At 41.3% G+C, this 144,179-nt stretch overlaps 4 protein-coding genes and 3 pseudogenes across 12 annotated transcripts; 2 read left to right on the forward strand and 5 right to left on the reverse strand.

Moving 5' to 3' along the window:
- Positions 1-478, forward strand: part of LOC100407013 (bromodomain-containing protein 2 pseudogene) — a 1,950-nt pseudogene extending 1,472 nt beyond the window's left edge.
- Positions 479-5,837: 5,359 nt separating this feature from the next.
- LOC100896115 (fatty acid synthase-like) lies at positions 5,838-20,139 on the reverse strand. Its single transcript, XM_078345515.1, is given in 10 exon segments — positions 5,838-7,238; positions 7,241-8,183; positions 8,185-8,457; positions 8,689-8,880; positions 8,882-11,102; positions 11,105-11,432; positions 11,434-12,005; positions 18,521-18,633; positions 19,218-19,311; positions 20,127-20,139. Coding segments are annotated over 10 exon segments (6,096 nt in total). The 3' UTR covers positions 5,838-5,891.
- Positions 20,140-47,804: 27,665 nt separating this feature from the next.
- LOC100404466 (BCL2-like 10 (apoptosis facilitator) pseudogene) lies at positions 47,805-48,786 on the reverse strand (annotated as a pseudogene).
- ZNF658 (zinc finger protein 658) lies at positions 48,452-94,185 on the forward strand. Of its 6 annotated transcripts, none has more exons than XM_035301647.3 (6): positions 73,659-73,739; positions 74,624-74,730; positions 76,806-76,864; positions 81,532-81,658; positions 81,948-82,043; positions 90,565-94,185. In XM_035301647.3, exons 3-6 carry the CDS (start codon positions 76,850-76,852, stop codon positions 93,507-93,509), a joined length of 3,183 nt encoding a protein of 1,060 aa, XP_035157538.2. In that variant the 5' UTR covers positions 73,659-73,739; positions 74,624-74,730; positions 76,806-76,849; the 3' UTR covers positions 93,510-94,185. The 6 variants fall into 6 exon arrangements, with proteins under 6 accessions (XP_035157515.2, XP_035157550.2, XP_035157538.2 ...); XM_035301654.3 differs by having other exon boundaries at positions 81,550-81,658; XM_035301624.3 differs by lacking the exons at positions 73,659-73,739; positions 74,624-74,730 and adding an exon at positions 48,452-48,803.
- Positions 68,097-118,887, reverse strand: LOC144579231 (uncharacterized). Of its 2 annotated transcripts, XM_078348862.1 has the most exons (5): positions 118,678-118,887; positions 115,143-115,200; positions 73,591-73,677; positions 72,977-73,069; positions 68,097-71,153 (listed from the first exon to the last, which is right to left on the reverse strand). In XM_078348862.1, exons 1-5 carry the CDS (start codon positions 118,762-118,764, stop codon positions 71,140-71,142), a joined length of 339 nt encoding a protein of 112 aa, XP_078204988.1. In that variant the 5' UTR covers positions 118,765-118,887; the 3' UTR covers positions 68,097-71,139. The 2 variants fall into 2 exon arrangements, with proteins under 2 accessions (XP_078204988.1, XP_078204984.1); XM_078348858.1 differs by lacking the exons at positions 115,143-115,200; positions 118,678-118,887 and having other exon boundaries at positions 73,591-74,107.
- On the reverse strand, positions 93,765-105,064 carry LOC100400097 (protein ZAR1-like; annotated as a pseudogene). The gene is made up of 2 exons (XR_013526355.1): positions 98,687-105,064; positions 93,765-98,430 (listed from the first exon to the last, which is right to left on the reverse strand). The product of XR_013526355.1 is annotated as a protein ZAR1-like (transcript).
- An 11,855-nt stretch (positions 118,888-130,742) lies between the features above and the next one.
- Positions 130,743-133,487, reverse strand: LOC118153871 (spermatogenesis-associated protein 31C1-like). 2 transcript variants are annotated; one of them, XM_035301684.3, is made up of 4 exons: positions 133,244-133,487; positions 132,079-132,172; positions 131,463-131,523; positions 130,743-130,931 (listed from the first exon to the last, which is right to left on the reverse strand). In XM_035301684.3, the coding sequence occupies exons 1-4, from the start codon at positions 133,472-133,474 to the stop codon at positions 130,799-130,801; spliced, it is 519 nt and encodes a 172-aa protein (XP_035157575.2). In that variant the 5' UTR covers positions 133,475-133,487; the 3' UTR covers positions 130,743-130,798. The 2 variants fall into 2 exon arrangements, with proteins under 2 accessions (XP_035157575.2, XP_035157572.2); XM_035301681.3 differs by having other exon boundaries at positions 132,079-132,190.
- Between the last annotated feature and the right edge of the window lie 10,692 nt (positions 133,488-144,179).

Consider the following 144,179-nt stretch of genomic DNA (forward strand, 5'->3'; position numbering starts at 1 on the left):
ATGATGAAAAGCTGCAGCCGAGCCTGGACATCAACAAATTACCTGGAGAGAAGCTGGGCCGAGTTGTGCACATAATCCAAGCCAGGGAACCCTCTTTACGTGATTCAAACTCAGAAGAGATTGAGGTTGATTTTGAAACACTCAAGCAATCCACACTTAGAGAGTTTGAGCGCTATGTCCTTTCTTGCCTATGTAAGAAAACCCGGAAGCCCTATACCATTAAGAAGCCTGTGGGAAAGACAAAGGAAGAACTGGCTTTGGAGAAAAAGCGGGAATTAGAAAAGCAGTTACAAGATGCCAGCGGACAGTTCAATTCCACTAAAAAGCCCCCCAAGAGAGCAAGTGAGAAAACAGAGTCATCCTCTGCACAGCAAGTAGTAGTGTCACGCCTCAGTGCTTCCAGCTCCAGCTCAGATTCCAGCTCCTCCTCTTGATCATCATCTTCTTCAGACACCAGTGATTCAGACTTAGGCTAAGGGGCCAGGCCAGATGGGGCAGGAAGGCTCCGAAGGACCGGACCCTTAGACGGCCCTGCCCCACCCACCCCTTTCCCCTTTGCTGTGACTGCATCTCACCCTCCTGCCCCCGTCTAGGAGAGCTGGCTCTGCACTGGGGGAGGGATGCAGGGACATTTACTAAAGGAGGGACATGGACAAAATAAGATTGAATTCTCATGAGGTACCCATTGGGGAGTGATCTCTTGGACATAGATCCCCCATTCAAAATGACTGGGGCAGGGCAAGGGGGTACAGGATGGAAGTGTGCAAAGCCCCTGATTTGGAGTTATGTAAGGCCATAGCTGCCCTGTTGACTTCTAAGGGCCCTGTTTTGAGGTTGTTTGTTCTAATTTATTTTAAGCTAGGTAACCCTGGGGGGAGGGTGGGGCCTTTGTCCCCTCAGCCTCCGTGGGGTGGGAAGAAAGGGGAGCTCTTTCTTTACGTTGACTATTTTTTCTACTGTTTTCTCTTTTTCCTTCGCTCCATTAGGGGCCCTGGGGGGTTCAGTCATCTCCCCATTTGGTCCCCTGGACTGTCTTTGTTGATTCTATCTTGTAAATAAAGAAAATATTATTCAAAATAAATTAAAAAAAAAAAAAAAAGGGTCTCTCCTGGAGGGGCACAGAGCGTGTGCGGGCAGTCCGGGCGGCGCGCGCGCCTACGCCGGGATGCCGTTCTGGCCCCTGAGGCCGTCGTCCGCCAGCCCCGACCCCGAACCGCCGGCCGGAGACGCGGGCCGGAGACTGCCCCGGAGGCCTGTCTCGCCGAGCGCGTTGGCGGGGCCCTTGTCGCTGGTGTCCCCGGGCTCCGCGCTGCGCGCGTCTTGAAGCGCGCGGGAGACGGAGCTGCTGTTGGGGGCGCTGCTGCTGGGCGCGCCGCTCCGCCAGGCGCTGGCCCCCTCCGGCCGCCTGTTGGGCGCACTGGCCGGGCAGCAGGTGCACCGCTCCCGCCAGGGCCACAGCCGCCACTACCGATTACTCCGGGTCAGCTTCCTCCAGGCGCAAGGCCAGTCGCCCGGGCCCTTCGACGAGCACACCCCGGAGCTCACGGGGCTGCCGGGCGACCACAGGCGCAGACTGCCCCGCCGCCGCTACCGGGGGCCTGGGCGCCCCCAGCAAGGCCGCTGTCCAGCCCCCAGCGCATCCGCGCCGGCTCACGGCCGAGCAGGCACCGCCCCGCTGCCGACCGCCTGCAGCCCCCACGCTGACCCAGCCTGGACGCCCTGCTTCAACCGGTCCCCTCAGAGGTCTGCGGACGCCTCCCGTGCTCCCGGAAGCCCCGAAGACCGCGCATCCCCGCCGCTGAACGCCGACCTGCTGCTGACCCTCGGGCACCTGCACCTCCTCATGATCATCCTGCACCCGCTGCGCGACCAGCTGCGGACCCTGAACCAGCACGTGGAGCAGCTGCACGGCGCCTTCTGCAAGACAGTGTCCCTGGCTTTGGGCTTCGTTCTGGGCAGTGCGGCGGCCGTGGGCTTCATCCTGTGCAATGCGGCCGCCTAGCGAGGGGTCACCAGGGACCCATTCCAGTGACGCCCGGCTGCGGTTGCAGCCAGCCTCTCTGATCCAGGCCAGGGGCCCCTCCGCCCTGACTCCTCCTGCTGCCTTCCCATCCCCACGCCTGTGCACGTTCAGTAAAAGCATTGTTTTCCTAGAAAAATAAAGAAGAAGATGTCATAATCTAAAAAAAAAAAAAAAAAAAATGGGGGGCGCGCTGGTAGGGGTGGCCTGGAGGCCTGGCTGCGGGGAGGGACGGGAGGCCCTGAGGTACAGGTTATAAACGCCATGGCTATGATTAGTGTCAATTGCTTGCTGGTGTTTTAAGAAAGCCAGATGCCTGGATTGGACTCTGGAGTGTTCTCTGAGGGACACCTTCATCACACAAACTCTGCACTTCCTGGATTCGATACTTGTATTTTTCTAGTACCAAGTTACGCACACCAAATTATAAAACACTTTCCCGTAATCTTTTCTCTCTGAGACTCCCAGGGCTTTTAATATCTCCAGAATATATTTTTTCATTTTCCATAAGACTCAAAAGTAATATAAGCTCTAAAACATCTAAAAAGTCTCTGCAAAAAGTAGATGATGAAGACCCTGATGCAGAAAGTGAAGATGAGTGAGCAGGAAGAGAAGTTTGAGGATGACCCTACTGTAGTCAAAGACTATAAAGACTTAGAAAAACAGTGCAGTCTTTCTGGTATGATGTTGTCCTGAAGACAGGCCTAGATATTGGGAGAAACAAAGTGGAAGATGCATTCTACAAAGGTGAACTCAGGCTGAATGAGGAAAAATTACAGAAGAAAAGCAGAATGGTCAAAGTGGGAGATACATTGGATCTTCTCATTGGAGAGAATAAAGAAGCAGGAACAGAGACAGTTATGCAGATTCTCCTGAAAAAAGTGTTTGAAGAGAAGACTGAAAGTGACAAATTCAGAGTGTTGTTACGGCGGTGGAAAAACTTAAAGTTGCCCAAGAAGAGAATGTCTAAATAAATGGATTGCTTTTTAGCAATAAAGCTGCTTTCTAGTGGTAGAGGAAAGGGTCAACTGAAAAAGAGGATGTTTTTATTAAAAATAAAGTTCTGTTAGCGTTTGTGGAATCTGCTGAAAAAAAAATCATTTTTTATACCTTTAGACAAATGTTGGCTTATTACAGAAAACTCTACCTTTCCTAGCAAGTGTCATCTTCCAAATTGGTCATTTTCTTTTTTTTTTTTTTTTTTTTGCCAATCAGTTTGAGCTTATGAGGTTGCTCAGGTTAGCCTTGAACTGATGAACTCGCCTTCGCGAGCACCATGACCTCTGGCGGGAGCCACTTTGGACCCCCAAATTGGTCATTTTCTTACATCCATCACCATCTTCTCAATGCCTCAGTCTTCAATTTCCTTGTGGACGACACTTAAGTGCAAGGAACTTGAAATGCCTTCTTGTGTAAATGACCTTCGCTGTTGCTCCTTTTCAGCACCCGTGCTATGAACCTACTTGGAACTTGTCATGACCTAGGAGGGTACCATCTTTAAGGATTTTAAATGTTTATAAACCACTCTTTGACTGTTCACCTCTAGATCTTGAAGCACTCTCATTTCACCCTCTTGCTGTACCTACTTTGAACCTCAGGAGGAATATCCCCATCTTCTGACTCCTAATGCCCTGGCTGCCCCTCCTGACCTTGGTGCCCACCTGTCCAGCCCAACTCTATGATAAACCCCTTCCTCTTACCAGTTCTCTGTGTCCTTTCTTGAAGAGTTAAAACCAAAGTCAAATTTCTATTTGCAGATGTTTTCCTAGTTCCACCTCTGTTATACGAATCCAACTCTGAAGGCTAGGACCTAGTACTTTCACTGTCTTTCTCTTTTGATGCTCACAGCCACCTCTGGGTAGTGCATAACATGCATAATGTATTAGTTATTAGTGTTTTAACATCTACATTATTATAAAGCACATACTAGGAAAACACTGGCATGTCATAGTGTACATGCTGTGTCCATAACACTCAAGCCAAACCTCTGATTCCTAGGAATTCTCACTCTGAAATTAAAAATGAACAGAATTTTGGTAAAGATAATGTAAATAGTAAGTCTTTTATTAGATCCGACATTAATTTATGTCTAAAGTACACGTGCTGAAGAAAGGGGAGTTTATAACTAGAGCGAATGAAAATAGAAAATAACTGAATTCTAAATACAGACAGACCTATTCAAAAAGTCATTTGTAGTTTATAGTCACTCATTTTAGAAAAATTTAAATGAGAAATGAGACACGGCTTTGTAAATATTGGGGAGGAGGAAGCACCTGTCAAGTGGGTGGCCTGAGTGTTAGCATCAGAGCTTGAGATGGAATTTTTTCTGCAGGTACACCTGAGACACCCAAAGTCCTTTCAAGATAGTCTTGAAGACATAAAGAAGAGAATGAAAGAGAAAAGGAATAAAAACTTGTCAGAGATTGGCAAACGCGGGTCTTTTTATAGTTGCACCATGCCAAGCAATCACCAGCACTTCTACACTGCTGAAAAATTACCAAGAGAACAACAAAATGTTAGTTTTAGCTTTGGAAAATGAAAAAGCCAAAGTGAGAGCAGCCCAAGATACCACCCTACAGCTGAGAAAAGAATGTTACTATTTCACATGTCAGCTATGTGCATTGAAAGGAAAACTTACATCACAACAAACAAAAGAACCAGCTCAGAACCAGGAAATATACTCTTCTGGAATGGACCCCAATAGTGATGACAACTCCAGAAATTTATTTTTGAAAGATTTATCGCAAATTCCTCTTGAAGAAGCTGAACTTCCAGGACAAGGAGAATCATTTCAAATAGAAGACCAGATACTTACTATTCCTCAAGACACACTGGATATGATTTTGATTCTGGTGAAGCTAAGTCCACTGATAATATCTTACCTAGAACTGTATCTGTCCATAGCAGTTTAAAGAAACATTGTAATAGTGTATGTCCCTTTGATAGTTTGGATGATTTTGGTTTTGAAACCAGTCATTTGGTGGGGAAGTCTTTTGAATTGGAAAGAGTTAAATTTTTAAACCCACTAGTAAAGGTGCACATACCTCAAAATGTACGGCACAATGTTTGTCAATGAAACACAGACCAAGTGAACATACCACCAAAGCTGATTCAGCCAGCAACATTTACTTTTTTTTTTTTTTTTTTTTTTTACAGAGATTACGTGTGGTTTAATTGTGGGGAGGCTGAGGAGAACGGCATTTTTACCAAATGGGTGTAAAAATGAAATGGGGTCCAGATGTGTACACTGACAGTCATAGTAATTTCAAAATCCGAGCTGCAATGTGAATCATTTCTTGAAAAACAAACACAGATAAACAGTGAGTCGGTGCCCGGTGCGGTCTGCAGGGTTGGAGCCAGTCCTGCATCACGGGTGCAGCTGTGCACTGTGGCCCGGAGCCCCCCCTCTTGGTGACTTCTCACGGAGTGGGCCGAGCCAGGCCTGGCCCAGAGGGGGTGGCAGCCCATGCCCGCAGGAGACATGGGGAAATGGGAGCAATGTGTGGGACCCACATGCTGCTTGAGGAGTCTTTGCAGGGTGCACAGGTGCACATTGCCTCTACCAGCAATGCAATAAATATGCAAATCCAAGCGGAGAGCAAACCCAACAGGCGCACGAGGCCCAGCCCGGTTCCTGAGGGTGTTGCCGGATCTTCACAGAGCAGGAGTCTCCAAGTCCGCAGCTCTGATGTCCCCGAGGTGCCCTGGGAGGCAGCAGGCAGCTGCGACAAGGCTAACCCTACCTATAGTAGCCTCAGGGGGTAGTGGCACTGGGCCCAGTAGGGTCCCACCCGCAGGATCCTTCCAGCCCCGCTGCACAGCGGTGAGGGGAATGGCGGAGCAGCCTCCCAGGGGCAGGCGGGGGTGGGACCTAGGCCTCCCGCACACTCACAGGTGGCTCAGCCAGGGAGCTGTGGATGATGCTGATGATGGACTCCAGGCCGCGGCCCTCCAGCAGCGTGCGGTGGTCACCCTCGATGATGTGGACAGACACCTTTCCGTCGCACACCTGAGAGAGGTTGTAATCCGCGCCGCTCGTCTTGGCGCGCAGCAGCGTCACGTTGCGGTGGTACTTGGCCTTGGGCGTGTACTGCTTGGCGGCGCGCGGCTTGTAGTAAAAGGATAGGGCTGCGAAGCTCAGCTCCTGGCGGTCCAGGCCCTGGTGGCTCTTGGTGATCAGGTCCACGGCGGCTGCCACGCGCTCCTCCAGGCCCTTCAGCGGCAGCAGCATCTCCAGCACCCTGCTGTGCTCCGCGTCGGTGAATTGCTGCACGAAGAAGTACATGGCCTCTGTCTCGGCCTCAGCCTCGCAGCCTGGGGTCAGCTTTGCCCGGTAGCTCTGCGTGTAGGCCAGCACGTAGGTGTGCGAGCCGTCAAACAGGAAGAGGCGGTTGTTGGTAGGGGCCAGGCTCTGTTGCGCCTGCAGCTGGGAGCACAACTCAAAGGCCAAGCAGGCCCCATAGGAGTAGCCAGCCACGCGGTAGGGGCCCTCGGGCTGCATCTGCCGGATGCAGTCGATGTAGTAGGCGGCCAGGCTGTGGATGCTGTCTAGGAGGGCAGCTCGGGTGCACTGCAGGCCATAGGTGGGGATGCTGAGCCTGTAGCCCAGGCTGTGGAACACAATGGTGGAGCCCTCGATTGGGTGCACCAGGAACAGGTGCCGCTAGGAGCTCTGCACGGAGTTGAGCCGTGTCATGGTGGGGCCCTCGGGGTTCACCAGCAGGGAGCGCAGGTTCAGCTGGCTCTGCTGCTGGGCCGGGCTGTTCTTGGGCGTGGGGGATGCCAGCTCTGCCTTCGAAGACAGCTCCTGCAGCTTCCGGAGCGTGAGCTGCCTTACCTCACACATGGACAGTGCCAGGTCGTGCTCGTGCTCCAGTGTCTGGCGCACCTCCACGCCCATGAGCAAGTCCAGCCCCAGGTCCGCCAGGGAGCTGTCCAGGTTGACACCAGCCAAGTCGCGGATGCCCAGGATGGGTGCCACGGCCTTCACCAGGTCCCGCCGGCCGTCTCCATCCTTGTAGGCCGCAGCCTACTCAGCCAGCACGAAGCTGCTCAGGACGGCATGGGGCTGGTTCAGGAAGAGGTCCAGCACCCCCAGGCAGGAGGCCATGCGCTGGGGCAGTGTGCACCTGATGACCATGTCGTTGGTGCCCATTGCCTCCAGCACCATGCCCACATCGCCGATGGCGCCCCACTGCATGGCCAGGCCTGGGAGGCCGTGTCGTGCAGGTGTTTCTCGCAGATGCGCTCCATGGTGGAGTTGGCAAAGCCATAGTTGGTCTGTCCTGCTTTGCCGCGCCCATAGATCACAGAGAAGACCACGAAGTAGTCCAGCTCAGGACATGCCTCCCGGGTCACCTTGTCCAGGTTCAGGGTGCCGCTGTACTTGGGCTTGCTGATGTCCTGGAAGGACTCTGGGCTCTAATTCTCCAGCATGGCGTCTCTTAAGACTATGGCCAAGTTGAAGATGCCGCCCATGGGCTTGAGTTGCGTAGCCTCGGCGATGAGGCCCCGGGCCCCCTCCAGCGAGCTGGCGTTGCTGGTGGACACCTGCACCTGCACGCCCAGATGCCTCCACTCTCGGACCTTCTTGGCCTGGTAGCCTGTCCGGATCCCGGAGCGAGCCATTAGCACCAGCTTCTGGGCCCCGCGCTTTATCAGCCACTGGGCCAGCTCCAAGCCGAAGCCACCCAGGCCACCGGCGGCGACTTAGCTCATGTGGGGCAGGAAGAAGGTCTTGGAGATGGCCGCAATCAGCGTGGGTTTGGCCCCCTTCAGCACAGCCTCCGGCTCCTCCGCACGCACCTGCATGACGACTTTGCCAATGTGCTTCCCCTGGGCCATGTAGTGGAAGGCGTCCTCCACCTGGGTCCTGGGGAACACGGTGCACTTGAGGGGCTGCACTACTCCATTGTGGATGCCAGGCTGCAAAAGTGCTGTCACCTCCCGCCAGGCAGCACTGGCATAGTTGAAGAGCAAGTCCAGAAGGATCCTGTGGAAGGTCACGTTCTTCAAGAAGATGGCCATGCCAAGCGGGTGATTGTTAGAAAGGTCAAATTTGCCAGTTTCCAGGAAGCGGCCGTGCTGAGCCAAGCACCTCATGCTGGCTTGCAGCTTCTCTTCCGCCAAGGAGTTCAGGACCAGGTCAACGCCCTTCCCGCCTGTGCTTCTCGAATGACGTGTCCCTCGAGTTGGTGAAGCTGGTGCTGTCAAGCTGGGAGAATCTGGCCTGGAGGTATGCCTGTTTCTCGGCCGACCTCATGGTGGTGAAGACGTGGCAGCCCAGACTGAGGGCGATGGCGATGGCGGCCTGGCCCATGCCACCCGAGCCTGAGTGGATGAGCACCGTCTCCCTGCGCTGCACCCGCCCGCGCACCACCAGTGCATAGTAGGCTGTGGTGTAGACGACGGGCACCAAGGCCGCCTCCTCGCTGCACCTTGCCCAGCCCGCCAGCCCTGGTGCCCAGCTCTGCACGGTCTACTACACCTCCCTCAACTTCCGCAACATCATGCTGGCCATTGGCAAGCTGTCCCCTGACGCCATCCCAGGGAAATGGCCACCAAGGACTGCTTGCTGGGTATGGAGTTCTCAGGCCGGGACACCAGCGGCAAGCTTGTGATGGGGCTGGTGCCCACCGAGGGCCTGGCCACCTCTGTCCTGCTGTCACCGGACTTCCTCTGGGATGTGCCCTCCCACTGGACCCTCTCTCAGGGCAGCCACCATATTGCCAAGGGCTGAGGCTGGGTCCCTGAGAGCAGCCACTGCACAGTTGCACACCAAGAGATCAGTGCTGCCCAGGGCGCTGGGGGCAGGGTCCGAGGGGTCCCACTGGCCCTGGGCGATGCCATGCTGCTGCAGCCTCCAGGGCCTGAGGGTGGTGGTCAGTGGCCGTGTAGCTCAGCTGCAGCAGGGGCTGCGTGTTGAGCAGGCCTGGGATGTGGGAATACAGGTGACCATGGCCAGCCAGCACCTCTACCACCTTCATCTTCAGGCTGGGGATGTTCTCCAGGTCTGTGTCCACACAGGCCTTGAGTGCTAGGGAGTCCAGGAGGCCACTGAGCAGAGGGTCCTCTGGCAACTCAAACATTTCCTGGGCAAGCAACTGTGCCAGCCCCAGCTGTAGATTCTCGTTAAGCTGAAGCTCACAAGCAGCTGACAGCAGCTGGGGCAGTGCCTGCTGCAGGGAGTCCTGGGGGACCTGGGCCCCATCCAGTCTGGGCACCATCATCTTCAGCCCCTGCTGGGTCACCTTAGTCTGCAGTGCCTGCACCAGTCCCTTGCACAGCCACAGCTCCTCCTTCAGAGCAGTGTTCCCAGATAGGCACCCATCCTCCACATGGGGCGTGAAACAAAACTTCTCCAGGATGGGCGCCCAGTGTTCCTGCTGTCGCCGCGGGGCTGCTGAGGCATGGAGCAGGAAGAGGTGGACGCCTCCAGTCACTGTGGTCTTCAGGCACCTGCTCACCACCACATCAGCCACTTGGGCCTCGTCCTGCTGTGTGTACAGCTTCGGCCTGTGGGTGGCAGGGTCGATGTGGATGGCAGTGATGCGGGTGGGCAGCAGCAGGCTGCACTGGCTTTTGCTCAGGATGGACATCTGCAGCATGGCATCCAGGAAGGGCACCCAGTAGTCCATCCATAGTAGCTTACCCAAGTTGCCATCCAGGCTGGCCTCCAGGATGCCCTGGAAGTGAGGGCCATATTTGTAGCCATACAGACGCAGGTTCTTGTACACTTCAGCCTGGACCAGGAAGAATGGCTCCCTGGGGCTGGGGGCAGGGCTTTCCGGGTGGTCAAAGAGCCTGGGGTCAGGGTCCTCCCACTGATACACCTTCCCACTCACTATCAGGTGACCACTCTCTGACAGTTCGAAGGTGTGGGAGGCCTCCAGGAGCCACACCTCCAGGGACATGGTCCCAGTCTTAGGCAGGATGGTGGCCTGGTGCACCTCCACGTCCTCAAACACCACGGGCAGCTGTTCCACGGCCAGGCCCAGGGCACGGGCCAGCATCTTCCACACGAGGCACAGATAGCCAGTGGCAGGGAAGACGATACGGCCGTTGATGCGGTGGTCCACCAGGTAGTGGTCAGGAGACTCAGGACTGGTGTCAATGGTGTAGATGGTGGCCGATGGGGAACCAGAACCACTGGGGAAGTCCTCGGCGGCTGGCACATCCCAGGCCAGGCTGTGGTCCCACTTGATGAGCAGGGAGATGAGGGGCATTCCTCGGGGAACCAGGAACTCCACAGGTGGGAACAAGGCAGTGGGGTTGGCATCAATGCCTGAGAGGTGCAGCTTGCTGATGCCAGTGAGGAATAGCTCCAGGTTGTCCCTGTGGTCCTTCTTCATCAGGGGGATGATGGTGCAGCTTGGCTTCAGGCCACACTTCAAGACAGCCTGCAGCAGGGTGTGGGGCACGATCTCCAGCACCACTGCATGCTCAGGCAAGTGCCCCAGGGCCTCCTGGAACAGCGCGGGGCTCACCAGGTTGTTGACGTTGTACTCAGGGGAGCATGTGTATGCCAGGCTGGTGTGCCACTGGGCCTCGAGGATGGAGGTGCTGAACCAGCAGGCCTATCGTGGCTTCAGCTCCTGGATCATCTTCTTGAGTGCCTGCAGCAGCGGGGGTGCGATGCCCTCCATCAAGTAGGAGTGGAAAGCCATGCTGCCCATCCGCACCTTCTTGGCAAACACGCCCTCCTGCTTCAGCTGTTCCACGAACTCGTATACCGGGCCCTGAGGCCCCGAGATGGTCACCATGTCCTCAGAGTTGTGGCAGGCAGACACCATGCCCGGGGGACAGCGCTGCTTACACTCCTCCCAGGACAAGCCCACAGCTGCCATGGCGCCTTTTGGGATGTTGGCTTCTTTGATGTACTGCGCTCTCCAGTAGGCGGAGAGAACAGCTTCCTCCTGGGACAGGCAGCCATCAGCGTAACCACAGGCCACTTTCCCCAGGGAGTGACCGATGATGCCATCTGGCCTCAGCCCCATGCAGCTCAGCAGGTCTATGAGGCCTATCTGGATGGCGGTCAGGCTCACAAAGGCGTGGATGATGTTGTCAAAGGTACTCTCGTCTTGCTCAGCAGCAGCTGTGACGCCTTCAGGCCGAGTGGGTTCACAGCCTCGTCAGAGCGTAGAATGGAGTCTCGGAAGAGGCTCAGGCACATGAGGCTGAGCTCCATCCCACATCACTGCGTGCCCATCCCAGAGCAGATGAACCAGAGTGGGCGCTCGCCAGTGGGCACCTGCTGCACCTTCAGGCCACTGCTCTTGCCACACAGCATGGCGTAGCCACGGAAGGGCATGGCAGTGGTGGAGGCAGCTGCAATGTCATTCAGCATGCTCAGGAAGGCCAGGTCCTGGCTGTGCTGGAGGCCCTGCTCCAGCAGTTTCTGCATGGCCTCGGGGGGTGCATCCACTGGCCTGCAGCAGATGGGGCAGGGTGGCGTGTGGGGCAGGTGCTGGGGGCGGCTGTGTGTTGGGCTTCAGGATGACATGTACGTTGGAACCCCCAAAGCCGAAGGAGTTGATGCCCATATTGCCACCACGGACGGGCAGGGGCTGCTCCACCACTTGCAGCCGCCTGTCCAGCAGTGCTGGGATCTCAGGGTTGGGGTTGTGGAAGTGCAGGTTGGGGGCCCAGAGCCTGTGCTCCAGGGACAGCAGCACCTTGGCCAGGGCTGCCAGCCCCGAGGCTGTCTATGGGTGCCCCATGTTGGACTTGGTGGAGCCGATCAGCAGTGGCTCCTGGTGGGTGGCACACAGGGCTTGGCCGATGCCCTTCAGCTCCTGGGGGTCACCCACCTTGGTGCCCATGCCGTGGGTTTCAATGTACTCCAGCGACTCGGGGGCCACTCCGGCCGGCTGATACAAGGAGCTGATGAGCTGCTCCTGGACCTCCCCAGAGGAGAAGCTTGTAGCCCAGAACAGAATGACTTTAAAACAACTTAAAGACAGGTATCCTCTGAAATGGTTTGTGGCTGGAGTAGGAGCAAACAGCAAAATTAGTGCACTGAAAGGCTCCAAAGGAAAAGACTGTGAAATCCCTGTGCCTGTGTGTGTTTCAATAACTGATGAAAATGGTAAAATTATAGGAGAACTCAATAAAGAGGATGACAGAATTCTGGTAGCTGAAGGAGGTCTTGGTGGTAAATTTCTTACAAACTTCTCACCATTGAAAGGCCAGAAACAAGTAATTCACCTTGATCTAAAACTTATAGCTGATGTAGGCCTAGTAGGATTCCCAAATGCTGGAAAATCCTCTTTGCTAAGTCAAGTTTCTCATGCAAAACCTGCGATTGCAGATTACACATTTACAGCATTAAAGCCTGAACTTGGAAAGATTATGTACAATAATTTCAGATATCAGTAGCTGATCTTCCAGGTTTAATAGAAGGAGCACATATGAACAAAGGAATGGGCCACAATTTCTCAAGCATATAGAAAGAACTAGACAACTACTTTTTGTTGTTGATATTTCTGGATTTCAGCTTTCTTATCGCACTCAATACAGAACTGGTTTTGAAACCATAATAATACAAAAGAATTGGAATTGTACAAAGAGGAGGTTCAGACAAAACCTGCACTTTTGGCAGTTAATAAAATGGACTTTCCAGATGCTCAAGATAAGCTCCATGAATTGACGAACCAGCTCCAGAATCCTAAAGATTTTCTGCATTTATTTGGAAAAAACATGATTCCAGAGAGGACTATAGAGTTCCAACATATCATCCCCATATCTGCAGTTACTGGAGAAGGAATTGAAGAATTAAAGAACTGTATAAGAGAGTCACTGGATGAACAGGCCAACCAGGAAAATGATGCATATCATAAGAAACAGTTGCTTAATTTGTAAATTTCTGATAAAGTATCTTCAAGTGAGCCACCATCATCAAAGCATGCTGTTACTAGTTCCAAAGTGAATAAATTTAAATATATTAAAAATGATATTGATGGAATGCTAAAAAAAAAAAAAAAAAAACAAACCCTGGGAGGGCTGGGACTTAGAATCGTGGAGTCCCATATGTTCATATAGTTTGAACTAATGGGTTAAGGTCACTCTATCATATAAATGAACCCAGTGATGTTCTCCACAGTTAGATAATGGTAATGAACAGCATATGTTCATTACCATCTGCAGCCAGGATTCAGAAGTCAAGTCAGGAGGTGAAGAGGGAAAAAAGATGACCCCAGAAAGAGGCAACATCAGAGTGGTGGACAGAGCTATCACACCTGGCGGCATAGCTGAGCCTCTGACTAACATACAGTGATGTTCAATGTACACAATTTGATCATGAACATCTCTTAGTAGCAAGGTGTATGTGTATTCACCCTTGTACAATACATTCTTTCACCTGTGCCTCCCCTGAGGCCCTACCCTGCTATAGAGAGCTCATTGAGGTACAGGAGCCTAGAGCAAAGCTAACTTAGTCATGCAGATGCCAAATCTGAGATTTGGACCACAGTACATACTTTTAAAAATAATAAATTATCCAATACTATCTAACTATGGAGAACATCACTAGGTTCATTTATATGATAGAGTGACCTTAACCCATTAGTTCAAACCATATCCAATTCTCTCTTTTTAGTGCATTGAAACATGATTCTTTGCCGACCTTCCATATTTATAAACATCAGTATGGCACCAAAAATCTAAAATATGCAATTTAAAAAAATGTGGCAGTTGTAACTGTGAATTTGGTGGGAACTTGATACCTGAACCAATATTTCTTCAGCTGGCAAAGTGAAGCTCTTCCCTCTTCTTTATGAGATTGCAGCAGAATGCAATTTAAAAAGCAGGAGAGAATTAGGGATCATTCAGGCTCAACTTTATTCCACCACAACCCTTGTTTTTCAACCAAAGTAAAAGAAGCTCATGCATGTTGAGTGGCTAGCTCTTGGAGATCTTCTTGTTAGGATCCCTTCAGGAGTGGTACCATGTCTTCTGGCTCTTGGCCTGCTGCTCCATCCACGTGACGTAGAAGAGTCACAATGAGATGACAGACAGACACAAGTGCTACAAAACCTTTGACAAAATCAACAGCTGTGGGTTCCTTGCCAGTTACTAGCAAAACAAAGATGTAAAACTAAAATTGTTATATTTATACCATTAATAAATGTTACAAGGTTATAAATATCATACAGTGTATGAGGAATTCCTGCCGTCTTTCTTATAAACCCACTGTATGGATGCTTTCTCACACATGCTGTTCTATCAGGAACCATCTTCCTGTTTCTGCCAGCCTGCCTGATCTCATCCAAAAGCTCAGAAGAGTCTGGCTCTCACCTGCAGGTTCAGGGAAGCCCCAGTAGCTCACTCATCACTTTCTACTCTCTCCTATTCTCCACTGCAACTTAAAGATTCTCCACATCTTACCTCAAGACAATAACCCCATGGTCACAGCAAAGCACTGAGTATAGCCACAATATATTTTTTACAAATATACTTTAAATTACCTGGTATCAGTAAAAAGAAATATATACATATAGTAAAGTCATCACTTCACACCTCTGGCTGCTTCACTTGGGGATCGGGAACACTAATTTCTTAAAGATCCTTCCAGAAATAATCCTGTACCATTATATGCATGTACATGTATATATCTTTTTTGTAAATTTCAATTGAGAACATATTTTGGGTTTCCCATGACTACCTCATGGTCATGATTTGCTTGGTGATTCACCAGAATGACTCACGTAAGTCAAAAAGTTATGCTAACAGCTAAGATATGTCACTGCAAAGGATACTGTGCTGGAACTGTGAGACACAGGTATGCATAAGAGAAGACTAGAGAGGTCAGGCCTAGGTTTCCACATTCCCTTTCTCTGCGAGAATTATGCAAACACTCCCTTTCCAGCTGCAAATTGCAGAGATGTGTGGCAGGCATCTCCACCTCAAAAAGTCCATGCAAATCTCAAGAGTCCAGAGTTCTTAAAGGCTGTTGATCACACAGCTACCTGACCAACCAAGATGCAGGAGCCAAACAGGCACCAGGTATACCTCATGAACTTTCATGTTTATTTTAAACAATGCTGGCAGCTGGGTACATTCTGACCCACTGCCTGGGCCATAGAGAATAACATCCTAATCACTGACCAAGTGAGCATTTCTGATGTTAGTTCTCTTCCCTGTGGCTTCAAGCTTTCCCAGAAATTAAAAAGAGCTGAGTAAAACAAACCTATTGTACTAACTCTTTCCTCACTGAGCACAATACACACATTATTCTGTGCATATTGTGCTCAGTGTGTAGAGTTAGTACAACATGTTTTTGAAAAGCAATATATATTAAAGTTATCGGTAATATATATTGCCTTTCAAAAAGGCAGTTTTTTACCAAAATATATATCAGTAATATATATTTCCTTTCAAAAAGGAAAGGCAATATATATTAAAGTGATTTAAATATTATCTTATTTTTTCATGGCTGCATGTTATTCTTGGGCATGGAGGCACTATTATTTGCTTAGTCAGTCACCTATTGCTGGAGAACTGGACCTGTACTATTTCACTGTTATAAAAATTGATACAATTAATGTCTCCATTTGGTGGGGGATATGAGTAAGTATTCTCATAAGAATCACCACTTATAAAAGAATGAACATGAAAGTGGACACAGAGTAACCCATCAGCCTCCTTGCAAATTGCCTTCTTCCACTTGGAAAAGTTGTAATTTATTCAATTTATTTGTATGACATTGCCAATTATCCCTCTTGTGTTCTTTTTAAAAAATTACCACCAGCAGTGTAAGTGACTGTCACCTCCTCCCCACATCCTAAGGCAGCAATTTCTGATTTGGAGTCATGGGAATTTCACTTTGACAATTTCATCTGCCAACATGCAATAACATCTGTCTCTATACTGATGTGATTGTGCATTTGGGCTTGGGTTTAAATCCCTGTACCACCTTAACTAGCAAAGAGACATTATGCAACTGACAACCTCTTATGATTTTCTGTGAATTAATTGAAGATTTATGTGAAACACAGTAAGTGTTCTGCAAATGCTTGCTTTACTGGTTTATTTAGTATTCTAATTTAAATTGATAAAATTCTTCTTATTACTGTCTTGTGCTAAACAGTAATATTTATGGCTGATGTGATTTATATATTATTCCAAGACATGTAACTACAAGAAAATGTTTTTCCTATCCATATTTAAGTTCTAGGATACATGTGCAGAATATTCAAAATTGTTGCATAGGTACATACATTGCAATGTGGTTTATTGCCTCCATCCCTGTCATCTATATCTGGTATTTCTCCCCATGTTATCCCTCACCAACTCCCTACCCCTGCTGTCCCTCCCCAAGTCCCCCCCAATAGACCCCAGTGTGTGATGCTCCCCTCCCTGTGTCCATGTGTTCTCATTGTTCAACACCCGTCTATGAGTGAGAACATGTGGTGTTTGATTTTCTGTTCTTGTGTCAGTTTGCTGAGAATGATGTTCTCCAGATTCATCCATGTCCCTGCAAAGGACATGAGCTCATTGTTTTTTATGGCTGCATAGTATTCCATGGTGTATATGTGCCACATTTTCCTTGTCCAGTCTATTGCTGATGGGCATTTGGGTTGGTTCCAGTCTTTGCTATTGTAAACAGTGCTGCAATGAACATACATGTGTATGTGTCCTTGTAATAGAATGATTTATGATCCTTTGGATATATACCCAGTAATGGGATTGCTGGGTCAAATGGAATTTCTATTTCTGGGTCCTTGAGGAATCACCACACTGTCTTCCAAAATGGTTGAACTAGTTTACACTCCCACCAACAGTGTAAAAGTGTTCCTATTTCTCCACATCCTCTCCAGCATCTGTTGTCTCCAGATTTTTTAATGAACACCATTCTAACTGGCATGAGATCGTATCTCAATGTGGTTTTGATTTGGATTTCTCTAATGACCAGTGATGATGAGCATTTTTTCATATGTTTTTTGGCCTCATATATGTCTTCTTTTGTAAAGTGTCTATTCATATCCTTCACCCACTTTTGAATGCGTTTGTTTTTTTTCTTGTAAATCTGTTTTAGTTCTTTGTAGATTTTGGATATAAGTCCTTTGTCAGATGGGTAGATTGCAAATTTTTTTTCCATTCTGTTGGTTGCTGGTTCACTCTAATGATTTTTTTCTGTGCAGAAGCCCTGGCATTTAATTAGATCTCACTTGTCTATTTTGGCTTTTGTTGTCAATGCTTTTGGTGTTTTAGTCATGAAGCCCTTGCCTATGTCTATGTCCTGAATGGTTTTGCCCAGGTTTTCTTCTAGGGTTTTTATGGTGTTAGGTCTTATGTTTAAGTCTTTATTCCATCTGGAGTTAATTTTGATGTAGGGTGTCAGGAAGGTGTCCAGCTTCTGTCTTCTGCACATGGCTAGCCAGTTTTCCCAACACCATTTATTAAACAGGGAATCCTTTCCCCATTGCTTATTTTTGTCAGGTTTGTCAAAGATCAGATGGTTGTAGGTGTGTGGTGTTGCCTCCAAGGCCTCTGTTCTGTTCCATTGGTCTATATCTCTGTTTTGGTACCAGTACCATGCTGTTTTGATTACTGCAGCCTTGTAGTATAGTTTAAAGTCAGGTAGCATGATGTCTCCAGCTTTGTTCTTTTTGCTTAGAACTGACTTGGCTCTGCGGGCTCTCTTTTTGTTCCATATGAAGTTTAAGGTGTTTTTTTCCCAGTTCTGTGAAGAGGGTCATAGGTAGCTTGATGTGAACAGCATTGAATCTATAAATTACATTAGGCAGTATGGCCATTTTCATGATATTGGTTATTCCTAACCATGAGCATGGAATGTTTTTCCATCTGTTTGTAGCCTCTCTTATTCCCTTGAGCAGTGGTTTGGAATTCTCCTTGAAGAGGTTCTTTACATCCTTTGTTAGTTGTATTCCTAGGTATTTTATTCTCTTTGTAGCAGTTTTGAATAGCAGTTAGTTCTTGATTTGGCTCTCTCTTGATTTGGTGAATAGGAATGCTATGATTTTTGCATATTGATTTTCTATCCTGAGATGTTGCTGAAGTTGCTTATCAGTTTAAGGAGATTTTGGGCTGAGACAATGGGGTCTTCTAAATATACACTCATGTCATCTGCAAATAGAGACAATTTGACTTCCTCCTTTCCTATTTGAATACCCTTTATTTTTTTTTTCTTGCCTGATTACTCTGGCTGAACTTCCAACACTATTTTGAATACGAGTGGTGAGAGAGGGCATCCTTGTCTAGTGCCAGATTTCAAAGGGATGTTTCCGGTTTTTGCCCATTCAGTATGATATTGGCCGTAGGTTTGTCATAAATAACTTTTATTGTTTTGAGATATGTTCCATCAATACCTAGTTTATTGAGGGTTTTTAGCATAAAGGGCTGTCGCATTTTGTTGAAGGCCTTCTCTGAATCTATTGAGATAATTATGTGGTTTTAGTCTTTGGTTCTGTTTATGTGGTGAATTATGTTTATAGACTTGCATATGTTGAACCAGCCTTGCATCCCTGGAATGAAGCTTACTTGATAGTGATGGATTGTGGGGAATGCCCCCATGTGAGGCCCCCTGAAATTGGGCTACACGATATGGTGGGCTTGAGCCCAGGCACACAGTCTCCAGCTGAAAGGAAGTCGAGCTATGGGAAAGCAGGAATGGAAAAAGGACCTAAGTTAAAGATAAACATGTGTGGACAATCACCAGGTGGTCATGTGATCATAAGACACATTGTGTCTTTTAATTTAGTTCTTTCTCAGTAAACATGTGACTATCTTCTAAGAAAGTAATAAGATGCATTATGTCTTTCAATTTAGTTCTCAGTAAACATGTGACTATCTTCTAAGAAAGTAATAAAACGTATTGTGTCCTTTAATTTAGTTCTTTCTCAGTAAACATGTGATTCTCTTCTAGAAAGTAATGACTAACTTCTTCCTAAGATAAAGAGTCACCTACTTAATTTAATTGTCTAGCTGACCTTTCCATTGTATCAGATAATGAGACCCACCTGCTCGGTTCCATTGTATATCTGATCTTTTCTTTGTACCCCTTTGATGATGTTGTAAATTATTTTTCTACTTTAAGACTTTCTGTCCCCCTTATCTCATGGAATTATGATGTATGCAAGTACCCAAAAATGTATATAAACTGACTCTGAGCGCAATAAGTTGTTGGTGAAGCATTGCTTCTCAACCCTCCAGACCCCATCTATCTGTCATCTTTTACCTTCCACACACCCCCCTATCCAGGTTGGAACCTTTTTGCTGGACAAGAGTCTCCTGGCAGACGTGGCCCTGATAAGTGGTGACCACGAGGGGACCTGGACGTTGGGGACATCGGTGACTCAAGAGAGTGAGTGGCTGCAGTAGTAAGTTTAATTTCTCTCATAAGTATGCTTTCTATTGTTGATTTTGTATATTATTAATCAAAAAGTTTTTTCTTTCCTCATTGTACATACAATTCAGGATAAACATGATTTCTGAGTTTCATCTGGAGTAAAAATGGGGCAACTTGAGTCTAAGGAACATAAGCTGTTTGTGCATTTGTTGCATTCTATGATAAAATCCCAGGGTCATGACATTAAACTTCAACTGCTGGAAGAATTTTTGCAAATTATCCATGAGATCTGTCCTTGGGTCCCAGAAGGTGGTGTTTTAGATGAATCAGCATGGACTATTATTGGGGAAAAAATTGATCAATTCTGTTTTTACAACAAGGATATGCCACAATCTGCTGTTTTACTTTCTCTTTGGAGTAAGCTGCGTGGCTGTGTTTGTCCCTCCTTGCCCTCTGCTCCACCTTATACCTCCACTGCTTCTCTCCAAAAGCAACCTACAAGTCAGCTTTCTGCTCCTCCAAATTCAGAGGGTGCTGAAGTCCCTCCTGTACCTCCAGAACATGAGGAAATGGCAGAACGGGGCTCTTATAGTCATCACAGTGAGTATGATCCTAACCTGTTTGATGTTCCATTGACTGAAATCGTTGTTACACAGCCTGAACCTGCACGATCTGCTTCTATGATGGCTCCTCAATGGATGCCTGGTCCTATAACTGTACTATAGGACCTATAACTCTCTCTCCAGATTTTATGCATCAGTTTCAAGATTTACTTTCGCTTTGTTCACAGGCACTTACCTGCCGTTCGCATCAGTGTTATCTTGTTGTTCAGGACAATTCCTCCATGACAGGGGCTATAATCTTAAGAACCACAACTAATAATCCCATAACACCTCTTACTCATGCTCTAATGTTGCTGCAATGTGGATTTTCTGAATATGATAATTTATTCCCTGCCTTGTTTCCAGTAATAGAGGCGCTTGATAATCAGGGTCAAATTGTTAGAAGTTATCAACCAATTCCCCCAAAGACTTTAAAAGAATTGAAGGAAGCAGTTGCTCAATATGGTCCCACAGCACCATATACATTATCTCTATTAGAAAATCTTACTGTGTCTGCCCTTCTGCCTTGTGATTGGGGTCGTTTAACTAAGGCATATCTCTCTGGCGGTGATTATTTACTCTGGAGGGCTGATTATGAGGACCGTGCCTTTGAAATGGCACAGAAGAACCACCAAAATAAAATACCAGTAGGAGTGGATATGTTGTGTGGTAAAGGACAATTTAAATCTCCTGGTGCTCAAGTTATGATGTCTGAAATAGCTTTTGCTCAAATTAACTCCTTAGCTATAAAGGCTTGGAAATCTCTGCCTTCAACAGGGGTAAAAACTGAAGAACTTTCTAAAATCAGACAGGGACCTGATGAGCCTTACCAGGAATTTGCATCACGGCTACTTCAAGCAGTCAGGAGACTAGTGCAGGACAATGAGGCAGGAACTTTACTAGTTCGACAATTGGCTTATGAGAATGCTAATCCTGCCTGTCAAGCTGCCATATGGCCGTGGAGAAAAAAGGGGACCCTTGTTGATTATATTCGTTTATGTGCTGATATTAGGTCTGCCTATCAACAGGGTCTTGCTATGGCAACCGCTCAGGCCGGTATGACAGTAGCAGCTTATGTGAAACAAAAGTTTGATAATTATAACAATGGCAAAAGTGGACTTAAGTGTTATCGCTGTGGTAACATAGGCCATATGGCAAAACAATGTCAGGCTGTTATACCTAGTCCATCTCAATAGACTTTATCTACATCTGGCCATCAACTCGGAGAGTGTCCTTGTTGCCGTAGAGGTAATCACTGGGCGAACGAGTGCAGATCTAAAGGAGATGCTCAGGGCAACCTGCTCATGACAAGGTCGGGAAACGGCCAGAGGGGGGCCCCTCAGAAATTCAGGGCACCAGTTCTTCAGGACAGCTCCAAGTCAGAACCGGTAAATCCATTTCTCAGCTCTTTCAGGCAACACCAAACAGTGCCGGACTTGACTTCTGTGCCTCTTCCAGACAAGTATCAACTCCTGAAATGGGACCCCAAGCTATACCCACTGGGGTTTATGGGCCCTTGCCTGAAGGATATGTTGGGTTGCTCTTAGGCGGAAGTAGTTGGTCTATAAAAGAGTTACAAATTCTTCCTGGGGTAATTGATACTGATTATACTGGTGAAATAAAAATAATGACTTGGGCTCCTAAAGGTATTTATACTATATTGCCCGAGCAACCAGTAGCACAACTTTTACTCATTCCGATATTGACTTCTGTAGGAAAAATATTGTCTAATGAGCCAAGAAATGCCAGGGGTTTTGGATCCTCTAATCAGGCCTACTGGGTACAGTCTATTTCTGCCTCTCACCCTGAAATGAATTTGTGGATTAATGAAAAGTTATCTAAAGGGCTTTTAGATACTGGTGCCAATGTGTCTATCATCTCCATGAAGCATTGGCCCTCTCAGTGGCCCCATACAGCTACCATGACCTCTCTTCAAGGAATAGGTATGAGTAGCAATCCTGAACGATCTGCGAATTTGCTCTCTTGGCATGATGCTGAAGGTCATAAAGGGCATTTTCGCTCCTATGTACTCCCTGGCATCCCTTTAAATTTATGGGGACGGGATGTTTTAGAAGCTATGGGAGCTAAGCTGGTAACAGACAGTGTAGCTTTGCAGATTATGTCTAAGCAAGGATATGAAGCCGGAAAAGGGCTAGGAAAAAATGTACAAGGAATTATTGAACCTTTAACCCTTCCTCAAAAAACTGACCGTACAGGTTTACAGTATTTTTCCTAGGGGCCATTGCTCCTCCCGATACTCATGCCGATGAGATCACATGGAAATCTGACTCTCCGGTTTGGATAGAACAATGGCCCTTATCTCAAGACAAAATTACTGTGGCTAGCGAGTTGGTTCGGGAACAGCTCCAGGCGGGCCATATCAGACCTACCCTTGGAATTCTCCTATCTTTATTATCAAGAAAAAATCAGGTAAGTGGAGACTGTTACAAGACTTAAGAAAGGTCAATGAAACCATGGAAATTATGGGCTCTCTCCAGCCTGGTTTGCCTTCACCGGTTACTATTCCACAAAATTGGAAAATTATAATTTTGACTTAAAGGACTGTTTTTTTACTATTCCTTTAGCTCCCAAGGATTGCAAATGCTTTGCATTTAGTATTCCCTCCACCAAATATGGATAGCCTTATGATAGATATGAATGGGTAGTTTTAACACAGGGTATGGCCAACAGCCCTACCTTATGCCAAACTTTTGTCACCAAAGCCATTCTCCCTGCTCGATTACAGTTTCCTGAAGCAATAATCTTACATTATATGGATGATATTTTACTTGCAGCAGCTTCAGAAACTTTATTGCATTCTGCCTTCCAGTTTCTGCAACAGTGTTTGCATCAGGTCAATTTAGTAGTCGCTCCAGAAAAAATCCAAATGACTATCATTATTTGGGACGCATTATTGAAACATGACAAGTTTCTTTTGAAATGCCAAAACTATCTATTTCATACTTGCATACTCTTAATGATTTTCAAAAATTCTTAGGTGACCTAAATTGGATCAGAGCTAGTCTCAAACTCACCACAGGCCAATTAAAACCTCTTTTTGACATCTTAAAGGGCCCAGCAAATCCGAACTCTCCTAGGAAACTGCTGAAGCTGAGCAAACTTTACAGCTTGTACACAGAGCCCTTATGGATCAAAAATTATGTAGAGTGCAATCACATACGCTGTGGAGTTTTTGCATTTTGAGAACGCAATACACTCCTACCGGTGTATTTTGGCAACAAGGTGTTTTGGAATGGCTCCACCTTCCAGCCAACAGAGGAAAAGTAATTTCTCCTTATTATGATTTAGTAGCAACATTGGTTGCCAAGGGCAGAACTTGAGCTCTTACTCTATTTGGATCTGAACCTCCTGAAATAACAGTGCTCTATACTGGACCTCAACAACAATGGCTATGGCGATTCTCTGAAAACTGGCAAGTGGCTTTTGCAGGGTTTCCCGGAAAAATCGGGTGTCATCTTCCTCCTGATAAACTACTACATTTTTATACCCAAAATTCTCTCATATTCCCCCCAAAATGTGTTAAAGCTCATTTAACCCATGCTTGTTTAGCTTTTACTGACGGCTCTTCCTCTGGTATAGTTGCTGGTACTATTAATCAACAACCTTTTTCTTTCCAAACCCAGGAAAAGTCTGCCCAGCGGGTTGAACTTCTCGCCGTACAACATGTCCTCTCACATTGGGATGTTCCTCTTGACATTTATTCTGATAGTCAGTATGTAGTTCGTTTAGTACAAGATTTAGAAACTGCTTCTTTTTGTGCCTCTGACTCCTCTTCTATTATTCACCTTTTTTACTTCCACTACAGTGGGCCTTGAGACAAAGATTGTCCCCCTTTTTTATTGGACACATCCATGCCCATTCTTCACTACCCAGTCCTCTTGCTGAAGGAAATCATGAAGCCAACGAATTAACTCATATTGTCTTTCCAGCTTTGACACCCATTCAACAAGCTGAAGCTTCTCATGCATTACATCATCAAAATGCACTGTAGTCTGTGTCTGCAATTTAAAATTACTCGTGAACAAGCTCACCTAATTGTTAAGAACTGTTCTGCTTGTCTTCCTCATTTACCTATCCCTTTTCATTACAATGTCAACCCTCAGGGACTACAAAATGGACACATATACCAAATGGACGTGACCCATTTCGCCCCGTTTGGTAAATTTCAATATATACATATTACCATTGACACTTTCTCTCATTTTTTTATTGCCTCTGCCCATACAGGAGAAGCTGTAAAGGACGTAATTTCTCACTGCTTACTTGTTTTTTCCGTTACAGGCCCACCAAAAATACTAAAAACTGATAATGGCCCCGCCTACACCAGTAAGGGTTTTGCTCATTTTTGTTCTCAATTCCAAATTCAACATCGTACTGGTATTCCATATAGACCACAGGGTCAAGGCATTGTAGAGCCTGCACATGTGACTCTAAAAACTACTCTCCAAAAACTGAAGAAGGGGGAATCCCGTCTAGAATTACATAAGACCCCTCATAATTGGCTTAGACATGCTCTTCACTTTCTTAATTTTTTAACCCTTGATTCTGATGGGCATTCTGCCACCGATCGTTTTTGGCACCCCAAGGCCACGTCCTCCGCTACAGTTTTTTGGAAGGACATCTTAACTAACACCTGGAATGGCCCTGATCTAGTCCTCATATGGGGACGAGGACATGTTTGTGTTTTTCCTAGGTCAGCAGACGCCCCCTGTGGGTCCCTGAACGCCTCGCGAAACACGGACTTCCTTCCCATGGGAGGCACTGGCACTCTGATTCCTCGACTGCGGCGCCTGGACCTGACCTCTCCGCCTCCTCGCGTCACCAAAGGAAGAGACGAGTGATGGCCATCTTCCGTCGCAGCTCCCTCCCGACCTGGACCCAGATGAGACGTCTTAGTGCAGAGGCCGCCCATTTAGTGGACTCTCAAAATACCCCTCGTACTCCTGCTGTTATGTTTGTTGCTATGATGGCTATTTTATCTTGTCATATCCCAGGAGCTCAGTCTGATACGCAGGCGTTGTGGGCTTATGTTCCTGACCCTCCAGTACCCAGACCCATTACCTGGGATGATTCTTCCTTTCCTGTCTATCTCAATGATACTTCGGTGCTCGGATTCCCTTCTTCCTCTCACATTACTCCGCAGGTAGCAAGTTATGCCTACACAGCACAAGCTGCCGGACCCCCGATGTGTTTTTATGCCTCTAAAATTAGGGATGATAGCAGTTAGGAAAGTAGGGCAACACTACATCAGCCCCCAATCTCGGTTGCTTCTGGACCATGTTTTAGTCTCGGAATGAAGCATCTCCACACTTATGAAGGGCCTAGTGATTTAAAACCTGGTGAAGATTTTTTTCTTTACCAGAGATTGGAGTCTGTTTTATTTAGGGATTAAGGAATCTGAAAATATCTCCTCCCCAAATTTCCCTCACATTGAGAGGATACACTGTCGGCCTAGTAATCAATCTCTTGATCCTTCTCCACCTTGGAAGCTATGCTACCCTAAACAAAAGCAAGCATTAAAATATACTCTCCCCACAGGTTTCACGCTATATGATTGGTCTGTTCCAGCACCTCTACGTACTGCTTTAGACCGATATGAGGTGCTGGGGGATGGAGTACGCCAATCTTAACAACACCATCAGGTCATGTATACTCTTCCCTTTGGAGATTGTTCATGACATTAGTTCCTAGCTTTGTTCGAGCCGGTTCTAGAAGTTCCTCTTACCCAGCTAAGCAAAAGATTTTTGTACAAGCTTGCGTTGCTGCCCCTTACACACTTTCATATGGGGATATAGACATTCTAGAAGAAACTGGTCATTATTTTATTACTTGTCCAAATGGTACACTTACTAATTGTATTGACTCATCTGTTTTTCCTACCCCGATCATTGTAATTGTTCATCAGCCCCGTATGTCATGCTTCCTGTCAATATCTCTGGTGCTTGGTTTGATGACAGAGGGCTGCAAGTGTGGCATCAGGCAAGGGATTTAATTATTAGGCCTAAACGTTTCATCGGTATGCTAATTGCCAGCATCATAGCTATTGTAACTGTGGTGGCAACCCCCGCCACTGCGGCAGTAAGTCTTGCTCATAGTATCCAAACAGCTACTTATGTTAATCATTTGGCTAAAAATATTTCTGTTTCTATGAAGACTCAAATGGATATTGATTAAAAAATTGGAAGTTAAATGCCTTAGAAGAGACAGTTAACAATGCCCCAGTGTGCATGTGGAAAATCACGCCCGAGTAAAAAAAAAAAAAAAAAAAAAAAAAAAAAAAAGAGAGACAGTTAACCTACTTGGAGATAAGGTGTATAATATCCAAAACTGTCTGTCTCTCCGTTGCCATGCTGAATATAAATACATTTGTGTCACTAATGCTCCTTATAATGATACTGCATGGTAGTGGCCTCTTGTCAAGGCTCATTTACAAGGAATATGGTCCCATAATAATTTGTCATTGGACATAGCAAAGCTGCAAAAGCAAATTCACGCTATTGATCTTTCTTGAGACCAATTACCTCAAGATGATGCTATTGCCAAAGATATTGTAAACACATTGTCATCTTGGCTGCATTGGAATCATCTTCCATAATTGTCCTCCCTAATTGGCCTTGGAGGTTTGTACTCCTTCTAATTCTCTTTTTGCCATTTCTCTTTCACCTTGTGTTCTCCTCCCTTCAACAGCTGCAACTCAAAATGTATGAGTTGCAATTAAAAAATGAAAAAAGAAAGAACTGTGGGGAATGCCCCTGTGTGAGGCCCCCCCGAAATTGGGCTACATGATATGGTGGGCTTGAGCCCAGACACAGAGTCTCCAGTTGAAAGGAAGTTGAGCTATGGGAAAGCAGGGATGGAAAGAGGATCTAAGTTAAAGATAAACATGTGTGGATAATCACCAGGTGGTCATGCGGTAATAAGACACATTGTGTCTTTTAATTTAGTTCTTTCTCAGTAAACATGTGACTATCTTCTAAGAAAGTAATAAAACGTATTGTGTCCTTTAATTTGTTCTTTTTCAGTAAACATGTGATTCTCTTCTAGAAAGTAATGACTAACTTCTTCCTAAGATAACGAGTCACCTGCTTAATTTTTCTAGCTGACCTTTCCATTGTATCAGATAATGAGACCCACCTGTTCGGTTCCATTGTATATCTGATATTTTCTTTGTACCCCTTTGATGATGTTGTAAATTGTTTTTCTACTTTAAGACTTTCTGTCCCCCTTATCTCATGGAATTATGCTGTATGCAAGTACCCAAAAATGTATATAAACTGACCCTGAGCACAATAAGTTGTAGGTGAAGCATTACTTCTCAACCCTCCAGACCCCGTCTATCTGTCATCTTTTACCTTACGTGCACCCCCCTACCCAGGTTGGAACCCTCTTGCTGGACAAGAGTCTCCTGGCAGACGTGCCCCCGATAATGGATAAGCTTTTTGATGTGATGTTGCAATTGGTTTGCCAGTATTTTATTGAAGATTTTTGTGTTCATCATGGATACTGGCCTGAAGTTTTCTTTTTTTGTTGAGTCTCTGCCAGGCTTTGGTATCAGGATGATATTGGTCTCATAAAATGATTTGGGAAGGATTCCCTCTTTTGGATTGTTTGGAATAGTTTCAGAAGGAGTGGTACCAGTTCCTCTTTTTATGTCTGGTAGAATTCAGCTGTGAACCCATCTGGACCTGGGCTTTTTTTGATTGGTAGGTTACCAATTGCAGACTCTACTTCAGCCCTTGTTATTGGTCTATTCAGGGTTTCAACTTCTTCCTGGTTTAGGCTTGGGAGGGTGCAAGTGTCCAGGAATTTATTCATTTCTTCCAGGTTTACTGGTTTATGTGCATAGAGTTGTTTGTAGTAATCTCTGATGGTAGTTTGTATTTCTGTGAAATCTGTGGTGATGTCCCCTTTATCGTTTTTTATTGCATTTGTTTCTCTTTTCTTTTTTATGAATCTGGCTAGTGGTCTGTCTATTTTGTTGATCTTTTTGAAAACCCAGCTCCTGGATTTATGAATTTTTTGAAGTTTTTAATGTGTCTCTAATCTCCTTCAGTTATGCTCTGATCTTAGTTATTTCTTGTATTCTGCTAGCCTTTAAGTTTTCTTCATCTTCCTCCTCTAACTCTTTCAATTTTGATGATAGGGTGTTGATGTTAGATCTTTCCTTGCTTCTCACATAGGCCTTTATTGCTATAAATTTTCCTCTAGACACTGCTTTAAATGTGTCCCAGAGATTTTGGTACGTTGTGTCTTTGTTCTCATTGGTTTTGAAGAACATCTTTATTTCTGCCTTCATTTTATTGTTTATCCAGTCAACATTCAAGAACCAGTTGTTCATTTTCCGTGAAGTTGTGTGATTCTGAGTTAGTTTCTTAATCCTGAGTTCTAATTTGATTGCACTGTGGTCTGAGAGACTGTTATGATTTCCGTTCTTTTGCATTTGCTGAGGAGTGATTTTCTTCCAATTATGTGGTCAGTTTTAGAGCAGGTGTGATGTGGTGCTGAGAAGAATGTATATTCTGTAGATTTAGGGTAGAGAGTTCTGTAAATGTCTATTAGGTGTGCTTGTTCCGGATCTAAGTTCAAGTCTTGGATATCCTTGTTAATTTTCTGTCTCATTGATCTGTCTAATATTGACAGTGGAGTGTTAAAGTCTCCCACTATTATTGTTTGGGAGTCTAAGTCTCTTTGTAGATTATTAAGAACTTGCTTTATGTATCTGGGTGCTTTCAGATTGGGTGTGTATATATTTAGGATCGTTAGTTCTTCTTGTCAAATTGATTCTTTTACCATTATGTAATACCCATCTTTGTCTCTTTTCATCTTTGTTGGTTTAAAGTCTATTTTGTTAGAGACTAGGATTGCAACTCCTGCTTTTTCTTGCTCTCCATTTGCTTGGCAAATCTTCCTCCATTCCTTTATTTTGAACCTATGTGTATTCTTGCACATGAAATGGGTTTCCTGGATACTGCACTCCAATGTGTTTTGACTTTTTATCCAATTTGCTAGTCTGTGTCTTTTGATTGGCGCATTTAGCCCATTTACATTTAAGGTTAATATTGTTATGTGTGAATTTGATTCTGCCATTTTGATACTAGCTGGTTGTTTTACCCATTCGTTGACGCACTTTCTTCATTGTGTCAATGCTCTTTACCATTTGGTACTTTTTTGGAGTGGCTGGTACTGGTTGTTCCTTTCTATGTTTAGTGCTTCCTTCTGGAGATCTTGTAAGGCAGACCTGGTGGTGATGAAATCTCTAAGCAATTGCTTGTTCATAAAGGATTTTATTTCTCCTTTGCTTATGAAGCTTAGTTTGGCTGGATATGAAATTCTAGGTTGAAAGTTCTTTTCTTTAAGGATTTGAATATTGGCCCCCACTCTCTTCTGGCTTGTAGGGTTTCTGCTGAGAGATCCACTGTGAGTCTGATGGGTTTCCCTTTGTGGGTAACCTGTCCTTTCTCTCTGGCTGCCCTTAGCATTTTTTCCTTCATTTCAATCCTGGGGAATCTGACGATTATGTGCTTTGGGGTTGCTCTTCTTGAGGAATATCTTTGTGGTGTTGTTCTCTGTATTTCCTGGAATTGAATATTAGCCTGCTTTGCTGCGTTGGGAAGTTATCCTGGATAATATCCTGCAGAATGTTTTCCAGCTTGGATTCATTCTCTCTGTCACATTCTGGTACACCGATCAAATGTAGATTAGGTCTTGGTACATAATCCCATATTTCTTGGAGGCTTTGTTCATTTCTTTTCACTCTTTTTTTCTCTAATCTTGCCTTCTCATTTTATTTCATTGAGTTGATCTTCAATCTCTGCTGGTCTTTGTGAGGGTGGGACCTGATGAGCCTGATCACCTGGCTCCATGTTTAAGCCCCCTTTTTTTCAGTTGAATGGCTGATTCTTTCTGCAGGCATTCTGGACACCAATTGAAATGGCTGCCCAGATTTGTGTCAGTTTTTGTGTGGAGACCTGCTGCGCTGGCTGAAACAGCTGTGCTGGAGACTCATGGAGCTTTTCCACCTGGGAATCTCCTGGTCTGTGGGCAGTAAAAACTTGTTTCAAAATGTGGTGATCACTCACCCTCTGCGTTCTTCTCTGTTCTCACTGGGAACTGCATTCCAGAGCTGTTCCTATTTGGCCATCTTAGATCGTCTCCCAAAAAGCACTGTCTTAATCAACAGAATATTATTAAATATTTGGACAGTATCAGTTTGAAAAGTTAAGTGAAGTTATGTCTCATTGCTCTGACCCTTCTTTTGTAGTACATTCTTCAAGATAAAAACAAAATATGTATCAATCAAATGAAACACTGTTTTGTTCTAAATGTTAAATTTACTTTAAGTAATTGCTTATTGTTTTCTTCTAAAATAACATATTCCCAGGATGTTCTAGGAACTTCTATTTGGCAAAAGTAAAATCCTTATTACATGAAGAACCTTCACAATAGAAAAGAAAAATTATCTTAAATTTTAAGTTGTCAGTGAATTTGAATACTAATTCCCAACTTGAACTCATGAGAAGTAGTTACCCTTTTAAATTATAGTTCTGATGAGTTTTTAATATAAGCAATAAATCCCTAATTATTATTATAGAAAGCACAAATTAGTGAAAATTATGGTCCTCAAAGACGTGGCTAAATCTAAACTCTTAGGTGCCTGGAAATTATTTAATGATAGAAATAATTAGAGAAGAAACGTGGTGCTTTGTTCCACTAGAGTGATAGCTGCTGGGATGAAGTCACCTATACTCAGCTGCACAGATGTCAGGGAGCAGTGTCTGGAGCTGGATTCTTTTTTTTCTGAGACAGAGTCTTGCTCTGTCTCCCAGGCTAGAGTGCAGTGCTGCAATCTCCACTCACTGCAACCTGTGCCTCCTGGGTTGAAATGATTCTCCTGCCTCAGCCTCCCGAGTAGCTGGGATTACAGGTGCCTGTCAGCATGCCTAGGTAATTTTTGTATTTTTAGTAGAGATGGGGTTTCACCATGTTGGCCAGGTTGGTCTCATAACTCCTGACCTCAGGTGATCCACCTGTCTTAGCCTCCCAAAGTGATGCGATTACAGGTGTGAGCCACCATGCCTGGCCTGGAGCTGTGTTCTTAAGGCTCATTCAATTGCAGGGAGAAGCAGTAGCTCAGGTGGCACATGAATGCAGTTGGAAAAGTCTACACAATTTCAGGCAGCTGAAAGTTGAGGTAAAATGCCAAAACTAAACCAGTCTATTCCACAGAAGAAAGGCTCTTGTTGATATTTGAAAGGCACCTAAGAAGTGCAAAGATGCAAATGATTCACTAAATTTACTTAATTCTGCTCCAAGTACCTAAGAGTACAAGAATTGCAATCGTCTTTCTCCCTTTTTAGAGAAAAGATGAGAAATAGAGAAAGGGAAGCCTCTGAGAAAAGGGAGGTAGAGGGGAGAGCGAAGGTCTATTACAAGGGGTGGGAGAGAAAGCAGGAGGTTTGGAAGCAGGGTATATCCAGCCCTCTCTAGCCTTCTTGGATAAGCATCTCTCCTCTCATCTTGGTGACTACAATGGGGATTACCTTGTTTTAGTTTTTATGGTTACATTTGTCTTATATATTTTTCAATTGTGAATTTATGGGTTGCAAGGTCAATTTTGTTACATGCATAGTGGTCAAGGCAGAGCTTTTAGGGTATCCATCACCCAAATGTGATACATTGTACCCATTAGTAATTTCTCATAATCCCTCACAATTCTGAGTCTCCACTGTCTATCATTAAACTGTCTACATCCATGTGGACACTTTCTTTTAGCACTTACTTATGAGCCATATTTTTCTGTGTCTGGCTTATTTCACTTAGATAATTACCTCCAATTCCAACCATGTTGCTGCAAAATACATGATTTCATTCTGTTTGTGGCTGAATAGTACTCTATCAGGTATATATACAACATGTTCTTTATCCAGTCACCCACTGGTGAATGCTTAGGTTGATTCCATATCTTTTCTATTGTGAATAATGCTGCAAGAAACCTGAGTGCAGGTATCCCTTTGATATATTAATTTCTTTTCCTTTGAGTAGATACCCAGTAGTGAGATTGCTGGATCAAACAGTCATTCTATTTTTAGTTGTTCAGGAAATCTCCAACTATTTTCAGTAAAGGTCATACTAATTTACATTCCCACCAACAGAGTATCAACATTCCCTTTTTTCCATATCCTCACCAACATAACAGATGGGACATTTTATCTTTTTAACAATGGCCATTTTGACAGGGGAAGATGATCGTATTATGGTTTTAATTTGCATTCTCTGATGATTAGTGCTGAGCATTTTCATTTTCAAATGCCTATGTTGGCCATTTGTGTGTCTTCTTTTGAAAACTATTTATTTCCTGTGACCACTTTTAAAGAACATTATTTGTTCTTTTTTTGTTTGTTTTTTTTTTGAGACAGAGTTTCCCTCTGTCCCCCAGGCTGAGTGTAATGTGGAATGCAATGACACAATCTTGGCTCACTGCAACCTCCACCTCCTGGATCCAAGGAATTCCTGTGCCTCAGCCTCCCAAATAGCTGAGATTACAGGTACCCACCACTACGCATGGCTAATTTTTGTATTTTCAGTAGAGACAGCATTTTGCCATGTTGGCCAGGCTGGTCTCAAACTCCTCTCCTTAGGTGATCCAGCTGCCTTGGCCTCTGAAAGTGCTGGGATTACAGGCGTGAGTCACCGTGCCTGGCCTTGTTTGTTCATTTTGTTGTTGAGATGTTTGTTTCTTTTATATTCTGAATATTAATCTCCTATGGGATAAATAGTTTTCAAATATTTTCTCCTATTCTGTGGGTTGTTTACACTTGATTATTTCTTTTGCTGTGGAGGAGCTTTTTAGTTTAGTTGTCTCATTTGTCTAATTTTAGTTTTGTTGCCAGTTCTTTTAGGTATTAGTCATAAATTCTTTGCCTAAACCAATGTCCAGAAGAATTTTCTCTAGGTTTTCCTTTAGTATTTTGATAGTTGTGGGTCTTACATTTAAGTCTTAAATACATCTTAAGTTGATTTTTGTATATGGTGAGAGATAAGGGTCCTGTTTTATTTTTCTGCATATGGCTATCTAATATCCCAGCACCATTTATTGAAAAGTGTGTCCTTTCCTCAGTGTTTCTTCCTGTTATTTTTGTCAAAGATCAGTTGGCTCTAACTATGTGGCTTTATTTCTGGGTCCCATATTTTGTTTCATTTATCTCTGTGTATATTTTATAGAAGTACTGCACTGTTTTGGTTACCATAGCTTTAAATCACAATTTCACATCATAATGTTATGCCTCCAGTTTTGTTATTTTGCTTAGAATTGCTTTTGCTATTTGGGCTCTTTGTTGTTGTTGTTCCATATGAATTTAACATTGTTTTTTTCTAATTCTGTGAAAAATGACATTGGTATTTTGATAGGGATTGCATTTCATCTATAGATTGCTTTGGGCATCATGGTCATTTTAACAATATTAATTCTTCTGATTCATGAGCATGGGATATTTTTCCATTCATTTGTCTCATTGACGATTTCTTTCATCAGTGTTTTATAGTTTTCCTTGTAGAGATCTTTCACCTCCTTGCTTAAACATATTCCTAGGTATTTTTTTTTTGTAGCTCTTGTAAATTAAATTTCTTTCTCAACTAGTTTGTTATTGGTATATAGAAATACTGCTGATTTTTGTATATCTACTTTGTATCAACTTAACTAAATAACTTGATCAAATCCAAGAGTGTTTGGTGGAATCTCTGAGTTTTTCTAGATGCATAATCCTGTCATCAGCAAACAGGAATAACTTGATTTTCTCTTTTCCAATTTGAAAGTCTTTTATTTCTTTCTCTTACCTGATTGCTGTGGCTCAGACTTCCAATACTATGTAAAATAGGAGTGGTGAAAGTGGAAATCCTTGTTTTGTTACAGTTCTTGAGAAAATGCTTTTGACCTTCCCCCCATTCAGTATGATGTTGGCTGTGGGTTTGTCATATAAGCCTTTTATTATTTGAGGTATGTTACTTCAATGTCTAGTTATTTGAGAGTTTATTTTTATCATGAAGGGATGCTGAATTTTATCAAATGATTTTTCTGCAACTATTGAGGTGATCACATGGTTTTCAATCCTTTATTCTGTTTTTGTGATGTATGACATTTATTAATTTGCATTTGCTGAATTATCCTTGCATTCCTGATATAAAACCCCCTTGATCATGGTGTATTACCTTTTCAATGTGCCACTGAATTCCATTTGCTAGTGTTTTGTTGAGGATTTTTATTTCTATGTTCATCAGAGATATTGGTCTGTAGTTTTCTTTTTTTGTTTTTTGTCTTTGGTTTTGGTATCAGATGATACACCAGCAAATAATAAGTTAAGCAAAATGGACAAAAGCTTACTGTTAGGTTTGTAATGCTTGTGATAATATTGTAACAAATATTGTACTTAAAACTCAGATGTAATAGGATTGTATTTTGAAAATAGTAAATACATTTAAAATTCTTCTTCTTGGTAAATCACGTTCCCTAGCTATCATCTTACCTTATTGCAATACCAACCCAAAAAGAGGAGAATGAGAGGCCTGGTAGTTCCACATTAGTCTGGAAAATGCATCTCCTCTTTGTGGTCACAAAAGATTATGAGAATGAGAAAGGGATGAAGGCAGAAAGTTCAGGAGGTGAGACATGTATCTAAACTCCTTTACCAGAGCTAAAGTCCCAAAAGTCAAGTTATCTTAGCTACACTGAGGAACAAGTAAAGAAGAGATGAGGACTTTAATTTAGCTTTCTATGTGAGTTTTCAGAGGGAGATGGCTTGGCAGGGTACTTGTGGTAGCCAATAGTGCTGTTCAACAAATGTTTCTGTTCGTTCCCCTTCAGGTACACAGCATAATTGTAATTCCTGTCCACTTGGGGTAGGGTGGAACTATGTGACCAATTCTGTCCAATGACTTGTGAATGGAAGTAGAAGCATTTAATTACCAGGGTGAGACCATCTAGAGCTCTTCTTTTCCTCTGGCACAGAATTTTTCACGTCTTATAACACATTTATTAGCTGAGAATCTGGGTACAACTTGAGGGAGGAAATGATCAGGAAATTCACTGAGTCTGTAGTCAAGGGCGGCAAAGCTACTCAATTCCAGCAACTGGGTTGGACTCACAATCAGAGTGTGCAGTGTCCATAGCATCTGGAGAAATGATGTGGCATCCATCAGCAAAGGGTGAAGTACTTGTTTCTGGGAGTATGGCCTATGCCAGGTGAGTGGCCAGGGGGATGTAGGAACCACAGACTTTGGAAATGCTGTTAAAAAAGCATCTGGGATTAAGTATAGATGAACTATACCTTAGTGATGTCATCTAAGGATCTAAGGATTGAAGGACCTGATCAGTGGAGATCAATACAGATACTCATATATCCCAAAAAACTCTCTCTACCCACCTGATGCCATGAATTTACATGAGCCCTCATAGGCCCAAATTCCACCTTGGGAAACATTAGAGAGGATATGAAAATCTGGAAGATAGCACTTACTGGAAAAGAACTTATCTAAAATAGACTATTCAACCCATTAGAGATTAGGCCATTGACTTACATTTGGGTTTTTCCAAATCTAGGCAAACATAGAAACTAAAAATGGAACTGTAATCAGGTAGTCATTTCCTATAACATCTCCAATACTAGAGGTTGCTGACAATACTGAAAAGAAAAAGGATTAGTTCATTTTTGGACTACTTTCTCGGCTCTAAAGCAGAAATCTTAACCACCAGAAGTTTGAAATGGTGCTGAAAACAATCAGAAGAGCCGAACACTTCTATTCTGTAGGATTAATCTATGACAACATCTTAACAAGTCTTTTGCTTATCTGTTGTTGCCACATATTTACATTTTGTTTAAATTATGAGATGATTAAGCTAAAAGTGCTGGTCATAGGTAATGATAAACATCATTTGCACAAACAGATTAATTCACTCAGAATCAACATATGTAACTTTTTGGCCACATTTACCACTGATGCTATTATGTTTGGCTGCAGATAGCAGATTCACTTGACATTCAAAATGTTATTTAATACAACTCAGAAGAAAGGGTGAAATAAAAATAAAGGGTCTATTGGCTCTCATATTTCTAGTAACTATTAGAAGAAGTAGTAAACAGAAGTTCATAGCTCATGGCTACAAGCAGAATGTTTCCCTGTACAGTCATACAATTTTATCAACGCTGTATTCCAAATGTCTTATTAGATTTGAGTCACTGCATTTAAGATCTGAGAACATTGACCAGCTCCATCTGGCTGGCCTTTGTATCTGTGAACAAAGTAGAGAAATACACAAGGGTTGTACTTTTTGGCAGGGGGCGGGGGAAGAAGTTGAGAAAAAAGTGTCACTATTATGAAGTCTAAGTCTAAAATTTTTGGATATATTAACATTAAATACAGCAAGTGTCAACAAACTTTTAGATTTTATAAATTATATATTTTAATAATTTTCATTATGTATTTATTTGAAAAAGTGAGTTTTATATCATATTCTGTTTTGAGATATTGCATTCTAATAAATAGTGGTGAGTTCTTATGTCTAAAAATGTCATAAAGGTATGCTTCAGGGTGAACTTTCCTAGTGTAAGCATTTTCCCTGTATTTTATCTGATTTTAACTTACGGTGATAGACAGTTCACTAATAATTATAATTCTCAAAGGAAGAAATAAATAGTATAATATGAAAAGTATTTTATAAAATGCTCAGAATTAATTCCTTTACATGGACGCATTAGGGCATTTTTCTGATTCTACCAACATAAACCATGTTTTGAGAAAGCATGACTAAGTAGATCAGGATTCCAATGCTGGAGAAATATAAGAGAAAGAGTAAAAAGTGATGTTTAGTCTATTTCTACCTCTTTTCTGTTTGCAATAAGTAATCTTGTCTTCTAAATGATCCTTTTGACAAAGTTAAATTCTAATAAAACTATCACATCTATTATTTAATTCTTTGGATTTTCTATTTGAATGTTTCACTGACAGCAAGGAGTATACCACTCTAGAAACTTTCAGTGAGGGAAGCATATTGTTAGTCATTAATAAAGTCGTGTTTTGGCAGGCAATGAGAGTTACTTTGAACATTTTCTGGAAAGACAGAAAAAGAAGGCAAAAGAAATACCTATGTCCAATTAGGCTGTGTCAAAGCTTTTTGGACCATACTGTGAATCTCATTGCCACCCCTGTTTACCCACTTTGCACGCTTAGAGGAGAATATGGTGGATATAATCTTATAGGACATGTAACTGAGAAAGTTTAATGAGTGATTATGATTATAGACAGAATAATTCCAAGAGCAGACTAGTTTTTTGACTAAGTAGCGAGTCAGTGTGATTTACTCTAAACTCGTGTGTGTGTGTGTAATCTTGTTTTCTCGGTCTTTTTTGTATAATCTTGGAGCAAAGAGTTTTCTTTAGGAGACAACAGGGAAGAAAAATAGTTTAATTTTATTAACACTTTCTTCTTTGGATTATATTTCAGATTTTAGTAACCTGGCTTTTTATTGACTGATATTTAGAAATTATAATTTTAGTTAAATATTAATGCAGCATTTTTTAAAACAAAGTAGTCAAATCCTAATTTTGAGAGCTTTGCTTTTTTATTGACTTTGCCTTTTTGGGATATATTTATCAAACATTTCAAAGTATCTATTTTTCAAAATTGCATATGCATGCCATTTGAAATGCAGCATATTTACAGTCATATGCACATTTTACTAAATTTATTATCTGGACTCAACCTGCAACCATCACTTTCCAGTTAGTTCCAAGATATTTTCATCACCCAAAAAGGAAACCACGTATCCATTAAGCAGTTACTTCCTATTTCTCCCTTGCCAGCTCCTGGCTACCTAGTCTGTTCTCCGTTTCCATACATTTACCTTTTCTGGATGTTTTGTATAAATGAGATCAAACAATATGTGACCTTTGACGTCTCACTTCTTTTACTTCACATAATGTTTTTGAAGTTCATATATGTTATAGCATATATAAGTACTTCATTTTTAGGGTGGAATAATATTTTATTATATGAATATACCTCATTTTGCTTATCCCATTCTTTCATTGATGGATATTTGAGTTGCCTCCAACTCTTGGTTATTGAAAATAGTACTGCTATGAAAATCAGTGTGCAAATATCTCTTTGAGACCCTGTGTTCAGTACCTTTGGTTAGTTATGTGCTGTACTATTCTAGATTATCCCAGTTAGTATAAGGAATTGGCTTATGTGATTATGGAGGGCCAGAAGCTCAAGATCTGGTTGACAATCTGGAAACCCAGGAGAGATGGTATAGTTGAGGTCTAAGTTTCAGTGCTTCAGACCCAGGAGAGCCAATGGTGTAAGTTTCTTTTTTTTTTTTTTTTCTTTTTTAAATAGAGAATTTTTATTTTTGTTAAGACACACTCAAAAATAGTGGAACTGACAATTCTCAACAGGAGACATGGAAGAACAGTGTAAAAGACCCTGAATATATTTTCTTTTTTTTTTTTTAAAAAAAAAAAAGGAGTGAAGGAGAGGAACAAAGAGGAAGAAAAAGAGGGAGAGAGAACAGGAATGTAGCTTTAATTCTAAAAATGGGTATTAATAATGGCCGATAAATATTTTGTGTATTTAAGGTGGAGAATGTATATTTTGTGTATTTAAAATGGAGAGCTCTATAAATATTTATTGAGTTTACTTGTTCTGGATCTGAGTTCAAGTCCTGGATACCTTTATTAATTTTCTGTCTCGTTGAGTCTAAATCTTTTTATAAGTCTTATGTATCTGGGTGTTAGGATCGTTAGCTCTTATTGTTGCATTGATTCTTTTACCACTATATCTTTGTTGCTTTGAAATCTATTTTATCAGATGTGAGAATTGCAACTCCTGCTTTTTATTTATTTATTTATTTTTGCTCTCTATTTGGTTGGTAAATCTTTCTCCATCCCTTTGTTTTAAGTCTTTGTGTATCTTTGGATGTGAAATGGGTCTGGATGTAGCATACTGTTAGGTTTTGGCTGTATCTTTTGATAGGGGGATTTAGTCGACTTAAATTTAGGGTTACTGCCATTTGATGTTAACTGGCTATTTTATCCATTCGTTGATGTAAATTCTTCTTTATATTGATGCTCTTTACTTTTTGGTATATTTTTAGAAAGGCTAATACTGGTTGTTCCTTTCCATGTATAATGCTTCTTTCAGAAGCTCTTGTAAAGCCTGCCTGGTGGTAATAAAATCTCTGAGTACTTGCTTGTTCATAAAAGATTTTATTTTTCCTTCAATTGTGAAGCTTAGTTTGGCAGGATATGAAATTCTGGGCTGAAAGTTCTTTTCTTTAAGGATGTTGAATATTGGCCCCCACTCTCTTCTGGCTTATAGAGTTTCTGCTGAGAGATCTGCTGTGAGTCTGATGGGCTTCCCTTTGTGGGTAACCTGACCTTTCTCTCTGGCTGCCCTTAGTATTTTCTCCTTCATTTCGACCCTGGTGAATCTAATGATTATGTGCCTTGGGGTTGCTCTTCTTGAGCAATATCTTTGTGGTGTTCTCTGTATTACCTGGGCTTGAATATTGTCCTGCTTTGCTATGTTGGGGAAGTTTTCCTGAATAATATCCTGAAGAGTATTTTCCAGCTTGGATTCATTCTCTTCATCGTATTAAGGTACACCTATGAAACGTAAATTAGGTCTTTCACATAGTCCCATATTTCTTGGAGACTTTGCTCATTCCTTTTTATCCTTTTTTCTCTATTCTTGTCTTCTCGTTTTATTTCATTAAGTAGGTCTTGCACCTCTGATATCCTTTCTTCTGCTTGATCAATTCGGCTATTCAAACTTGTGCATATTTCACTAAGTTTTTATGTTGTGTTTTTCAACTCCGTTAGTTCATTTATATTCCTCTCTATATTGTCTATTCTTGTTAGCATTTCATCAAACCTTTATTCAAAGTTCTTAGTTTCTTTACATTGGGTTAGAACAAGTTCTTTTAACTCCCAGAAGTTTCTTATCATCCACCTTCTGAAGCCTACTTCTGTTAATGGCACACAGTCCTTTTCCATCAGGGCTTGTTCCGTTGCTGATGAGGAACTGTAATCCCCTGTAGAGGGAGAGGGGTTCTGATTTTGCGTATTCTCAGCCTTTTTTAGGCTGGTTTCTTCCCTTTGTTATAAATTTATCCATCTGTCGTCTTTACAATTACCGCCTTTCTAGTTGGGTTTCTGAGTGGACCCCCAGTTTATTAATTCCCAGCGCTGGAATCCGAGCAACCCACTGCGCCGGCCAAAACAGCAGCGGTAAGACTGATGGTGCTCTTCTGCCTGGGAATCTCCTCCTGTTTACTCTGCACAAAGAGCTGCCGTGCTGAGGCACTGGCAAAACTGCTGTGCCGGCCACAAGAGTCACGCTGGTGACCCGTGGGGCCCCTCCACTGGGAATCTTCTGGTCCGTGAGTGACAAAAATTCATCTGAAAGTGTGGCATCCTCTCATTCTCTGCGCTTTCACTGGGAGCTACAATCCTGAACTGTTAGCGATCGGCCATCTTGGATCTCATCTCTCTGGTGTAAGTTTCAATCTAAACGCAGGAGAAGACCAATGTGTCAACTCAAAAACTGTCAGGAAGAAAGAAGAAATTGTTTTTTTCAGACAGAGTCTCATTCTGTCACCCATGCTAGAGTGCCGTGGTGTGACCTTGGCTCACTGCAACCTCCACCTCCCAGGTTCAAGTGATTCTCCTGCTTCAGCCTCTAAAGTAGCTGGGACTACAAACAGGTACCACCACACCCAGCTAATTTTTTGTATTTTCAGTAGAGACGGGGTTTCACCGTATTAGCCAGGATGGTCTTGATTATCTGACCTGGTGATCCGCCTGCCTTGGCCTCCCACAGTGCTGGCATTACAGGCATGAGTCACCAAGCCCACCGGAATTCTTTTTAAATTAGCTTTTTATTCCCTTCTGGCCTGCATGGATTGCATGAGGCACACACACATTGCAAATGGCAATCTGATTTACTGAGTTTAATAATTCAAATGTTAATTTCATCCAGAAAAAGCCTCATGGACACATCTAGAGATAATGTTTAACCAGATATCTGAGTACTCCATAGCACAGTGTAGTTGACATATAAAATTAACAATAAAAAGTGGGATTGTTAGATCATATGGTAGTTATATTTTTAAGTTTTTGAGGAACTGGCATAATGTTTTCCATAGCAGTTATCATTTTATTTACACTGGTTTTATTTGCATTCCTCTAATAATTAGCTATATTGAGCATCTTTTTATATGCTTTTTGGCCATTTGTGTATCATCTTAGGAGATATATCTTCTGAAGCCCCTTTCTCAATTTTTTAATGAGGTTATTTGATTTTGTTCTTGTTTAATTATATTTCTTTAGATTGTCTGAATATTAACCCATATATATATAATATATATATATATAAAATGTAAATATTCTTTCCCGTGTCATAAGTTACTTTTATATTCTGTTGATTATGCCATTGGTTTACAAACGTTTTTAAGTTTGATGTAATCTCATTTGCCTATTTTCACTTTTGTTGCTTGTGATTTTAGAGGCATATCCAAGAAGTCATTGTCAAATCTAATATTGTGAAGCTTTTCCCTCATGTTTCCTTCTAGGAGTTTTATAGATTTTGCATCTTACAGTTAGGCTTTTAATCAATCTGAGTTAACTTTGTATATGGTGTAAGGTAAGTGCCTTCCATTACTCATTTGCATGTGGATACTCAGTTTTTCCAATATCATTTTTTAAACAGACTATCCTTTCCCCATCAAGTCATTTTGGTATCCTTATCTGACATCATTTGGCAAAATATGTGACTGTTTCTTTCGAGGCCCTCTGTTCTATTCCTCTGGTCTATATACCTGTCTTTATGCCAGAAATATATTGGTTTTGATTACTGTACTTCTATAACATATTTTGAAGTCAAGAAGTGTGAGTCCTTTAACTTCATTCCTCAAGATTGTTTTAGCTATTCTGAGTCCTTGAAATTTCATATGAATTTTAGAATGGATTTTTCTATTTCTGTAAAAAAAAAATGCCATTAGGATTTTTATAGTGATTGCTTGAATCTATAGATTACTTTGAGAAGTACTGACATGTTATCAATATTATGCATTTTAATCCATGAACGTAGAAGGCCTAAATCATACTTGTTGAGAGAGGGTGCTTTTAAGTCATCATTTGCTTTTATTTCTTTTTGTCTGGTAATTAACTTAATCATTACTGTCATTTTATAGTCACCATTCATTTCTTTGAGAAATACGAGAGAAAAATTAGAGGAAAGTTTGGCTGAAAAACCAGAGAGCACAACCAAAATTCTGTTTATGGAGCCTCCTTTCATCCACTGGCTCCTGATGACACCACGTTCTCCAGGTTCTTGTGCCAGGCCAGCCTCTGACCAGACTTGCTCAGTTTTCTTTCTATACCTCTGTCTCTGCTGTGGTAACTTCTTCTTTATAATATAGTTTTTATTAATTTTCATCATTTTTGAGAGTCTGAAACTTAGTGTGCAGTCTAACAAATATTTTCTAGTAGTTGAATCAATGAAGTGTCTTAAAATCATAAAAGTAACTAAAATTTAAACTGTTATTCAGGAGTGAGAAAGTGGTTGACATTATATTTACTGAAACCCCAGACTTATTTATTGAATTTTATCTTATCACTTCTCTGAACCATGAGGGAGATAGTGATATTAATTACATATGAAATTCTTGGTTCAGGTTATGATATTTAAAACTTTTCTAATTCTTAGTAAAATTTCTGCAAGTGTAATAAACTCTGTTATATTTTTTCCACAGATCATATATTTGAAAGGATTCACCAAATTACACAAAGTCTACTTATTATTATCTTATTTTTTTTACAAAAATGCAAATTATATGATACAGCAAGAGAAAGAAAAAGTAAACAAGCATTAGGAGTCTGAGAGATATTTTGACATCCCAACTCTCCAGGGCCACCTTTTTTGCACACACAGGACCAGGCTTTGCCTCTAATTTGAACCTCTAAGACCTGGACAAGGAATTTTGGCTTCATGGGAGTTCAGAGAAGCCCTCAATAGGAGTGTTGTAAGTCCCTTTAGTCATATAAGCAAGCCATGCTTTTCAACTGGTTATGTCAGTGGCAACCTATTAGTAATGAAACTAAGTATCAAAGTCTCCAGGTCAGAACTTAAACAGAATTAAGTAAACCTTCTGGCCTTAGCTTAGCCAACAGTCAAAAACCAGGTATCCAGGTGTCTCCAGATGCAAAGACAGAGTTTTTCTAGTTGAAGCTACAAATCAATTTTATCTACATACACGTCTTGAACACTTAAGAAATTAGGAGGGTCTGTAGTAAAGATTTTTGTTGTTTTTTTTTAGACAAGGTCTCATTCTATTACTGACTGGAGTGTAGCAATGTTGGGGTCCGGCACATCTGCGGGGGGGCTACTGACATGTGGGAGTCCCTGAGACCGCCAACGTAGATGTCTCATTCAACCTGAAGGAGAGAGCGTGCAGAAGTGAAAGAAGAAAGGAAAGTGGAGTCTGGAGGTCTGAATGACTTGTAGTCAAGCAGCAACTTTATTTTTGTAGGTGACAGCTTTTATACCTTTTTTCTTGTTACATTTATTTTAGCTCAGCAGAAAAGGGGGCAAACAGAAAAGGGAACAGAAATCACGTAAAAATAGTTATCAGGGGCTTGTGATAACAGCTCACAAAGCAGTTTTAAGGGGGCTTGTGATAATAGCTTACAAAGCAGTTTAAGAGTTAATATATGTTTTTCAAAGATACACAGTGCAAGCAAACAATGGTGCCCTTAAGGTGGCTTGTTAATCATGTTTCCCATCAGGAGGTAGAACAGAGGCTTAGCTCCTGAGAAAATATGGGCAGGGGTCTTTGCCCCTCTCAGGCATCTCAACTGTGGCAAGCCTATTGCTTACAGAGAGACTAAAGGGGATATGAAGCAGTCAGCACAATGTTCTCATAAACTGCAGGCCCTTACTCTGCATTCTGTTTAGCCCTTGGCGTGAACACTGCATCGCAGCGTGATCAGAGCTCACTGCAGCCTCAACCTCCTGGACTCAAGGGACCCTCTTGCCTCAACCTCCTGAATTGCTGGGACAATAGGCATGTGCCACCATGAAAAAATTTTTTATTTTTCTTAGAAGTGGAACCTAGGTTGCTGAGGCTAGTCTTACCTAAAGAAAGGTCTGGTTTTTACCCTTGGCTTCTTGGAGATAATCTCTAGCTCTTGGAATATCATGCCTGATAGGAACATCTTTGCTTTCCTGGGCACCTTGAGCCAGCCAGATATTAACAATGTGATTTAGAGCGGTACTGGGGCTTTGAGTCACAGGCTATAAATTACATGTCCTGCAGGGCCGAAAACTTAAGACAGCCACATGCACAGTTAACTGTCTAGTAATGGATAAGACTCTGACATCAAGGCTTGGGTAAGCATCCCTGGTTAGCAGTACAACCTGAGCAATGTCACATATTGATGCCAGGAAATGCTGTCCTGATTCCACAGGAAGAACATAATAGGAAGTTTCATATTTGGTACTTTCTTAGGCTTTACTCTAAGCTTCTCTTTCCTTAACTGATATTAATCTGTATTCCTTCCCTGTAATAAATCATAACCGTGAGTGTAACACCTTTCAGAGAGTTCTGTGAGTGCTTCTAGTGAATTATCAAACCTGAGAGTAGTTTTGGGAATCCCTTGAACTTGAAACTGATGTTAGAAGTGAGAGTGGTCTTATAGACTGTGCTCCCTTTAACTTTAACAAGAGGTAAAAGATGGTCTTCTTTAAAACCCCACACATTCTGTATTTTATAATAAGAACACAGGACTTTTATCCTGTATGATAGGCTGACATAGAGATTTCAGCAGGATGTGCTGGGGAAGTGTTGGAAGTATAGGTTGGTTCAATAAGAAATCATAGAATTGGTTCCAGTCTTGAAAGCTAAGGATAACAGATTGAAGAGTGTGGATGTTTGTTCTTTACCAAACAACTTAATCATGTAGAAGAGTAAAATATCAAAAATATTTGCATTACATTATATAAAGGTACCTTTGGCAACTTTAAAGAGGAGATCTAAATGCATAAAGAGAATCAAAGGAAAGGATTTTGAAAAAATAAAGACAATTCCAGGGTTTCAAGCCTGAGTGATAAGGAGTAAATTATCAGCAGGAGAGGAGCAGATTTTAGAGATTTGCTGCCTAGAAGAGTTTTGTGGTTGTTGAGCTTGAGGTACCTGTAAGACATCTGCATATAAATAATCCACAGTAGCTTCTATTCTGGAACTAAGAAGAGAAATTGAGCATGAACACATACCAGTGATAGCTACTTAAACCTGGCAAAATGGATAGAGTTGCCAAGTAGAGGATGGAAATGAGAAGCAAGGATGATTGGGGTCGATTTTATGAACACCTACATCAGAAACAAGGCAAAGGAGGAGAACTGAAGAGGAGTAGGTGTTAGAGCTGTCATAAAGTCCAGCATAGCAACCTACAAAAGGGAGTCTTAGAGAGGGGTGGCAGAAAATCAACCAGCATTATTTTTTAAACTGCGTACTTACAAATGCACATTTTTGTTATCAGGCTTTTGTTTACTTCTTGAACAAGTTCGAATCAATAGAGCCTCATGACCCTTTTATATGCCAGCACATTTTTCTCTAAAAATCTCTCACAATACTACTCACAAGTTATTATCTGGTTGCCTTCTTCTTTCCTAGATTGTAAATTTATTGAGGAAGTGCCCAGATACACAAGTAGCCCATAACTAGTGCTCCAGTTCAAAACATCCCTGTCATAGTTCAGTAGTTTAAAACAAAATCAGTCTTCTAGTAAAGAGAAGTAAGCTTTCTCTGACAAAAAGTGGATCTTTGTATTCCAGAGTTACTATATTTTTATTACCAGAATACTTATTTTCAAAGTATAATTTTCAGAAATTAAAAATATGATACAAATATATTTGAGGTCTTCAGAATTTCTTCTAAGGAAAATAATATTCTCAGTGAAATCTGGTTCAGATGGAGTAAGTAAACAGTTCCTGGACCAATGACGTGACATTCCTGAGCTGTTGTTTCTCTTTTGGGTTTCTCTCTGCCCAGAGTTCTTCCCCAGGATCTCAGTGAAACTCAGATTAGAGAATGTATGGGAAAAACCTTCTAAATTATGAAGTATTAAATTATAAGACACATGTTAGGAATCACTATTCCCAATAAAAATATAGAGACAAATCCTTCCCTCATGCATGTAGGTGGATTTTAAAGGACCCACAATGAGATTAAAGATCATTTCACATGTTAGTTGCCCCCTTTCACACTTATTTGAAATTTGTTTTTTCAGCCCATATTAATTATGGAAATCCCCTCCCTGTAAAGCAATGGAATTCTGCTGTGTCATACTCGTAAAATGCTGGCATTTTGATTTATGTTGTCAGGATTCACCTTAGAATCAACAAAGATAATGCTATATAGAAATGCCAAACTATTGAGAACTGTTGTTTAATTTTGTTAGAAGAAAAGATGGTTTATCCTTGAAAATAATTTGTTTTTAAAATGTGGTGGCAACATTTTGAATTATTCTTGTTTGAGTACACAGATTGCTTACCAAAAACTTTCAACAAATTAAACAACATGTGAAATTGTCATTTGACCTCTGAAGCTCTTTCTCACATACAATTTCATCACTTTTATAAGATCCTTGATAAGATTTCTCATGGAGTATGTAAATCAGCAAAGAACATCCTTGTTTTTTCCATTTCTTTGTTTTATCCACTTTATCATAGATTATTGTATTTCTTTAAACTATGTCCTCTAGCAGACATAGCATTGGGGGTACACACCACTGAGCCTGTTGGTATCTGTTGACATGGCTGTGGGATGTGCTGAGTCGTGGATTGTCCTGGGCATTACACAGTCCATTGACTTTGGATACAACAATACGTTCTTGTTTTATGTTGGCTGTTCTATGATATTACTAAAAGGAAGGTGTTCCTTCTTAATTCCAATAAATTTCTTTTCCATTTTGTGAGATCTGTCTTTGTAGTTCTTTGCTTCCTTTTTCTTCTCATGGTTCTCCTTTATATTCTAGACTTTTTTTTTTTTTTTTTTTTTTTTGAGACAGAGTTTCGCTCTTGTTACCCAGGCTGGAGTGCAATGGCGCGATCTCAGCTCACCACAACCTCCGCCTCCTGGGCTCAGGCAATTCTCCTGCCTCAGCCTCCTGAGTAGCTGGGATTACAGGCATGCACCACCATGCCCAGCTAATTTTTTGTATCTTTAGTAGAGACGGGGTTTCACCATGTTGACAAGGATGGTCTCAATATCTTGACCTCGTGATCCACCCGCCTCGGCCTCCCAAAGTGCTGGAATTACAGGCTTGAGCCACTGCGCCCGGCCGACTTTTTTTTTTTAGCCTGAGATGGAAGGACCATTTCTTTGTGGAAATTAAATAAGTGACATAACACATTAAATAATTCAAACTTGGCTCAGGTGAAGTGTTTGCAGTCACACAGTCTTGTATGATCCTTAAGCCAGAGTAATTTAAATTATACTCATGTTAGTGTGTAAGTAACTAAAATATTACTCCCTTTGTAAACATCAAATCAAATCAACATCTTACGTGAATTCTGAGATTATCAGGATACAAAGCATTTCAGATATGTTACAGGTCTTTTTTAATTTTTTTAATTTTTAAGATATAAATGTATTAAAACCTTAATGTTAACAATTTATTAATTAATATGTTAACTATAAAAACCTAGAAGTCCCAGGAATTAGACTTCAAAGGATTTGGTCTCAAAGAATTCCTTATAAATGATTTTAAGGTGACATTCCTTGTTAAACTGGGACTTTTCTGCTTTGGGGCTTGTGTTGCCCCAGCTGTGGCCAAGATTAAAATGAGTCAGCAGCACATGAAGTTGTGGAGATGAGAGGTTCACATTCAGTCTTAACCAAGTTTCAGCAAACAGCCCCCATCTCGCATTTAATGGAATGCAGTTTCTTCTGCAATTCTTTGGTATAGTGAGGCGCTAGACTCCCCATTTCTCCCATTCAAGGAAGGGCCATCTGCATTCTTGTCCTCACACATGAGTATTGTCACAAGTTAAAACACTGGCCAAATCATCACCTTAGGACTCCTTGTATGCATTCAGGTAAGAACATCTGGAGTGGGAGGACGGTGCTTTCTCTCAGTCCTCACGCTCACCCCTCAGTCACTTAGTTGGGCACAGTTGGGCAGGTAGAAGTGGGTTAAAAATTTTAAAACTCCTAATTATCGTGTCCAGAAGTAGATGAATGCTGCTGTTAACAACCATGACAGGAAAACCTGGACCAGCAGTTTTCTCCATAATGCCAGCGAGTAGGAGGTCCTGAAGAAGTAACAAAAGCCATCCCAGCCGCCCTGAGCCTCCAGCCAGGCACGGTGCTGTCCCACGAGCCGCGGGCTCATCAAGGCCACCAGGCGCTGGCAGTCCCGTGCGACGTCGCCCTCCGGCTCCTTCAGCCACGACCGGAAGCCCCACTTCTTCCACCGGGCGGTCACCAGCGGCCCCCTCTCTAGCAGCGTCCCTGCGAAGGCCAGGAGCATCACCACGTTGCCCCAGGTGGGGCCGGGACTGTCGGAGAGCAGGGCCTCCGCCATCCTCGCCACCAGCTCGCCGCGGTTCCCGGGGTAGAGGAGGTAGGCGGAGAAGAAGGACCGGTACAGTTTCCGTACACCGGCGGCCATGGCGCGCAGCACAGCGGCCTCGGCCGTGGACGGCGGCGACTCGGGGGTGCCGGGCTCCCGGAAGCAGCACTCCAGGTAGTCAGCCACCACCCGCAGCGGGTCAGCCATGGTCCCGCCTCTCACAGGTATTTTTTTTAAGCAACCTTGAAAGTCTTCTCCCTACTTCAAAATTTGACAGTATAAGAGAAGCCTTTTTCTGTGTGATTCTTTAAGATCAAACGTATGTCAAACTCTCAGATAATATATTCTAGCTAGAAATAATAAATATTACAGATCAGTACGATATAACCTTAGCTGTTGGTGAGACAATTTCTTTGATATTGAGAAAGTTTGAAAGTATGTCTTACAACAGTATAAGAATAGACGATCCTTGATAAGGAGTAGTCGAATTCTGGGTAAATTGTACTTTTTTCCTGGTAAACAGAATTTTATTTGTTGTACCAGACTACTGTATATCGTAAGAATAAATTTCTGTAGGATATCCAAATCACAAGAGAATAGTTTATCCTAATTTTACAAAAGAATGGTGCATGATGGTCAGGATGGGAGACATATTTCAGGAGAACTAAAGGATGGAAAAAAATAATCTTAGCGATCCTCATCATAAAATATATACAGAGGAGATAAGAAGCACCAAATGCTGTAATAAACTATCTTTACTGTACTTTCAGTCAACTAATGAAGCATGGTGTGGCTATTCTTTGTAGCCTATACACCATTATGGAATAATCAGGCAACATAAATCAGGCATATCAATAGGCATAATATTCATTATTGTTGAAATGGCCAAAAAAAAAAATTTGTAGTTTTCAGTATATAAGTCTTTTGCCCCCTTTGTTGTGTTTAACCCTAAGTATTTTATTATTTTATACTATCGTAAGTGGAATTATTTTATTGATTCTTTCCCATTGTTCATTGTTAGTGTGTACAAACACAATTGATTTTTACATGTTGATTTTGTATCCTATAACTTTGCTAAATTTATTTACTAGTTCTAATAGGTTTTTGTGATATTTTTAGGGTTCTCCACATATATGATCATATAATCTGAGAAAAGAAATGATTTAACTTTCCCCTTTTCATTTTGGGTACCTTTTTGAATTTCCTGTTCTTGCCCAATTGCTCTGGTTAGGACTTTAAGTGCTATGTTGAATAGACTGGCAAAACTGGGCATCCTTGCCTTGTTCTTGATCTTAGAAAAAACCCTTTCAGGCTTTGAACACTGAGTGTGATATAAGCTGAGAGGTTTTATTTATTACCTTTATTCAGTTGAGGTAGTTTCTTTCTATTCCTAGTTTGTTCAGTGTTTTTTTGGTAAATTTTGAATTTTGACAAAGTTGTTAGTCAAGTGCTTTTTCTGCATCAACTGAAATAATCATGTGAATTTCTTCATTATTTCCGTTAATTTGGTGTGTTATATTGACTGATATTTCTTTGGTGTAACAGCCTTGCACTCCAGGAATCAATCTCACTTAAACACTGTCTATAACCCTTTTAATTAGCTGTTGAATTCTGTTTGCCAGTATTTTGTTGAGGATTTTTGCATCAATGTTCATCATGAAAAACAGTCTCTTGTTTTATTTTCCTGTAGTTTCTTTGTGTGGGGTTAGTATTAGAGTATCACTGGCCTCACAGAGTGAATTTGAAAGTGTTCTCTATTCTTCAATATTTTGGGAGAGTTTGAGAAGGATCAGTGTTACATCTTTAAGTGTTTGATAGACTTCATCAATTAAGTCATCTGGTCCTAGGTTTTCTTTGTTGAGAGATTTTTGATACTGCTTTGATCTCTTCTCATAGATCTATTAAAGTTTTCTATTTCATCTTGATTTTGTCTTGGTAGACTGTATTTCTAGGAATTTATCCATTTCATCTACATTAAACAATGTATTGGTGTATAACTGTTCCTATTAATTTTTCATAATCTTTTTTATTTTGGTAAAATCAATTGTAATGTCCCTTCTTTCATTTCACATTTTAGCTTCTTTTTCTAGTTCTTTAAGGAATAAAGGCAGGTTGTTGATTTCGTTCTTTTATAGTATAAACATCTACAGTTATAAAATTCCTTCTTGTATTACTTTTCCAGCACCTCACAAATTTCAATATTTTGTGTTTACATTTTCATTTCTCTCAATGTGTTTTCTAATTTTCCTTGTGTTTTTTCTTTGACCCATCAGTTACTTAAGGGTTTGTTGTTTAATTTCCACAAATTTGTAGACTTTCCAGTTTTCCTCCTGCTATTGATTTCTAGTTTCATTCCATCGTAATAAAAAAGGTACCTTGATGATTTTAATCTTTTAACTGTATTAAGACTTTTTTGGGGGCTTAGCATATGGTCTGTCCTGAATTATGCTCCATGTATACTTGAGAAAAACTGTATATTCTATTGTTGTTGGGTAAAGTGTTTTGTATCTGTCCATTAGTTTCAGTTGGTCTGTAATATTGTTCAAATCCTCTATTTCTTTACTGATCTTTTCTCTGGATGTTTAGTCAATTATTGAAATTGTGATATTAAAGTCCCTATAATTATTGTAGATCAGTATTTTCTTCCTTTCAATTATGTCAATGTTGATTTCACACATTTACAAGCTCTGATGCTCTCTCTATATATATGTAATAACTTCTATATTTATATATCTATATGATGTTATATCTTCTTGGTGAATAGACCCTTTTGTCATTATATAGTGTCCTTCTTTCTTTCTTTCTTTCTTTTTTTTTTTTGAGACAGAGTTTCGCTCTTGTTACCCAGGCTGGAGTGCAATGGTGCCATCTCGGCTCACCGCAACCTCCACCTCCTGGGTTCAGGCAATTCTCCTGCCTCAGCCTCCTGAGTAGCTAGGATTAAAGGCATGCACTACCATGCCCAGCTAATTTTTTGTATTTTTAGTAGAGATGGGGTTTCACCATGTTGACCAGGATGGTCTCAATCTCTTGACCTCGTGATCCACCCTCCTCAGCCTCCCAAAGTGCTGGGATTACAGGCGTGAGCCTCTGCGCCCGGCCCTTCTTTCTTTCTTGTGACAGTTTTCAACTTAACATCTCTTTTATCCAATATACGATATTGGCTATGAGCCACTCCCTGCTCTTTATTTAGTATTTGCGTGAATTATCTTTTCTCCATTCTTTTCCTTCCCCAATGCATGTCCTCAGATTTATAACGTCTTGTGTAGATAGTATATAATTGCATCTTTTTTTATCCAATCTGCCAAAATATATCTTATAATTAGAGATTTACTATTGCCATTTTGCTATTTTTTTCTATGTCTTATAGTGTTTTTTTCCTTCATTTCCTCCCTTACTAGTTTCCTTTGTGTTCAGTTGATTTTTCAGTGACATTTCTTTAATTTTCTTCTTATTTCTCTTTGTGTACATTCTCTAGATGTATCTTTTGTGTTACTATGGAGATTACATAAAACAGTTAAGTTAAAACAATCAATTTTAAACTGATAGCAACTTAACTTCAATCACATCCCAAACTCTACTCCTTTATAACTCTCTTTACACTCCCACTTTATGTTATGTCACAAATTATATCTTCCTATATTGTGTAATCATTGATATAGATTTATAGTTATGCTTTTAAATTTTTAAATCCTGATTAATAATTAAAAGTGGCATTACAAATGAAAATTATAACACAATTTATAAATATTTGTTGATATATTAATTTATATTTTTATATGGCTTGTATACTGCCTAGTATACACTAGGCAGTAACTAGGCATACACTAGGCAGGGTATCCATCATCTCAAATATTTATTATTTCTTGGTGTTGAGAAAATTCCTAATCTTCTAGGTATTCTGAAATATAAAATAAATTATTGTTTACTACAGTCACTCTACTGTGTTATCAAACACTAGAACTTACTCATCAAACCATATTTTTTTACCTCTTAACCAGTATCTCTTCATCTCCCTCCTCCCCTTCCCAGCCTTTGGTAACCATGATTCTATTCTCTATCTCCATGAGATCAACTTTTTAGCTCTCACATATAAATGAAATTGTGTGATATTTGTCTTTCTGTGCCTGGTTTATTTCACTTGAAATAACATCCTCCAGTTCCATCCGTGTTACTGTCAATGTCAGGATTCCATTATTTTCTTTATGGCCCAGTAGCATTTCATTGTGCATATCGTTTATTCATTTATTCATTGATGAATTAGCTTGATTCTATATTTCAGCTATTGTGAATAGTGCTGTGATAAACATGGGAGTATAGATACCTCTTTGGTATCGTGATTTTTCTTTATTTTGGATTTGTGGGATTGTTGGATCATATGGTAGTTATATTTTTAGTTCTTGAGGAACCTCCACATTGTTTCTTATTCAACAGTGCTTTTGGCCAATACAGATGACATAGAATCTCTGGATGAATTGGAACTTGAGAACTGGAATTATAAAGACTATGGAAACACATAAAATTTTTCCAAAAGCTCTAGAAAATATTCCACATTATTTGTATTTGTGGAAACACAGACAAATACAGAAGCACACATTAGCTTTTTCAGGCATTCTGAATCACAGAAGCTTAAAAGTAAAGTTAATTTTAAAGATCCATTTTAAACCAGATCAACATTCCACTCAGTCCAAAACCCACATCCATGGCATTCCAGATGCACAGCTCACTCAATTATTCACAGGGTATCCGGAGAGGGATAGCCCCTCATACTAAAAGCTGACTTCTATTAAGGGCTTATCACATGACCATAGGTAAAGGAGGGCAAACATTATCTTCATTTTACTTCTTTAAATAAACAATGCAAACAACAAAAAAGGGATAAATTTATTGCTTAGGTTTTCAGAAATGTGTTTGTAGTTTCAGGATTGATATCTCAAAGGAAAGATAATTCTATGAACTTATCACAGTTTGTTTAACCATTCACTGTGGGAAGACATTTGGGTTATCTTCAGCTTTTGGTTAATACAAATAAAGCCACTATGAACAACTGTACATGTTTTCATGTGACCATAAATTTTCATTTCTCTGTAATACTGTAATGCCTAAAATTTTATTGGTGGGTTGTATGACAGATATGTGTTTATTTATTAAAAAAAACATATAATTTTATGAAAGCACCATCTATTTTATAAACATCAGCTAGTCTTAAGTACTGAAGACTTTCTCCTATGTTTATTTTTCTAAAATATTTATAGTTTTAGTCCAGGTGCAGTAGCTCATGCCTGTAATCCTAGCACTTTGGGAGGCTGAGGAGGGCAGATCACCTGAGGTCAGCCTGGCCAACATGGTAAAACCCCATCTCTACTAAAAATGGCTCCACATGATGGTGGACGCCTGCAATTCCAGCTACTTGGGAGGCTGAGGCAGGAGAATTGCTTAAACCTGGGAGGCGGACATTGCAGTGAGCCCAGATGGCACCATTGCCCTCCAGCCTGGGAGAATTGTTCATTTTTGGTAAGGACTGAGGTTGAATGTAAAGTTCATGGTTTTATCCATGGATGCATAATAATTGTCCCAACACAATTTATTGAAAGGTTATCCTTTCTCCATTCAATTGTTTTTACAGATTCATTGGGTATAATTGTGTGGGTCTATTTTTGGATTTTCTACTCCATTCCTTTGGTCTACATGTCTCTGCCTCTGCCAGCAACACATTGCATTGTTTCCTGTAGACATACAGTAACACCAGGCACAGGGATTCCTCTCACTATGTTTGAAAACAATTTTCGCCCCTGTGCCTTTCCATATATATTTTACAATAAACTTGTTTATGTCTTCAAAACACTTTGTTGGGACTGTGATAAATATTCCACTTAAACTATAGATTAACTTTTGAGGAATTGACATCTTTAAATATGTTGAAATTTCCAATTCGTTTACATGATCTGTATCATTTATTCAGGTCTTCTTTGATTCCTTTCATCAGTGTTTTCTACATTTTAGGATACAGATCTTTCACATATTTTGATAAATTTGTACATAATTTTGTACCTAAATATTTCCTTTTCTTTGAAAGAATTTTAAATCATGCTGTGTTTTAACGTCCATCTCCACATGTCTGCTGTTAGTATGTTTTTGTGTGTTGATCTCATATCCTAAAAACTTGCTGAACTTACTTAACTAGTTCTACTCTGAAAATCATGTCATCTACAAACTGGGAGTGTTTTAATTTTTTCTTTTATTTCTTTTTTTAAAATAGAGAACCCACAATTTAGTCTTATTAAGAGCGAAAAAAAGAAAAAGAAACTTTCAATCATACTGGAAGAAACTTAACCATACACTTGGAATCTACTCAGACCACTCATGCAATGAGGACAATATTCTGCTAATAGAATTGATTTGCTGCTGCATCTGTCTAACACTAGCAACTATAAACAGGGCAGTACAACTAGTGTTTGCAACTATCTTTATAGTGTTATAGTGTCAGACACATTTTGCTTCTCATCACACTGCTGTTCTCTCAGTGCACCTGGGCTTCCTTCTCTTCCATAAAGTCATTTTGATATTGAAGGACTTGTCAGTCTCCTTAGGAGTTTTCCCCTTGAACGTGGTGGAAAGAGTGTTGTATGTAACATCAAGGAAACTTTTGACATCTAAGTAGTCTGCAGCCAGAAAAAGTTTAAAAAGTGCTTGTTGGTCAACTTTAAGGAATTCCTGATCCCAAACTTTTGATATCTAAGAAGTCTGCAGTCAGAATAAGTTTAAAAAGTGCTCATTGGTTAACTTTAAGAAATTCCTGTTCCCAGAGAGGGGTGTGGTTTGTTCCCCTTTCTTTGTTCTCATCACCCTTGAAAGGAGGAGGGTTCTCGTATATTTGGGGCTTATCAGTTATTCCTGCTGATGTGCAGCCAAGGAACATGAAAAAGATTTTTAACTGCCAACTAACAAGACATCACTTATACAGTAAAATATTTGAATGTTAGAGGGATTTAAAAAAATACTCCGTAAGCACTTACAGTTCAAATATGCAACATATTAATTCCAGTTACACATTTTTACAACAATATACACAATGAGTCAGCCCGGAGCCTCATTCACAAAATAATTTACCCTCTTATTCCCTTAGGATTCATTTTGGCAAAACCTCTGTTAGACATTTTTTAACAGAAACACAGACCAAGCACTTTACACAGGCGCTTCAGGAGCTACTCAGTAGCTGCTAGAACATCTCTCTTTTCAGCTAGAAGCTAAGGCATGGGTGGGAGAAGGGGCATGGTGGGAGGCAGATGGAAAGAGGAAGCAGCTCCTACCTGTCAACATAGCATTGTATTTACTTTCAGTTTTAAGTGATCATTTTCTAGGTCTCACCAAATGCACTTTTTAAGACAATTTTAAAATTACAAATATCATAATATTACACTTAGACTGTAAATGGCTTTTATGAAGACCAAAGCATAACCTTGTTTTCATGGTAAAAGGGATTTTGAATTTTTGTTAAAAGCGACAATAAGTTGAGATGTACCCACAGAGACACATGCACACATACATTCAGATTAATGAATAAATCATATTGTGAAGTCTGTAACATCAGAGGCTTATTTTTGGTGCTAAGGTTACATAAATCATCAGTATTTTTCATCTTATTTTAGTTCTGAAATGTAGATGTTCTTTTAACATGAGTATCTTGAAGATCAAAGTGTTACCTACATGAAGGGAAACTTTGCTCATCTGTTAAAGATGTCTTCAGAATTTAAATGAACTCTATCTTGCAATCTCTGGAAGGAAAATAACTTGAAAATGGGCAAAGAAAAGCATGAAAAATCAGGCAGAGTGCAGTGGCGCACACCTGTAATCCCAGCACTCTGGCAGGCTGAGGTAAGATCACTTGAGGTCAGGAGTTTGAGACCAGTCTGGCCAACACGGTAAAACCCCTGTCTCCACTAAAAATACAAAAGTGAGCCAGGTGTGGTGGCAGACGCCTGTAACCCAAGCTACTCTGGAAGCTGAGGCAGGAGAATTGCTTGAACCCTAAAAGCAGAGGTTACACTGAGCCAAGATCATGCCACTGCACTCCAGCCTGGGTGACAGAGCAAGATTCTGGCCCCTGGCCTCTTCCTAAAGAAACCATGAAAATTCAGGCAGTGTGCATAGATCCTATGGAAAAGACAGAATGTGCCCAGGTTCCTTTTTTCCCCAAAGTTCATTTATTTATGTATTTGTTTATTTTTACTGTAGTGAAATATGCATGACATAAAATTTGCCACTTAAACCATGTTAAAGTGTATAATTAAGTGACTTTAAGCATGTGCACAATGTTACACAAGCATCACTGCTATCTATTACCAGAAATTATGGATAATCCCAAACAGAAACTGTGTGGTCATTGAAGTCCCCATGCCCCCTGCCCTCAGCATGGAAGTTTAGACTTTTCATGTTAATATAATCAAAAGGGCCCTCTTAGAGAGCTTCAGAGGCAGGATAAAAAAACTCATCCCTTCTCTTGTCATTGGTATACTCAAGTGAAAATATGCAGAGATATCTGGTGGTGGGTGGGTGCGGACCCAAGCATCATTCTACTTTCTGCTTCTGTGAATTTATCTATTTTAGGAGCTTCGTGTAAGTGGAATCTTAAAATATCTGTCACTTTGAGTCTGGCTTATTTCACTTAGCATAATGTTTCAAGGTTCATTGATGTTGTAGCAAGTACCAGGTATTCATTCTCTTTTTAAGTCCGAATAATATTCCACAGTATGTACATGCTGCGTTTTGTTTATCTGTTCATCTGTCCACACACTTGGGTTGATTCCACCATTTGTTTATTGTGATTAATGCTGTTGTGCACAATGGTAGACAAGCATCTGGTTGGGTCTTTCTTTTGGGTCTGTATCTAGAAGTGGAATTATTGGGCCAGGCACCGTGGCTCATGCCTATAATCTCAGCACTTTGGGAGACCGAGGCGGGTGAATCGCAAGGTCAGAAGATTGAGGCCATCCTGCCTAACATGGTGAAAACCCGTTTCTACTAAAAATACAAAAAATTAGCCAGGTGTGGTGGCGTGTGCCTGTAGTCCCAGGTATTGGGAGGCTGAGGAAGGAGAATTGCTTGAACCCAGGTGGCAGAGATTGCAGTGAGCTGAGGTCATGCCACTGCACTCCAGCCTGGGTGACAGAGACTCTGTCTCAAAAAAAAAAAGAAAAAAGAAGTGGAATTATTTAATCATATGGTAATTCTAATTTTTTTGAGGAACCACCAAACTGTTTTTCACAGAGAATGCATAATTTACATTCCCCTCAACAATTGCACAAGGGTTCCAACTCCTCACCAACACGTTATTTTCCAGCTTTTTTTCCAATAGTAGCCATCCTAAATGGGTATGAATTGGTTTCTAATTGTGGTTTGGCTTTGCATTTCCCTAATGACCAGGTATGTTGAGCATCTTTTCATGTGCTTATAGGCTATTTATGTAACTTTGGAGAAATGTTTAGTCAAGTATTTTGCCAATACAAACCTTCAGTTAGTTTTATTGTTGTTTTGAATTGTAGAAGTTGTTTATCTACTCTGGATATTAAACTCCCATCAGATATATTTTTAAAACATTTTCTTCCTTTCTGTGGGTTGTTTTTACTCTCTCAGTAGTATCCTTTGATGCACAAAATTTTTTAATTTTGATGAGTCCAATTTCTTTACATCTTTACTTTTGTTGACTGTGTTTTTGGTGTAATATCTGCGAACACTGACAAATCTAATGCATGAAGATTTCCCCCTAGTCTACTTCTAAGAACTGTATAGTTTTAGCTCCTAAATTTGTATCTTTAATTCATTTTGACTTAATTTTTGTATGTGGTGTAAGGTAAAGGTCTCATTCATTCATGTGCATGTGAATATCCAGATTTTCCACACCATCTGTTGAAAAGACTGTCCTTGACTCACTGAATAGTCTCAGCACCCTTATTGAAACTCATTTGATCATATATGGGAGGGTTTACTTCCGAGTGCTGTATTCGATTGCATTCATCTTTATGTCTGCCCTTATGCCAGTACCACAATATTTCATTACTGTAGACTTGTGGTAAGTTTTGAAATCAAGAAGTGTGAGAACTCCAACATTGTTTTTCTTTTTCAAGATTGTTTTGGCTATTCAGGGTCCCTTGAGATTCCAAATGAATTTTAGAAAGGGTTTTCTATCTTTTAACCATGAACACAGGAAGTCTTTCCATCTACTTAATGTGTTCTTTAATTACTTTCAGCAACATTTTGTAGTTTTCAGTGTACAAGTCTTTCACTTTGGTGATCAAGTTTATTCCTAGGTATTTTCTGTGATGCTATTATAAGTGGAATTGTTTTTCTTATTACGTTTGCAGGTTGTTTATTGTTAGTGTATAGAAATACAACTAGATTTGCTTATTGATTTTTTTATCCTATAACTTTGCTGAATATGTTTATTAGATCTAATTCTTTTTTCTTATTTGTTTTTGTGGAATCCTTAGGGTTTTCTACATCAATATCGCATTAGTGACCAGACATAACATTACTTCTTACTTTCTTTTCTTTTCTTTCTTTTTTTTTTTTTTTTTTTGAGATGGAGTTTCGCTCTTGTTACCCAGGCTGGAGTGCAATGGCACATTCTCGGTTCACTGCAACCTCTGCCTCCTGGGTTCAGGCAATTCTCCTGCCTCAGCCTCCTGAGTAGCAGGGATTACAGGCACGCGCCACTGTGCCCAGGTAATTTTTTTTTGTATTTTTAGTAGAGACGGGGTTTCACCATGTTGACCAGGATGGTCTCGATCTCTTGACCTCGTGATCCACCTGCCTCGGCCTCCCAAAGTGCTGGGATTGGATGTCAATCTTTTTCAAATGCTTTTCCTGAATCAATCGGGATGGTCATGTGGGTATTTTTCCCCTTTCTTCTTTGAATGTGTGTTACAATGATTAATTTTTATATCCTGCGAACCATCCTTTTATTCCGGAAATAGTAATCCTTTTAATATGTTGCTGAATTCAGTTGGCTAGTATTTTCTTTAGGATTTTTGTAACAATATTCCTAAGGGATATTGTGTGTAGCTGTCTTTGCCTATACTGCGTTTTTCTGGCCTTGGTATTGGGGTAATGCTAGCTTCATAGAATGAGTTAGGAAGTGTTCTCTCCTCCTCCCCACCCCCCTTTTTTTTGAGACAGAGTCTCGTTCTGTTGCCCAGGCTGGAGTGCAGTGGTGTGATTTTGGCTTACTGCAACCTCCATTTCTGGGTTCAAGTGATTCTTCTGCCTCAGCCTCCTGAGTAGCTGAGATTACAGGCACATGCCACCACACCTGGCTAATTTTTTGTACTTTAGTAGAGACGGGGTTTCACCATGTTAGCCAAGATGGTCTAGATCTCCTGACCTCACGTTCTGCCTGCCTCGACCTCCCAAAATGCTGGGATTACAGGTGTGAGCCACCGTGACTGGCCCCCCCCTTGTTTGTTTTTTTTGCATCAGACTTTCTCAAACCCTTTTTGGAAGGCCCTAAACAGGTAGAATAAGATATGCCTAACCCTTATAAGAGCATATGCAACCAGAGTTCAGCAATTTTTGTGTCACCCCTAATCTGTCTCATGCAATCCCATGTAATACTAAATCTTGGAGAGTCTTATCTCTCCTAAACTGCTCCTCTCCATCCTTTGTTTGGAGAACTTGTATCACCCTCCCCTTTTCTTCTACCATGTAGGTGAGAACATGTGCTACCAGATCCCACGGAATATATCTTACCCCTCACCCTTGTCCACATGGCCCCATAACTTCCAGAACATTGAAAGTGTATCAGCCCATGTAGGCAAGGCCAATGGTGAACTCATTTGGTCCATAAAGACACACCAAGCCACTTATAGATTCAGAGTTTATTACAGAGACAATGAAAGAAAGAATAGTCAAAGGTGCCGGCTCCCAGCCCTTGTTCCACATGCCTAAAAGGGCACCACTAATGTAAAAAGTGTTAGATAACTGCAACACAACTCGTGGGAGACCAGCTCTCTGAGGAACAAATTCTAGATGATGGTAAGGGGTATTATGGTATGTAGTTAAACCCTAAGTAGAGCAGACAGCATCATTCCACATACCAGCCGGTAATGAGCACCTGTCTTATAACAGCCTTCTAAGAGGGATAGGGAGGCAAATGGGAGATGGTTTTGAGGCAGCTCCTCCCAAGCCTTTCATTCTCTTATGTTCCAGGAGAATCACAAGCTACTATGGCAAGACTCAGATTACAGGCAGTTCAATTTTTTTGTTTTTGAGACCAAATCTCTCTCTGTCACCCAGGCTGGAGTAAAATGGTGAGATCTCTGCTCACTGCAACCTCCACTTCTACAGTTCAAGAAATTCTCCTGCTTCAGCCTGCTGAGAAGCTGGGACTACAGGAGCGTCCCAGCACGCCCAGCTAATTTTTTGTATTTTTAGTAGAGACAGGGTTTCACTGTGTTGGCCAGGATGGTCTCGATCTCCTGATGTCATGATCCACCCGCCTTGGCCTCCCAAAGTGCTGGGATTACAGGTGTGAACCACCAAACTTGGCTGGCAGTTCAAATCTTTGTTACTTGTCCTATAGAAATACATATAGAAAGGCCACCATGATAGGGCTCTTCCGTTACACATTTTTGTTTACTTTTGCTATCAATCATTGACAAAAGAGTGTTGAAATCTCTACCCTTTCTTTGTGGATTTGGCTATTTTTTCATTGTGCACTATAGGCTTGCTTAAGGCATTTTAAAGTTGTGTAATTTGGTGCATAAATATTTAGGATTATAGTGTACTCTTTCTGAATTGCTTATTGTTAAGCAGTGTTCTTTTCATGCCTGTTGATATTGCTTTATCTGAACTTTATTTTATTTGATATTGAAGTAGCCACTCCAACTTTACGATGTTTAGTATTTTCATGTTGTAATTTTTTGCATTCCTTTACTTCTAATCTATTTATTTAAATAGTATAGTTTCTTTTAGATAGTATATAATTTGAACTTTTACCAAAGTTTAATGAACTCTTATTAAAGTTTAATGTTATTTAGGCTTCTGATTCCGGGGAATCTGCAGTGATTGAGCCCATTTAGGTAATGGAGAGAATACTTTTGTTGTCAGTTTTGCCAAAAAAAAGTTAATATGAGAATTTCATTTGATCAAACCTAAAATCGTCTTTTCATCTATCTTCGGAAGCATCAAAATCCACGTGGCTGGCCCACATTCTAAATTATTTGTCATTGAAATTGTACTCCACTACAAAACCAGAAGTGATCTTCAAGCAAGAAATAAGTTGGAGCAAAGAGAACCTCCATTGTTCCTTTTTTTTGTTGTTGTTACAGTCTCACTTTGTCACCAAGGCTGAAGTGCAATGGCACAATCCTGGCTCACTGCAACCTCCACCTCCCCAGGGTCAAGGTATCCTCCTGCCTCAGCCTCCTGAGTAGTTGGGACCACAGGCATGCACCATAACACCCAGCTAAGTTTTGTGGGTTTTTTTGTTAGAGATGGGGTTTTGCTATGATGGCCAAGCTTGTCTCGAACTCCTGACCTCAGGTGATCCCTCAGCCTCTGCCTCCATGGTTGTTAGAGGAAGTGTGTGAACAGAAAGGCCCCAGGTGTTGTTGATTACTGACAAAGAGTATCCAGGAGGAAATCCTAGATAATCAGAAATGGGCACTTGACAACGTTTCTCTCAAGACTCTGCTTTTAGAGAACTTTACTTTGGAAAGTTTAGAAACGACGTATCAAATGTGGGAGAGTAAGGTGGAAAGTAAGGTACAGGATTTAACCAGGCACCGGGAATATTGCTTAAAGCTGACAAACGAAGTAGTAAAATTACAATTAACTTTACAAATATAAAAATTAAGAAATAAAGGAAACAAAAATAGGGGGTTGAAGGATGAGTAGAAAGATAAACACACTGATTTTCTCACTGGTTATACAATAGGAATTACTAAATAATGTTTAAACAAACATTGTCACTAATAAAATTGCCCCAAATAATGGGAATGTTCTATACTTGCATTTTTCAGTATGATAGTTACCTTCCACAGGTAGCTATTGGGCACATTAAATGTGGCTAGAGTGACAGAGGAACTGATTTGCTGTTATATTAAATAATAAAGGCAAATAGTTACATGTGGTTAGTGACTCCCATCAGGCCACAGAGCTCTAATTAAATAGTTAATTATGGAAATTACATGAGATTCTAGTCAAGAATTGTAAAGGGCATGACATTTTACCTGCATGCAAGCTAAGTATGTTAGCTTGCCAAGTTTCATAAATTCTGGCAGGAGATACAAGACTTCTGGGTCAAAGACAGAGGATTTTATTGCTCACAGCACAACCATATCCAGGGCACCAGCATTTTTTTGTGCTGTGATGGCATGCGGGATATACTTGTGAGAATCTTTCAGTATAAAATTATGTTTGGAAACAAAACATTTAAAAGGGATTGAGAGCTTGTCTAGACTAATGTAGACCACACTATGGGCTTGTGGAGTGGTAGCGGGGACATGGGTACCCCATGTCCATGCAGTTGGGGTAAAACCTTTGTTTTTTTCAGAATGTTGTCTCTTAATACTTTTATCTACTAGTATCTTAAGCAGTAAATTTGGGGCCATCTTAGGTTTCACAGAACCAGCCTAACACTGTTGCCTGGAATGTGGGTAGCAGCAGGATGATAACAGTAGAGTACAGACAATAATTTTTATAAGAAATAAAAACTAAAATATCTAAAGAGCATATCATTAGGAGAAATACCTAATGTAGATGACGGGGCAATGGAAGCAGCAAACCACCCCCGTGGTACACGTATAACTATGCAACAAACCTGCACCGTCAGCACATATACCCCAGAACTTAAAGTATAACAAACTAATTTCTAAAAAAAGAGTATGTCTAAGGCTCTCTGAATCAATAGAAACTAAATATCTTTAAAAGTAGATAGAAAATGAAGTTGAAGATGCATCAGGGGAATGACTGTTTTGGTAAGAATAAGTGAGCAGATGGGAAAGAGGAAAACTATAATTTGCTGGTGAGATATCACTGTTGAACAACACTGATATCATAAATAGACAACAGAACCAAGATAGAGTAATGAACCCAATCCAGAGAAGTGGAAAAATGATTTTTACTCCCATTAATAGTATGCTTCCTCTTGTGCCTTTATGTCTGTGAGGTGATAGTGAATTAAAGCCTGGGCTGTAAGACTGTTCTTTAAATACAGGTAACTCTCGACATTCTAAATTTATTTTCATGATGAGTGGAATGGAAAAGAGAGAAATCCAACTGGGAGTATATAGATTAATGAGTAACCTACCAATGTAATTTGTACTTGACAATTTGAGAATCTAGGCCCTGTTATTCCTCTCTAATCTAAACCCTATCTTGATATAGTCCTGACAATTTTCGTGCACTGATTTTCCTTTTTATTCTGCTTACTCTTCACATTTCTTGTTTAATTTATCAGATTATCTGATTTCCAGTCCCACGAATTAATCTTAAAGACCACTGTTCTCTCCTCTCTTCACTGTTTTTTCCCTTTATTTCTCTTTACTACTGTTTTGAAAAATCACATTTTAAAATGCTAAATACCTGTATATATTCAATGCCAGTTTCTCTCCCAAAGAGAATTTTTTGAACATATGTTTTCCAAATGAAGAAAATATAGAAAATGTAAACTTGGAATTACTTTATTCTGTGGGTAGTATGCCAGAAAACAAAACATCTAATCTGTAATAAGGCTTATGTATAGAAGTTTTATTTTACAAGAAGGAAGTAGAAAACCTTATATTTTCTCATTTTTCGAGGACTATCAACTTGATAACCACTTAGAAAAGAGTAAAGAATTTTAAAAAACTATTGATTTCAAGTTTTATTCACCACTTTGGGGAGTACACTTGCTCCCTAAAAAGCAAAAGTATGTTTCTAGGAAACTATGAGATCTGGGCATAAATATATTTTCTTCAAGAAAAATGCACTGTAAGTATGATATTGTACACCCTCATAACCAGAGTATGAATTCACTGGCCTTTTGTTATCAATATTTAAGAAAAAGAGATGGCTCTCCAATATTAGAGATCAGAGAACAAACACTAAAAAGATACCCTGTAAGAATTATAAAAATCTGAAAGCTGTCGGAGCTGTTGAGTGATGTCAGTGAAAATGGTAAGGTAGAAAGCATCAGGGCCCATCCTTCACAGAAACACACAAACAAAAAGAGCAAAATCTGTCAAAGTCAACTTTATCAGAACTCTGAAAAATAGTCAAAGGTTTACAGCAAAAGAGCAAATGCTAAGCCAAAACAGAGGCAACTGAAACATGTGTTTAAGGAAACCTCTGTCAAACCACTAGCTGAACACAAGCTAAAAAAAAATTTCAGAGGCTACGTTAGTCCATTTGGCCTTCTGTAACAAAATACAATAAACTGGGTGGCTCATAAACAGCAGAATTTTATTTCTCATAGTTCTGGAAGTTGGAAAGTCCAAGATCGAGGTGCCAGAAGAGTGGGTGTCTGGTGTTGGCCTGCGTTTTCATAGACAGTGCCTTTTCAGTGTCCCTATGTGATGGAAGGGGCTACCTAACTCTCTGAAGTTTCTTTCATAAGGACATTAATCCCATGGACATTAATCCCAGTCATGAAGGATTAGCTCTCAAGATCTAATAATTTAGATGTTGTGTGAACGTCTCATCTCTTCACACCATTACCTTGGCAGTTAGGATTCAACATATGAATTTTCAGGGGACACACGTACCATATCAGGTGCCATGAAAAACAAAGAATACTGTCTTTAAAAAAATGGTTTATTAAAGTCAGTATACAAATAAGCAACTACAAAGCATAGTAAACAACAGTAACAGAACTTTAAAAGAGAAAAAAATATTTTTAGAATGACCACATTATAACATTTAAAATGTCCAGTTTTCAATAAAATATTGTAAGCCATGCAAAGAAGTAAGAAAAAAAGGCTAATTTACAGGAAAAGAGAAAAGAGATACCATCCTTAAGCAAGAACAGACATTGAACTTTATAGACAAAAACTTTACATCAAGTGTCCTATAGATGCTCAAAGATCTAAAGGAAACCATGGAAAAGTAACTAAAGGAAAGCAAGTGCAATGTATAAAAACTAGAAAACATCAACAAGGAAGTGAAAATATAAAAAGAGCAAAATAAAAATTAGGAACTGAAGTTTACACTATGCAAGATGAAAAGGCCACCAGAGGCTTTCAACAATACATTTGATCAGGCAGAAGGTAAAATCAACAAACTTGAAGATAAGTCATTTGAAATTTTTCAGTTTGAGAAACAGAAAGAAAAGAGAATGAACAATAATGAACAGAGCTTGAGAGACCTGTGAGGCATCATCAAACATACTAATGTATGCACACAGAGAGGAAAAAAAGCAGGGAAAGAAAATGACTGAAACTTTCCAAATTGGATTTTTTTTAAATGAATCTACCTATCCTAGAAGCACAAATGGTGCTGGAAAAGTAGATATCTACATGCAAATGAATGAGCTGGCCCTTACCTTACATCATATACAAAAATTAACTCATAATGGATGAAAGACCAAAATGTAAGTGCTAAAACTCTACAACTTTAAAATACAATGGGGAAAGTCTTCACAACTTTGGATTTGGGAGTGATGCCCTAGATCTGACACAAAACGCACAGGCAGCAAAAGGAAAATAAATTGGACTTTGTGAACATTAATAACTTCTGTGCATCAAAACATATTCTCAATAGAGTGAAAAGGCAATCCACAGACTGGGAGAAAATATTTGTTAATCACATATGTGATAAGGGATTAATATCCAGAATATATAAATAATTCCTGCAACTTGAGAACAACAAAAAAAACTCTAGTTTGAAGATGTGCAAAAGAGGTGAATAGAGACATTTCCCCAATAATGATATATCAATGACTTAGAGGCACATGAAAAGATAGCCAACATCACTAGTCATGAGGGAAATACAAGTCAAAAACACGAGATACCGCTTCACACTGATTAGAATGGTTATTATTAAAAAAATAATAAAACGTGTTGGTCGGGATGTAGAACAATTAGAATGCTCGCACATTGCTGGAATGCTATAGCTGCTGTGGGAAACAATATAGCAGTTTCTCAAAAATTAAACAGAGAATTACCATATGACCCAGAAATGCCACTTGTGGGAATACACGTAAAGAAATTGAAAGCAGGGACTTGAACAGATATTTACATACTCGTGTTATTCAGCATTATTCAAAATAGCTAGCATGTAGATGTAACCCGAATGTCCATGAACAGATGAAGAGATAATGAAATGTGGTATATACATACAAAGGTGCATATTCAGCCTTAAAAAAAAATGAAATTCTGATAGTTGCCATAACCTGCATGAACCCTGAAGACATTATGATAAGGGAATGAAATAATCCATTCATAAAGTACAGATATTGTATGATTTCACTTATATGAAGTATCTAAATAAATTACACCCAAAGATACAGAAATTAGAATGGAGGTTGTCAGTGGCTGGATGGAGAAAAAAAAGGAAGTGATTGTTTTTAATAGGTACAGATTTTCAATTAGGGAAGATGAAAAAATCTTGGTGCTGAATTGTGGGGATGGTTGCACAACAAGGTGATTATACTTAATTCCACTGAACAGTACACTTAAAAATGGTTAAAATGATCAAATTTATGTTATTAATATTTTACCTCAAAAAATTCTTATTAAGCTATCATGAATGGATTTAGCAGCCACTGATGATTACTGCCTACAACCATTATTTCAGATTGCAGTGGTGATAGTCTTTTAATCCTTGTGAAATTATTAACTGTATTTTTTCTACAAAGAAGGCCTTTTCCTCAGGTAGGGATCTTGCAAGTAAAACTCTGCTTTCAGGACAACTGGAGAAACAGGCAGGCAGATACAAAGAATCTTACCAGGAGCAGATGTCCAGAGGCAGCATGAGTAGCAACACTTCAAACTGTAATTTATAAACTGCTAGAAGCTCAGTGTGGACTAATTTTTAGAGTTAAAAACCCAGAAAAAACCTGGTCTGTGAAGTCCTCACACTTCACAGAGTTTTACTTGCAAGATCCCTACCTGGTTCTCACTATGCAGATCAGAGAAAATTCCTTTGATGATTTTTCTCAGGGTGGAGGGGAAAAGTAACCATTTTTGAGATGTGCTCAGAGCTCTCTGCTCCCCTTAACAAGGCCCACACTCAGGGGAAACTACTTTACCAGCCCCAGCCTAATTGGTTTTTATGAAAGCCTATGTCACCCGGGGAAGGCAATACCCACCTCTAGTCCTCTTTAGACCTTAACAGGGAGGAAGAGAAATACACAACTTCAGTTCACTAAATCTCTGGGATCTAATCAGAGGATTATAGAAGGCATGCTCTCCTCCCACTCATTACTACTGCATCAATGGTGCTCCTGCATAAACAGCTGAGGATTACAGCTAAAAGAACTGAAGGCTCAGACCTTACTTCTGGAGTCTATAAACACCCAAAGATAAGAGGGGAGACCAAAAGAAGGACACTAGAGGAAATTTTACTTTTGAGACCACAGCTACAACAAACAGGAAACATAGTTTAACTCTTAGCCAGATAAACATTAAACTTTACATTAAATACCTACCTACTATAGTTCCTTTCATCTGATGTATCATACTTGGCTTCCAGTAAAAATTGCAGTGCATTAAAAGGCAAAATAACACAGTCTGAAGAAACAAAGCAAGCGTCAGAACTGGACTCAGAATTGGGAGAGGTTTTGGAATTACCAGACTTGAAGTTGAAAATGACTGTGATTAATATGCTAAGGGCTGTAATGGAAAAAGTGAATACCATGCAAGAACTGATGGATAATGAAAACAGAGATTAAACTCTAAAAATAATCCAAAGTAAATGTTACAATTCAAAAACAATAAAACAAAAAGGAAGACTGCTTTCCTGTGCTCATTAACAGACTGCATATAACTGAGAAAGACTCCGTGAGCTCAAAGATATGTCAATATATACTTCCAAAAGTTAAATGCAAAGAGATAAATTATTTTTTTAAATGGAACAGAATATCCAAGAACGTGACATAACTACAAAAGTAACATACATATTATAGGAATAAGAAAAAGAGAAGGAAAAATGAACACAAGAAATAGTTGAAGTAATTGTGGGGAGCCTGCCCATGTAAATACTTGCAAAGGGAGTTTTACAATACTGGTGGTTTGAGCCCAGACACAGGGCCTCCTGAAGGAGGGGAGTCAAGATAAAAGAATCAGGAACAGACAAAGGGAATCTATTTAAAAGATAATCAGATGTTCGGAAACCAAAAACTCTTGCAGTCACGAGGAACAATGTCTCCATGTAATGTCTTTTATGAGCACCAAGAATGACTATCACCTTTTACAACCACTGATTGTGTATCTGCCATCTTTATTGTATAGAGTAGGTCATCTAGTGATTTGCATTTCCTCTTGCAATGACATAAACCAGAGCCTGGAAAAATGTATATATACTGAGCCTTTGAAAAATAAATTTGGGGTGGAATGAGATTTCCATATCCCTCCTGACTCCGCTTTCTGTCTCTTTATTTCCCATGCACTCCCCCACTCAGGTTTGGAACCCTCTTGCTGGCCAAGAGTGACCCCCAGGGTAATAATAGCTGATAATTTTTTAAAATTAATAAGAGGCACCCAACTATAGACCAGGAAACTAAAAAAATACTTATCAAGCTAAATACCAGGTAACATACACCTAGACATATCATATTCAAACTGTAAATCAAAAACAAGGAGAAAAATCTTGAAAGGAGGTGGATGGGGTGAGGGGATGTTACATGTTGAGAAATGTAATAAGAACCATATCAGACTTCTCTTCAGAAACCACATGAGTAAGAGTGAAGTGAAATATTTAGTGTTATCAGAATAAAATCCACTAACCTAGAATTTCACATCCAATGAACAACTCTGTGCCCACAAATTCTATAACATAGATGAAGTGGACCCATTTCTTAGAAGACACAATATACCAAAACTCATACAAAGAAGAAATAAACTATTTGAGTAGGCCTATATCTATTAAAGAAATGGAATTAATAATTAATAACCTTTTTATAAAAAAGCTCCAAGCCAACATAGTTTCACTAGTGAATTCTGCCAAACATTAAGACATAAATTCTCTACAATCTTTTCAATAAAATAGAGGAGATACTTTCTAATTAATTCTATAAGCCAGCAGTGCCTAAGACTAAAACCAGACAAAGACATTAAAAGACAGGAAAACTAGAGATCAATGTTTCTCATGAATATGGAAGTACAGTCCCTCCATAAAATATTAGCAACTAGAATTCAATAATATTTAAGAGGAATTATATACCATAATTTGAATTTATTCCGTGTATGTATGCACAGGTGTTTCAACCTTGCAAATCAATCTAATCCATCTTGTCAACCAGTTAAAGAAAAAAATCATATAATCATATCATAAACGCAGAAAATGCATTTGACAAAATCGAATCCCTATGTATGATAAAAACCATGAGCAAACAAGGAATAGAAGGAAGCTCCTCAACTTGAGGACGAAATTTACAAAAAACTCATAGCTGACATCATACTTAAATGCTGAGAAACAAAATGCCCCTAAGATAGTGATCAAGGCAAGGATATCCCTTCTCACCATACCTGTTCCACATCATACTGAAAATCCTAGCTAATGAAACAATAAATGAAAATGAAGTAAAAAACCTACAGATAGGGAAGGAAGTAATAAAACTATCTTTGCTTGCAGATGCTGTGATTATCTGTGTAGAAAACCCCAGTGTTGACAGAAAAACATCTAGAACTAAGTGATTATTAGCAAGGTTGCAGTATATAAGCTTATTATACAAAAATCAATTACATTCCCATAAACCAACAATGAAAATTGGAATTTGAAATTAAAAACAACCATTTACATTATCATCAAAACAATGAAATACTTAGGTATAAATCTAACAAAATACATGCAAGATATATATGAGGAAATTACAAAACTTAAATGCAAGAAATAACTAAATGGAGAGATATTCCATGTTAACGGATAGGAAGATTCAATATTGTTAAGATATTAGATCCTACCAATTTGATCAACAGATTCAACACAATCTCAATAAAATATCAGCAAGTTATTTTATAGACATCAACAAACTGATTCTAACGTTTATATGTAAATGCAAAAACCCAGATAGCCAACTCAATAGTGAAGAAAAATAAGTCAGAAGACTAACATCACCTGGCCTCAAAAATTACTATAAAGGTACAGTGATCAAGGCAGTGTCATATTGGTGAAATAACTGACAAGTATTAATAGATGAACAAAACAGAGAACCCAGAAAAAGACTCACACAAATATCATAAACTGATCTTTGACAACAGAACAAAGGCAATACAATGGAGAAAAAATGGCTTTTTCTACAAATATTGCTGGCACAATGTGAAATTTAAAAAAGGTGTTTCAAAGTTGTTTCCACATGTTCAGGTATCTTCATAGCAGTACCCCACTCCTGGTTCCAATTTTCTGTATTAGTCCATTTTCACACTGCTATGAAGAGCTACCTAGGGTAAGAAGAAAAGAGGTTTAGTTGACTCACAGTTCTGCAGTCTTAAAAGGAAGCATGACTGGGAGGCCTCAGGAAACTTACAATCATGCCAGAAAGGGAAGGGGAAGCAATCATATTTTTAGCATGGCAGAGCAAAAGAGGATGTGCCACATACTTTCAAACCATCAGATCTTGTCAGAATCCACTTTAATGAGAACAGTAAAGGGGAACTCTGCTCCATGATCCAGTTACCTTCCATCAGGTCCCTCCTTTAATTTGACATGAGGTTTGGGTGGGGGCACAAATCCAAACCATATCAGGCAGTGAAATGATTTTTATGATATTATAATGGTGGATATTACATCATTGCATTGGTGGAAATCACACTAAATGACATGCATTTGGTAACACTCATAGAACAGTAGAGCAGATAGCGTGAAAACTAATGTAGACTGTATTTTAAATGTACTAAACGAATGCAATACATTAATAGGGGAAACTGTATGAGTTGAGAGAAGGTATATGGGAACTCTGCTTTCTGCTCAATTTTTCTGTATGCCTAAAACTACTCTGTATATCGGTTAATATCCCAGCATTTTGGGAGGCTGAGGCAGACAGATGGCTTGTACCCAGGAGTCTGAGACCAGCCTGGGAAACACAGTGAAACCCTATCTCTAAAAAAAAAAAAAAAAAAAAAAAAAAAAAAAAAAATACAAAAAGGGCAGGCATGGTGGCTCATGCCTGTAATCTAGCACCTTGCAGGGCCAAGGTGGGTGGATCACGTAAGGTCATGAGTTCCAGACAAGCCTGACCAACATGGTGAAACCCTGTCACTACTTAAAATGCAAAAAATTAGCCAGGCATGGTGGCGGGTGCCTTTAATCCCAGCTACTTGGGAGGCTGAGGCAGGAGAATTGCTTAAACCCGGGAGGCAGAGGTTGCACAATGCTTCACATTGTGCCAGCAACATATCAGACCTCATATCAGTGAGCTGAGGTCCTGCCATTGCCCTCCAGCCTGGGCAACAAGAGAGAAACTCCATCTCAAAAACAAAACAAAAACAAAAAAATTAGCTAGGCATGGTAGCCCATATCTGCAGTCCCAGCTACTCAGGAGGCTGAAGTGGGAGAGGCAATTGAAACCGGAGGCAGAGGTTGCAGAGAGCCTGGATAGCGCTACTGCACTCCAGCCTGGGCGGCAGAGCAAAACCCATCTCCAAAAAAAAAAAAAAGTCCATGAATCAAAAAAAAAAAAAAAAAAAAATGTGGCCGGGCGCGGTGACTCACGCCTGTAATCCCAGCACTTTGGGAGGCCGAGGCGGGTGGATCACGAGGTCGAGAGATCGAGACCATCCTGGTCAACAAGGTGAAACCCCTCTCTACTAAAAATACAAAAACTAGCTGGGCATGGTGGTTCACGCCTGTAGTCCCAGCAACTCGGGAGGCTGAGACAGGAGAATTGCTTGAACCCAGGAGGCGGAGGTTGCGGTGAGCCGAGATGGTGCCATTGCACTCCAGCCCGGGTAACAACAGCAAAACTCCGTCTAAAAAGAAAAAAATGTTATTGTACCTATCTATTCCTAATTCGTTAAACAGTCAGATGGGTATACACATTTCAAGGAAGGTTCCCTCATGAAAATGCAAGGTTGGTACAATAATCATTTTCATATTTTGGGTTGCATGTGTTTTCACGCATTAAATATGTATTTTTAACAGCTAGCTTCCTGCTCCAACCCCTATAAACCCTGTTGATCACAGTTGTTACTCTTCTATGTTTTGTTGTATTTGTTCTATTTCACAACCTTATTAGTAAAGCTATTTTTATGTACTTTCACTTTACCTGGCAACTTTGAATTTAAAGGCATACTTTTGAAGGGATGGTAAAGTCTCTCCACTCCCCTTACACCGCACTCTCCCACGTCTTTTACTGAGTCTGGAAAAAAAAAAAAAAAAACAGACCCTCAGAATAGTAGAATATAGTAAAATGAGCATCATCTGCACGGTATTATACAGATTTGACAATTCTTCACTTTTTACTATATTTGCTTTCTCTCATTATTTTGAGAAATCATTTTTAAAGTATTTCAATTAAACTACAAACATACAATTGTAAATGTTTCCGTACATATTTTTTAAATATAGGAACAATGTCCTACATTGTCTAGATATTATTCTCAAAGTAACGGTAATTTTTCTTAATATTTCTAATTTCCTGTCGAAAGTGATGTTTCCCCAATTGTTAATGTCTGTTGCAGCTGCTTTTTTCTCCAACCAAGATTGTATCTAGAACTATGCATCGCAGTTTGTGGTAATGCTGACAACCTCAGGGAATTTTGGGAAACTCTGCCTGGGCTCCAAGGGTCCCTCCCAGCGGGTCAAAGCAGCAGAAAAAATTATACTTCCTTCAGGCGCATGGGCTTATGGGATTTGTAGTTTTCAATGTTATGCGCCTACCGCGTAGCACTTCGGGAATGGGTCTTCGGCGCTCCCTCTGCGCATGTGTAAACCCAGCCTCGCCTCCTGTCGTCCGCCTTCCCGGGCCTGAAAGGGACAAGGTGTCCGAGTTCTTAGGTCTGCGCGGGAGCCGAGGCTGCGCACCTGGGGTGAGAATGCCGGTGACGGGGCTCCGCGCGGCCCGGGGACTTGGGGATGGGCGGGCTCGTGTGCAGTGGACAGCAGCAGGCAGCCTCGGGAGCCCCCAGGCTGGTCTTCCCTCTCCTCCCTTGCCCGGGTCGCGGGCCCGGGGCCGAGTCCTGTCCGCAGTTGTGGGGGCTGCCCGGCCCCGCGGAGCTGCGGGCGCGAGACGGGGAATGTGCATGGATAAGGTTGACAGCAAACAGGAGGAGACTGCTAGTAACTCGTGTTCCGATTCTGAGAATTAAATAAGTTGTCACCTGTGAAGCATTTTGTCAAGTTTCTGTCATAGTCACTGTGTGAAATGTAACCTGCTCTCAGAATTATGAGACACTTGTTCTCATCGTTTGGTATTTCACTTAACCTTCACAACGATCCCCCTTGGTATAAACGTGTCATTTTATTTATTTATTTATTTTTTATTGCATTTTAGGTTTTGGGGTACATGTGAAGAACATGCAAGATAGTTGCATAGGTACACACATAGCAGTGTGATTTGCTGCCTTCCTCCCCTTCACGTATATGTGGCATTTCGCCCCATGGTATCTCTCCCCACCCCCCGCTGTCCCTCCCCTATTCCCCCCAACAGACCCCAGTGTGTACTGCTCCCCTCCCTGTGTCCATGTGTTCTCATTGTTCAACACCCATGAGTGAGAACATGCGGTATTTCATTTTCTGTTCTTGTGTCAGTTTGCTGAGAATGATAAACGTGTCATTTAAAAAAAATGGACGGAAGTTCATGGGGATGGGTACCCCGAGGCACACACTGGTAGGTGAGTGAGGCGAGGTGCAAATGCCAAGAGATGTGACTTCTGTCCTGCTCTTTCTAATATGCTGTCTGTCGGAAACCCAGACTTGCCAGTCCTGGCCTAAAGCCTTCAGAGCGCTTTTGCAGAGTGGCCTGTCACCAGATCTGCATAGATGATTGTGAAGTGAATGTGGACAGAATCTCACCAAGTGGTAAATACATCCTGCGATCTGTCGGGTCTCTACAGGACCTGATTCAGGTTGAGGCTCCTGATACCTCTTGTACTGTTCCCACTGTCTCTCTCTGCAAAGGCACAGATTGATAGTCTAGTGCTGTCTTGTCCGGTAGAAAGATAAGGCAAAACACAAATATAATTAAGAATGTTTGACCAGGCACGGTGGCTCACGCCTGTAATTGCAGCACTTTGGGAGGCTGAGGCCGGTGAATCACTTGAGGCCAGGAGTTCGAGACCAGCCTGGCCATCGTAACAAAACCCTGTCTCTACAAAAATACAAAAATTAGCCGGGCATAGTTGTGTACACCTGTAATTCCAGCTACTTGGAAGGCTGAAGCACGAGAATCGTTTGAACCCAGGGGAGGCAGAGGCTTCAGTGAGCTGAGATTGCGCCACTGCAAAATTCTTTTTTGAGACAGAGTCTTGCTCTGTTGACCAGGCGAAACTCTGTTTCAAAAAAGGAAAAAAAAAAAGAAAGAAGAGTTTAGAATTTTGCAGTAGCTACAGTAAAGAGAAGAGGCAGGCAAAATCAGTTTTACTGCTTTATTTTACTTAACTCATTTCATCCTAAATATTCAGCTTGTGGCACTGGCTAAACTTCAGGTGTGCAATGGTTGTATGTGGCTGATGGGTGCAGTGCTGAGTAGCACATTTTTAGTGAATCTTGAGAGTTAGGTTTAGGGTATTAGGTGAAGGTTTCAAGTAAAGTGAGTTTCTCAAGCCCAAGTTCCAGCTCCTCTGGAGCAAAGCAGCTCTTACGAGGCAATAAAGAGGGAGTCCTAGGCACCACTGCCATAGAACAATAGCCCATTTGAAGAAGGAGACCTCTTCTAGAGCTTCAGAGCAGAGGCAGAAGATTCTAGAAAGAAGCAAGTCCTGATTGCTTCCCCAGAGGCATTCTTGATTCCCTGTATAATATGAGTCAGATTTAGTGATGTCACCACATCCGGAAGCCATCCCAGAATGTGTGACTTTGCTGTGGACTAACTCGCAGAAGGTGATTCCCTGCAGTTGATGCAGTTGAGAGGGATGAGTGATTGTCAAGCTGAGTGGAAAAGGACACTTTACTTGAGGGCTGGTTAGGTCATGATAACCAGGGAAGACGTAATCAGCTGTTCAGATCCGAAACAGCAGCCCATTTTCCTCCATTCTCCCTTCACTTCTTCCACATTCTGAGTCACTCTCACACCGTGTTCATCACCACATGTGGCATTTAGAGTAATACGAATTCTGCCTCTTTCCTGGTAGGGGAGGAATAATTTCCTATATTGGAAGCCCAAAAATATTGGGCCTGAAATTCCTTGCATAAAACATCCCATCTTTATTTTTTCTGTGGAAACTCTAACTCTGGGTATAAAGACAGTAAGAACTGGATTAATAAATTAGCCTGAATAGTTCCTTTTTTAAAACATTATTTTAAAAATTGTTTTTTATGTTTACTATTTTTAGTAGAGATGAGATTTTGCCATGTTGGCCAGGCTTGTCTCAAACTCTTGGCCTCCAGCAGTTCACCCACCTCGGGCTCCCAAATTGCTGGGCTTATAGGCGTGAGCCACCATGCCCTGCTGGGTAGTTTTTTGACATTAGTTTTAATGAAGGTAAACAGCTTCACCTCTGTGTACCTGAATTCATTTAGTCCTTTATTTTTACTTTTTTGTTAGTCCAAAAGGGAACATAATTGTTAATAAATCAACATAATTATTAGTAAATCAACAAAAAACAGTATAACTTTACTTAGTGAAAATGCAAGGTTAAGCACACGTAATCCTATCAGAGGTGCACATGTTCAGGTGTTGCTATCTTCAAATGGCTCTTCTTGTCCCTTTTCAAGAGTCAAAAGGACATTCTGCATTGGGAATCCTTTTCTCCAACTGAGAGTGATGAAATTTTTTTAGGCACGTGAATAGGATTACATGCTCCTTAATTACAGTGGGATTATGTCATAGTAAAACCATTGTCAGGTTGAACCATTTTATGTCAGGGACCATTTATGTAGGAAGTGTGAGGCAGACCAGGTCTCTCATGACCCCATCAATCTTTCCTCCTCCCCAGCTGAACCTCCACAGTTGTCTACACTCTTCCAGGAGCAACAGAAAATGAACGTGTCTCAGGTGAGTTTGGTTTTTAAAAACCAGTTAATTTTGCAATTGATTATTAAGAGTTTATGTTTCTGTACGTTAACATGGAAAAGTAGAAATAGAAATGGATCAGACACATTCACAGAAGATGTAGAAATGCAGGTGAATAGCAGAGCAAAGTGGCATGTGGAGACATGCAGATCCTCTGATGTTACAAATTTACGACATTGTGCTTCACATTTATTTCTGAGGTTATTGACAGCCATGGTAGAGTGTCAGACAGACAATACTTAAAGGTTTACATTGATGAGAAGGATAAAGCAAACTGATTTATCATGGAATATAAAAATAAAAATAATGAAATGTAGTTATTCTTCAAGTAGGTGACTTAGTTAATAAATTGCCAAATAACAGAATATTATTTCTTCAACAGAAGTAGAAACTATGATGCTAAATTTGAACACATTCAGTATTGCTTTTCAAGAACTCCAATGCAACTCCAATGCAGGGGTTGAATTTAATATTTTTCTGATGAATCAACTGAATGTTTTTAACATCACTCTCCATAAATATTTTAAGTACAATGATATTCAGGTTCAGCAGGCAGTCCAGAATTTTGTTCTCTTTCAGGTATTTTCACACTTAGTATTTAATGTCAAATCTCCGTAGGATGCCTTGGTTTTTCTCCAATTTTCCTGGGAACTCCAGTGTCCCTACCCAGAGGATAATCAAATCCAGGGGGTGTGGTCTTTTTCTTTCCTTGCTTGGCTTTTCCGAAGCATTTTGTTCAATGTCTCACTCTGTCCTGGAACATTTCCCCATTACTGATACCCTCCACTCTCCTGTCCTTCCCCTGCTGATGTCTTCATGGAGCCACCTTCCTTGTCCTTTCATTTGGCTCAGCCTCAGTTTCTCTCCCGACTCTTTAGTCTTCTCTGTTGTCTCCAGATGATTTTGTCTTCCCTTGTTTTTTTTTTCTAAATCCCTTTTTTGAGATTCAATTCACATATCTTACCATTTACCCATTTAAAATGTAGAATTCAGTGATTCTTTTTATATTCTGAGAAAATGTGCTAATATCACCACAGCCAATTTTAGACCATTTTTCTTGCCTGAGAATGAAGCTGTGTACACTGTAACTACCACTCCATTCCCTATGAACCCCAAACAACCATTAACCTGCTCCTCTGTCTATAGTTTTGCTGAACCACTCCCTTTCTTATTTCTTACAGGCAGTCTTGCCTGTGATGAATTCTCTCAGGTTTTGTTTACCTGGCAAGATTACAATATCTCCATTTTTCCTGGATATAGAGGTTATTGGTTGACAGTCTTTGTTTCAGCACTTTGAATATGTCATCCCATTGTCCTCTGTCCTTCATAGTTTCTCATTAAAAATCAGCCTTTAATATGATGTCTTGTTTCTCTGTTATGGCTAATGCGATTGTCTATTTTTTTTAACATTCTGACTCTCATGTCCAGGATTTCTATATATCTAATTATCTATCTATCTATCTATCTAGAGACAGTCTCTTGCTCTGTCACCCAGGCTTGAGTGCAGTGGCACGATTTTGGCTCACTGTAACCTCCACCTCCCAGGTTCAAGTGCTTCTTGTGGCTCAGCCTCCTGAATAGCTGAGATTACAGACTTTCACCACCATGCCTGCTTAATTTTTGTATTTTTAATAGAGGTGGGTTTTGCCATGTTGGCCAGGCTGGTCTCGAACTCTTGGCCTCAAGTGATCCGCCTGCCTCAGCCTCCTAAAGTGCTGATATTACAGACATGAGCCACCACCCCCAGCCAGTGTAGTGTGGATTTCTTTCTCCAAGTGTATCCTACTTAAAGTATGTGAAGCATTTTGGATATGTAGATTTTTCATCAGATTTGGGGGTTTCTTAGCCATTATTCTGATACTGTTTTAGACCCTTTCTATCTCTACCCTGTTAGTCTATTTGGTATACATTGGTAAGCTTGATGCTGTCCAACAGTTAATTTCTTGTTATTTTTCTTGTTTCTCACTGCATAATCTCAGTGGGCATGTTGTCCAGTTGTTTCATTCTTCCACCTGCTCAGACCTACTGTTGAACAGTTTTTCTTTGGTAAAATGTTTGTTTTAGTTTTGTACTTTTCAACTTTAGAGTTTCTATTTGGTTCCTTTTTATAGTTTCTGTCTATTGATATCCTTTATTGGATGAGATGTTATTCAAATACTTCTATTTAGTCCTTATATATCATTGCCTCTAAGTCTTTGACTGTATGTAAAATAGTTGATCTAAAGTCATTGTCTAATAAGTCCAATGCCTGCTTCCTCATAAGCAGTTTCTGTTGACTGTACTTTTTTCCTGCATGTGAGTCTTACGTGGTTGTTTCTTTTCTTGTTTTGCATTTTTTTTGGTTGAAAACTATACATTTTAAATAAAATAAGGTGGCAGCTCTAGAAAACTTTCTTGATTTGCTGGGGTTTTTGTTGAAATTTGGTGACTTTTTAATTGATTCAGTGGAGCCTGTGTTTATTATCATGTGTAGCCGCAGAAGTCTGCATGAATTTTCTTCGATGCCTGAAATCTTAAGTAAGTCTCTTAGTCTTTGCCAAAGAGCCTCATGAGTGCTAGAGCATTCCTTTAACAGTCATCCAGGCAATTTATAACTCCATGTTAGTCTTCACTTCTTGTTCACCCTAAACCTCAGGGTTACCCAGGGTGGCAGTGTAGGACCTTCTCACATCTTTCCTGAGCACATTCACAGTCCTGGGCATATGTTCAGCACTATGCATGTAGGAGGCCTTCTAGAGTCTCTAGAATCTGTAGAAGCTTTTCAAAAGCTTTCTGAACATTCCATTCTCCAGTTTTTCCTTTCTAATAAATATTTTTGATTAGATTATTATCTATGTCAGGTGTTATCCACAGCCTCAGGTAGCTCCTAAGTTAAACAATTGCCTTTGAATGTTTCTGGCAAATGCCTTCAAGGATAAGGCTTTTCACACTGGGGAACTCTGAGTTAATTCAGACAATAAGCCTTGCAAGTGAGTTCTTCCAGGGAACCACAGATTTTGTCAGATAATGAGCATTTTCTGGGAATGAGGCTTTGGCTGACCTACAGCCCAGTCTGCCTCATCCAGTGGATACCAGGACCAGGCTGCTAGATTCTCCTGTTGCTTCAGACATTTAAAGCTAATTCCGAGTTGGAGCAAGAGGGAGGGAGATAGGGCAGGCTGAAATGACACAAGATCATTGTTCTTACTGTTTGCAGCTGTTTTTCTGATATCAATGTTCTGCAGATTGCTGTAAGCCTTTGGTAGCTTCTAGGGTTCTGAAAAAGTGGATTCTGAGTTTTTGCCAGTTCCTCATTGCTTTTGTGGAAGATGGAATTTTCTTGGATCTCTACTTCAGTATCTGTCATCACTTGCTAATTTGAATTTGAAGTCTTTTTGTTGTGGAAAGTTTCTCTTTTCTCAATTTCTAAGACTCTGCCCCCTCCTGATTCTATTATTATATTTTAGAAAACATCTCTGGCTTTGTGGTCTATACTTTTTCTGCTTTGTGGTTCCTCAGGTATTGTTTTGGTTCTTTTCTTTCTTCAATCCCTATGCGCTCAAGACGCTGTCTGTCTTTGCTAACTTCTCTCACCACCTGAATTGCTAGTGACTCATAAGTGCTTGTCTTCTTCCCCATCCTCCCTTTTGTGCTCTAAAATCTAGTGTCCTCGTCGAAGGAATAGTTCTACCTGTGTACCAACATGAACAGAACTCTCACTGAATTTTCTAACACATTTTTTCTTGTTTCTCAAATACCAGTTTTGGCACCACCAAGCAGCTGCTCATTTTGAAATATACATTATTATACACACTAGTCATCATCCCGTGCAATATCTCAAAAACTATTCCTCTCATGTAACTGAAACTTTGTGCCCTTTGACCAGTGCCTCCCCATTCCTCGCCCCTCATCCCCAGCCTCTGGTAACCAACATTCTACTCTCTACATCTATGAGTTTGAACTTTTTAGATTCCACATGTAAGTGAGATATAATTTGAAATATTTGTCTTTCTGTCAATTAAAAACAAAAATTTTTTAAAAGGAGCTGCTCATACAGCTAGAGTGAGTAGCTGTATAGGAAAGTAGTTGTTAAATGGTTGTAGCTTCTCTTCTGTGTTTATATCCCTATCCTTACATCCATTGCTGGGACTTCTGCGTAGGAAGTGTTCTCTTATGCTGGTCTCTTTGGTTCCAACTATTTTGTAGCTGTTCTCTGCTCTTCATGTGCTCTACGCTTGTATACTTGTATACATTTATTGATACATAAGTTTGGTCAGGGTATCTCCAGACCTCACATATATCTCTTCCTTAGCCCCCAGTATTTACAGTGATGATTTCCAGGGAGGGTGTGAATGTCCTAGAGACTACCCTGGATAATCTGCGGAGATGTGGAAGAAGGAAGGAGGTGGTTGGAAGGAAGTTGTTTTACACTGAATTCTTTTTTGTCTTAAAACCTATAATTCATAAATGTAAATAGATAAATTATGGCAAGTTAAAAATGTTTTCATTAAGTAACATATGTTAAGACAATATTGGGTCTAAAATAGGCCTTTATAACCATTCATTTTTGAGCCTCAAAGTAGTAGCTCTCAAAGATATTTTCTGTGTCACCTAATTCTGAACCTTTGAACAAACCATTGTTACATTTGTTGTGATAAATGTTGTTACAGGCATCAGTGTCATTCCAGGATGTGGCTGTGGAATTCACCCAGGAGGAGTGGCAGCACCTGGGCCTTGTCGAGTGGACCCTCTACAGAGATGTGATGCTGGAGAACTACAGCCACCTCGTCTCAGTGGGTGAGCACAGCTTACCATGGGGCTCTCTCTAGATTATATGTTCCCTTTTTAAAAATTATCAAAACACACAAACCCTTTATAGAGATTAAAAAGTTTATAGGCTTTGGATTAAAAGTCTGAAGTAGTTGAAACCTTTACAGAAACAAAAGAAACGTGTTATTACTTTCCCAATAAAAACTTCAAATGAATACTCTCAGTTAACGCTTTGCTGCCATATCTTTTTTCAACTTTGGAAACCCAAAAGCTCATGGATCTGGTCCATGTATATCTTCAATTATTTTTTTAATAGGATATTGCATTACCAAACCCAAGGTGATCTCCCAGTTGGAGCAAGGAGAAGAGCCATGGTCCTTAGAAGATGAATTCCTAAACCAGAAGTACCCAGGTGAGTGGATGTTAACAGAAGGAGCCCTCTGGGCTAGATACACTTTAGAGAGAGAGCAGCTTTGAAAGTTTTTTTTAACAGCTTTATTGAGATATAATTCACTTTGTATCTCATACAATTCACTCATTTAAAGTGTACAGTTCAGTGACTTCAAGCAACCACAGATCAAAACTATTCAGGGAGGAAATATTGCACTTCCATTCAACATGTGTAGGTATTTTTTCCGTGTCATTATTCCCTGAACAATACAGTATAACAATTATTGACATGATATTTACATTGTATTAGGTAGCATAATTAACATGGTGATGATTTAAAGTATACAAGAGGATGTGCATAGTTTATATGCAAATACTATGTCATTTTGCATCAAGGACTTGGGCATTTGCAGATTTTGGTATTCACGAGCATCCTGTAACCAGTTCCCCATGGATACCAGAGGATGACTATATATGCAAACATCACCATTTAATTTTCATCACCTCAAAGAAACCTGTACCCTTTAGTTATTACCTATCCCCTCTGCAGCCCTAGGTAACCACCATTCTACTTCTGTCTCTATAGATCTGCCTATTTTGAACATTTTATATAAATGGAATCATATATAACATGTGGTCTTTTGTGATTGGCTTATTTTCTTTAGCATATTTACAACTAATTTACAGCTAGTTATAGAATACATGTTTCATTCTTTTTATAGCCAAATGTTCTGTTGTGTAGATATACCACCTGTTTGTCCATTTATCAGTCAGTAGATATTTGGGATTCTACCTACAAATAATGCTAATATAAACATCTATTTACAAGTTTTTGCATGGACAATTGTTTTTATTTCTTAAGTGTCTGTTCCTAGGAGTGAAACTGCTGGGTCATATAGTATCTGTGTCTTTATCTGTTTAAGGAACCACCAGATTGTTGTTCTAAATGTGCCATTTTCCATTTCTAACAACAGCATACAGGGATTCTGATTTCTCCACATCCTCACCAATACTTGCTATTACTTGACTTTTTGATTCTGGCCACCCCATGGTTATGAAGCAATATCTCACTGTGGTTTTGCTTTACATTTCTGTATTAGTCAGCTAGGGCTATTATAATAAATACCATAGGCAGGGAAGCTTAAACAACAGAAATTCTTGTGATTCTGGAGGCTAGAATTCCAAGATGAAAGTGCTAAGAAGTTGGTTTCTAGTGAAGCTCTCTTCCTGGCTTTAAGACAGCTACTTCCTCACTGTATTTTCATGTGGCCTTTCCTCTGTGCACATGCAGTGGGAGAGAGAGAATATTCTGGTGTTTTCCTCTTCCTATAAAGACACTACTGGATTAGGGCCCTTCCCTGTGACCTCATTTTTACCATGATTGCCTCCGTGAAGGCCTTGTCTGCAAATACACTTAAACTGTGGGTAGGGCTTCCAGATAAGAATTTGGGAAGGATGAGACAACAATTTCCCTGGTCACTAATGATATCAGGCATCTTTTTATATGCCTATTAGCATTTATACTAATAAATGATTCCAGGAATCTTAAAAAGTTATAGTTTTCAATGTAATTTTTAGAATAAGAAAGTAAAATCATCTTAATTATTTGAAATGAAGCACACTTAAAGTTTTTCTTGTGAAGCCATAACCAACAAATAGCATCACATAAAGATTGACATAATTTAGATCAAGCATGTTGCCGAGTCACTAAATGTAAATTATTGGATCATATTGATTGTCTAAAAGAGATATCCCTAAATAAATTAAATAGAAAGATAATTATAAAAGATTGGTAAAGTTGTTGAGTCAATAAAGATAAAATAATGTAGGTTTCATGTTCTGTATTATTCAGATCTGAATTCAGGCAATAAATGCATCAAAGTAGAAAAAGCTCTCATTCATGAGCACAGAGAAATGAAAACCTTTAAGGATTTGAATGACTGCACCAAATAATATGATATCAATGTTACTAAAACATAAAATAATGGAGTTCTAAGAACTTAAAACTCATTAGAATTAGGACATCATAATATGCCTCATCTGATTAAACAATAGGTACAATGGATATTAAATAAATATGCCTAGAAAGGATATAAATTGCATTTGTATTAAAGTGAACTATACATTTGTGTATATGTATGCTAATGCAAAAAACAAAACTTCAATGTTTAAATGGAATAATGATAAAATAGTGAGCGTATACTATTAGTCTAAAGAGAAAACCTCAATAAATCCAACAAATTAGAATAAGTACAAACAGTATTCTCTGAACCTAGTTTGGCAGATCTACAAATTATTAATAAAATGAAATCAATCCACCTGAAATTTTTTTATTTTTTTTTTTTGAGACGAAGTTTTGCTCGTTACCCAGGCTGGAGTGCAATGGCGCCATCTTGGCTCACCGCAACCTCCGCCTCCTGGGTTCAGGCAATTCTCCTGCCTCAGCCTCCTGAGTAGCTGGGATCACAGGCACGCGCCACCACGCCCAGCTAATTTTTTGTATTTTTAGTAGAGACGGGGTTTCACCGTGTTGACCAGGATGGTCTTGATCTCTTGACCTCATGATCCACCTGCCTCGGCTTCCCAAAGTGCTGGGATTACAGGTGTGAGCCACTGCACCCGGCCAGAAAAGTATCTCTTTTAAACAATATAAGAAAAAGTGTAATGCAATTTTGGATTTGATTTCCTTAATGAAATAATTGTAACCACAAGTTAGAAACCATCAGAAATAGCTAAAGTAGTGGACAGAAGGAATTTTGTAGTCTCATTAATAAATTAAGCAAGAATGGCATCAAAAATACAGTAATGAAAGCAGAAGAATTTAAAAGTGAAATTGGAAATTAGTAAAATAGAAAACTAAATTTCTTACAATAAAAATAAGATGAATGAAACTTTAGCTAACCCTATCAAAGATAAAAGAGAAGCAACACCTATATGATGAATTCAAGTGGGGTTACATTTGTAAAGATGTAATGCTATACCAATCAAAATCCGATTCATAAAGCAGAGTGATGCAGGAGGATTTGCTGCTCTACCAGATATTATGCAAAGCTCTGAGCAGCTAAGTAGCATGGAGCAGGGGGTGGGATGGTTTAGTAAATTAGTGAAACAGAGTAGAAAGATCATGAGAAAACGTGCACCTGATAGACCATTGGTCTTAGGTGACACTGGAGAACAATGGAGAAAGGATCTTGAGGTATCCATATAGATCAAAACAATAAATCAAATTCAATTGGCTTAAAGACCTAATTATCAAAACAAAAGTAGAAATACTCTAGAAGATGATATATAATAGGTTAATGACTCTTCTTAGGGAAGGATTTAATAAAATACAGAATGCATTAACCATGGGAAGGATCGAGTAAATGTATTCCTTTCTACTCTACCCACTAAGTGTAGCTAAATATCTGTATATATAATCATGTTTTAGAGGGACTGCAGTTTCTGTTCCAGACCACTACAATGAAGCAAATTATCACAATAAAGCAAGTTGCATACAATTTTTTGTTTTCCTAGGGCATATAAAAGTTATGTTTATACTACAGTCTTTTCAATGTGCAATAACATATCTAAAAAACAGTATGCATGCTCTAATTAAAATATTCGATTGCTAAAAATGGCTGGGACAGACACAAAGTAAGCACATGCTGTTGGAAAAAGGTGCCAACAGACTTGCCCAACTCAGGGTTGTGACAAACCTTCAGTTTGTAAAGAATGCAGTATCTAGCCAGGCACAGTGGCTCACACTTGTAATCGCAGCACTTTGGGAGGCCGAGGCAGGCAGATTACTTGAGGCCAGGAGTTTGATACCAGCCTAGCTAATATGGCAAAACCCTGTCTCTACTAAAAATACAAAAAAATTAGCCAGTCATGGTGGCTCACACCTATAATCCCAGCTAATCAGGAGGCTGAGGCACGAGAATTGCTTGAACCCAGGAGGTGGAGGTTATGGTGAGCCACTACTGCACTCCAGCCTGGTCAACAGAATGAGACTCTGTCTCAAAAAAAAAAAAAAAGTGCAATATTTATAGAGGAGTATAATAACATGAAGTACTTTTCAAGGGTGGAAAGAAGAATGAGGATGCACTAGGGGTCTTGGCACCTGATGAAATACAGGGTGGTTAGTGTCATCAGAGTCCTTGTGGGGCTCCTGATCTCTCACCCATGCCCAGGGATAATGTAGAATCCTTGGCCGGGCATAATGGCTCACACCTGTAATCCCAGCACTTTGGGAAGTTGAGGCGGATCACCTGAGGTGAGGAGTTTGAGACCAGCCTGGCCAACATGGTGGCCTGTCTCTACTAAAATGTACAAAAATTAGCCAGGCATGGTGGCAGGCACCTGTAATCCCAGCCACTCTGGAGGCTGAGGCAGGAGAATCGCTTGAACATGGGAGGCAAGGTTGCAGTGAGCCAACATCACACCATTGCACTCCAGCCTGGGCGACAAGAGCAAGACTCCGTATCACAAAAAAAAAAAAAAAAAAAAGTAGAAGACTCCTCTTCCACCTCCAGGGTGTCAGCAGAGATCAGTGGAGAACTAGACTTCCATCCCCACATGTCAAGTAATAATGCTGCATCTCACTCCTGCTAGTATAACTTTAGAGAAGGCTCACTAAAACTGAATATTAATTTTGGTAAAGTCCAACTTATTGATTTTCTTTTACAGATCCTGCTTTTGTTACCCTATCTAGAAACTTGGAAACTCAAAATAACAGATTTAGGAATCCTGTTTTCTTCTAGAAATTTTACAGCTTTACTTTTTACACTTAGTTGATAATCCATTTTGTGTTAAATTCTATAGAAAGTATGAGTTATGTGTCAAGTTTAATTTTTTTTGGAACAGGGAGTCTAGTTATTCCAGCATTACTTTTTGAAAAATTGTTACTTTTCCACTGAATAGCATTTCCACCTTTCTTAGAAAACAGATGGCTGTATATTTGTGGGTCTATTTCTGTAGTTTCTATTTCTTTTCATTCATGTATGTGTCTGTCCTTATGCCAATACCACATTAATGTGATTCTTCTAGCTTATTAAGTTTTGAAATCAAGTACTTCTCCAGTTTTCATCTTCTGTATAAATTTTTAAATGTGTTTCATGATCTTTACAAAGGAAACATGTTGGCATTTAAACTGGTGTGCCATTGAATCTATAGAGAAAATTAAAGAGCACTGACATCTTAGCTATTGTGTTTTTCAATCCATATACAAAATGTCCCCACTGATTTATTTACTGTTCCTTTGATTTCTTTCATTAATGTCTTTTAGTTTTTAGAACAAAGATGAAAAGGCTTTTTTAATTTTTGTTTTTAATTTCGTTTTGGTACTGTGGTAAATATTGTTTCTCCGATTTCAAATTCCAATTCATCATTGTGTATTTATAGGCATAGATTTGTATATTGGAGTTGGATTCTGCCCTTGCTAAAAACAGTTATTAGTTCAAGGAGCTTGTTAGATTTTAAAAGATTTTCTTTGTAAATTTACTCTGTATCTTTGTGTTTTTATTCTTGCCTTATTGCACTGGCTGGTCCTTCTAGTGCAATCTTGTGTAAAGGTACCGGTAGTAGGCATCGTTGTCTTTTTCCTGATCTTAGAGGGAAAATATTCAGTCTCTCTTGAGCATAATGTTAGTCATAGGCTTTTTTAGATTTCTTTTATTAAGTTAATAAATCGATTTTGAATTTTGTTAAAATTTTTGGCATTGATGTGTTGTGTGGTTTTAATTCTTCAGATCTCTGATAAGATATTACATTGACCTAAAATTAGTAAAAAAACTATAGTAGCTGTATTGCAATGTGGCAACTGTTTGTCATTTTCCAGGCAGATTTCACTGATTTATTATTTATATTTATATATTTCTATGTACTTTTGGGGGCATTTTTGCATTTATGTTATGGCAGATATTGGTCTGAAGGTTTCTTTTCTTGAAGAGTCTTTGCCTGATCTTGGCATGAAGATGAGGCGGGCCTTATAAAATGATTTGGAAAATATTCCCTCTTTTATTTTCTGGAGCACAGTGTGTAGGATTGGTATTATTTCTTCTTTGGATGTTTGATAGAATCCACTAGTTAAAACCATTTGGTCCTAGAGTTGTTATTTGGAACTGCACACACAGACACACACACATTCAGACACATGCACGCGCTCGTGCGTGTGCACACACACACACACACATATACAGAAAGATTTCAGCCTTATTTACATATGAAAACATAGTTAAAATTTGAGCAAATTAGACACAGGGTTAACATATCCACCATTATAATGAATCAAGTTAATATATTACGTTGTCATAAATATCCTTTTCTTCTCACTGACAGCTCCTTTAGAAATAAATGTCTTTTAGATTATTCTGCCATGTTTTAAATTTGACATAGAATATGTCCTCTCTGGTTACAATACACATTCACCTACCTTTCTTTCCACTTAGATTATCCAAATAAAGTTCATTTGCTTTTATAGTTAAAAAAAAGAAAAGAAAAAGAGAGATTAGAATGCCCTTACAAAAAGATAACAGAGCTAGCTAATTCACTTTTCACCATGTAAGGATGTAACAAGAAGTGAGTAGTCTGTAACTCAGAAGTCTTCACAAGAATACAGTCATGCTGGCACCCTAATCTCGGACTTCCAGTTCTGAACTGAGAGAAACAAAAGTTTATTAGTCTATGGCAATTTGTTATAGTAGCCTGAACTAACACAGAGTTATTGTTAATGTTGTTTTATTATCTCTTGAATGTCTGCTGTGTTAGTAGTTAGTCCTCTCTTGCATTTTTGGTATTGATAATTTGTGTCTTCTTTTTTTTTCCTCTCTGATAGCTTTTATCATTTAAAAAAACTTTTTAAATATTTAAGCTTTTGGTTTGATTCATTCTTTTTCATCCTTCTACTTTCAATTTATTGTCCTCTCTTTGTCTAGTTTCTTAAAGGGGAAACAAGCATCTGACTGGAGGTCTTTCTTGTCAAATATAAAAAATTTATGCCTGAAATTTATCTCTGTTTACTGCTTTATCTGCATCCACAAATTTCTCTATTCTTGTGTTGTTTTGTTTTCATTCACTTCAAAATATTTCATTTGAGAATTCTTCTTTCATCCACAGGTTAATTAGGAATATATACCTTATAGTTCTTTTGTATTTCTCCAAATAAATTTATGTTTACTGATTTCTGATACAATTTCCCTGTGGCTTGAGATCATCCTCTGTGTAATTTCTTTCTTCTATGTTTGTGAAGATTTGTCTTAGAGCCCAGAATGTAGTCTGTTTTGATTATTTTCCATGTGCATTTGAGAAGAATGTTAATTCAGCTACTGAATGCATCCTTTCTTCAGGTTTAAAGGCGTAGTTATCTCAAGTGCTACTTTATCTTATCTCTTCTGCTTGAATATTGGGCCTACTGTGTATTCCTGCCTCTGCTCTTATTTCTGCACTTCTTTTTTCCTCTTTCCTTCCCAAAGCTGCTATGAGTTCCTGTCAGTTGCCCTAAAACAACTTATTTATTCTTACCCTTTCAGATTAAGACATTTGTTTTATAAATAAGATAAAAATTTGGTTCTAGGCAGAATTTTGGCATAGGCTGCTGTTACAATCTCCTCGTGTATCCCTAGAATGGAACTTTCTCAGGATTCTTCATGGCTCATGAAAGGAAACATACCAGAGCACGCAGATCCCCTGTATCTATGGCAGGGGAAAATTAACTCCCTGCTCAGTCTCCATGAAAACACCAGGATTGTATCGTTTTGGTTTGGCCTGAGCATGAGAAATATTGAAAGTGTTTCCTGTTCTGTTAGACTACCATTTTCTCAGACCTCTAGCTGGAAGGAGCAGGCTTTTCTTTGTGTCTGTGCCTGTCAGTGCAGGATTTCAGGCTTCTACAGCACCCATCTAGTATATAGAATAGCCTGGGAATTCTCCACTATGTCATATCTTAAGTCTCAAGTCTACTTTCTTTCCATTTCATAGTCTTTGTGTATTTGTATATTTGTTTTTTTGCCTAGGGATTTTTAATTGTAAGAGGGAAGACATGGGAGGAAAGGGGCTACTCTGCCTTGATTGGTCCTGGAAATAATTCCTATTTATAAACAGCATGGCTGAGGAGAGAATCTGTCTGTGTGCATAAATTATTTAATCTTTGGAAACATGACAGAAACAATAGAATAAAATATATAACAAAACATGGACTGGGCACAGTGGCTCATGCCTGTAATCCCAGCACTTTGGGAGGTCAAGGTGGGAGGATCACTTGAGCTCAGGAGTTTAAAATCAGCCAGGGCAACATAGCAAGATTCTGTCTCTACTAACATAAAACAAAATAATTAGCTGAGCATGGTGGCATACCCCTGTACTCCCACCTAGTAGGGAGGCTGAAGTGGGAAGATTGCTTGAGCCTAGGAGTTCAAGGTTGCAGTGAGCTATGCTGTCACCACTGCACTCCAGTCTGGGTGACAGAGCAATACCCTGTCTCAAAAACCAAAACCGAAACATGAGTATAAGTTCTTCTTCATGAGAAATGTAAGATTTATAGTATGTTTCAATTTTTCTCATTTTAGGACATTTTAAAGTTGATGATCACATCAAAGGGATCTGGGAAAAACAAGAAAAACCTCTGTGGAAAGAGATATTCATTGATGATGCTGATGAAACATGGAGTAAAGAAGGACAGAAAGTTTTAGAAAAAACATTTGATCTGGAAATAGCTCCGGAGTTTTCAGAAAAAATACCCTGTAAATGTGACTCACATAGAATGAATTTGCCAATTACCTCTAAATATATTATAAGTGAAAGAAAATATTCAAGAAAGAAGGCTAAATACATGAATGTATGTGAGAAATTGCAGCTTGATATTAAATGTGAGAAAGCTCATCCTGGAGAAAAATCTTATGAACATGGTAAAAATGTGAAAACTTGCAGTTATAAGAAAGATCAGCATTGGAAATTTCAAATTTTGGAGGGATCTCTTGAATGTGATGGATCTGGACAAGAATTATATGATAAGACAATTTGTATTACACCTAAGAGTTTTCCAACAGGAGAAAAGTCCTGTAAGGATGATGAATTTAGAAAAAACTTTGATAAAACCATTTTATTTAACTACATGAGAACTGACACAAGGGGAAAATGCTCTGATCTTAATGAATATGGGACATCCTGTGACAAAACTACCATTGTTGAATACAATAAAGTTCACATGGCTATGACACACTATGAAGGTAATGAAAGGGGGATTAATTTCGGTAGGAGGTCACCCCTCACTCAATCACAGAGAACTATTTCAGGACAGAGTACTTTTGAAAGCAATAAATGTGAAGAAAATTTTAGCCAGAGCTTAGCCCAGGTAGTACATCAGAAAACACAAACTGGAGATAAATTTAGTGAATATAATGAATGCTCAAATGCCCTCTACCAGAAATTAGACTTTACAGAACATCAGAGAATTCACACAGAAGAGAAATTCCACCTTTCCGATGAACATGGGAAATGCAGAAAATTTTTTTACCAGAAAGCACACCTCATTCAGCATCAGAGGACCCATTCAGGAGAGAAACCTTACCAATATGAGGAATTTGGGAAATCCTTTTGTTCAAGTTCACACTCTATTCAGCATCCTGGAACTTATGTGGGATTGAAACTTTATGGATGTAATGAATGTGGGAAAGCTTTCTGTCAGAATTCAAACCTCAGTAAACATTTGAGAATTCATGTAAAAGAGAAACTTTGTGATAACAATGGCTGTGGGAGATCTTACAAGTCACCCCTCATAGGACACCAGAAAACAGATGCAGAGATGAAACTCTGTGATGGTAGTGAATATGGGAAGACATCACATCTCAAAGGACATCAGAGAATTCTCATTGGGGAAAAACCCTATGAATGTATCGAATGTGGAAAAACTTACTCCGAGACATCACATCTCAGAGCACATCAGAGAATTCACACAGGTGAAAAACCCCACAAATGTGTTGAATGTGAGAAAACTTTCTCTCACAAGACACACATCAGTGTACATCAGAGAGTTCATATAGGGGAGAAACCCTATGAATGTAATGACTGTGGGAAATCTTTTACCTATAACTCAGCTCTGAGGGCACATCAAAGAATTCATACAGGTGAGAAGCCCTATGAATGCAGTGACTGTGAAAAAACTTTTGCCCATAATTCATCCCTCAGAGCACATCATAGAATTCACACAGGGGAGAAACCTTATGAATGTCATGAATGTGGAAAGTCTTTTGCCCATATTTCTGTTCTCAAGGCACATCAAAGAATTCATACAGGGGAGAAACCCTATGAATGTAATGAATGTGGGAGATCTTTCACCTACAATTCAGCTCTGAGGGCACATCAGAGAGTTCACACAGGTAGAAAACCCTATGAATGTAGTGACTGTGAGAAAACTTTTGCCCATAATTCAGCCCTCAAAATACATCAGAGAATTCACACAGGGGCAAAACCCTATGAATGTAATGAATGTGAGAAAACGTTTGCCCATAATTCAGCCCTTAGAGCACATCAGAACATCCACACAAGGGAGAAGCTCTATGAATGTAATGAATGTGGGAAAACCTTTTTCCAGAAGACATGCCTCAGTACACATTGGAGAATTCACACCGGGGAGAAACCCTATGAATGTAGCAAGTGTGGGAAAACTTTCTCCCAGAAATCATACCTCAGTGGACATGAGAGAATTCACAGAGGGGAAAAACCCTATGAATGTAACACATGTGGGAAAACTTTTGTGTATAAGGCAGCCCTCATAGTGCATCAAAGAATTCACACAGGGGAGAAACCCTATGAATGTAATGAATGTGGGAAAACTTTCTCCCAAAGAACACACCTCTGTGCACATCAGAGAATTCATACTGGGGAAAAACCCTATGAATGTAATGAATGCAGGAAAACATTTGCTGATAATTCAGCCCTCAGGGCACATCATAGAATTCACACAGGGGAGAAACCCTATGAATGTAATGAATGTGGGAAGACCTTCTCCAAGACATCACATCTCAGAGCACATCTTAGAACTCGCTCAGGGGAGAAACCCTATGAATGTAATGAATGTGGCAAAACCTTCTCTGAGAAGTCATATGTTAGTGCACATCAGAGAGTTCATACAGGGGAGAAACCCTACGAATGTAATGTATGTGGGAAGCCATTTGCCCATAACTCAACCCTCAGAGTACATCAAAGAATTCACACAGGGGAGAAATCCTATGAATGTCACGATTGTGGGAAAACATTCTCCCAGAAATCACACCTTTGTGCACACCAGAGAATTCACACAGGGGAGAAGCCCTATGGGTGTAATGAATGTGGGAAGGCTTTTGCCCAAAATTCAACTCTCAGAGTACACCAGAGAATTCACACAGGGGAGAAACCCTATGAATGTGGTGAATGTGGGAAAACTTTTGTCCGTAAGGCAGCTCTTAGAGTACATCACACCAGAATGCATACTAGAGAGAAAACCCTAGCATGTAATGAATTTGGGAAGTCCTGAAGGAACTCGTACCTTAACTACATAACATGCAGTACAGAAATTCATGTCACATGGGCTGGAAACTAGTTTCCCTTATTTCCTTTTCCATTAGGCTCATAGCTTGTTGAAAAATCCCAGTATGCCATTCATCCAGGTAGGACTGACCATGGAATGTGGTGCTAATGATACATATTACATTTAATCTTGGCCCATAAAAACACCTCAGAGTCTTCCTGGTGGATAAGATGGATTGGAGGCTATTTGTGCAGCAATGTTGGGTCCTATGTGTTGAAAACCATAGAGCACAGGTAAAAGAAGCTAGAATCTGAATAACTGGAACAGAATTCACTTCTGGGTCTTCACCAGGGTTTTGTTTTTGTTATTATAAAGCAAGAATTAAGTTTATAGTCTGTTAAGCTCTTACAAGTTTGGCTTATTAGTTAAATGCATATAGTTTAGCCTAAACTTTCTGTAAAACTGAGATGAAACCTTAGGAATATAATCAGTTTTAGAAAAACTATAATCAGTTTATTGTGAATCAGAGACTTCACATGAAGAAGAAAACTTATCAACATCCACTATGATCAGGAGCCTTCATTAAAAATCAGAAATTCTAGGGAAAAACACAAAAGCCTTCACAAAGTTGAATTGCATTAAACATCAAATAATTATAATAAAATTTCATATTTTGAATAAATGACATTTTTCCAAGGTATTTTTTTCGGAGGATATATACCAGTTTTAGAATTGGAGATAAAATATTCACCTAGAACTGACTTACCAAAGCTTTTGTTTTGTAATATCAAAAATTTTATAGAACATTTATAAGAATATTTACCTGTAGACAAACTCACTGTAGAATGTGAGGTTAAAAATGGAGTAATTTGAATTCTGTGGAGAATACAAATAAATGTGAATAGTCTGAGCTATGTGGAACATCTTTGAGTTTGTATATATACGTTATATAAACTCACTGGTGAGTTCTAGTAGGCACCAAGAGCCGAACCTGCACTGGGCCTGTCCACTTCCTTTTCTGAGTGACTGTATCCTCTGATGGCTTCCCTAAACTTGATGCTGTTAGATTTTGGCCTGCCCACTATGTCTGTATATTAATTAGTCTAGTCCTAAAACTAGTCTTGCCTAGTTTTACTAGGACCTTGGAGATCACTGAGATTTCTCCAACCACCTTATGTGTATGTGTGTTAATCAGGTGGATGGGAGTGGGGCATGGTGATTCTTACATACTTTTTTTTTTTTGCCTTTATTTTATCCCACTCTACTGATTCATTTTCCACAGAGCAATTATAAAGTAAGTTGTGTCCTCTCCTCCATTGTATGCATATAGTCTTGGCATCCTGTTTGGAATATTTTCCTCCAACATCATGATGCCTACTCACACTGCATTGCAAACCAGTGGTATTTCTGCCAAACTAAGACAGCAGGTTTGAATCGGAATGAAAGGGCTACTTGGTCCTAGAAGTACAGTCCTGGTACAAAAGAGCAGACACTTTCAGTAAGACAATACAGTGTGACATAATTTTAGCCAAGAAAGCATTTAGTTAATGTGCCATCATTTTAGCCTACGGTTTGATGAGCACATAAAAGAAAGTGGACAAAATCATTTTTAAAATCTAGACCAGTAACAATTTCTCTCAGCGCTGAGCATGTTGCTTTCTGCATGTTTGATCTGGTAGGTTGAACATGAAGACAGTAAATCAGCTGACCTGAGAAAAATGTCTCTAATTCCCATTCATGTTACATTGAGGAAGGACAGTGTGAGGGAGAATGATGGCAACTTTAGAATTAGTTAGAGGACAAGTATTTCCTTGACACTGTTGTTAACAGTTAAATGAATGGCATCACTGCAAAAATGAGCCATGATTAAGAGCCCACCTTTGGACGAGGACTCAGACACTGAGGGAAGACATATGAGCTTTGGGCAGCTCATAAAAAAGAAAAGGATGGGCCCGGTGTGGTGGCTCAAGCCTGTAATCCCAGCACTTTGGGAGGCCAAGGCGGGTGGATCACGAGGTCAAGAGATTGAGACCATCCTGGTCAACATGGTGAAACCCCGTCTCTAAAAATACAAAAAACTAGCTGGGCATTGTGGTGCACGCCTGTAATCCCAGCTACTTGGGAGGCTGAGGCAGGAGAATTGCCTGAACCCAGGAGGCAGAGGTAGCGATGAGCCAAGATTGCGCCATTGCATTCCAGCCTGGGTAACGAGAGTGAAACTCCATCTCAAAAAAAAAAAAAAAAAAAGGGAAGGATGATGAAGGAGTTGGTCTGAGAGTGGCCCTGACACTGCTTACCTTCCTCAGGTACTTATCATTCTTGGCAGAAAGGTGCCATCTGTTACAGAAATATGTTTCCTTCTTTATTCTTCTTTGTCTCTGACACCCTGATGCTACTTGAGCTTACTACCCAGTGCCCAAGGGAAATGAGGGCCAAAAGCATGTCTTTCTACATGCTTAATTTTCAGAAAAATATAGATGAAAAGGCACACTTTAAAAAAAAATTAATTTGAGAATATATTTACAGAAAAATTACAATGATAGTTTATATATACTCCTCATCCCCTTTCCCCATTAACATATTACTATGGTATGTTTTTATAACTACAAAACATTGATAACATTATTGAGTAGACACATTTTGTTTTTTCAGATTTCACTAGTTGTTCCCTATTGTGCTTTTCTATTTCATGATCATGTTGGGGCTCAGAAAAGGATAACCTAAAGTGGAAGCCTCAGAAGCTACATTTTCTCTGTCAGTTATGAACAGGTAACTCCCTAGGGAGCAAAACAGGTGACACCTTGAGAAATGGTCAAAAGGCCTAAGACTACAGAACTGCCACATTACCAAAAAATGTGGTACATTAACAGTGACAATTAAACAAGAGTCAATTGCTAAGGAAGGCTCACAGGGCCCAAAATGACAGTACTTAAATATCTACCATTTATTAAGGGCAAGATTACAACACAGCAATACAATTAGTCAGTATTTACATTGCAGCTAAAGGCTGCCTCCAGCAAGGGGGCTGGGTAAGAACCATGCATTAACTCCATTTTTCCTTGTGTAAGTGTTTTATGAACAAAATTTCACTATCAGATAAGGAATCAACATGTGCAGAAAACACATCAGAAACCCCCAAATGGATTCTCTGCCGGTGTTTCTTACACCCTGCTGGACATGTAGGCATATTCTTGCTAGGCAACAAGCCTTAATTTAACAGCAGAGGACTCTGAACGTTCCAATGAGACCAGGCATAAATCATCAGCCTCACTGCTAATGGTAAATGCTGCTGACACACTTTTAAAACCTGCTCCAAAACATCTTGGACTCATGGTTGCAAAACAGCAGTATTAATCAGTATGTTTTATTCCTTGATATACAGACACTTTAGCTCACACTAATTCCAGGTCTGCTGGGCTTAACTTTTACAGCAGTCCACTCCACCCCCATAATTATTGGTCACAGCCTTTTACAACAAATCACTCTTAGTTTGACAGAATCATTTGGCTTTCAACAACATATAATCAATAGGCAATCAGAATGCACAGATTTGAAAGAACCGTAATCACTGCTGAGGGGTTGTGAATTTAAAGTATCCTATAATGCCAACATCAAGTGCCACATATTTTATACACTATTTTTTCTCCCTGATCAATTGAGATTTTTTTTAGAGGTTTTCTTTTTACATATACAAGACAGATTAATTCATTAAATTTGAGGACACAGTACAAAAAAAAAAAAACACTTCAACTAATTCATCTGACAATGCTGTTCATATTCATGACGCCATTTTCTGCTGCTGTTGTCCTAATAATAAAGGAGACTTAGGGCTATTGGGCTGATATATATTTGGGGGTCCCACCTCCCCACCTCATCCGTACACCACCAGAGTGAACAGGAGGAAGCAAAGGAAGTGCGGGGCCCACAGCAAACTTTCACAATCTTGAATGCAAGAGGGGCGAAGGAAAGGAAGGGGGGAAAAAAAAGGAGAAAATACATATCCCGTAATACATACAACAGGGTGGGGACAGTATAGGAATGGGACAGACATGAAGCTGAGGCATGGGATGGGCCGCCGGGGGTGGGGGGGCAGCGGAAACCCCCCAAATTCCTTTCTCTTTGATGCTGTTTCCATAGTTTCCAGGCTGAGAAGCCCTCTCAGAAGATGGGACTGGGAGAAGAAGGTCAGGGCCTCAGTTGGCCCCCCAGCTGTAGCTGTTGTAGGCAGACTTGTTGGTCTGGGGCTTCTGCGGGATGGAGCTGGTCTGGCTACATTGCCCACTGCCTGTCTGGGCATCCTGCTGCAGGTGATGGTGAAGGATCTGAGTGCGGCTGCTGATGGGGGATCAGAATGTGCATAAAGGGGGCAGGTGGGTAGGCAGCAGCTGTGGCCAGATTGTGGGGCCCCCACTTCCTAGCAAGTGTGAAGGAAGCAGCAGGAGTACTTTCAAGGAATGAAAACCTTGTTTCTCAAAGGACTGCTGGGTTTTGGAGTACACAGAACCTGAGATATCTGGCATGCCCATGTTACTGGAGGTGACTGAAAATTTTTTTTTTCTAGTTCACATGCATTTATTTTATTCTATTCACATTGTACAATTGTTACACAACCTACAAAAAGCACAATAGCCTAGTCCATTTTCCAATGCCAGGTCAGAACCGAATTGCAGAAAAGGAAGACAGCACAGTAAGTTACAAGAAGAGCTCAGGGGTCCTGTACAAGTCACATGACATATTTAAAGCTGTAAATATTGCCACAGGAGAATCTCTTGTCTTTGCAGCGACCACACAGTTATTGTCGATGAGGCCTCCTTAGATCAGTGACTTTTCTTTTGAGGACAGGAACATTGAGATTTTGAGCAGGTCTGACATTGGATTGCTTCTACTAGATAAGGGTTCAAACTCTTTTGGGGGCTGGGCACGGTGGCTCACACCTGTAATCCCAGCACTTTGGGAGGCCGAGGCGGGTGGATCACAAGGTCAAGAGATCGAGACCATCCAGTTCAACATGGTAAAACCCCGTCTCTACTAAAAATACAAAAATTAGCTGGGCATGGTAGTGCGTGCCTGTAATCCCAGCTACTCAGGAGGCTGAGGCAGGAGAATTGCCTGAACCTAGGAGGTGGAGGTTGCGGTGAGCTGAGATCGCCCTTGCACTCCAGCCTGGGTAACAAGAACAAAACTCTGTCTCAATAAAAAAAAAACTCTTTTAGTTCCAGAAATGCACCACACGTAAGCACTCTCCCACCTGGTCTACAATCTTTGCAGTGAAAATAGCCATATTTTGGTTCCAAAACCTGGAAGTTAGGCCTCCAGATCGGCTTGGCAGCGGTGTCTCCAGGCGTCTTTCTCTCCTGATTCCTCCAACTGCCCAGGTTCCTCCTGCCTGTCAGCTTCTTACCTTGGTGGTTGTGACTGCGAGTGGCTGGCTTCCACAGGCCTGGGAATGCCTTGCTCTTCCTCTCATCCTCACCCCTCCGCAGGTGGATCAAGCCCCTGTGGCCGGTGGCAGGCGAAGTGACCCCGCAGGCTGGCAGGGGGCCCCGGGGGTCTCTGATGTCCCAGGAGGAGCAGCTGCTCAGGGTGCGAGGCCTCAGCGAGCACTGCACAGCCTTGTCCACCTGCAGGCTCACCTGCACGCCCACCTCCTTGATGTTGGCTTTACACAGCCGCAGGCTCAGGCTGGGGTTCATCTGGGAGAGAATGGCCTTAAGCTGCACCCTCTTGTAAGGGTCCATGCAGTAGTCAGGGGCGTTCGTGGGCACCAGCAGCCCTGGCGTAGCCAGGAAAATGGGGGGACCCATATTTTGTCTCCAGTCAGGCTGTTTGTGCCCTGAGAGTCCAGGCTGGCCTAAAGGTACTGTGTTCCCATATCCCTGGTACAAGCCATAGGGAACACAGAGAAAGCGCTCCATCCGCTCAGCCGGTGCTCAGGCGCAGCCTAATATCCTGCTGCGGTTTGTGTCCTTATTTTGCCTTCCTCCTTCACCTGCCCCTTCTTTCTCCTGATCGAGTTGGTTCAACTTGATCACAGTTGTCCAATTGTGTCTGGAATGTTTTTTCCAGGATATGGCTTCTTTATTGCCCCTAATCTAAAGATAGTTTAGATTATCTAAAGAAAGTTTAGATTTGAGTAACTTTTCCCCCGTAGTCTTAAGCTACAAAACTATGCAGGTAACTAATGGGATTATGACAAAACTCTTCAGATCTTTTTATTTTAAAACTTAAAGTAAAAGTGATTCTTTTTTTTTTTTTTTTTGAGATGGAGTTTCGCTCTTCTTACCCAGGCTGGAGTGCAATGGCGTGATCTCGGCTCACCGCAACCTCCGCCTCCTGGGTTCAGGCAATTCTCCTGCCTCAGCCTCCTCTGTAGCTGGGATTACAGGCACACGCCACCATGCCCAGCTAATTTTTTGTATGTTTAGTAGACACGGGATTTCACCACGTTGACTAGGATGGTCTCGATCTCTTGACCTTGTGATCCACCCGCCTTGGCCTCCCAAAGTGCTGGGATTACAGGATTGAGCCACCGCGCCCAGCCTCAAATATGTAGTTTATCTTGCTTTTCGTTTTCCTTCTTTTTTTTTTTTCTTTTTGAGATGGAATCTGACTCTGTTACCCAGGCTGGAGTGCAGTGGCGCAATCTTGGCTCACTGCAACTTCCACCTCCTGGGTTCAAGCGATTCTCCTGCCTTAGCCTCCTGAGTAGCTGGGATTACAGGTGCATGCCACCACACCTGGCTAATTTTTGGATTTTTAGTAGAAATGGGGTTTTATCACATTGGTCAGGCTGGTCTCAAACTCCTGACCTTGTGATCAGCCACATCGACCTCTCAAAGTGCTGGGATTACAGGCATGAGCCATCTCACCTGGCCTATTTCTTTTGTTTATTTTTGAGATGGAGTCTCACTCTGTCACCCAGACTTGAGTGCAGTGGCATGATCTGGGCTTACTGCAACCTCCGCCTCCTGGGTTCAAGCAATTCTCTGGCCTCAGCCTCACAAGTAGCTGAACATGCCACCATGTTCTCACAGGAACATGCCACCATGCCTCGCTAATTTTTATATTTTTAGTAGAGATGGGGTTTCACCATGTTGGCCAGGCTGGTCTCGAACTCCTGACCTCAAGTGATCTGCCTGCCTTGGCCTCCCAAAGTGCTGGGATTATAGGTGTAAGCCACTGAGCCTGGCCTTAACTGCTTTCAAAATATTCATCTTTCTAATTGCTCTGCTGTTTCCACTCTCTCATAGGTATCTGTTTCCATTTTGTTTCTTCAGTTTCATTGGCTTATTTGTATCTATCTTGTCAACACAAAACAATCTTAATTAATTTATTTTCATCATACATTTTAAGGTCCAGTAGATAACTTCCCTCATGTTATTCCTGCATGAGAGTGTTTTTGTTTTTCTTTGGTGGGAGGTTTGTTTTTTTGTATTAATTTTACATCAGCTTATAAAGGACTTAGGAAATCTGATTGAGGTTTTGGCTGGAATTACATTGACAATTTGGGTGGAATTGATATTTTTTATGATTTTGACTTTTCCTATTGATATTTGTAGTATAAACCTTCATTTATTTGCTTTTCTTTTTTTTCTCTTATGAATAAGTTCACCTTTAAAATGGTGAAACCATAGTATTCATCTCTTAGGGTACATTAAATTTCTTACAATAGTGAGGGGGGCTATAAAATACATTTTATCCTTGATGAGATTTACCCCTAAGTTCATAGCATTTGTGGTTGCTATTGAAAATGTTGTTTTTTATATTTTAAATTAAACAATTACATATTTTAAAACCAATTAAACACCAAGTATGCTAATCCTACATTACATTTTCTTTCCTGTCCTCACTGATACGTGTGTCCCCTCTGTAAGGCACCGTATGGATGTAAATGCTAACTGTGATTCTGGGCCTCTAGTCTTTTCCCGTGAGCACTTTTGTCTCTCCCTGTGCCTCTACTGATGTCTTGATGAGTCTGGCTTTCTAAGCCTTGATTGGTAGTAAGGCACATTCTCCAAATGTATTGATTTCTTTTACAGCTATTTTTGAGTTTTCTTATCTCTCTTTTTTCAAGTATATATGAAAATATGGCTATCAATGTCCTCACAACCTAGTGTATATTTTAAGTGGAAAAGTATTGTACACAGAGAGCATATTGAAGTGTGAGATGCTTCATATATGGAACTATCCTGTGCATGAACATGGATCTGATTGTTACATGCAGTGACAGGTTGGAAAGACACATTTAAGATTTGAGAACAATAAATGATTTCCTGTTTCCACTATAGTCCCCACAAAATGGAAACACATTAGGGGAGAAAAGCAGATGAAGTTAAAAATATTTTTTAAAAATCGCTCACAGATAATGGCTCATGGGATAAAACATTTACAGTTAGAGCTCAGCCAGTTTTAAGTTCTCAGAGCTGAAAGGGTCAGGGTCACTAGCTCAACCCTGAGGCTCCTAATCATCCTGGCACCCATCCTAAGGTTGGAATGGGCTGATACTTTGCACTGGACAATTTGTTCCCTGGGAGATGCCCACTTTGCTTTACTTGCCTCATCTGTTCTAATAAGATCCTATACTGACGATGTCAAAAGGTGTCTGATACAATGGAAATACGATGCATGGAGTGGGAGAGGCAAAGAGCAGTGACCTAGTGATTTCAAGGTGTGGGACACATCAGCACCAACCCACTTAGAAAAAGATGGCCTTAGCAACAATTTCTTTACCAGTCATGCCCTTAGCAAAAACATCCTTAAGAACAATTGCCCTTAGCACCAACACTGTAAAAAATACACCAATGATAATGACTCTTATTAACAGCCCTTAGCCACAAATCCCTTAGTAACAATACCCTTGGCATAGACACCATCAGGAACAACATTTTAATATGAACATTGTTAATATTAACCCTTTTAGCCAAAAGACTCTTAACAACATAATCTAAGCAACAGTGACATTAGAAAAATGCCCTCAGCTGTGACATATTAGACACAGTTGTTCTTTTTTTTCCCTACATCTGATGTCTCTACAGCCACATTAAACCACAGTTGTTCTTGGCAACACCTTTGATTGATATTAACATTCCTAGAAGCAATATCTTACATTAGCAATCATGGCCCTCAGCAATAACCCCAAACAACAATGACCTTAGCAACAAATAGCTAGACATGAATAATTTACCAAAACGTCCTTTAAAAAATGTCTTTAGCATCAAGACCCTTAACAAAAATGTCCCTTAGGAACAATGGCCCTAGAGACAACAATCATAACAACAATGGCCCCTAACAATGTCCTTTGCAGCAATATCATTAGCAAAGGTGTACCTTACCGTCAAAGCTCTAAGCAAAAACCATAGCATAATTTCCTGTAGCAGTAGTGGGAAGTATGCCAATTGCAGCAATGCCCTTGGCAACAATGTCTTTAAAATCAATGTCCATAGCAACAATGCCCTTAGGATCAGTGGTACGTCCATTTACCTCTACGAATTGCCATAGTCCTTTGGAAACGGTCAAACCATGGCCTGTTAGTATATCTTAGCAAAAACAGTCTTGGAAATAATACCTTTAAAAATCACAGTCCTTGGCAATAACAAAAGTAGAAATAAAGCAATTAGCAACAATGCCTTTAGCAAAAATGTCCATTATAATGGCATTAACAATAGTACTCTCACCAATGGCACCTTAGTAAAAATGCTTTTAGTAATAGTGACATCAACTTTTTAGCAATAATGACATCAGCAACAGTGTGGTTAGCAGCAGCACACTTTACAGCAATGTCCTAGCAACAAAATAAATGTGATATCAATGAATTTAGTAACAGTGGCTCTTGAAGACAATGTTCTGAATGGCAATGCTCATAGAATCAACACTCTTGGCTGTGCATGGTGACTCACGCCTGTAATCCCAATACTTTGAGAGGCCAAGGTGGGCAGATCACAAGGTCAAGAGATCGAGACCATTTTCGCCAACATGGTGAAACCCTATCTCTCCTAAAAACACACAAACAAAAAAATTAGCTGTGCATGGTGGCATGCACCTGTAGTCCCAGCTATTTGGGAGACTGAAGCAGAAGAATCGCTTGAACCCAGGAGGTGGAGGTTGCAGTGAGCTGAGGTCATGCTGCTACACTCCAGTCTGGCAACAGAGTGAGACTGTCTCAAAAAAAGCAAACAACAACAAAAAAAGAATCAACACTCTTAACATCAGTAATCAATACCATTAGCGAGAAAGCTGTAAACAACTGACACTCTTAATAATGTCCTTAGTAAAAGAAATCATGAGCATCACCCCTATAACCAGTGTCCTTAGCAACAATGCTCTTATCCAAACTTGCTTTACCAGTAATACCCTTAAAAACAATGGCCCTTAGCAACCAACTCTTTGCAAGAACATCCTAACAATATTGGTATTAGTAAAATCCCCTACGACCAGCACCCTTGACAACAGCCTTCTTGGCCCTTAGAAACAACGACTTAAGCAACCAACAATAGCTCATAAAAATAAAGTCTTGGGAATAATGCGCTTAGCACTAACCTTAGTAAAATGGTTTTAGCAACAGTCTAGCAAGAGTGACTTTAGAAAATTCCCCTTACCAACAATGCCCTTTGAAGAAAATACCCTTAATAACAGTGCCTTTAGTCACAATGCCTTTGGCAAAAATGTCCCCTGCCAACATTAACACCCTAGGAACAATGCTCTTAGAAACAGTGTCCTCAACCATGATATACAACAAAATTATAAGCAATGATATCCTAAGCAACAATATACATAGGAATAATACCCTCATTAACAATGCTCTTAGCAACAAGAGAGTTAGGATCACTGCCAGTAGCAACAGCATCATTAGAAACACTAGCAATAGCAATAATGCCTTTAGCCACAATGACTGTCAGCAATTCTCTTACTAACATCACCCATACCACAATGCCTCCAGGAACAATGGACTTAGAAATAACTTCTTTAGCAACAGTGACCTTACTCTCAATGCCAATTGAAACATCACCCGTAGCCACAGTGGTCCTTAGGAACATGGTCCATGGCCACATCATTAGTAACAACCACATTAGTGACCACAACCTTTGTAAAGATGACTTTTAGCAAAAACATTAGCATAGTGCCCTTAACAAAGGCCCTTAGAAACAATGCAATTACAGGCGGGGCACAGGGGCTATAAACCTATAATCCCAGCACTTTGGGAGGCTGAGGTGGGTAGATCACTTGAAGTCAGGAGTTCAAGACCAGCCTGGCCAACAGAGTGAAACCCATCTCTACTAAAAATACAAAAATTAGCTGGGTGTGGTGGTACATGCCTGCAATCCAAGGTACACAGGAGGCTGAGGCAGGAGAACTGCTTGAACCCAGGAGGCGGAGGTTGCAGTGAGCTGAGATCCTGCCATCACACTCTAGCCTGGGCAACAGAGGAAGGCTCCCTCTAAAATAAATAAATAAATAAGAAACAATGCAATTGTCATCAATTCCTTAGCAACAGATCCTTTAGAACATAATGCTCTTAACAACAGCACTCTTAGCAACAACATCCTTGACAACAGTGTGCTTAGCAACAACATCCTTGACAACAGTGTGCTTAGCAACAATGCCTTTAGCTAAAATGGCCTTTAGGAAAATCGACTTTAGCAGCAATACCCTTATAAAAGATACCCCTTGTAACAGTGTCTTTAGCCAGAATCCTCTTAGGAACAATGCCTTCTACCAAAATGTATTTACAACAATGTCCTTAGCATCAGAGTCCTTTAGTAATAATACTCTTAGAGACAATGCTCGTATTAACATTCCCTTGGGAACAACATCATCACTGACTTTAATGGTCTTAGCAACAATAACCCTTAAAATAATGCCCTTAAAACAATGTCCTTAGAAACTCTTATACTTAGACACAATGGCCTTTCATAACAAGTGGCCTTAATATCAACCCCTTCAGCAACAATGCCCTTAGCCTCAGTGCCTTAAAACAGTGCTCTCAGCAGTAACACCCTTAGGTAAGATGCCTTTACCGAATGTACTTAAAAATAACTTCTTTCAGTTATTTCAGTAATAATGTGTTTAACTTCTACACCCTTTGAAACAATGTTCTTAGCAAAAATGGCCCTTACAAACAAAGCTCTTAGGATTCACTGAGAAACAGTGTCCTTAGCAATAATGCCTTTAGCAATGATCACTTTAGCAACAAGATACTTTGTAAAAGTGCCTTGCAATAATGTACCTAACATCAACATTCTTAGCAATAATGAGTTTTAGTAAAAATTACCTAAATGTGTTTTTAGCATCAGGGCCCTTAACATCAAAACCATTAGAGGTAACCATTCTAATGATACCTTTAGCACAGTGTCCTTACAAAATGTCCTAAGGTAATTTTTTCAACACTCTTACTGTCAAGGTCTTTAAGAACAATGACCCTAGGAAAATGGCCCATAACAACAATTTTCTTAAATTCAACACTCTTTCCTTAGCAACAACCTAAGCACCAATATTCTTAGGAACAGTAGCCTCTGCAACAGTAGCCATGGCCACAATATTCTTAGTGACAGCATCTTTAGCAGAAACATCCAACAGCAACATTAAAATCAATGCCTTTGGCTAGGCACAGTGGCTCATGCCTACAATTCCAGCACTTCGAGAGCAGAGGATGGGGGGATTGCCTTAGACCAGAGATTCAAGACCAGGTTGGGGAGCATAGTGAGATCTCATCTCTACAAAAAAAAAATAATTAAAAATCTAGCTAGGTGATGTGGTTTGACTGTATCCCCACCCCACCCAAATCTCATCTTGAATTGTGGCTTCCATAATTCCCACGTTATGGGAGGGGCCCAATGGGAGGTAACTGAACCATGGGGGTGGGTCTTTCCCATGCTGTTCTCGTGGCAGTGAATAAGTCTCAGAAAATCAGATGGTTTTATAAAGGGGAGTTCCCCTGCACAAGCTCTCTTGCCTGCCACCTTGTAAGATGTAACTTTGCTCCTCTTTTGCCTTCTGCCATGATTGTGAGGCCTCCCCAGCCATGGGGACTGTGAGTCAATTAAACGTCTCTCCTTTAAAAGTTACCCAGTCTTGGGTATGTCTATATTAGCAATATGAGAACAGACTAATACACTAGGCATGATGGTGTGTACCTGTTGTCCCAGTTGCTTTGGAGACTGAGGGAGGAGCATCACTTTGAGCTCAGGAGTTCAAGTGTGCAGTGAGCCATGATCATGCCACTGCACTCCAGCTTGAGTGACAGAGTAAGACCCTGTCTCAAACAAAACAAAACAAAGAAAGTGCCTTTAAGAACAGCATCCTTAACAAAAGAACCTCAGCAATGACTTCCTTAGCCGCAGTCCCCTTGACAAAAATATTATTACTAACCCCTCACTTAGCGATTAAGTCCTTAGGAATAATACTCTGAGAAAAAAAAAATGACTTTTTAGCAATAGTTTCCTTAGAAACACTGGTTAAAGCAATAGCACCCTTAGCAAAGCTTTCCTGGCACAAAATACCCTTAACTTCAAGGCCTTAAAGAACAATACCCTTACAAAACTTTTTTGACATCAACACCTGACTTACACTATTTTGTTGTGTTGCTTGAAAGAAAGACCTGAGGATGAGTAATTTATAAGGAAAAAACATCTACTTGGTTCTCAAATCTGATGGCTGGGAAGTTCAAGATTGGGCATCTGAGTCAGCTGAGGGCTTCGGGCTGCTTCTACTCATGGCAGAAAATGAAGGGGAGCTGGTGTGTGCAGGGCTCACATGATGTTAGAGAGAAAGAGAGAGGGAGAGAGAAAGGAGAAAGGTCTCAGGCTCGTTTTAACAACCATCTCTGGCAAGAACTGCTAGAAGACTCACCGTCAAGGAAGGGGATTAACCTATTAATAAGAACCACCTCCTATTAGGCCCCATGGCCAACACTGGGGATCAAATTTCAACATGAGGTTTGGAGGGGACAAATATCCAAATCATAGCAACAACCTTAAGAACAATAACCTTACCAATAATATGCCCTTATCAAAAATGCCCCTAACAACAGCTTTCTTAGCAACCATCCAAACCATCCAAATGGTCACTATTTGACTTAGCAAACCCATTCTTATTCTTAGCAAAAACAAAAGTTAATCTAAGGCAAGTTCTCACTGTATTCTCTGCACTCAAAGAGGCTTTCTAAAATGAATCTAAATAATGAATTGGAGAGACAATATTCAATATGTTTATCAAGCCTTTAATTATTGTCACATCTTTATATGAGCAATTTTCTTATCTCAAAAAATTCCTACTCAAGTCCAACACAAGCACTCATTCAAACCACAAAGCAATAACATGGCTAAGAAACTGTCCATACAATGTCATGTACCTGGTAAATATGCCAGCCAGTTTATCTGTTATCTGTTATCTGTTCAGGACAGTAAAGGGATGAGATTCTCTTGAAATCAGATGTCTTCCTAAATGTCTTTTCAATCCTAAATTTTACAGTACACAGTTCCTTTGAATTCCATTCTTGCTGCTATGCAAAGTTCTTCTCAGTAAATACATAGGGTATCAAAGAAGTAAGAAAACCATAGCTTCTTTTATCTGTTCATTTTCATCATCCTCACCTCAACTGCAGAAATAAGTGGATACATACAAACTCCCCACAAAGGTTATACACAACTTCTTTGGGAAATTTTGGCTTCTTTTTTAAATGACATGTATGTTATAGACACTGAGAGTACATTAAGTACATAGAAAGTGCAACAAATTTTCTTTCATTTTCCTGAGATGAAGTCTCCTCTGTTGCTCAGGCTAGAGTGCAATGGCATGATTTTGTCTCATTGCAACCTCTTCCTCCTGAGTTCAAGCAATTCTCCTGCCTCAGCCTCCCAAGTAGCTAGGATTACAGCCATGAGCCACCTCACCCAGCTAATTTTTGTATTTTTAGTAGAGACAGGGTTTCACCATGTTGGTCTTGAACTCCTGACCTCAGGTGATCCACCCGCCTCAGCCTCCCAAAATGCTGGGATTACAGGCATAAGCCACCACACTCGGCCAAATGCAACACATTTTCTTAACAATCCAGACACATTTATAATTTATGAATCATCAATTTTGTGTCGTGATTCAAAATTCTAATTGTCTTATGAGGATATGTCTTGGAAGACATTTTTAATGATACAAACTAGAGAAATTAGAGCCTTGTTTTTGGTTGGTCTTACGATAATAATTTTGATGCTATGAAAATTTAAGTTCCATGCTACTGTCCATAAAACATTTGATAGCCACTAAATGAGAAGCAGCTTTTGAAGTCACTTCCAACTGAATACACTTTTCTATGTAGGGTAGAACTCAAAGAAATTGGCAACAAAGAATCTCATTAAAAAGGGGGAGGGGAGGGGCTAAGGACATGAATAGACAACTCTTAAAAGAAGATGAATGGCTGACAAACATGAAAAAATGCTCAACATCACTAATGACCCAGGAAATGCAAATCAGAACCACAATGTGATAACACCTTACTCCTGCAAGAATGGGCATAATTAAAAAGTCAAGAAATAATAGATGTTGGAATGAATGTGGTGAAAAGGGAATACATTTACACTGCTGGTGGGAATCTAAGCTACTACAACCACTGTGGAAAACAGTGTGGGGATTTTTTGAAGAACTAAAAGTAGATCTACCACTTGATCAGCAGTATCACTACTAGGTATCTACCCAGAGGTAAAGAAATAAAAATAGATACTTTCACACACGTTTATAGCAGCACAATTCATGATTGCAAAAATATGGAAGCAGTTCAAATGGTTGTGTAGCTCTGCAATATGTTTTGAAATCAGAAAATGTGAATCCTTCATCTTTGTTCTCTTTGTCAAAATTGTCTTGGTTATTTGGAGTTCTTTATAGTTTCATATACATTTTAGGATTCTTTTTTCTATTTCTGTGAAATATACCATTGGAATTTTGATAGCGATTGCATTGGATGCGTGGATTGCTTCAGAAATAGGCATTTTAACAATGTTAATAAGTCTTCTAACTGATGAACACAGTAAGTCTTTCCATTTATTTGTGTCTTTAATTTCTTTCAGCAATGTGTTTTAAAAATATATATTATAATCAATTTAGGTTTATTCCAGAAATGCAATGTTAAACATTTGAAAATAAACCAAAAAGTTAATCATATTGAGAATAAAAAAAAAAACGCCCTATGATCATTTCAACGGATGTAGAAAAACTGTTTGACAGAATTTCTGACAAAATTCAACATCTATTCAGGATAAAAGCTCTCAGAAACCAGAAATAAAAGGAACTTCCTAAAATTAATGAAGGGCATTCCTAGTATTATATACATATATTAAATACATAATACATACATTATACTTTAAGTTCTGAGATACATGCGCAGAACATACAGGGTTGTTACATAGGTATACAAGTACCATGATGGTTTGCTGCACCCATCAACTCTTCTTCTACATTAGATATTTCTCCTAATGCTATCCCTCCACTCTCCTCCCACCCCTGACAGGCCCTGGTGTATAATGTTCCCCTTGTAGATTTTATATATTAGTCCTTTGTCAGATGTATAGTTTATGAATATCTTCTTCCACTAAGTGGATTGTCTGCTTACTCTGCTGATTTTTAATTTTGATGTGCAGAAGCTTTTTAGTTTAATTAAGTCCCACCTATTTTGTTTGGTTTTGTTTTGATTTTTTGCATTTGGTTTTTGGTTACTGATTATGACATCTTTGCCTCCTAAGCCAATGTCTAGAAGAATTTTTCCAATGTTATTGTCTAGAATTTTTAAGACTTCAGATCTTAGATTTAAGTATTTGATCCATCTTGGTCAGGTGCAGTGAGTCACACCTGTAATGCCAACACTTTGCGAAGACAAGGTGGGTAAATTTCTTGAGGTCAGGAGTTTGAGACCATCCTGGCCAACATGATGAAACCCCATCTCTACTAAACATACAAAAATTAGTTGGGTATAGTGGCAAATGCCTGTAATCCAAGCTACTAGGAAGGCTGAGGCAGGAGAATCACTTGAACTCAGGAGGCAGCTTAGAGAAGATGTTGAGCATGAAGGAAGAATGTTGTCCAACACCCATGAACCCACCCTGAGTAAGATGGGGAAGCCAAAGTCTAATGCCAGGCTGCCTATTTCATTTCCCAATGGTGTCTCTCTCACGATGATAAATGTGCTAGTCACTCAGATGTACCAATCGGGAACTGAGGGAGAGAGGCCTGTCTGTCCAGAGACGTGGATTCGGAAATCAAGCAAAACAATATATGTCCCCTGACCACCAGACCAGGTATCATGGCTCTCCTGAAAGCAGTCTAACTGATGCACTGATGTCTGCAGAAGCTAAACTGAGTTATTTAGGAAATGACTGAAAAGAAACTATAAAGGCAAATCATTCTTTCAAGAAGTCTTTTTGTAATAAGGTATACCTTGAAAAATAAGGTAAAGGCAAGGGTGGTAGTTGCTGTTGACACTTTTTGTTCTTAAAAGAGGGGCAACTTAAGGCAAATTATTGTAGAATTAAGAGAAAAAACAAAGATAATTTAACAGTCTCAAAAAAATGGTGGTACAAATAACTGGTTAAGCGAGGCCTCTAAGGGGCTTACAAGCATATGCTCTATTGATGATGGAAAGAAATGGTAATTGTAATTAGGAGTCAATAAAGCAAATAAAAAGGATTTGTTGGCTGCGCACAGTGGCTTACGCCTGTAACAGCAACACTTTGAGAGGCCGAGGCAGAGGATCACTTGAGTCCAAGAGTTCAAGACCAGCCTGGACAATATGGCAAAACCCCATTTCTACCAAAAATACAAAAATTAGCTCAGTCCCAGCTACTAGGAAGGCTGAGGTATGAGAATCTCTTAGACTCTGGAGGTTGCAATGAGCCGCGATCATGTCATTGTAATCCAGTGTGGACAACAGAGCAAGACTCTGTCTCAAAAAAAAACAAAACAAAACAAAAAAACACCATAGAATTGCTTCAGCAAAGCAGGAAAATTTTTTTAAGTAACACTGCCTAGGAAAATTTGACACCCCTTTCAAAAAAGCTGGGATGTGTATAAAATCTCTTCAATTGCCACTGGAGAGAAGAGAGAACATGAGAAGGAATACCTTTAATCAACTAACTAAAAACTTCAAGGCTTATGTGAAAGAGCAAGTTTCACTGAACATTAACATTGCACTATGTTCAGTAACATTTAATGCCTTTTTTTTTTTTTTTTTTTTTTTTTTGAGACAGAGTCTCTTTCTGTTGCCCAGGCTGAAGTGCAGTGGCACGACCTTGGCTCACTCCAACTTCCGCCTCCCACGTTCAAGCAATTCTCCTACCTCAGCCTCTTGAGTAGCTGGAATTACAGGTGTGCACCACCACGCCCAACTAACTTTTTGTATTTTTAGTAGAGATGGGGATTTCACCATTGGCCAGGCTGGTCTTGAACTCCTGACATCGAGTGATTCACCTGCCTCAGACTCCTAAAGTGCTAAGATTAAAGGCATGAGCACCACGCCTAGCCCAGTAATGCTCTTAAAGCAAAGATAGTCAGTGCTATAGAAGTACTTACAAAAGATCAGTATTTGACCTATGAAATTCAGATAGTTGCAGAAATAGGGACAATTGTTAATGAATATAAAAGCCCTGATATAAGTCCTGTTCACTCCAAAACAGGCTGTCATTTAATATTTCCCACCGGATCATATCAGATAGGCAGATAATACTAAGCCAGTCTAAGAAAATAAGAATTTCGATCTGATTATGACTGAGATATTCTCATACCCCAAGTTGCTAATAATTTCATAAATTCTCTAGGGAAACATGAGTGGTATTTCATGTTATATGCAAATTATACACAAACAGACTTTCCTACTTAACAATGCTATAAATTCATACAGCATGTCATTATATAAATTCTATCACTCTTCTCATCAATGCCTTAGTTGTCTACATAAAGCCTCATACTAGAAGAACTCTGCCAAATATTTTTAAACATGATTGCATCAGACATTCCTATTTGCCACTCAGATCGTTTCTCACCCATTTCCACCCTGCTGTGTGGTCTGGGAGTCCAACTTCCATGGGTAGCAACAACAGGCTCTCTTATTCTCTGGCTTCCAATTAGGACCAGTCAATAGGAAGTAATAGCATGGAAGGTGAGGGGAAAGAGGTTTGGGGTATTTATTCCACTAGCTATTTCCCTCAGGCCTTGGGTGGGCAGCAGCTTTGGTCCACCACTTGCGGTGATCATTCACGTTCATTCCTTCTGGGCAGTGCTTCTTTGCAGCTGTAGGAGACTGGTAACCACCTGCTCCTTTTTTCCCTTCAGGCCTGTATGTGGTAAGGGCTCTCCACTCTTGCTAGCCTTTTGGTGCTTCATCATTGCTTGCTGCTTCCCTTAACCCTGCCTATGTGTGTACAAATACTCATTTCACTCGTCTTTCCTCAACTTACCCATTTGAGTCTGTTGTCTCTCTTCTGACAAAACCTAACTGATACATTATCTTAAGTGAATGAAAATTAAGGAAGCAACACCTTTATTCAGTGAGAAGCACTCTAATCTGGAGACTTCCTATCTCAGCAGCACATCCAGCCAAACTGGCTGTGTCACCTCTCTCCATAAGCTACGGCAACAATATTTTCTGCACCAACCATTTAGACTCACAGTCTCAGGCAGTATTTTTAATCCTGATTTATGAATTTTGTTTACATGAAAGGTCTTACAATGATATAAAAAGCTAAATCATAGATGCACATGAAAAGGCAGTCTTTTTTCCTGTAGCTAAATAACACAAAAACGAGGGGAATGAAACCCATACACCTAAAAAGATACTTGGTTTTTAAAATATTTCAGGAATACAGTAGTGAGATGATCTTGTCATAGATATCTAGCATTTACCATACTGTGATATACTGCTTGATTCATATCTGTTTGTACCCTTCATATTAATTTCCTTTTTCTGTGAAAAGGACAAAACTTCTGTTAAAATATTTTGAATGTTTCTCATACAAAATCCAAATAATAACTCCAGAGGAACTGAAGCAATATACAAACTAAAGGAGGGGGTGAAACACAATAATAAAGACTTGAGAGTACCCTTGTCAAAGAAAGAGACTTCCCAAAAGGGAGAATAAGGGCTGAGGCAGTTGAACTCCCTTTATGCATTCTAACAAATAACACCTCCTGTGCCTTAAATATTTAATGTGAAATCCGTGGATTTATATATCTTACAAAATGCCAGGGGCTTATTATTTTTACAGTTTGCATGACAGGAATATCCATAATGCTCAATTCCACCGTCTAAGACAACAGGAATTCCTCCAGGTGCTAATGGCAGATAACGTTCATGTGGCTTCAATAATCCCCTAATTATGGAACCCCTCAGGTAGAACAATGTCATTAATCTGATTAAATTACTTATATTGCTGGAAAGCTAAATCTTATTAGGTCTTCAGGATTTTATCTGGTTCTCCAGTATGGATATGCAAAAGGACAACACCATCTTTGCTCTACATTTTATAGCTGGGGGAAAAAAAGCAACTAAGAAAGAAACAACTTCCTATTTCAAGTTTCCAGGCAAGTCCACCACCTAAGGTCAGGATCTACCCCTTTCCCAGGAACCTTGAAGCTATGTGGAATTTTTCCAAGTCCCTTTTTGAACTCTGTTCTTCTAGCTGAGGACTTGTCAGCATGTTTCAGTCGTAGGACCATAAGCCGTGGTAAAATTAAAGTTCTATCAAAGTTATTTGCTGTTACAGGTGGTGTCTAAACTAAAACAAAAAGGCTCACTTCTTCTGAACAGATCACTGAGAAGCTTGCGAAATCCTTAATGCTAAACGTGCTACCAAATTACACTAAACAGACATCCTCTATTGGATTTCTGGCTCTATACGGGACCATTTTCATATCTGTGCTGGTTTACCAGACATTTAGTTAGAGGGTTAAAGAAGGTCTGGAGATGAGATTAAACCTGCTGCAATTTGATGGGCTACTCAATCAAACATGTACCATTTATCCAAGTCCTCTTGTGGGTAGCAATTTGTAAAATGCTTTATAACCCATAATTTTTAAATTTCATAGCTGGTCATCTATTGTTTCCATTTTACAGAAAGAGGTACTCACTGTAGGCATACTTTTATCATAAGAAATGTTAAGGCCTATAAGAAAATACACATTTTTAAAAATGGAAATTAAAGCGCTAAGTGTTGGAAATGTTATATTCTATCAAATGAGTTAGTTAACATGTTTAACTTTACTGACACTTTTCTGAGTACATATGGTCTTATTGTCCCATATCTACTCAAATGTCTATTAAGTTTCTCGCTTCTCAAAAACGCTTCTTTCTTTCAAGGTTTCCAAGACACTGGGAAAAGCTGTGATAAGCCTTATTCTTATAGCCCAGGGCTTTCTTTTAATAGATATGTGGTCAAAGACACACAGCCAGCCCAACTCCTAGCTAAATATAAATCATATGATCCCAGGAATAGAATTCATAATCTTATGTCACAGAAACACCATCCTCGAATAGAACACCCAGGACTTCAAACAACTCTATTTTCTTCTTAGACCAGCACCTAGGTGCCACCATAGAAATAAGCCCATGCTCAAATCCAGCCCCACACAACTATGAAAACCTAAAAACAGCCAGAGCCAGCAACTTACCCACTTGTATGAGTTTTCCAGTTACATTCTTGAAGACAGGCTTTGGGTCAAGTGTGTCCTGAAAGAGTGAGACCACATAAAGTAAATCTTAGAGCAGCAGACCAGGCCTCTGTCTGTCTCAGAACTTCCTAAGCACAGAAGCGACTGTTAAGTGTCCCTATACCACCCATATTTCTCTTTAGGAATGAAAGAACTAGTCTGTCACTGCTGGGAGTGCTGCAGGAAGACAGCTCTCAGCTGTCCTCACTCCACAAGGATTACTTCTGTTAAAAAAAGCCTCCACATTCCAGATCACCTCATTCCTGGGGCAGCCCGTGTCTGATGAACAATTATTATGATGGTGCGTCCAGGACAATTCTGAAGGACCATTCCAACATCAAAGCTCCCCATGGGTTGGCTGAGGCTTCCACTGTGACTGCATTGCAGTTCAATTCTCCCTCTGCCCAATCTCACTTTCTTTTCTTTCCTTCCACAGCTGCCAATCGCCATAGGACTCCTTAAATTTCATGTGCATTAATTTCCACTCAGAATCTGCTTCCTGGACAGCTCAAGCAGTGCTAATGTTTAGTCACCATACTCTCTAAGAGCATACCTGCTTCGTCAAGTTCTTCTGTGTTAAATCAGAATTTCTAGGACAAAATTTTCCTAGACTAGTATAACAAAAGATGAGAATAAATTGGTCTAGTCCCAGAAGAAGATGGAAAGACCAGAAGAATGGAAGAGGCAGTGTGCAAATGAACACTGCCATGTTTTATGTTTTTTTACAAGAACTTATTCTGGGATAGATGAAATAGGATTGTCAAGGGTGCTTAGTCTGTAATTGACTGACAGGGGAATGACTTAGTACTCAAATGTCAAAGGTGTTTGAAGCAGAGTGACTCCATCTTGAAAAGGGGCTGGGTAAAATGAGGCTGAGACCTACTGGACTGTACTCCTAGGAGGTTAGGCATTCTAAGTCACATGATGAGACAGGAGGTCACCACAAGATACAAGTCACAAAGACCTTGCTGATAAAAGGCTGTGGTAAAGAAGCCAGCCAAAACCTGGTAAAACCAAGATGGTGATGAAAGTGACCTCTGGTCATCCTCACTGTTCATTATATGCTAATTACAATGGATTAGCATGCTAAAAGACACCCATACCAGTGCCACGACAGTTTACAAATGCTATGGCAACCCAACCTCAGGAAGTTACCCTATGTGGTCTAAAAGGGAGGAACCCTCAGTTCCAAGAATTGCCCACTTCTTTTTCAGAAAACTCATGAATAATCAAGAGTTTAGCATATAATCAAGAAATAACTATAATTCATCAAGCAGTCCATGCCACTGCTCTGCCTGTGGGGTAACCATTCTTTTATTCCTTTGCTTTCTTAATAAACTTGCTTTCATCTTACTCTATGGCCTCTCCTTGAATTCTTTCTTGCACAAGGTCCAAAAACCCTCTCTTGGATGAGGGGGAATCTGGATCAGGACCCTTTTCTGGTAACAAAAAGACCATTCTGTCTTCACTTCAGCCCTAGAGACTGTGGTGTTGCTAAGTAATACATAGTGACAATCCTTTACAATTGGGATGGATCAGGCTGAAATTGAAAACAGGAACTTTATAGGTACATCTCATTCCCAGGGACTGTCACTGGTACTCTGAAATATGGCTCCAGGGATATTAGCAGTTTGAGCCATTAAGATAATCTCTCAACTATATCATTTACAACTGCTCCCAACTTCTAAGCTTTCTAGGTCAGGTTCCCTAGAGACAGAGTCTGAGACAGGGAATATAGTGCAAATGACTGATTGAGGACATGCTTGCAGGTAAAATCTGTAAGGAAGTGATGGGAGGATAGAACAGGAAAAAAACCTAGATGAAGATGCAGGTTAAGACAATGTCTACACTTTTTCTGCTTCCACAGGGAATTTTGGAGCATGAATAGCACCCCAATTGTCCCACTTTCTCAACAAGCCCAGATGTTTTTATCCACCTATTTGTCAGTCAGTGGCTGGGGGCTGCCCTTGGTTAAGTGTAGGCATGGCAAGAAACGTACTTCCCAAACATTTCTAGATGAGGCAGCTTTCTAGGCCAACAAGAGGGACAAGTCTGAACTGTGAGCAACCAATGCTCACAGCAGCGGCCAACAGGCACCTTGGCCCCATGAAAGGAATCTTTAAAGGGAGGAGAGCCAACAGTGGCTGTAACACTGAGCAAATACCATGTGCCAAGGTGCTGTGCAGGTGAGAAATATAAATGCAAGGCTGAATCGCAACAAGCATTACCTCAGTGTCCTCCTCTGTCCCTACAGCTATTCCAGGTTAGCCATAGGCTTTGGTTGTGTTGTAGGCTATCTGGAGAACAATTTCTGTCCTTGTCAGGAAGGATCCCTGCAGGAGGTTCCAGACAGGAAAATGGAAAAGAAAAGGCAGTGGTCTCTCAGTCCTTTATCAAGAATTACTCTCTTACAGACTGACCATGTTGAATGATCCTTTTAAAAGATTATGAACGTTATTAGAGAAGTTCCTTCTTGGTTTATGTGATTCTTATAAGTCGAGTCATCAGGAATATGTGATTGCAGGGAAGCCCACAGTCCCCACATTCAGAAACAGGCTGACAGAAGTTGATTAAATTCCAACTGCAGAGTCATAACATTTCACCTACCTAAATCAAGCATGTAACTTAAAAACATGTAGCTAGTCTCATCCAATACCTGAATGAGAGGCTCAGGAAAGTATTTCCACTACCTTTCCATCATTGTACAACTAAATCCAATGGATGACATAGAAAGGGATGGATCCAGTCATTAAGTCTTCATGTAAAACTGAGTAAAACACTTCAACAGACTTAATTTCCCATTTTATTATGAGGAATTTGAATTAAGTGGTTCATTTATTGAACAATTATCTCTGGAATACCTACTATGTGCAAGATAGTTTGCTAAGAGCCCAGGGCAGAATGGCAAAGAGACACAGAGCCACTGTGCTACTGAAGATCACAACTGAGTAAGGAAAGGAACCAACACAAACAAGTTCAAAAATATTAATTGCAATATATGCTATGAAAGAAACAGAGGTGATGAAATCAAAAATAATGTCAAGGATGTATTTTGGATGGGATTTTTATGGAAGGCCCCTGTATAAAAGTAATATTGAAGCTGAAACCTAAAGATGATAAGGAGATAATCAGGTCAAGAAAATCCCAGACAGAGGGGCTAGACTGTGCAAAGGTTCTGAACAGGAGTGAACTTAGCAAGTTTAAGAAGCTGGAATATTAGGGCGGATGGAGTATAGTGAGCAAGGAGCACAGAGACACAACACAAAGTTGGACAGAACCAGATTGTGTTGGTCAGAATAAAAAGTACACATTTATCCTGAGAGCAGTGAGGAGCCATTGCAGGATCTCAAACAGGAGCCCCACTGCTGCTGGCAGTACCGCTTGGGACAGGCCCCATCCCAGCCCCCAGCAATGGGCAGCACACCCCAGGAAAGGGCCCCCAACCCTCTCCCCTACGCGGGCTGTGGCGCCTCAGATAACCCCCCCATCTTCTTACCTTTCTAGCTGCGCTGTCTCCGTCAGTGCCACCAACCGCAACAGCGAGGCGAGCCCAGCGGATATGGCAGACTCTAGCCTTCAACATGGGCGGTGGCCGGCTACTCCCACTTCTCCTTGAAGCCAGCTCGGAGCAGGTGGGCCCACGTATGAAAAGGTGGGCTCCCGGCGTCTGAAATGGTGAGACTCCCACTTCTCATCCTTTATATATGGGGTTCCTAGAATACATGTTCGGATTGGATGAGAGCAAACTTCAAGGTCTTCTCTAATTGGGCTTTATTTCTATGGTTTGATTGGCTAACCTAAAACTTGTTCTCATCCAACCCGAAGCTATTCTAGCCAGGCTGAGCTGCCGCCCCTTTAAGACGGTGTGGTGCTTCAGCCTTGAGGCAAGTGCCTGTCACCGTGGGAGCCCCTGCGGAAGCCCACACAGCCTGCCAGGGAGAAATCGGCGGCGATGGCAGCGGTGGTGGCCCTTGAGAAGTCGTCGTCGTCGTTGGCAGCGGCGGCGGCCCTTCCTTGAGAAGTAGGCGGCGGTGGCCCTGGTCCTGCCCGGCCAGCGAGAAGTCAGCGGAGGTGGCGGCTGCGCCCCGGCCCAGCACAGCCCGACTACAGGGAAGTCAGTGGCGGCCACGGTGGCCCCAGCCCAGCCAGAGGGAAGTCAGCGAAGACGACGGCGGCCCGGCCCAAGCTGGCCGGAGGGAAGTCAGCGGCTGCAATGGCGGGCCCCCAGCCCGGCCAGAGGGAAGTCAGCGTAGGCGGTGGCGGTGGCCCGGCCCTCCCCAGCCGGAGTGAAGTCAGTGGAGAGGGCGTTGACCCTGGCCCACCCCGGCCAGAGGCAAGTCAGTGGAGGCGGAGGTGGCGGCGGCGGCAGCGTGATCAGAGCGAGTTTCTTTGGAGAAGCCGTGGTGGTTTCCACGTGATGGTGGAAGACTAGGCAGGTCTCTGCGGTAAGCGGCGGGGGCTTGTATCCCACCAGGAATCCTCCATACCTCCCTACTCCTTCTCCGTGGCTCCCTGCTTTGTCTGGGATGGGTTGGTGGCACTATAGGGTGCAACACTGCCAGCGGCGAGGGATGGCTTGGGGGTGCTGTCAGGTGTTACGTTGCCCCCAGTAGGGGTGTGTGTGAGATCCACTACATCATTGCCTGTATCTGGGAGCTGGTTGGGGGGCACTATCCAAGGCTGCACCACCCACATGGGAAGTAGGTTGAGGGCACTGTCTGGGGCTGCAGTACTGGTGGTGGTTTAGGGGGTGCTACACTGCTGGTGGGGGGAGGGGTGGTGGTAAAGGCGTCATGGGGACTACACTGAGACAGAGGTTGGGGGGCTTGTTGGGAGAGCTACACAGGGTTGGACTGCCTGTGGATGGGGGTAGAGGGTTGGTGGGGGCACTCTTGGGGCCGGATACACAGCCTCAGTGGTGGGGAGGCGGCTGATGGGTCAGGTGCTCTCAGGGATCTGCGCTGCCTGGTAAAGAGCGGGTGAGTGTGCTATTCCGGGCTGCGTGGGTTGTGGCAGGGGCGGGTTGGGTGCGCTATCAGGGGCTACCTGAGCTAGCCAAGGGGTACTTCCCAAGGTGGAGAGGGAGTTTGGAGTGCTATCGGTGGCTGCACTGCCCGAGGCAGGGAGTTGACTGGGGGCGCTATCCAGGGCTGCACTGTTCCAGACGGGGAGTGAGTTAGGGCATTCACTATTCAGGGTTGCAGTGCCCGTAGTGGGGGTGGTTTGGGTGCCATATGGGGGCATCACTGCCTTGGTGGGAGTCTGCTTGGGGACGCTATCTGTGGCTACACTGCCCACACCAGGGAGCCTGTTGGGGTGCTATCCCGGGCTGTGCTGCCAATGGTAGGGGGGAGGTTTGCGGGTGCCATCGAGTGCTGCAGTGTCTAAGGCAGGTGCAGATTAGGGGCTGCCATGACGTGCTACACTGCCGGTGGTGGGGGATGGGGTGTTGGCACTATCCTGGGGCTGCCCTGCCGGTGGTGGGGGATGGGGTGTTGGCACTATCCTGGGGCTACACTGCTGGTGGCAGCGGGTTAGGGGCTCTGTCGGAAGCTGCACTGCTGGTGGCAGGTGATGGAGGTTTCAGTGACAGCGGTGGTCTCTGAGAGAGGAGTGGTCCTCCTCTCCCTGGACTCTAAAGGGCCATCTCCTGCTGTGTGGCGGGCACACATTTCTGTAGCAGACACCCTGAAGCAGGGCCCTATGGGTGGAGGTCTTAGGAATGGGAACCAGCACATGGGTGGGAAGGGCTGGCGGTGGCTGAGTTTCTGCTGCTCCTGCTTCCCAAGCACAGCCTGGGTGGTCCCAGTGGTTCCTATGGAGCGGGAAGCCCAGGCACCATGGTGTCTCCAGTCTCTACTCCCTAGCCAGTTTGGGCCAAAAAGAGATGATGTGGCCTTTGTGGGGGGGGGATGTAAGTGCCTTCACTAAAACTGGCACATGCCACCCAGTGGCCAGCATGACAAGGTGGGGGTCTAATGCTACCATTCTCTTGTGTCCTGTTCTAGGCTTTTCTGGCTTTGCCTGCGCAGCTGCTCCATGACACAAGAAGAGCTATCTGCTGCATGCTGGAGGCTGGAGCCTGTGGCAGCATGGCTCGCCTCGCTGCAGTAGGTGGCAGTGACAGAGACTTCAGAGCACCGGAGAGGTAGGAGCATGGCTGGCTGCCACCAGAGCAGGGACGGGTGCAGAGGTGGCCAGGTGGCAGCCTCTGAGACGGCCTTGGTACCTGGGTCCCCCCCTGCTGTTTATGGCAGGCAGAGCTGGGGTTGCCACTGCTTCTGATGCGCCGTGTGCAGGTGGCAGCTACAGTTGAGCCATAGGGTGGCGGTGCTGGTTCCTGTTTTTCTGTTCCTTTTTGTCGCTGGTCCAGGCGCTGGTCGCAGGCACTGGTTACCCTACAACCACTGGGATGGGGCTGGGCGCCAATTCCAGTCCTCCTCCTGCTGCAGGGCCTGATTTAGGTGCCGCAGCAGGGCCTGGCCCTTAGGTCCGCGTTGCTGGAGGAAGCGGGCAGGATCAGGGGTTGCCACCATGCTGCAGAATGCCATCTGTAAGTGGCAGGTGCAGCAGAATGCATGGGAGGCTGCAGGGCTGGTCTCAGACAGCCTGAGAGTCACCCAGGACACCTCCCCCCACCCCAAGATCTGTGCTTCCTTGGCCCAAGCCCAGAGTGTGGGGTCGCGGGCTTTGGGCCCATTGCAGCACCCAGGATAAGTCTGAGCGCCGGTTTCCATCACCCTGTAGCTGCGCCGCTGACCGCCTAAGTTAGGCACCATGGTGACATCTGGCCCTGGGATTCCTGCTGCTGGTGGGGGAGGATAGGGCCAGGGGTGGCCACTGATACTGACTTTCGCCATTTCCAGGTTGCGGCTGTGGCTGAGCCCAGGGCTGATTCTTGCAGGGCTGCTCTCCAAGGGCGTGGGGGTCGGGGAGTGTACCACCGTCCCACCCTAGGGTCCACTTTTCCTTAGGCCTGGCCCAGAGCACAGGTTTGCAGGTGCTGGGCACTGTGCAGCCACAGAGTTGTGACTGAGCACCTCCTGCCCTCCTGCACCTGTGGGCTGACTGTGGCAGTATCTGGTCCTGGGTTCCATGCTACTGGGGTCAATGTCCAGGGATGCCACTGCTGCTGCCCCATGCCATGTGTAGGTTGCTGTGGCATCTGATACCAGAGCAGAGGCTGTCAGAGCTGGTCCCAGATAGCCTGAAGGTCACCTAGTGCACCAGCCAAAGGGTCAGTTCTTTCTTGGCCCACACCCAGAGTGAGGATTGCAGGCTCTGGACACTGCACCACTGGCATAGGGAGACAAGTGGTGGGGGGCTCCCTTACCTGCTCCACACAAAGCCCGGGTTGTCGGGAGTCAGCTCTCTCTCCAGCATGCCCCAGTCTCATCCTTGGTCAGCCCAGAGCACGGAGGCCCACTCAGTCCTGGCTCCATATCTTGTGCCAGGCAGGCACAGAGGCACAGAGCCTCAGCAGCTTTGTCTGTGGCTGGGCTAAACTGGTGCCCGCCTCATCTTGACCAACCACCCAAGTGGGCACAGCCTCCAGCATGGCTTCCCAGACAGCTCCAGGGTGCTTCCTCCCTGGCCCCTTCTTCCGTCTCCCAGTCCCAACAGCAAACCACCCCCACCCCAGGCAGCACATCTGTTGCCCGTGGGGCACTTACTGCTTGGCCTCCCAAAGTGCTGGGATTACAGGTGTGAGCCACTGCACCCAGCCTGTGGGACCTGTTTTAAAATGTCGGCTGTGAAGAGGAAACATTGAAAAGTGGCAGGGAAACAGCATTTCCTGAACGCAGACCCCATACCAGGCATCTGTCAAAAGCTCCGCTAGGAAAACATATTCAGAGAGGTCTGGTAACTTGCCTCAGGTCACACAGCAAATGAGAGGCAGAGTGGTAGGCAAACCCAGGCCTGCTGGGATTTTCCCCCTGTCACGTGGGCCTCAGGCACAGCAGAAACCCACCCAGCAAGACAAACCTTGAGGGCTGACAAGTTTGGAAAGTCGGGAAATCTCTTGTGCAAGGCTGAGACCTTTGACACCCCTGGGGGAGTGGACTAGGGGAACTGGGCCATGCATGTGAACACCAGGCTGATGACATTTACCAGTTGCCTCCTAACGAAACCCACTCCAGGGCCTTTGCCCCTGCTGCCTCCTCACCACACCCACCCCAGGGCCTTTGCCTCTGCTGCCTCCTCACCACACCCACCCAGGGCCTTTGCCTCTTCTGCTTCCTCACAACACCCACCCCGGGGCCTTTGCCTCTGCTGCCTCCTCACAACACCCACCCTGGGGCCTTTCTCTCTGCTGTGTCCTCACCACACCCACCCCAGGGCCTTTGCCCCTGCTGCCTCCTCACCACACTCACCCCAGAGCCTTTGCCCCTGCTGCTTCCTCACCACACTCACCCCAGTCAAATGGTATTTCTGGTTCTAGATCCTTGATGAATTGTCACACTGTTTTCCATAATGGTTGAACTAAAGTAATATTTTTCTTAAGCTGCTTATTGGTGATATGTACTCTCAAAGCAAAAACAGCCAAGTATGTTATTTTCACAGATGGCAGACTACACAAGTGTGTTTTCAAAATCTCTGGTTACTTGGGTTTCTAACCCTTCCCCTCAACTGTGTAGATGGTATTCTAGTGTTTCCCTGAATTTTCTAGCACAGAGGAAAAGCCAGGGTCAGCCTGATTTTCATTCATTTCTAAGTACTTTTCTCAGATCCTGAAATGGTTTAACGTTTTCCAGCATTTCAATACATATTCTGCCAGGATATGTCTATGTGAGGATTTCTTTTTATAGAACATGATTTTTTTAAAGGTCAAGAAAAAAATGTTCTCTTTGTTGTTTTTTTCATTAGTTTGTTGTTCTACTCTATTCTGAACATTTTATTATATTAATCTTGGAGTTTTAAAATTGGATTTCACAGAGCTCTCATCATCACTTTCATTCTCTTATCCTTTTCCTCTACATTCTTTGAGAACTTCTCCAATGTATTCTTAATATCACTGATTTGATTTTCTTTTCTTTGCAGTATCAGTCTTGCTGATGAATATCTTCATGTGGATATTTAAATGATTTTTGATTACTTGCAAATGTTTTTGTTTTTTTAATTGTATTTTAGGTTCTCGGTTACATTTGCAGATCATGCAGGATTGTTGCGTAGGTACACACATGGGAATGTGGTTCGCTGCCTCCATCCCCCGTCACCCATATCTGGCATTTCTCCCTATGTTATCCCTCCCTGACCTCCCTATCCTCCCCTGCTGTCCCTCCCTTGGCCCCCACAACAGACCCCAGTGTGTGATGTTCCCCTCCCTGTGTCCATGTGTTCTCATTGTTCAACACCTGCTTATGAGTGAGACATGTGGTGTTTGATTTTCTGTTCTTCTGTCAGTTTGCTGAGAATGCTGGTGTCCAGATTCATCCATGTCCCTACAAATGACACGAGATCATCATTTCTTATGGCTGCATAGTATTCCATGGTGTATATGTGCCACATTTTCCTTGTCCAGTCTATTGTCGATGGGCATTTGGTTTGGTTCCAGGTCTTTGCTATTGTAAATAGCACTGTTATGAACATATGTGCATGTGTCCTTATAATAGAATGACTTATAATCCTCTGTGTATATTACTCAGTAATGGGATTGCTGGGTCAAATGGAATTTCTATTTTTAGGTCCTTGAGGAAGTGCCACACTGTCTTCCACAATGGTTGACCTAGTTTGCACTCCCACCAGCAGTGTTAAAGTGTTCCTATTTCTCCACATTCTCTCTAGCATTTGTTGTCTCCAGATTTTTTAATGATCACTATTCTGACTGGCGTGGGATGATATCTCAATGTGGTTTTGATTTGCATTTCTCTAATAATCACTGATGATGAGCATTTTTTCCATATGTTTGTTGGCTTCATATATGCCTTCTTTTGAAAAGTGTCTGTTCATATCTTTCTCCCTCTTTTGGATGGGTTTGTTTGCTTTTTACTTGTATATCTGTTTTAGTTCTTTGTAGATTCTGGATATTAGCCCTTTGTCAGATGGGTAGATTGCAAAATTTTTCCCATTATTTCTTTTGCTGTACAGGAGCTCTGGAGTTTAGCCAGTTGTCTATTTTGGCTTTTGTTGCCAATGATTTTGGTGTTTTAGTCATGAAGTCCTTGCATATGTTACATATATTCCTTTTCATCTCCTTCCATTTCATTTTCTTTCCTTTTATTTATTTTTTTTTTCCTTTTCTTTTTCATGAGACAGAGCCTTGCTCTGTTGCCTAGGCTGGTGTGCAGTGGCACAATCTCAGCTCACTGCAACCTTTGCCTCCTGGATTCAAGCAATTTTCTGTCTTTGCTTCCTGAGTAGCTGGAATTACAGGTGCCCACCACCGCTTCTAGCTAATTTTTTGTATTGGGGAAGTAATTGGGTCATGAGAGCATGAACCTACATCACAGGGCTGTTTTCTAAATGCCGGGGCCAGTTTAATTCTCACAAGCTCTCACTTTGTGGAGGAGGAATTCCCACCCGATGGCCCCGCTGCCAGGATGTGGAAAAGCTGAAACCTGAGCTCAGGTCATACCAACTAAATCCAGGTTCCCATCACCCCATGACGTAGCCTTCAAGCCCTTTCCCCCTGGAATGATGACATAGCGGTGGGCTTGGCATGCACTACCTGACCCTGGCTGGCAGTGAACCGAGGAGACCACCCAGCTGGGACCCAGGGAGGAGGCAAAGAGGAGACCTGTCAGCAGGGTCTGTTTCTCCTGCCTGGGCTTGTCCTGCACCCAGGGCCAATGTGATCCTAGGGGGTATCTAGAACCCTCCCTTCATCTTCCCTCTAAGAGTCCCCAGAGCTTCAGAAAAGTCCATGCTTAAAGAAAGATTCAATGGAATCATTTTCAAAAAAGAGGATACATACATACATGCATACATACATACAGAAGCAGGAGTGTACAAGCCTGGGCAAGATAGCAAGACCCCACCTCTACCAAAAAGCAAATTAGCCAGGCATGAGGATGCATGCCTGTTGTCCGCTTGAGCCTAGGAGTTCAAGGCTGCAGTGATCTGTGACTGTGCCGCTGCACTCCAGCCTGGGCGACAGAGCAAGATTGTGCCTCTAAAAATAAAAATTTTTAAAAGGAAGTATGACTGTGTGTCTGTGTGTCAGAGCATGCAAATTCGACAGGTGTGTGTATATGAGAGAGAAAAGACCACACACACACACACATGATGGAAAGAATGAGGACAGTTAAAGGAAGGAGACACACACACACACACACACACACACACACACACACCCTCAGCTAGAGTGACACTGAGAAGCCTGGCCCACTGACTGGGGGGGCTCAGTTGTTTGAAGTGGCTTGGGTTGAACCAAATAAACAAATGTCACAGCTCTAGAACTGGCACACCCGGCACCCCATTGAATTTTCATTTTTGTTTTTTTAACAAAACAGGGTCTCACTGTTTCCCAGGCTAGTCTCAAACTCCTGGGCTCAAGTGATCTAATTGCCTTCTCCTCCCAAAGTGCTGGGATTGCAAGGATGAGCCACCAAGTTTCACCTACTGAATTTTCAGAAAAGTGCCATGAGGTCGTTCTTCTAATCCTGTTACATCTGGTGGGGCTAAGGCTCGGGAGGGGAAGCCTGCTGCTCATGGTTACTTGTGACACTTGATGAGTTGCCTGTGAGCCAATTCACCTCAAGCCCAAGCTCTTCTCCCATGCACTGGCATGTCCAGGTTCCTCAGCAGCAAGGACACACGTGGGGCCCCCTCAACTGGGGGGTCTCTTCAGGCCTCTTCACGCCCCACAAGTGCCATGTTCATACATTGGCTCTTTCCTTTGTGTGCATTAATTCATTTGTGTGCATTCATTCGTTCATTGGTGTGTGTATTCATTCATTCCTTTGTGTGTGCATTCATTCACTCATTGCTTTGTGTGTGTAGTCATTCATTGCCCCCTTCCTCCCTCCCTCCCTTTCTTCCTTCCTTCCTGCCTCCCTCCTTCTCTCTGGTGCCTCCTTCCCTCCATTCCTTCCTTTCTTCCCTCCTTCCCTCCCTCCCTCCCTTTCTTCCTCACACACTTTTGACCCCTCAGGGCTATGCTCATTCCATGTGCTTATTGGCTCCCATCTAGGTCATACTGGGTAAGAACAGAGAGAACACTTCTGCCGGGCAGTCGGCTGGGACCTAGTCCAAGGAAGTGAGGTGCAAGTGGGAAAGGACCACCACGCAAGAGCTCAGCAGGGGCTGGAGGTCTGACAAGGCTGGGGGGTGGGAGGAACACATCCTGGGTGCCTTCGTCAGCCTTCCCTCCCCACCCCTACTCATTCACTCAACACCTATCAGGGGCTGCTCGGGGCTTGGCCCCACCTGCCCTCCTCACAGGCCAGGGTGACCAGAGAGAATTATAGGACCAGGCTGGGTGCAGTGGTTCATGCCTATAATCCCAGTACCTTGGGAGGCCAAGGCGGGTGAATCACTTGAGCTCAGGAGTTTGAGACCAGCCTGGCCAAAAAGGTAAAAACCCGTCTCTATTAAAAAGACCAAAAATTAGCTTGGCGCACGTGGTGGTGCCTACCTGTATCCCAGCTACTAGGGAGGCTGAGGCAGGAGAATAACTTGAACCTGGGAGTTGGAGATTGCAGTGAGCTGAGATCATGCCACTGCATTCCAGCCTGAGTGAAAGAGCAAGACTCCAACTTAAAAATAAAAGAGAGGCTGGGCGAGGTGACTCACGCCTGTAATCGCAGCAGTTTGGGAGGCTGAGGCAGGCAGATCACGAGGTGAGCTGCATGAGTCTTTGCATGAGTTCCCTGTTTTATGATTCTGTGTAAAGGCTCTGAGGCCTTTGTCAGGTGTGAGGCCTCTGTGTGAGAACCAAGGAAGGTCTCTGAAATTTGCAGGAGGTCTCTGTGGGACTGAATCAAGTCTCTCAGTGTGGTCTCTGAGGGGTTCTTTGAAGGGGTCTGTGTGAGGACTCTGGGAATCTCAGTGCTGTGTCTCTGTGGGGCACCATTAGGTCTCTGAGAGCTCTGTGGGGTCTCTGTGGAGGCCACAGTGTGTCTCTCTCTGTGGCAGTGAGTGGTCCCGGTGGGCTTTCTGTATGAGGTGTCTCTGTGAGGTTTCTATGGGAGGTCTCTGTGGTCTCCATTGCTGGCCTTGCTGCACCCCATGGGAGACTGAGTAGCGGAGGGGTAAGGGCTTGCTTGTGCCTTTCTATGTTCTTGTTGGTCAGCCAGCGTTTCCTGTGGTGCTTCTCCTGGCCTGAGCCATGGGGTCCACATCCAGCTCCTCACCTATCAGTTTCCTGAGGGAACCAAGCAGCAGCCAGGCATGGCCCATCCTCAGCAGTCAGGGTCCCAGCTCTGTGACTCTCTCTCCAGAGCTCCCCAGGGGGACTGGAGATGATATTTGCTCCAGGTCCCAGCCCCTCCTGCTGGTCCTGGCTCTGCTGTCACTGATGGGTCCACCTTGGAAGCTGCCTTAGTCAGTCATCTGGGCCTGAGACAGACCCGGCCCTAGGACAGGCCACATGCTGGGGACTGTTGCTTACTGCCTCATCACCCCAAGTGCCAACCAGTCCCACATGCTGGGGGCAGGACCATTTCCATTGTCATCTAAGTCAGTGGCCCCACCTGGCATGGTCCTCTCCACCATGGAAACGAGGCCCCCGGAACTGGGCCTCCTGCACGCCTGTATGTGCACAAGGCACAGAAACTTCCTCCAAAGACCTCACACTCCTCTCCCTGATTTGTGGGGACCTCCTGCTTTCCCATAGGGAGAGGGCCCAGAGAGGAGGAAGCTGTGCTGAAAGCAGAGGGAGACAGAGCAGGGACGGCTCCTGCCCTGCCCACCCCTGCCCATTCTGGACAGGTCACTTCCAGCTGCCTTGTGTGATCAAATTCTGCCTACCTGCCTGCCTCTTCCCCTGCTGGTCTGTGGGGCAAGAAAGGACCTCAGGAGCCGGGGGAGATTTGCTGTGTGACCCCAGCTCAGCTGCTGGGGTCTTTCTAAGTCACCATCTCTCCCCTGGGGGCAGTCCTGGGACTATATGTATATTAAAGGCCACCAGACTCCCGAGTCTTGCCTGGGGTTCTCTAGTCCTTGCTTTTTCACCTATGGTCAACACATCCTTTTAAAAATTCAATAGGTAGGCCAGGTGCAGTGGCTCATGCCTGTAATCCTAGCACTTTGGGAGGCCAAGGCTGGTAGATAACCGGAGGTCAGGAGTTTAAGACCAGCCTGGCCAACATGGCAAAACCCCATCTCTATTAAAAATGTAAAAAATTAGCCAGGTGTGGTGGGTGCCTATAAGCTCAGCTACTTGGGAAACTGAGGCAGGAGAATCACTTGAACCCAGGGGCTGGAGCTTGCAGTGAGCTGAGATTATATCACTGACTCCAGCCTGGGCAAGAGAGTGTAACTGTCTCAAAAAAAAAAAAAAATTCAGTAGGTTACTACGTGCAAGCTTATTAAAGATGTTAAGAAATTCATCTTCCCTTACTCACTTTGCCTTCTCACTGGTCTGGCCCTCCGTGTTGGGGCTAAATGCGTTTTTAGGTCTGTGGTCTGGGAGCTGGAGCAGAGACAGACCCCGGGGTGGGGCCAGGATGAGCCATAGGCCCCTCTATGCCTGTGGAAGGGGTTGGAATGTCAGAGGCTCCCAGGTCATGGCACCGCTTACCATGGAGCTTTCACACCACTTTGCCTCCTTTTCAATTCTTTGTCTGCATCCCGCAGTAGTTGTACAGAGTCCCACCATCGGAAGCCTCTGCACACACAGACATGCCCTGCCCCATTCACCCAGAACTACTTCTCTGAAGCTGAGACACACATAGGTGAGACAGACAAAGGCAGGTGACCCAGGAGCAGGGTCATTCACTCATTTTGGGCAGGGGATCTCACAGTCCTCAGCAGCCTCTGTGAAGGCCTCCCCCCACTCCCCACTTTTACATCCACAGTGCTAGAAGGTCTGTCCTCACCCCCACTCCAGAGTGCAAGAAAGGGAGAGGCAAGTGGGATGGGGACTCTGTGCTTTGTATGTAGGCTGAGCTAAGAGGGCCCATCTCCATCTCAGCCTTTGAGAGGGAGAGAAGGGGCTTCCCAAGGGCAGGCATTATCTACTCTCCCCCAGGATATCCAGGGTCAAGACTTCCCTGGCTTCTGAACTCAGGGCCCACACTCTCCCACCCGAGCTTCCACTATTTTGTGACACATGAAGCTACTTGACCGTGGCAGTTCCTGGAGCCTGCATGGAGATATTCAGTCCTTTGACATCTCTGCAAACCTTCTTCCTACAGCTGCATAAAGTTTGAGGTAGAGAGTAAGTAGTAGAAAGATGGGTTGAACCATATCTCTGAGTGGGATCTTCGTAGGTGTTCTCCTCTTGTTTTTAGAATTTTTTGTTGTTTGTGAAAAGACAGTATTATGGAAACCTAAGTTTCAGTGAAGGAACTCAGGATGAAGGTGGGCTTACAACACCACTCTCAGAATCCCTCCATGTCCTGTCACTTCTAGAAAACAAGCCCACACCAAGCACGACACAAATAAAAGCCATCATCCTTTTATGGGGGGAAAAAAAAGGAGATATTTATTTTGGAACATTAAATGTTGTGTCTTCAGTCTGCCCTGAGGGGCGCTGACTGGGGAGACAGCCTTCTGGGGGAGCAAGAGTTGGGGCTATCCTGGCCCCGTTGCTCATTGTTGCGCTGGACACTTTTCAAGGACTGTTGATCTCTGATATGCTTCTCTCTGTTGGAGTAACTCTGGCTCTTGAGAGTGGCTTATTGACTGCTGGCCCCTTCACCGCCCCACACCCAGACCCCTTAATTCTCCTATGCCCCTCCACTGCCCCACACCCAGACCCCCCAATTCCCCTATGCCCCTCCACTGCCCCACACCCTGACTCACCAATTCCCCTATGCCCCTCCACTGCCCCACACCCTGACTCCCCAATTCTCCTTCTATGCCCCTCTACCACCCCACACCCTGACTCCCCAATTCTCCTCCTATGCCCCTCCACTGCCCCACACCCAGACTCCCCAATTTTCCTCCTATGCCCCTCCACCACCGCACACCCAGACTCCCCAATTCTCCTCCTATGCCCCTCCACCGCGCTTCACCCAGACTCCCCAATTCTTCTCCTACCCCTTGATCCAGGGTTTTACTCCCATCCTTTGTCCCCCTGGTCTCCCCATCCCAGGTCAGCTCCAGGCTGCCATAAGGCCCTGGGGTGGAATCCCAGCCCGGTAAGAAGGATGTAGGGAAGGGGAAGTGCCTCACCGCTGCAGTTGTGAAAGCAAGTCCAGAGTCTCCTCCAGGCCTGTCAGGCTGTCTCTAGAAGCTGGAAATCAGGAGACCGGATTAGGGCAGTGAGGGAGGGGCCTGGGATCTCACAGGAGGCAGAGTGGATGATTCTTTAGGGAAGACCATGGGGAGTCAGACCCTGGAAACCACATGTCTGTGTCCAAGGCCACATGGCCTGGATGGTGGTAGCGAGGCACAGAGGGCAAAGCTTTGTTGTCCACAAAGGGCTTCCACACACAGACCCCCCCATCCCCATAGTTCTCACAGCTGCCCTGTGGGGAGAAAGGACTGGGGTGGTCTCAAAGAGGAATCAGCCTTAGCAGAGTTGAACAGCTGTCCATAGCCCCCTCACCCCCCTCCTGATTCAGACAGGCATTGGTCTCCTCCCCCTACACTGTGCCCTGCTGGGGAACACCCAGTCCTTGGCCCACCATGGTTTCATGCCAGCACAAAATCTGAGAGGGACCCGGGGTTCTGATTTCCTTCCTAGGAGCCCCCACCTCAGTCTTCTTCAATTGACTTCCTCAGAGTCGCTTCTCTCCGGGCACAGGCAAGATCAAATGAACTCTAGTGTGCCCCAGCAGAGCCTTACCTTTCAGACTGTAGTTTTTCTTCCTGCCTTTGGGCCTTCCCCTCCGCTGACCTTGACACTGGGAGATAAGTTGACACTGGGACAGAAGATGATCCTGGAACAGAAGATGACCCTGGGAGACAAGAAAGGGTGAGGGGCTGAGACCAGCTCTCTCTCTTTGCCCCCAGTCCAGCCAGCCGCGGTGCTCACGAACTGCACAGCTCTCTCATCTTGCTCAGGGAGCAGTGTGCTTCCTCCCAGTCATGTTTAAGTGGATGATAAACTGCTTTTCTTCTTAGAAAAACGGGAAGAGGGGGCCAGACGCAGTGGTTCACACCTGTAATCCGAGCGTTTGGGGAAGCCAAGAAGGGTGGATCACCTGAGATCAGAAGTTTGAGACCAGCCTCACCAGCATAGTGAATCCCTGTCTCTACTAAAAATAACAAACGTGCCTGTGATCTCAGCTACTCCGGAGGCTGAGGCAGGAGAACTGCTTGAACCTGGGAAGCAGAGGCTGCAGTGAGCCGAGATCGCCATTGCACTCCAGCCAGGGCGACAAGAGTGAGACTGAATCTCAAAAAACAAACAAACAATAAAACCACCACAAAGAGAGATTTACTACATGAGGAAATTATATATATATATATATATACACATATATATAAAATAATATAAGTAATGGTAGAGGTGCTCCTCTACTGGACGAACAATCAGGCTCAGGCTCTCGGGCACACCTGAGCTGTCAGGTAGGATTCTGCTTCTCAGGAGATCAGAGGAGACTCCAGGCCCAGGTGGGAGGCCCTCAGAGGCTCAGCACAGCCCCCAGATTACCCCACACAGATGAGGCTGGGCCCCCAGCCACCTGCCCCAGGAAGGGGCTTATGAGTACCCTCCCACAGAGACCTTTCCCATGTCCTGACTGGTCCTCTTCACTGAGTCCAGGGGTTTGGTTTTGCCTTGATGCCTCCTGTGCTTCCCCCACAGATGGACTTAGAGCTTGGGATGGAAATACCAGTCCCTAACAACAAACCCTGGCTGCTCTGCCTCTCCCTGGAAGGACCATGTTCTGGTCTCTCCTGACACATCCCATTGCGGAAGTCTCTCCACTGGATTTGGAAAAGTAGAGCTAATAATAGAAAGAAAGGAGAGAATTGTGCTGTGTGGGTCCGGCCTGAGGGCTCCTTACCATTCTCTTCTCCCCAGGTGATGGTGAGAGTGGATCATGATGGAAGTAAGAGAGGTAGGGGGCTAATAGGAAATATAACCCCACAGCAAATACCAGGGTGAGGCAGATATCCAACACCCATGGTGTGGAGCTGGGGGTGTTTTTCCAGGAATCGCACAGCAATTTTAGAGGAAACGGAATATTCGCCATTTGAATAGGTATGCTGCCTTCAAGCAACTGAGCTCTGGGCATTCCCTTGCAGACTAGGGACTGGGGCCTAGGCCTGCATCACAGAGCTGGGGCCTTCACATCACAAAGGGCCCTTGATGGGGGAGGGACAGTGGTGGGTGAGGCTGAAGCACTGCCCCTCCCCACCCCGCAAGCCCGGGATCCCTCCAGCCTCCCACCTTCCAGATTCCTCCTTCCCACTAAGTTTTGTCAGTGATAGAACTCAGCCAATTTTCTGTTCTTTCTCCCTGGAACACAGATATTATCCATTTCCTTTTATCTGTTGGAGACAGTGGTATAAGGTTATCTATTTTATAATCCTTGAAAATCTGAAGTCGACTCTGAAACTTTGACTATGTACCAGGGATTTTTATTCTCAGAATCTCATTCGTCCTCAACTCCAGCTTTCCCACACAATGTTTTTGTCTCATATCAATCCAGGGACAAAATGTAAATTTGTTTTATTCTTACTTAGTTTGGTAAATTTTGAATAGTAAAGTTTTTTTTTAAAACATTACTTCCATTTCACTTTCAATCAAAGGGACCTACCCACATACAATTAAGATAATTTTTAAAAATTTTATTTGTGTGTTTATTTTCTTTATGGTTCTGGGGTACATGTGCGGGACAGGCAGTTTTCTTACACAGGTCAATGTGTACCATGGTAGTTTGCTGCATCTGTCATCCCATCACCTAGGTACTAAACTCAGCATGCATTAGCCATTTTTCCTGATGCTCTCCCTACTGCTGCCCTCCCCCAACAAGTACAGTGTGTGTTGTTCTTCTCCCTGTGTCCACATGGTCTCGTTCAGCTCCCACTTATAAGTGAGAACATGTAGTATTTGCTTTTCTGTCCCTGTGTTAGTTTGCTGAGGATAGTGGCTTCCAGTTTCATCTACATATCTGAGAAAGACATGATCTCATTCATTTTCATGGCTGTATGGTATTCCATGGTGTATATATACCACATTTTCTTTATCCAGTATACCATTGGTAAGCATTTGGGTTGATTTCATGTCTTTGCTGTTGTGAACAGTGCTGCAATGAACATACACGTGCATGTATTTTTTTTAGAATGATTTATATTCCTTTGGATATATAATAATGATGTAAACACCATTATATATAATAATATGTAATATATATAATGTAATATATAATATATATTATAGCTGATTAATATATTCTAGCTAATGCATGTATAGTATATATTATATGCTATACTATAGTATATATTATATGCAATATATACTATACATATTATATGCTATACTATAGTATATATTATATGCAATATATACTATACATGCATTAGCTAGAATAATATGTAATATATATGTTATATATGCATTAGCTAGAATATAATAGTGTAATATACATTAATATATGATTATGTTACATATAAAATATATAATAAAATATATTTAATTATATATTTTATATGTAACATAATCATATATTAATGTAACATAATTATATATATGTAACATTATTATATATATAATTATATATCACATAATTATATGTGTAACATAATTATATATATAATTATATAATTATATAATATATATATAATATAATGGCATAAATACCATTATACACAGTAATGAGATTTCTGGGTCAAATGGTATTTTTGGTTCTAAATCTTTGAGGAATTGTCACACTGTCACAGTGCTGTACTAATTTACATATCCACCAATGGTGTAAAAGCATTTTTGTTTCTCCAAAACCTTAACAGTATTCATCATTTCTTGACTTTTTAATAATTGCCATTCTGGCTGGTGTGAAATGGTACCTCATTGTGGTTTGGATTCGCATTTCTCTAATCATCAGTGATGCTGAGCTTTTTAAAATATATTTGTTAGCTGCATGTATATCTGTGTGTGTGTATGTGTGTGAGAGAGAGAGAGAGAAAGATGGAGTCTTGCTGTGTTGCCCAGGCCAAAGTGCAGTGGTGAGATCTTGGCTCACTGCAACCTCTGCCTCTTGGGTTCAAGCAATTTTTCTGCGTCAGCCTCCTGAGTAGCTAGGATTACACATATCTGCCACCATGCCTAGCTAATTTTTGTTTATTTGAGACTGAGTCTTGCTCTGTCATGAAGCTGGAGTACAGTGGCACAATCTTGGCTCACTGCACCCTCGGCCACCCAGGTTCAAGTGATTAATCTGCCCCAGCTTCCTGAGTAGCTGAGACTACAGGTGTGGGCCACCATGCTCAGCTATTTTTTTTTTTTTATTTTAGTAAAGACAGGGTTTCACCATGTTGACCAGGATGGCCTTGATTTGACTTCATGATCTGCTCGCCATGGCCTCATGATCTGTTCACCATGGCCTCCCAAAGTGCTGGAATTACAGGCATAAGCCACCATGCTCAGCTTAATTTTTATATTTTCAGTAGAGATTCTGTTTCACCATGTTGGCAAGGCAGGTCTTAAACTCCTGACCTTAAGTGATTCATCTACCTTGACCTCCCAAAGTGCTGGAACTACAGGCATGAACCACTGCACCTGGCCTCTTTTTTGAGAAGTGTCTGTTCATGCCCTTTGCCGTCTTTTAATGGTGTTGCTTTTTTCTTATAAATTTGCTTAAGTTCCTTGTAGATTCTGGATTTTAGACCTTTGTCAGATAGATAGATTGCAAAAATTTTCTCCCATTCTGTAGGTTGTCTCTTTGCTCTGATGACAGCTTCTTTTGCTGTGCAGAAGCTTCTTAGTTTAATTTGATCCCATTTGTCAGTTGTTGCTTTTGTTGCAATTGCTTCTGGTACTTTCATCATAAAATCTTTGCCCATGTCTGTGTCCTGAATGGTATTGCCTAGATTTTCTTTTTAGCATTTTTATAGTTTTGGGTTTTAATTTAAGTATAATTCATCTTGAGTTAATTTTTCTGTAAAGTGTAAGGAAGGGGTCCTTCCTCCCAGCACCATTTATTAAATAGAGAATTTTTTCCCCATTGCTTATTTTTATCAGGTTTGTTAAAGATCAGATGGTTGTAAATGTGTGGGCTTTTTTCTGAGTTCTCTGTTACGTTCCATTGGTCTGTGTGCCTGATTTTGTACCCATATTATGCTGTTTTGGTTAGGCTTGTAGTATAGTTTGAAGTAGGGTAACATGATGCCTTTAGTTTTGTTCTTTTTGCTTAGGACTGTCCTGGTTATACAAGCTTTTTTTTTTTTTTTTTTTTTTTTTTTTGTTTTGTATGACTTTTAAAATAGTTCTTTCAAATTCTGTGAATAATGACAATGGTAGCTTGATGGGGATAGTATTGAATCTATAAATTACTTTGGGCAGAATGGCCATTTTCACGATCTTGATTCTTCCTATCCATGAGCATGACATGTTTTTCCATCTGTTTATGTCCTTCCTGATTTCCTTGAGCAGTGGTTTGTAGCCCTCCTTGAAGAGGTCCTTCATGTTTATTGTAAGCTGTCTTCCTAGGTATTTTATTCTTTTTGTGGCAATTGTAAATGGGAGTTCATTCGTGATTTTGGTCTCTGTTTATCTGTTGTTGTAGGAATGCCTGTAATTTTTGTACATTGATTTTGTATCCTGAGACTTTGCTGAAGTTGCTTATCAGTTTAAGAAGCTTTTGGGCTGAATTGATGGGGTTTTCTAGATATAGGATCATGTCATCTTTAAAGAAATTCAATTCGACTTCCTTTCTTCCTATTTGAATATCCTTTCTTTCTTTCTTCTGCCTGATTTCCCTGGCCAGAACTTTCAATACTATGTTGAGTAAGAGTGATGAGAGAAGGCATTCTTTTCTTGTGCCAGTTTTCAAAGGGAACGCTTCCAGCTTTTGACCATTCAGTATGATATTGGCTGGGGCTTTGTCATAAATGGCTTATTATTTTGAGGTATGTTCCTTAAATGACCATTTTAATGAGAGTTTTTAAAATAAAGGGCTGTTGAATTTATTCAAAGGCCTTTTCTGCATCTATTGAGATAATACATGTTTTTTTGTCTTTAGTTCTGTTTATGTGATGAATTACATTTATTGGTTTGCATATATTGGATCAGCCTTGCACGGTGGGGATTAAGCTGACCTGATCATGGTGGATAGGCTTTTTGGATTCGGTTTGCCATTATTTTATTGAGGATTTTTGCATCGATGTTCATGAGGGATATTGACCTGAAGTTTTCTTTTTTTTTTTGATCTTTTACAGGTTTTGGTATCAGGATGATGCAGGCCTCATAAAGTGGATTAGGGAGAAGTCCCTCTTTTTCAATTGTTTGGAATAGTTTCAGAAGAAAAAGTACCAGCTTTTATTTGTACCTCTGGTAGAATTCAACTGTAAATCCTCGTTTTTTTTTTTTTTGTTTTTGTTTTGGTTGGTAGGCTATTTACTACTGCCTCCATTTCAGAACTTGTAATTGGCCTGGTCAGGGATGCAACTTCTTCCTGGTTCAGTCTTGGGAGGGTGTATGTGTCCAGGAACTTATCCATTTCTTCTAGATGTTCTAGTTTATTTGGATAGAGGTGTTTATAGTATTCTCTGATGGTAGTTTGTATTTCTGTGGGGTCAGTGGTGGTATCCCCCTTATCATTTCTGATTGTTTATTTGAATCTTCTCTCTTGTTTTCTTTATCAGTCTAGCTAGTGGTCTATCTTACTGATTTTTTCAAAAAAACAGCCCTTAGATTTGTTGATTTTTAAAGGAGTTTTTCATGTGTCTATCTTCTTCAGTTCTGTTCTGAGTTTGGTTATTTCTTGTCTTCTGCTAGCTCTGGGGTTTGTTCGCTCTTGGTTCTTTAGTTCTTTTAGTTGTGATGTTAAGATGTTGATTTGAGATCTTTCTAGCTTTTTGATGTGAGCATTTAGTGTAATAAATTTCCCTGTTAATACTGATTTAGCTGTGTCCCAGAGATTCTGTTATGTTGTCTCTTTGTTCTTATTAGTTTCAACAAACTTCTTGATTTCTGCCTTAATTACGTTATTTACCCAGAAGTCCTTCGGGAGCAGGCCATTCAATTTCCATGTAGTTGTGTGGTTCTGAGAGTTTCTTAGTCTTGAATTCTAATTGGAGCTTTGGTCTGAGAGACTGTTATGATTTCAGTTCTTTTGCATTTGCTCAGGAGTGCTTAACTTCCAATTATATGATCAGTTTTATAGTAAGTGCCATGTGGCACTGAGAAAAATGTATATTCTGTTGTTTTAGGGTGGAGAGTTCTGTAGATATCTATCAGGTCCACTTGATCCAGGGCTGAGTTATATTCCTGAATATCTTTGTTAATTTTCTGTCTCAATGATTTGTCTAATATTGACAGTGCACTATGAAAGTCTCCCACTATTACTGTGTGGGAGTCTAAGTCTCTTTGTAGGTCTTTTGAACTTGTTTTATGAATCTGGGTGCTCTTGTATTGGGTGCATGCACCCAATAACTAACTACCCTATAGTTAGTTCTCTTGTTGAATTGAACCCTTTACCATTATATAATGTCCTTTTTGTCTTTTTAAAATCTTTGTTGGTTTAAAGTCTATTTTATCAGAAACTATGATTGCAATGCCTGATTTTTTCTGATTTCCATTTGCTTGATAAATTTTCCTCCATTTCCATATTTCCATGTGTCTCTGCATGTGAGACATGTCTCTTGAATACAGCAGACTCAGGGGGCTTGTCTTTTTATCTGGCTTGCCATTCTGTGTTTTTTAATTGTGGCATTTAGCCCATTTACTTTTAAGGTTAATACTGCTATGTTTGATTTTGCTCCTGTCATTATGATGCTGGCTAGTTAATTTTGCAGACTTGTTAATTTAGTTGCTTCAGAGGGCTTTCGGTCTGTGTATTTCAGCATGTTTTTGTAGAGGTGAGTTTTGGTTTTTCCTTTCCATATTTAGTTGTTTCTTCAGGAGTTCTTGCAAGACAGGCCCAGTGGTGACAAAATCCTTTAGCATTTGCTTGTCTGAAAAGGATGTTATTTCTCCTTTACTTATGAAGCTTAGTTTGGCCAGATATGAAATTCTGGGTTGGAAATTCTTTTCTTTAAGAATGTTGAATATTGGCCACCAATCTCTTCTGGCTTGTAGGGTTTCCACTGAGAGGTCCACTGTTAGTCTTATCGGCTTTCCTTTGTAGGTGACCTAGCCTTTCTGGCTGTCCTTAACATTTTTTCCTTCATTTTGACCTGCAGTAATGGTGGTTGTCCCCTCCCCCCAGGAACTTGGTCTTCTTAGACTCCAGGACACTATGCTAGTCAATGGGGATTCCATGCCAGTGGGTCTTAGCTTGCAGGGTTTCATGGGGGTGGGACCTACTGAGTGAGACCACTTGGCTTGCTGGCTTCATCCCACTTCCCATGGGAGTTGATGGATCTCCTGACTCATTGGAGTTCTGGGAGATGCCAGAGTATGCAAAAACTGTAGCTTAGTACCTGCCCAAGTGGCTGGAGACTAGAGCCCCTGTTTCTTTCCTTCTCTGTAGCATGCAATGCTGTTTGATAGCATTTTACCCACAGTAGAACTTCCTTCAATCAGAGACAATCCTCTCAAGCCCTGCCACTTGAGTTTATGGAATTTTCCACTAAGTATTTGGAATTTTCTAAGTATTATGTTGTCGGTTCAACAATGTTCATAGCATCTACACCTGGAGCAGATTCTATCCAAGAAATGCTTTCTTTGCTCATCATAAGAAGTACCTCCGCATTTGTTAAAGTTTTATCATGAGATTTCAGCAATTCAGCCACATTATCTCTTCACATCTTTTAATATTAGTTCTCCTGCTATTTCCACCACATCTGCAGTTACTTCTTCAAATGAAGTCTTGAACCCTCAGGGTCATCCATGAAGATTGAAATCAACTTCTACCAAATTCCTTTAATGGTGACGTTTTGACCTCCTCCCATGAATCACAAATGTTCTTAATTTTAAGTACCTCCCATGAATTTCAAATGCTTCTAGAATAGTGAATGCTTTGTAGAAGATTTTCAAATTACTTTGCCCAGATCTATGAAGGAACTACTATACATGGTGGCTACGGCCTTATGAAATGTATTTCTCAGATAATAAGCCTTGAAAGTCTAAATTACTCATTGATCACAAGCTGCAGAATTGGTGTTGTATTTGCAGACATGCAAACAGCATTAAATTCATTGTAGTTCTCCATCAGGGCTCTTGGGTGACCAGGTGAATTGTCAATGAACAATAATATTTTGAAAGGGATCATTTTTTAAAGCAGTAGTTCTCAGTGGTGAGCTTAAAATATTCATGTGGTAAACAGCTGTGCTGTCATTCAGGGTTTGTCCTCAGCACAGGCAGAGTAGATGTAGCAGTACTTAAGGGCCCTAGTACTTAAGGGCCCTAGAATTTTCAGAATGGGAAATAAGTTTTGGCTTCAACTTAAGCCCTCAACTAAAGAGTCATCTTGTTCTTTGAAGCTTTGAAGCCAGGCATTTATTTTGCTACCTGGCTATGAAAGTTCCGGATGACATCTTCTTCCAATATAAGGCTGTTTTATCTGCAGTAAAATCTTTGTTAGTGTAGCCACCTTTGATGCTTATCTTAGCTAGATCTTAGGATGACTTGCTGCAACTTTTACATCAGCACTTGCTGCTTTTTTTTTGCACTTTTATGGAAATGACTTCTTTTCTTAAACCTCATGAACCAATTTCTGCTAGCTTTAAACTTTATTTCTGTAGCTTCTTAACTTCTCTCAGCCTTCAGAGAATTCAGGAGAGTTAGGGCCTTGCTCTGGATTAGGCTTTGGCTTAAGGAAATGTTGTGATTGGTTTGATCTCCTAGCTAAACAACTCAAATTTTCTTCATATCAGCAATAAGGATGTTGCACTTTAATACCACTCATGTGTTCATCAGAGTAACACTTTTAATTTCCTTCAAGAACTTTATCTTTACATGCAGAGCTTGGCTACTGGGTGCAGGAAGCCTAGCCTTTGGCCTATCGTGGCTTTTAACATGCCTTTCTTACTCAGCTTAATCATTTCTTGCTTTTGATTTTAATAAGGGATGTGAGACTCTTACTTTCACTTGAACACATAGAGGCCTTTGTAGACTTATTAACTGGTCTAATTTCAATATTTCCATGTCTCAGAAAATGGGGGGACCTGAGGTGAAGGGGAGATGAATGAAGGGCAGATCAGTGGAGGTATCTGGACACACACATGTATCAGTTTAGTTCATTGTCTTTTTTAGAATGGTTTGTGATGCCCCAGAACAATGATGATAGTAATAACAAAGATCAATGATGACAGATCACCATAACAGATACAATAATAAGAAAACATTTGAAATATTGCAAGAATTATAAAAATTTAACGCAGAGATACAAAATGAGCACATGCTACCAGAAAAGTGTTACAGGTAGACTTGCTTGATACAGGGTTGCCACTAATCTTCAATCTGTAAAAAATGCAGTATTCAGGCAGCATAATAAAGTACAATAAAACAAGGGAAACTTGTATATGTATGCATGCACACATCAATACACATCCACCTATCCACATACAACTCTTTTTACAAACAAATCCTGTATTTTCACATCCAAGAATATCTCATTTGCACCTTAAATAAAAATCTGTCCTCTTTGTAGTGTCCTTTTCTGTCTTTATCAGGGTAATGCTGGCCTTATAAAAAAAATGTTTGGAAGGGTTCCCTTCTCTTCAACTTTTGGAGGAGTTGTGAAGGAATGGTATTAATTCTTCTTCAAACATTTGCTAGACTTTTCCACTAAAGCTAGCTGGTCTTGGACTTTCCTTTGTCAGAAGCTTTTTGACTACTGACTCATTATTTTTGCTCATTATTCATCTGTTTTGATTTTCCATTTCTTCATGTTTCAATATTAATGGATGTATGCTTCTAGAAATTTCTCTATTCTAGGTTAAACAGTTTGTTGGCACATAATTGTTTAGATTAGACTACTATTATTTGTATTTCTATGGTATCAATTTTATTATCTTCTTTTTTGTTCCAGTTTTATTTATTTGAGATTTCTCTCTTTTTTTATAGCCTAGTGAAACGTTGGTCAATCTCTGTTATCTTTTCAAAGAATCAGCTTTCCATTTCATCGATCTTTATATTGCTTTTCTAGTCTATTTATTTCTGCTAGGATCTTTGTTATTTCCTTCCTTTCTTCTAATATGGGGCTTGATTTCTTCTTTTTTCTATTTCTTTGAGGCTTATTGTTTATTTGAGATCTTTTTTCTTCATTTAACACTTATCTGTATAAACCTCCCTCTTAGAATGGCTTTTGCTGCATCTCATAAGTTTTAGAATGTCGTGCTTTCATTTTAGTCTCAAGATATTTTCTTTCTTTTTTGATGTTTTCTTTGATCTATTGGTTGTTCAGGAGTGTGTTGGTTGATTTCCATATATTTGCCAATTTTTCTCCTGTTTCTGATTTTCAGTTTCATGCCACTGTGGTCAGAAAGAATATTTGATAAGATTTCAATCTTCTTAAAATTTGCTAAGACTTGTTTTCTTGCCTAACCTATGACCTATCTTGGAGAATGTACTGTCTGTGCTTGAGAAAAGTGTGTACTTTGCTGTTTTGGAAAGGAATGTCTTGTATATGTCTGGTCCATTTGATCTATAGTGTAGTTCAATTCAGCTGTTTCCTTACTGATCATCTGTCTGAATGATCAATCCATTGTTGAAAGTAGGGTATGGAAGTCCTCTATGGTTATTTTATTATTGTTTTCTAATTCTCTCTTCAGATCTGTTAATATTTGCTTTATATAATTAGGTGCCCCAGTGTTTGGAGAATATATATTTGCAATAGTTACATCCTCTTGATGAATTGACCCTTGTATCATTCTACAATGACTTTCTTTGTCTCTTGTTACAGTTTTTGACTCAAAGTCTATTTTGTTTGTTGTAAGAATAACTATTCATGCTCTTTTTTGTTTCTTCTTTTTACTTTCAGTCTATGTGTTTCTTTAAGGGTGAAGCGAGCCTCTTAGAGGCAGCATATATTTGGTTCTTGATTTATTATTTATTCAGCCTCTCTGTGTCTTTTGTTTCACAACTTAGTTCACTGATATTTAAAGTAACTATTGATAGGTGTTTTGTAGTTTCTCAGTTCTTTTATTTTTCACTTGCTGTGTATGATTTGATTGTTTTGATCATTTCCTAGTGGTATGCTTTGGTTCTTTTCTGTGTCTTTGTATTAATTCTTTTTTAAACATGTGGTAAAATTCTCATTTGTGTATCTATTACATGTTTTGTCTTTGTGATTATTATGAGACTTAATAAAACATCGTTTGGTGTCATGTGCCACATAAGGATGTTTTGGTCAATGATGGACCACAGATACAGCAGGGGTCTGTTAACATTATAACATTTTTATTGTATCTTTTATATGTTTAGATACACAAATGCTTATCATCGTATTACAGTTGCCTAGAACATTCAGTATAGTAATATGCTGTACAGATATGTAGCCTGGAAGCCATAGGTCATACCATATAGCCTAGGTGTGTAGTGGGTGGTGTTATCTCATTTTGTGTAAGTATATTCTATGATGTTCACACCATGACAAAATTGCCTAATGAGGCATTAATCAGAACATATCCACATTGTTAAGCAATGCATAATTGTAGTCCTAATGGTCTATTTTATTTATTTATTTTTAAGCAAAAAAGGGTATTTATTGGTTCACATAACTGAGAAGTCCAGGGAATACTAGCTTCAGGCACAATTGGATCCAGGGGCACAAACATTGTCTTCAGGATTCAAGTCTCTCCATTATTTTGGTTCTGCTTTCCCCTGCACTGGCTTCA

Source organism: Callithrix jacchus, chromosome 1 (genome assembly GCF_049354715.1).
Source record: "Callithrix jacchus isolate 240 chromosome 1, calJac240_pri, whole genome shotgun sequence".
Lineage (NCBI taxonomy): Eukaryota > Metazoa > Chordata > Mammalia > Primates > Cebidae > Callithrix > Callithrix jacchus.

What these genes read in the sequence shown, in the direction of transcription:
- LOC144579231 (XM_078348858.1), bottom strand. Translation starts at nt 73,954, where the DNA reads ATGCACATTCCCCGTCTCGCGCCCGCAGCTCCGCGGGGCCGGGCAGCC. An exon ending in CATTCCCGAAGTGCTACGCG is followed by an intron (nt 73,070 to 73,590) that starts GTAGGCGCATAA and finishes TTTTTTTTCCAG; the next exon opens with ACTCAGTAAAAGACGTGGGA.
- ZNF658 (XM_035301624.3), top strand. An exon ending in AGAAAATGAACGTGTCTCAG is followed by an intron (nt 76,865 to 81,531) that starts GTGAGTTTGGTT and finishes ATGTTGTTACAG; the next exon opens with GCATCAGTGTCATTCCAGGA. An exon ending in CCTAAACCAGAAGTACCCAG is followed by an intron (nt 82,044 to 90,564) that starts GTGAGTGGATGT and finishes TTCTCATTTTAG; the next exon opens with GACATTTTAAAGTTGATGAT.
- LOC118153871 (XM_035301681.3), bottom strand. Translation starts at nt 133,474, where the DNA reads ATGCCCAGAGCTCAGTTGCTTGAAGGCAGCATACCTATTCAAATGGCG. An exon ending in CACCTGGGGAGAAGAGAATG is followed by an intron (nt 132,191 to 133,243) that starts GTAAGGAGCCCT and finishes CTTGTCTCCCAG; the next exon opens with GGTCATCTTCTGTTCCAGGA. An exon ending in GAAAAACTACAGTCTGAAAG is followed by an intron (nt 131,524 to 132,078) that starts GTAAGGCTCTGC and finishes CCTGATTTCCAG; the next exon opens with CTTCTAGAGACAGCCTGACA.